This window comes from Lipophrys pholis (genome assembly GCF_963383615.2).
Source record: "Lipophrys pholis genome assembly, chromosome: 12".
NCBI lineage: Eukaryota > Metazoa > Chordata > Actinopteri > Blenniiformes > Blenniidae > Lipophrys > Lipophrys pholis.
In genome coordinates this window covers 16,804,540-16,948,718 of record NC_137641.1, presented here as the reverse complement: position 1 = coordinate 16,948,718, position 144,179 = coordinate 16,804,540, and the positions used below count along the sequence as shown (strand labels likewise).

Here is a 144,179-nt window from a genome sequence, read left to right as displayed (position 1 = left end):
TTGACACAATGATAACTTTTAAAATGTGATGACCACCCCTTGAAAAATGTCCTTGTTTAGATATTTTTTCATGTCTTTTCTGTTGACGTGTTGCCACTCCCCTTTCCTGCCACCTTGCTGGAGGTTCAGACTGCGGTTAAAACATCTTCATGCTGAAAGGACAGTATAGCTCCCTTTCCCTTTCATTTTTGAAAACTGTTTCCAAGAAGGAACTTTATGAAAACGCTCCGACCATATCGCCAGCTAAGATGGTGGAAATGCTGCTCGTGTGCACTACGGCCGTATAATAGTTCTTCTGCACTTGCACGAGGAAAGGGACAATACCAACAATGGCGGCCTCCAGAGTGACTTGACGCCCCGTCCACATTCTCCCGGAACTTGGTATAGTTTTGTAGTTGTGAATCACCCGGAATAGCAATCCAACTTCTTGGTAGTGCATACAAATGTCCGTGTACTCTGCATTGTTAATGTTTACAGTGTGTTGTTCTCTGCGCCTGCGTTCGTGATTGCATTGCAAAAAACATGCTCACTTCATCCTTTTCAGCGTTTCTTCCATTTCCATGTCAAAGAACATTGTTTTCAGAACGTTGTCATCTAAACACAAAACCTCTCTGAAACAATAACGGAAAAACTTGAACCCGAGTTGTGTAAATGGCGCTTAAACAGTTATCTGGAAAGCTCCAAACCAATTTGATCTCGTCAGATGACCAATGTCTGAGATGTTTAAGGGAGACGCTAAGCTTGGCTGCTTTTAGTGGTGAACCCATCCCAAATTATGGCCAGGTTGCCGTTACAGTTAACCATGAGCATTTGTGCATGAGTTACATGTTGTCATCATCGTGTCTCAGGTAGCAGTGTTTGTGTGTAAACTATTCAGAAAAACTGTAAACTCCAATGTAGAGACATTAAATATTCAGCATGCAAGTGCGCAGCAAATAAGCGACACATTATCATTTCTTAATATTCTAAACACAGTGCTCCGTACACATTCTGCACGGCAACAGTTTTCCGGCATTTGTTGCAACAAACTTTATTTTGAGCAACGCCAGTCCGTTCAAAACCAAACCATTTCCAGACTCGTGAGGTAGACTTACGTCTCGCCACTAAATCGTTGACTGAAATTGTTGCTGAGACCGGAGATTCTTGCTTATTTCCTCCATGCATTTGATGTCCGTGCCTTGGAGCGCTTTTTAAATTGTCCATTGCACAGACCTGCTCGGTGATTGGCTAAAGTCAGTTCTGATTTGTTCTTGCGTGTTTCTACCGAGATGTGTAATTTACCCATTTCAGAAGGAGAAAATTTGGCTGAAAAGCTGCAGGTCAGATTCAACTTTCTCCATTAAAGTTATTTTTAAATGCAAATAAACATAAATGTGTTCAAAATCTGTCCAGGTTTGTTGATGGTTTATAAATGTTTAGATATCCTCATATTCATTAATGAGCTTAAAAAAAAGCCTTTTCCAAGCCTTTTTTGAGACACAATCCTAAAATGCTTAGAAAGACGGATTGATGAGTTGGTGAAAATATATCTGAGGTTGGCTTTTGTTTTCACTAAACTCAGACAAACTGTCATTTCAAGTAAACCAGCCCTAAAACACATTCATTTTCTAAAAGGTACTAATCAAGCATCTGCTTGTATTTGTTTACAAATATGTTAATAAAATAGTCTTAATAAGTTCTCTCTATTCACGAGTTGTTTAAAAGTGCAATCATTTTCATCGCTGACGGCCTCTCTCAATCTAAAAAAGGTAAGATTGTTGCAATGTGGTTTATAAACGGACTGTATTTAAATGAAGTTAAAGCTGTCTGAAACTGAAGAATAATGAAGAGCCCCACCGAAGAAATTTACCACCAGCCGCCACTGATTGACATCACTCTCTATCGTACTTGTGGGTGACATTGCTCACACATGACGTCATATGATATATATGATAGAGTACCCTGTGCAGTATCGGACCCGATACTGGTATCGGTAAACCAATATAGAAAGTAGTCAACATTAACTGAGACCTTCATGACAGTCATGTACATCGTGTGACATTGTGCATCAAGTCCGGAAATGTTAATTAATCATCCTTTTACTTTAAGATATCCGAGCTTTGTTGTTTCTTCATTGAATAAAGTAGATTTAACATTTAACCTGAAGTTATGCATTCTTAAAATGAATAGGGAAAATAAGTATTTTAAGATCCAATGAGAGCGCGTGCCATCATGTAATTGCAGGCTGTGCAGTTATAAAGAAGTCTGAGTCACAAGTTACTCCCAGTGGTGGGCGAACACCTTGCATGGCAGCCTTGTCACAATCGGTGGCTGTGATTAAAATTTCAAAGCACCTTGAGACCACTAAAGTGAAAAAATCCAATGTAAGGGCAGTCTGAAAAACAAATGTTGGAGATTGAAAAAAAAAAAAAAAAAGCTGCAAATGTAATCAAATCACAAGCACCTATGAAAACATGACACACATTCTGAAACAAATTTAACATGAAAAAGATAGGGGGGGCATAGCGACTGATGGGGTTCGGACCTTGCGAATCTCGCGCACTACTGTCATGCATGTGCGCTAGTTGGTCTGTGTGAATGACAATAATGGAGAAAGAGGGCAATGCGGAGATGAATGAATGGAGGGACATTGTGTTGGTCGAACCAAAACCTGATGTAATTTAATCGTGGAGGACGCCACTATTGTATGGGAAACACCACTTTACAATCAAAAACAGCACCAAATGCCAACAGAAGCGCAAATCTAAACAAGAGAAAGTAAAAAAAAAAAACTAGCACTCACCCATCACTTGTAGATGAAATCCATCCTGCGATCCTTTTTGATGAATGGCTCTATGAGGCTGCTAAAACCACTGCTAGTCCATGTTCCGGGAGCTGTACTGAAGAGTCAACATGGCCAGCAGAACAGCTTGTTGTGCTCCCAGCTAGCTGTCTCCCAGTCGTAGTGTTCGTAGTTTCCCGCTGTAAAATGCTGCACAAAGCCGTTGGTCTTCCTCTACTCACAATTTCCATTTTTCTCTGCAAAGGGGCACCTTGAAAAGGCCCCCGAAGCAGGTCCGCTATCTTATCATCCGATCTTGTTGCTAAATTAGCCGCCATCACCTCCAGAATAGCAGATAATAACACTGCGTCATCACGCACCTGCCCATGGGCCAATCAGTCAAGCTCATTTCAACGACGACACCAAGATCAGCACGAGAAACTCCGTTTGCCCAAGGGCGTTCCGTCAATAACACATCAACATTTTATTGGCTGATGATACTGCCACTCAACATTTTAACCCAATAGCAGCGACTCTTGGAGAGGTTAGTGATGCTGGCCCCAGCAGAGGAAAGGAGCTGTGATGCGTTTAGAGGACCTAGGAGATTTGAGCTCCACAAAATATAACCAGTCGTTGTCTGGATAAAGTTGCATACTGAACAAGTGGCCTAATTCATTCCAGACACAGATTTCAGAATCACTGCATTTACATATGTTTGCCCAACGATATCATGTTTACTTTATTTTTCCTTTCTTTCAAAATTCTGATGTTGTTAAATACAACTCTCAGAATAATCTTAATATTAGCTTGGCTGTCAATGCTAATGGCAACGCTTTCATGATTGACGTGATACTAAACACGGGAATTGCTTCAGAGTTGTCGCTGCATATTTTGCTCTGATCCAAGTTTCTATCCTACAGTTATTTACGTCAAAAACTTTTGATCCACCTGGTGTCCGTTTCCATGACAATGACACTCAGCGCCATTTATACGCAATACAAGTGTCTATGTACTCGCCATTGTTAATGGCAAATGGAAAATGGGACATTACTTATATAGCACTTTTCCGCCATGTGAGCAGCCCCCAAAACGCTTTACATAATGTTAATGTTTATAGCACATTGTTCTCTGCGTTCATGTTTGTGCTTTCATTACAAAAAGAGCACCCACTAGTGGCCAAACATGAAAACTACATTGTTTTCAGTGTTCCTGTCGATTCCTTGTAAACGGACACCGTTTTCAAAATGTTGCCATTTAAACAGAAATTGAAAACACTAAATGACGCATTTTCACCTGAAATGTCACGTAAACGAGGACTTACACATGATTTTTTTTTCCACTTCATGACACATTTCTATATGTGACTTATACTCAGGTGTGACATATCTTGGAAAATATACTTTTCAAAATTTGGACCCTTTTTGATTGATCTTAAATTAGAGACACGTTTATACTGAACTCTGTTACATGGTCGTACTAGTCAGCAAAAAAGCACAGAAAACAAGGTAAAATGTTCAAAAACAATAAAATTATCAACCCTCTTTCTTTTGAAATACTGCTTTATTTTGAAAGAAAAAAGAAAAGAAAATTTCTTTTTTTAAAAAAAGGATCCAAGAAGAATGAGAGAAACTGTTATTCGGAAGTACAATTCCCAAAGATATCAACATTGTATCCTTAAAAGTTTGATTATTTATCAAAAGTCATGTCACGATTTTGATACTCAGTGCATATCACACGTGCTTCTACTGTAAAACCGTACAGCTCTCACATTCCAGCATTTAATTTCAGATGGAAGGCCGGTTGAAAGAGCTGAGTGGAGATATATCCGCAGCAATAACAACAGTTCTCTCACATAATAAGCTTAGCCGTTACTGACAGCATTACAACACTGGCGACTGTGTAGAGGAAACAGGCCAGCAGCACCAGGAGGAGCAGCAGGAGGGTATTACTCTCAGCCCCGCGATCAGGCTCGATGTGCAAGTTTCTGTCAGACTGAGCTTCCAGCTGCGTCTCCAGGGTGATGCAACACAATGGTGACGATGCCAGGCCGGCCTGGAGGTCAGGGCCTGGGCTTGTGACAACAAGATCATGGCGGAATCCATTTGGAATGAGGCTCTGAATGTCCCACGGCATGGGCCAAGTGATCTGTCAACAGAAGTCGGATGGCGTCCTTGGCCCGGCTCGTGGCGCTGGAGGTGCAGAGGTGGTTACAGTTAAGCAAGGTGACACAGCGATCCGGGCACGAACAGCTCGCAGGAGATGGGGCACTCGTGCCGACTGCTGTCGCCATACAAACTCCTGACACTTCCACTGCAGCCGGGCCAATCCCTGCCAGCCACTTCCAGCGCTTGTGGAGCAGATGTTTGACGGTCAGCCCCATCTGTCGCCGTTTTGCATCTCGAGCATGGGATTTTTCAGCGCGTCTGTACGGATGTTTGTGCTGATGCAGAATCTGTATGACTTTCATCCGCTGCTTTTTTTTTCTGTTCCCCATAGCAAGCAAATGATTGCCCTCCAGTGGAACAACACCCTACTCCTCAGATTCAAAGACTTTCTCGTTGGCCACCTTCACAGCGCGATTCACACACAGCTCAATATGTTTCCTCAAGTCTGGACAAAGCTCAGGAGAACTAACTGTTGATGTAACAGCTTAACATAACAAAGGCAGCACAGCTCTCTCCTTTCACAAACTCAGATAAGATAAGCACATTCGCAGACAGGAAGTGCTCAGCAACAATGTGAGCCTCTGAGAAGTGCCACCGGCCAAGTAGTACAGTGAGCATTTCACTCGCAACGCTCAATTTAGCACGTTAGCGTGTTCAGAGCAACGGGAAAGCTTTTGCCATTTCAGAAATGCATGAATGAGCACATAAGATCAGAGGAGACAGATTTATTCTGCATATTTGAATAAACATTACATCTGTAGATTAGCCCGCTACAAAGACACATTTTAATATTGAGAAGGAGAAAGACGAGATAGTCGGGACAGGTGCTGTTCGCTTTGAAATGCATCCGCCTCTCTTACAGCCACCAGACAATAACGGAAATTAAAATGTAAACAACCCATCATCACCCGAGGCTATTATCTCCTTCAGGCTTTTGTCATTTAGCATTATTAAAGCATTTTCAAGCATCGCATGTCAATAATGTGCATGCAAACAAACCCAAAAAGTACATAACAGACCTGGTATACAAGCCAAATAATCACAACTGAAAATGACTACAACGTCAACAGAAAGCCAATTTTAATGTCATCTTCTATTGCAAAAAACAGTGAAATGTAAAAAAAAAAATATAGGCTATATATATAAAAACTTCTCCTACAGCTGTTGCATTATGCACGTTTTTATAAACTCACCCTGACAGCATGGCTTTGAAGCTAATGTTAGTTTGAGAACTTTCATGGCAGCCCCACCGATATCTCAGCTTTGGTCTCAGTGTTGTGTTGTGTCAGCTACTCTTTAGGAAATGTGTTTTAAAAAATCTGTGTTTTCTTTCAATTTCTACAAATGTGCTTGGTGGTTTGGATTTTTTCTTCTTTTTTTTTTTGTACAATTTTGATTAATTTGCTGTAAAAATTTGATATGGGAATGCTATTTTAAATGAAAAAAAAAGAAGAGCACTACAGCAATTTTTCTATCAAAGTCACTGCTGCTTCTAATCCTGACTGTGGATTGCAGTATTTAGTGAGACATAATATAACACTGCAATGAAGCTGCAGTAAAAGCCAGTTAAACTTTCACACATTGTACAATAGTGTACCGTATAAAGCAGTGTGAACATCAATGCCACACTCAGATGAATGTGTAATTACATATATGTTGATGGCTGTAAAATGCCACAAATGGAGGACTTGTGTTCCCTGTATTTTGCATGAGGTTGCATTTAAATTATACATGAGCCTCCTGGAAAATGTTCAACTTTTCAGGGTTTACTTTAAAAGATATTGCATTAAATGTAAAATGTTTTCTGGACTGACACCCATTATTTAGAGGCAATTTCAGTGATCCCATTGGTGGGGCAGAGTGCCCTCTAGTGGCTGCTGTAATTAAAACAGGACCAGAGAGGAATCATCTCAAACGTATAATGGAGGGCAGGTTTGGTTTGGTTGATTGGATGCACAGTTAAAACTCAAAACCTTTATTGTATTTAGGATGTCCGTTTACACGACCAGCCTGGGGGCCACTGACTTTTTAAAAATGGCTGCCAAGGCGGAACCTTTTGAAAACAATTTGGCTCCATCATTGCGTAAAAGGGTGAAAACGACACTTTGGTGGAAATGCTCAGGTTCCGTCCCGAGTATGGACGGGAGTGTGTGAGTAGATGGCACCCTCCAGAGTGACCTGACTCCCCGACCAAAGACCCTGAACATGAATTTTTTTTGAAAAGTGCTCCATCAATCCACTCACGATCACCATTATTATCTTTTATGCATGCTTGAAATTACTCTCAAGGGAACCATTGCTCAGCAACTGTTGCTTAGCAACTGCTGCCTAGCAACGGTTGCTTAGGAACTGTTGCCAGGTGGAATACTGTCTTGCCACTTGTTGAACTAGATAAAATGAGGGCCCAGAGATTTGGTTAAATTTCAGTTGCTGTATGCTACACTCAACACAACCGATCTATATCTTTGGAAAACTAAAGCAAACACAGCTAACCTGTTAATACTAAGTATCAATTGAAAAAAGGCTGCTGTGATATATATATATATATATATATGTGTGTGTGTGTGTGTGTGTGTATATATATATACTGTATACAAACATTATAATTGCTTTAGTGTTTTGCCTCACTCAAGTGCATTATTTTACTGCAAATGTGAGTTGTAAAGCGATTTCTGCTGTTATAATAGTTGCTCTAGACTCCATCTGCTACAAACTCACTGAATGTTTTGTTTCACATAGTCATTGATTAACGATAACCCAAAACATGGTTTACAATTTAACTTGTCATTGCACACTGCTTGGAATTGAATCTCCTTGTAAGCTTGATGAATCTGAGATGCCAATCAAAAAACAAACATACCTGCCTTTTTATCTGCAGGGTGAGCACAGTTTATCGATTTAAGGCATCTGACTGGAAGACTTCATTAATATCTCTTAACACAGCATAATCCATAACTATTGCATTGTGAGACATCTTCTAGAGAAAGAACCCGTTTTCAGCTCAGCCTGGAGGAAAATGTACACAGAAAATACACATAGCAGCCATAAAGTTTCCACTATTATACAATTTAAAGCTAAAGATGTATGTACAGTGAGATGGAGAAAATCAGAAAAAAAAAACGGTAATAAAAAGTGTTGAAGTAAAATTTGCCTGATTTAAAAGTTCTATCTCTAAAAAAATGAATTAATTTGAGTGTATTGAATGTATGATTTTGCCAACAAAGTCAAGTTTAGGACCCATTTACGTTTTAAAAAGAGAAATCTCATCACTTTTGCACTGCAACATTATGAAAATGGCATAAAGGCTGAAATGAGGCGGCGCTGCTGTTGTAATGAAACCACGCACACATGCACAAAGGGAACAAAAAGCTCTAAACATTAACAATGACGAGTATTCAGTCATTAGTATGAACAGACGACGAAGTAGAATTGCTATTCTGGGTGACCCTCAACTATAAAACTACCAAGTCCCAGGAGAATATGAGCAGGGAGTTATGCCATAGACACCTTCTGAAACATTCTGGTGCAAAACACAGTGAAACGTCTGTGGCTTCTGTAGCTGTAGCTGATATCTCAGCTCGGATCTCAGTGTCTTGTTGTGTCTGCTACACTTAATACATTTGTTTAAAAAATTTGGTTTTTCTCTGCAATATTTATTTTTGGGTGGTTTGGCGGACTGGATCAGAGGCTCTTGCGTGCCGGTTGTCGCTCACAGGCCTTATGTTTGACACATTTGTTTTAGACCCTGTTTTGGAAAAAAACAACAACTTTGAGTTTAAAGTACAATTATTGAATGTGTTTTATCCAGTCTGTTGGTGAAGTAGCCACAATCACTGTCAGAGGAATGTGGGGGTACATTTTATCAGCGGAGATGGGGATGTGTACACCAGATTGGGGGCGAATCCCCCTTTCCCTGCAGTAAATCAAATTTAACATCACAACATTGTACAGAAAAAACAAAAACAAAAAAAAAACAGTTTGGCCTTTCATTATCCAAATAACCCAACAAGGCAATTCTGGTGTTTTTGCTTTGGTTCGCTCAAATTTTACATTCAAACAGTCAGTTACACACCAGGCTCATGTATGAGACTTGAAGGTTGTACTGTACTACATAAGTTGGCAAAACCAAGAGAAGCAGGTTGCACAGTTATCTATAGTCCATACTTTGCATAGTCTCACCATATTGAGTGGAGTTTCCCTAATGTGATGCACAAAACCTGAATCACGGGCTCCCTGCTTTGTCGTGCAGTCGGCATCGAGGGGACTCATTCTTCGTACAAGCGGTCCTCTGTCACTCAGGGTGCTCAGAAGTCTAAAGTGTCGCGCTGGTGCTGCAGCCGCGGGCTGTTCTCGCTGTAGAACTGACTGTACCAGCGCCGGTGCTTCTGGACGGCTGAGTCCTCCTTCACCAGCAGAGGCTTGGAGATGTACTTCTTGTTGTTCCAGATCATCACGTCGCGCTCAAACTGGACACAAAAAACAGCACCAAGTCACATCACAGAACCTTCAAAAACGAAGGATGCACCGATACCACTTTTTTTTAAAGTTTCAGCACTCACCTTTAGCTACTTGTCAATAGCAAATACTGTTACGAGTACTTATTAAATGCCATAAAGCCTCATTCATACTCCATACGCAAATAATATGCAAAGGCTATGCAGTGCATAGCGTCTTTCTACGCACTGCCTTATGAGTATTGTAGACTGTAGAACAAGATACCGGCTCGTTCATCAGAATCAGTCGCACTTTAATCAGGCTTAGCATGTAGCATCGCTGGTGTGTGAGCCCGAAACACTTTAGCGTGGAGCACAGCTTGAAGTAACGTGTTGAGCAGTTAAACTAATGAGCGACATCGGGCTAACTCTGCTGGTCCAAATGTTACTGCTGATTAAGTTGCTGGTTTCGTACCAATGACGGTCTCCTCCTTCTTTTGTCATTCTCATTAATATTAAAGAAGCTCCAAACCGCTGACATCGCTCATCTTCTCATATATACGTTGCGACTCTTTACAAGTACTCCTGCAGTACCGGATCAGCATACCTATTAAAAAAAAAACTAAAAAACAGCAGCTTAGAATATTGATTTATTCTAATACAGCTCAAGGATTGTTTCACATATAAATCTTATTAATTTTGCACGACTCTCTTTCTCATTGAATTCAAACGAGCACCTGAGAGTTATTAAAATACAATATGGCTGGAAGAAGAGCACATATTCCTGCAAACAGGAAGAGGAAATAAACAACGAGTGCTGTCTCGTTGCATTAAATGAATAATTAATCAGCAGGGGCTTCTGTGTGTACGGTTGCTGGTGATTAAATGTCACTTCACAGTGAGTCAGCCTGCTGATCACGTTTGGCATTTCAGTGAAAACTCCCTCCTCTTGAAGTGTCTTTTGGAGTGACTTTTTTATTTTCTGGCCTCCGCAGCACATGAACAGACTTTAAATGAAGATTAAATGCTTTGAAGGAGGAACGCAGCAGATTCCATCATGAGTTTGATTAAACAGTTTGTCACTCCAGCTAATGAACCAATTTCGACTAAATTTTCTAACAGTGGAAGTTTTCATGAGAATTGCACTTTCATCTGGCGTATTAAGCCGTTTCATTATATTTTTCCTTTTTATTGAAAGCCTTGCGGCTGTGTTTCTTCACCAGCCAGCTAATTATCAAGCATAATGAGGACTATTTGCACCTTTGGTGTGCGAAGCTATTTCTAGTAGCAACGCCAATCAGCTCTATAAGTATGAAGGTGGCAAATACAAACAGTGAACTTGCAACTACACTTGCATAAATTGATTAATTTCCTGTTTATCATTTGCAAGCTTAAATTCACAGGGTTCAAAGGGTTAACCATGGTTTCTTTTTTAGTATTTTGTCTCTTCCGTCTTAACAGCGTTGGAACATAAAAACCCCTATGTCAATGTATATTTGTCAGTAAAAAGCTGTGATGAGATTTTGTTACCTGCTCAACACGATCTGCTTTAAAACTGTATCGTTTGTTTGCAATATGAAACTTAATGCCACGGATTTGGATGGAGGAAATGATGAAATACATCAGCGTGATCGCAAAATAAGAAAGAGAAATGCTTTATGGGACATAATCTGTCAAAAACACAAAGCAGTGGGACCAGCACTTATCCTTCAACCCTCACATTTAATAAGAACCGCCTCTTTTCACCTAGAATGTCTCTAAAATCCTTGCATTTGTTACTTTCACAGTAGAATATTGTAATTCCCTTCCTGGTAAATCTAGAATAGAATTAATATAAGTTTATCGTTTAATCTATAAAGCTCTTAACATCCAGGCTCCATCATACCCTAAAGAACTGTTTAGTCCCAAATCTCCCCAGCAGAACACTTTGTTATCATCTGCCCTCCTGAAGGTTCCTCTCATGTGGAACCAGATCCCAGTTTCATTTATGCACAATCAAGACTTTTCTATTTCTTTAAGCGCACAGTTAGGGTTGGTCCAGGCTACCCTGGAACATTTTCTAGTGGAGCTGCTGTGGGTCAACACTGCTGGAAGGTTACGACTTCTTGCAGGATTTTCAATAACGGAACTGGAAGTTTGTGATCTGAGCCTCCTGGTCCCATTCAATTCTGCATTGAACTGATTAAATTGCTATTTGATGTCGACTTCTTTGTTTGATACTATCTGTGTCTTTCCTATCCTTTTCTTTCATTCGAGCCGAGAGTCTTCACCTCTGAGTCTGGTTCTGCAAAAGTTTCTCCCTTAAAAGAGTTATTTCTTTCCATCATGCGCATGTGGAATAGTTAGCCCTTGAATGACAACGTTGTTATTTGTGCTTTTATAAATAGAACTGAATTAATTAAAGAACGACGATTTGAAAAATAAATGCAGACGGGACTAAAAACAGGTTGTCATCTTCATAAGAAAAGCTAAGCAGCTGTAATTCGCACATCACGTTCATAATTTCTCAATTAACATAATACGCTAAAGTTCATAGAAGCGAATGAGCTTGTAAGTACATGAATGGACTCGACTTTGAGGATGAATTTGGGCACCACAGGAGGGATGTTGGACTGATAGAAGATGGTGTGAGAGACACACTGCAGCAGAGGCTCCACTGGAGTCACACAATGCATGATCACACCTCGGCCCAGGAAGCTGTGGTCGAACAGTAGAAACACCAGGCCAGGCCCCACCTGGAAAACATGGAATGTGTGACAGCTGACACTCAATATAGTCACACTCGTGTTATTCAAAAGTGTCTTCATTCCTGAGTGAGTGACTTATGACTTGCTTTCACTAGCATTTATAATTTCAGCTTGGTTTAGCAACAAGCTCCTTTAACAAATGATTTAATTGCTAAAAGCAGACCACGTGTTAAATTGTGCTTTACACAAACTGTTGAGAAAAATGTATTAATCCAGTTGGTTAAGCCCAGTAATGCAGCAGAATGCCCTCTCCTGCCTGCGTTGGTGTAACCATAGCCTGTGCTGCTGATGGCCTCGTGGGATTAATGGTTTCAGGGTAAACAAAAGCAGCATGCTTAACTCACCAGGCAACATTTTAAAGAAGCACAGACAGCACAGTGGTTATCCACTTACAAGATGATTTCCTTTCCGTTTCAAAATAAAAGTCCTTTGTTGTTAAAACCTTCAAAATTTATATTTGATCAATATCTAAATGGGCCAGAGGCCATGATTGGGCCGACCCCGCCAGGCCAGAGGTCAGAGTGCGAGGTCCCGATCAAGGCTGCTTGCAGCTTTAATACTTTTGTTTGTTTTTGTCACATTATTTCCTGGGGTTTGCGCAAATATTCACATCAAATAAATAAACTGCGTGATGTAATTACATCAAAATTCGGTGAGAATCGCACATGTCCTTCACCTCTATTACACACCTGTCTGGCCACCACATGCACATCCAGCAGAGACCAGTGACATCCAAACACAGTGAGTGCATGTTTGACCAGCATCTGAGAACAATGCTTGTTGGGCGCTGACTCTGGTTCCCACTGAGCCTTGAATAAAAATAGAGAAAGAAAGCACATGTTAGATTAAATGATCACTCACTAATCCCACCAGGGCTAAACTACAAATGAGCAGACATAGATTTAACATGGCTGGTCCAAGGTGCTCAAGCACAACAGTCTTTGGGGATTCCAATCCACTCTATCAACTGAGCTTCAGCTGCTTTGATAACTTTATCTCTGGTCTAGGTTAACAGAAGCTTTGACGCTGCAGAAGGAATGGCATTATTAGTTGAGAACAACTTTTAAACTTTACCTTCCAATCATGGCGCACAAAGTCCCAGGTTTTGTTGTTGGTGTAGCGCAGATCGACTCCGCTAACCATGCCAGGGGTGTGCAGGTGAGCCAGGTGAGCAATGTCGGCACCATTTTCAGGAATCTCCTACATAGAAAACATATAAGTCTCTCCATTGTTAAAAGCTAGACAGCATGTTTGACACTGTGTTTATACGCAACTCTACAAATATTTCAAGGGTTCTAATAGGCAAATATACGTGACTTAAATAGATTCAGTGATCTTGAACTGCTTTATCACATTAGTCCCCCATGCACTCACACAATACTGACTGCAATGTACAGAGCTTGACGTACACTGGGAGTATTTTGGCGTTCGGTGTCCTACTAATTGACATAAAATACAGTTCCTTTGTTATATTCTGTAATGATGCGCTCCTTTTCTCTGAGAATAAACTCTGTGGGTCAACACACCATCCCAGGGTGTTTGGTGAGTGGCACCACTATTTTCAAACTTTGAAATAGTAATTTAGCCATCCATCTATCTTCTGTACTGCTTCAAACTGTGCAGGGTTGCAGCAAGCTGAAGCCAATCAACGTTAACTGTGGACGAGGGCCGGGTACACCCTGGACAGATCGCCAGTCTGTCGCCCACCGTATGGCATAGTAACTTGTTTTTTTAATAAATAATACACTTATAATGCTGAAGTAACACTAAAGCTGAGTAGTTTTGTGACATAAATGAATTCAACCCTGACTCACCTTATTTTTAAGATACAGAATTGATTTTTATACCCCTGAAAATCAGGAAGGCTTCGTGAGCCTCCATGAATCTGTGGCGTCTCCCGTGAGGGTCGGGGCCCCCCTGGGTTGGAATCACTGCTCCACAGCAAAGTATTGCCTGGTATTCTGAGAGTAAACCACATTTCTGTCTCTGACACCGTTCCATTTCTTGCCTTTATATCTTGTTAAAATGTGGCAGGATATGTTTCTGTCCAAGATAATCAGAGTTTAAATTGGGTACAGGATTTTGTCGGAGGTTTGGACCATTTTCAGAGAGAAAAGCTGCATGTGATTGCAAAAAGTATAATTGAAACTTGTCAAATAGAAATAATTTGATTGAAAATATAGAGATGCACAAACTTGTAAAACAAAAATCCCGTGCGATGCTTCAAATATGTTTTTTTTTTGTTTATATAGTAAAAAGGGGTTGTTGTTTTTTTTCACGTGTTGCCTCAGTGCAACATTATGCAGATGGAGGATGGAGGAAGTGTGAACCCCAGAAGGTCTAGTGATAGTCTGAGGTCAAAGTTATATGAGTAACACACATCTGCATGCCTGTAAGACTACAGTAATTTATCTCTTGTTTGTGTTTCATCATCTCAATATGAAATGTGGGACTGAAAACCTTGGCGCTCTCGTATCATCGTAGCAAATTGTTGCCCTCAGGTAATAACCCTAAATGTCTGTGATACATTATTAGAAACCCCAAAGCTCTCGATCAGTGATAGGCGATATTTTTTATATTTTAAAATAAAAAGTCATGCTTTAGAGGGTTATCCTGCTATAGGTTTAGATTGCTGGGCAATCTTAATAATCATCGCTTCCATCCTCCTGCAACTTCATACATTTATTCATTCAGTATTTTCTCATTCTTGAGTATGTTCTTTCTCCTTTCTATCGCTGCAGGGTGGCGCTAAAAGTCTCTGATCTGCAAATCCTGCTGCCTTCAAACTGTGCAGAGTTGATTACTTTCCCATGTTCTTCCCTGTGCTTTTCTTTACGCTTTCTGTATTCTCTGGGTTCTCTCCTAATGGCTGGAGTAAGAGGCAGCCATCTCAGCTGGAGAGGTTGTTTCTTTAAAAATAAGGTTTTTTTTCTTTTTGAGTGCATTTAGAAAGAAACAGAAATGAAAGTGGATTGATTGCTCCCACCTGTATGTGAGCATTGATGAAATGCTCGGTTCTGCCTCTGTAAACCCACTCGCCCTGTGTAATCTCCCCCTGCTCGGGCACGCTCCACTGAGGTCCTTCTCCGTCACAGTGAAACCAGACTAGAATCTGCTTGTTGACTTCACAGCTCGTCCAGCAGCGCACTTTGGCAAACTCTGGCACTGGAGAAGAAAATGAAATCCAGATTTTATCTTCTTTTCTAGCGTGAAACATTTCTGTGGGCTTTTCCCTTTGGTGACACCTTCGAGACAGATGGCTTGTCAACTTTATACAGAAACAAAGGTCCATATTTGCAGTAGATTTTCTTTAAATATTCATGTTCCTCTGGGTGAGTGTATTCAAGAGAAACGAATGAATATTACAGTAACAAGACAATAGAATAAGACCTTGAAAGGTCTTTCATTTGATACAGAAGCTAAAGGTCCAAACTTAGAATATCTTTACAAATTTAAATAGCTATTTTCAAAAGCTTTTTCATCAAGACTCCACATTATACAACAACTATGTATATTTTGCTGCATTCAATTTCTATTCAGTGGACATCAGCGGCCTTCTGTACCTTTCTCTGAGTAGGGAACCTTCACACACTTTCCATCATTTCCTCGAAACTGCCATCCGTGGAATGGGCACTCGATGCAGCTTCCGAACACCCGTCCTCCCACCGCCAGGTTGGCGCCCAGGTGGGGGCAGTAGGCATCCAGCACGTAGGCCTTTCCATCCTCACCCCGAAACACCGCCACTTCCTCTCCTAGGACATTCAATACAGTAAACATGAGTACATGGACATGGAGATGAAGTAATAAGGTCTTGAATACTTATGTAGACAGAACAAATAGCTGTCCGCATGAGTATTAGTTAGAGGAAAATTCACACAAAATGACCACTGATACTCAAAATTCAGAGATGTGAAACTGCCACACAGAGGTGCAAAATGACCACAAAGCCACTAGAGCTGAACAAACAACAGAAAGAAAGAGACCGATAGAGGCGATCGTGCCCATTCAATCTGGGTCATTTTATCCCTTTACATGGGTTGTATTATGCAAAATTCACTTTATAATGGTTTTCCAACAGATAAATGATCCCCTCAAAAAAATTGTCCCTTCGCAAATTTTTCTGTTCATTATCCCATCCCAACAATAACAGAATTATTCACCCTTGTTTTTATACGTTCACATCTTTAAAGGGGTCATATTATGCAAAATTCACTTTCTAATGGTTTTCCAACAGTAACATGTGTCCCCATACCTGGAATGACGCCCCAGAAGTGAAGAAAGTCTGTCATCTCTCTCCTTGGCTTGTTTAATTTTTTACAAAGTGTGTTGCTCCAATGAGCAACTCAGAAATCAAACCCTATATCGTGTCATCGGGGGTTTAGCCAATCCCAATCAAGGTAGGCCCTCCCTTTGACCCTCCCACAATGAAGCCGCTCTGCTCCGGCACATGGAACCAGGAGAGGAAGTACTTCCTGCTCATCCTAAGATGGGCATGTTTGGGCGGAGCCAGTCCAGTTCACACAGACACAGCAGATTCTGAATGCAGCTCGTATGATCCAATATTCAAATTGATGAAAAGCTGGATTTGAGTCAGTAAATTTTGAATACAATGTTTTAGGTCTAACGAGATCCATCTGAAAGTGTTAAAAAGCTGTGTAATATGACCCCTTTAATGTAGGTTATTGTGTACCTAAATCAAAAACTGCCAAACATGTGACAATCAACCCTGCCACACCAACTTTAATCCTGATTGTGAATTCAGGTATGAGATTATTACTTTCAATCAACATTACAGATGTATGAATCTGTTGGGCATGACCAAAGAGACATACAATATCCACAGAGTTGCACAATTTCAAGAAGATGCATATTAAAGAGGTACAAGACAGCTATAAAACCCAGCTGTACAAGTCATTAATCTCCAAATTGTGCAAAATGAAAAAAAAAAAAAAATGCAGCTAAATTATAATGTGCCATGGTACCTGCCACAATGTCTTTTTGAGTTATAACACTTGAGGGCAGCAGAATTAGAAATGGCCAAATCCCTTTTAGCAGAGCTCAGATTACACCCAGATTAGTGCCATCTGGTGAGCTGAGGTCTAGAGTGACGGCTGAGGCAGCTCAACCGGAGCTGAGTCAGGTCACCGCACAATTCAGAGAAATCTAAAGTAAGGGGTGACACAGCACCATGCTGCCCGGACTAAAAGTAGTGCGAGAAGTAGAGCTCAAGCACACCACTCAGGGGAAACGACACAGTTGGCAGAATATCCTATCATGTAATTGGATTACTGCTGAGTTAGGCGGGGAAACACTGCAGTCTCTCACAGCAGGATGCAGACAGCAAGCCAGAGCCAGATTGTGATACGGATCAACAGAATGTGGGACAGTGAAATGTCAGGGTGGGAGTGCAGGGTGCTGGAAAAGAAGACGTGAGAGACAGAAGAATGTAAGAGATGCATTAAAAAAAAAAAAAGTACTTTCTACGGAGATTCCTAGAGAACACGTGCATTGCAAAAAGCAAATATGTAGTGTTTAACTCTGCTGGCAACGTCTTACAATCGCTCCTCATTGGCAAGAAAGCTCTGCTTCAACTCCCAGCCAACATGAGATGAAAAACTTCATTAAACTACAGTTACATACACAATTCGACAATGCGTATATATTTCTTGAACTGTGACGTGATGTGTTTCAGCTGCTCCCTTCTGGATTTTACACAGCAGAGGATGTGATCGACATGTTTGGTATTGAACATATTTTTACATGAGATTTCCTTCCTGACTCAGCCTGGGCAGTTGGGGGTTAAAGGTCATGCTCAGGGTGTGACCCACAGCTGCGGCCCATCACCTCCCTAACCTCTACAAAGAAAAGTTTCTCTGAATCTTGTCCCTTCAGAAATCCTTTACTTCTTTCAATGTTCCGATTTTTTTTTTTTTCAGCGTCTTAATGTGGTTGTTAGTTTGGCTTGATTTGATGTTCTGAGTGACACGGAGTCAAGGTGAGCGCTGACCTTTAACCTTTCTTCTTTGGGGCCAAAAAAACAATCACCGCCATTGTTTCTGGGTTAAGTGGTTAAAAGTTCTGACAGACACATCCACTCATTAATTTCATTTATGCACCAACTCAGCAGGAATAAGCAGGACAATAAGAAGGAGGTTTAAGAGGTACTTTCACACGTTCTGTTTAACGCTAAACCCATGCATGGAGTCAACATTTCTGAGACTCTTTATACATTTGCTTATTTAATGATTCTCAAGCTAAATGAAGAATCGTGCAACGTTTGTTGGAGATGAAGGCGTCCATCGTTCTGACTACATGCGGGATGTTCCTGCAGGAGCAGGTGCAGCTTTATGGTGTTGGATGTCTATTTCTCAGGTGTAAAACCTTTCACCTGCTGTTTGTGTGTGGGTTTGTTGTCAGGGGATGCAGCAGACACATGAAAGCGCCCCTCGCTCTTTGAAAGCGTTTTCAACTCAAACGCAAAAAAAAACTCTGTGAAGAGATCAAACAGACGGGATCAAGTCCCGTAAAGCAGATGAGAATAACAAAATTTAAAATGCATTTTCGATTTGATTACCGAGGAGTGGAGCGTCAGCATGAGCTGCATTTAAGCTTTGGGTCCGCCGCATATCAAACAGCACGGAGACGTGGGGAGGAGGGGGACGCTTTAGAGGCACTAGTGGTGAGGAAGCTCATTTTAATGAAGCTCAAAGAGCGAATGGTGACTGTCAATCACCATAAAGACATGTAAATGAATCCTCAATGGAACAAGCACATGAATGACTGTAGGACGAATTTTGTTGTTTTAACTGTAGACTGATCTGAAGTTCCCCAAACCCCCCCCCAAAAAAACATGTAACAACAGTGTTAAACAAATGCTAGATTTTGACTTCAGGTGGTGAAAAGTGGAATATGACTTCTAACTAGATTCAATTCAATTCAATTCAACTTTATTTATATAGCACCACATACAACAGTCATTTCTAGGTGCTTTTAACAGAGAAACCCAACAAATGATGGATAGACGTCTGGAAATTATTTCCTCCCTTTGTCTCCCAGCCGCCATCTTGTTTTACTGAGTAGATGTTTGTTCGTCTTTCACTCTCTATCAAATTCAAGAGTTATCCTTGAAGATTCATTTCATTTGAGCGCATTTGCAAATGCTTGTTCCTTCTTGCATTTCACACTGTAATGAATTACATTTCCTTTTGTAAAGTAATAAAAAACATATCTCTTTAGTTATAAAGATTAATTAACTCGGGAAGAAGCCAAAGTTTTAATTGAAAATGTGGCTTTCCGGTGAGCTGTGGCCCTGGAAAGAACCCCTGTACCCAACAAATGGTGCTTAAAGCCGGATTAATGAACCACAATTCATACTGTGATCTCAGGCCCCGTTTAGAAGAAAACTGAAAACTTTTGTTAGGTTTTGAGTGTCCCTTTACACGCTGATGATGCTCGAAGCCACTGAAAACGCAACTTTTTAAAAAAGGCTCCCAAAATGCAACTTTTCTGAAATGCTGCTAGTGCACATGCCCGAGTAGATGGACAATGTTGGCCTCTAGAGTGTCATGACTCCCTGTTCACATTCTCCTGGGATTTGATAGTTTTATAGTTTTATAGTTATATAGTCACCTGTACCCCGGCTAGCTCAGTTGGTAGAGCATGAGACTCGCAATCTCAAGGTAGTGACCCCACGTCAGGCACCACCTTCCCGTGGGCTCACCACCCGCAGGAAAGGTTGTTAATCGGTGCAATGTGATCTGGGTGACAGTGGTCAGACTGCCACCCCCGCGACCCGGAAATGGATAAGCAGGAGAAAATGGATGGATGGATGGATGGATGGATGGACAGTCACCTGTAATAGCAATACAACTTGGTTGTCTGTATGTACAAATCTGTATTCTCATTAATGTTTATAGCATATTATTCAGCCCCAACTTGTAACCTGGCATGCTAACGACATCAATTTCAGCGTTTCTGCCTTTTCCATGTTTTCAAAATCTGTGAAATGAAAATGTGAAGATGAAGCGTTTTCACTTGATCGTGTGGTCAGATATCGACTAGTCACCCTGAACAGAAAGACTGGTCCAAAACAGGAAAAACATTGACAAAATGGAATAAGCAAAGACAAGATAGAAAAAGAATATGACTACCTTTGTATATTTTTTGTATTATTGATTATCTTTATATTTCCTTTTAATTTTGGCACTCCTGTGATTCCATACAGGACATAGGAGCAGACACAGTTTTGAAACGTGCCAGGGAGACGTGTCAGGGAGAGTGGCAGTAGGAGGAAACATTTATGGTGTTAGAGGGACTCAGTAGTGGGCTGAGTGACTGATGACAGGCATCAACTTTTGGACTGAAGACTTCAAATAAATGGATCCACATATCCAAAGGAAAACTGCGCATTGAACTGGATCATTGTTGCCTCTGAATGCGTACGGAACAGTTCCCCCGTCCTCACCAGTTCCCCAGTCCTCACCAGAGCAGCACCTTAAATAGGTTAAGGTGCCGCGACATCCTTTGTGAGAATATCAGCGTATGACGGCTTCAAACCAGACAGATATGGACAAGGACCCCAAGAAGAGTCTCAAACGTCTCCTTCCGTCTTTCAATCACACAAGCAGGTCGAAACTTGTCTGAGTGGCTTGAGTCTTTGTTCACGAAGAAAGCGTTACTAAGCAGTCTGATGCAGAACCGGCCCCTGACAAACATTGTGGTAGAGATGAATGTACATATAGTCAAAACATATACAAAACATTGTAATATGAACTGCGCCCTCTCGTCATAGCAACAGCCAAGACTGGTTGAGCTGGCAAACACTGGGAAGGTCAGTAGAAATACGTCCTGTTAGTATATACTAAAAAAAGGGAGGAAAAAAATAGGAAAATCTTTAAGAAAGAGTCTTATCATGCAGTCAGAGGGGATGAATGTGAATAAATAAATGTTCCAACAACTTGTCAACAAAACGTTTGTCACATATGTTTCATGACTGGTGCCTTTCACAGCAGCTGGTGAAGGTTTTCATAATTCATGACCGCAGTCTTCAAAAAGTTAATCATTGATAAATCCAAATGTGGAAAAAAATGATTTGAAATGAAAATAGAGAGTTAAATTCAACATGGGCAGAATTCATTTTTTCGTCACAGCCATTGGCGCACGTCTACATGTATGTTTGGTACATAGAGAAAGACATTTGAATGGTTAAAACAGTCAAAACAGCTGAGGTAAGTGAATGACCTAAAAAGACTCAACTCGCGAAACTAGACAGCTAACAATGGTGAAACTGTCTAAAACACCTAAAGGAGCTAAAACAACTAAACTAAAATACGGGGAAACAGGAGAAAAGGCTAAAGCAGTCAAGGTGACATTGAAAATAGAAGAAATAGCAGATTATGCTGCTTTGTTCTGATATATTTACAGGAAAACAAAAAAGGTTTCTGCTTATGTTGGTCATTTCAGAATAGTATACTGTTCACACTGGATTCAGATGGTCACATTAGAATTTGAAAATTAAAAGCAAAATAAACTGGATTGAGCATTATGACCTTCAGTGTGTCACTGAGAAGTTCTGAGTCAAATCCATATTCAATTCCAATGCCATGTCACTAAACCAAAAGAAAATCTCAGGGAACCGTTGCTAATGACAGTAAATTCTCTCATCAACAATCAGCTTTCATTGATTGCACAAGGTCACGGTCAAGGTAAACTATTATTCCAGAGTGGCAATGTGCGGTTTATTTAAAGCAGAAACAACAACACTGGTAGCCCACTGTGACCTCCTGAGTAGCCGACAAGACACGTTGAGAAAACAGTGGTGAGTCCGGCTGCACGCGTCATGATTTAATACTATACTTATTCAGGAGCTTTGTGTATAACCGCTTCTAATCTCTTGCTGTCTGAGGGATTTACTTTCTGCTTTCACAGGCAACATCTTTCAATCACAGTGAAACCCTGGAATAAATCATGACAAACAGAGGCCTATTATCAGTCGGATGAATAATAGATGAAAATAAAAAAAAAACTTTTGAGGACAGAATACAATATAAATACTAAATGGAAACACATGCCGCATGTGCTTTCTGTCCAGAATTGTAGGAGTTGACATAATTTTTAAATCACTGCTACTCATCAGCGCCAACTTGTCTACGTGGAATGCTTTCAGCAAAATTGTATACATTATTATTGATGATATTATGTTATATTCTTAATGTTATATTCTTATATCTTTTTCTTTCTGGACTTTTCTTATCTATCTATCTATCTGTCTATCTATCTATCTATCTATCTATCTATCTATCTATCTATCTATCTATCTATCTATCTATCTATCTATCTATCTATCTATCTATCTATCTATCTATCTATCTATCTATCTATCTATCTATCTATCTATCTATCTATCTATCTATCTATCTATCTATCTATCTATCTATCTATCTATCTATCTATCTATCTAATGAAACAAACAACTGCAGCTATAGTAGCATCAATCCACATATATACAAATATATATATATTCATACTTCATTTTACGGATCAGCAGAAAAATTCTCTCACACATACAATATACAATATATACAATATTACACAGACTGCAGAGTCATGCTGTATGACAAATATTTCTGGAAAATGTCTTATTGGCGATAAGCCGAGGAACAGGGCACGCCTCATGTGACCCAGTTTGTATTGCAGTCAGATGTGAGGCACAGCTCTCCACTGCACTGTATTTGATCACAAAATACTTTAATTCATATGAATGTTTTTCACTGATTTGCATCTTTAACACAAATCAGTGAAAAACATTAATATTTATTTTATGTACTTTTTGTTTCTTTTTTATCATGATGACAGGTGAGGCACGGCCTCCCCTGACCGCACGTCGCTGCTGCTTGGGGCCCCCAAGATGTCCTGGACCGGCCCTGAAGGTGAGCGCTTCATTTGTTAATTGAAAGTAATATCCTACCTAGAATGGAGACATTTTTGACCTCTCCCCTGTGCAGCATGTGTGAGTCCAGCACCCGGTACCAGCCGTTTGGGTAGACCGGAGGCAGTTCTCCCACCTTCCGCCTCCTGCGCACCTCGTTGGCCGCCTGCGCTCTGCTGCGGCCACCCTGGGCGATGTACCCCACATCATCCGGTGACTTGAGGATCTCCAGGGGGCAGAAGAGCAGCCGGTACAGCCAGCGCGCCGCCAGGAGGGCGACTCCAGCGAGGACGCAGAGTGTTGCCCTCCACAGCGCGTCCTGCGGCGTGATAAGCTGTGCGCCCAGGACCCCGAGACCGATTCCTGCAGCCGCCTTCAACACGCTCATGTCTGCGCGTCTGTATGCGCGTCTCGCGGAGCGTCTGCGCGCATTTACGCGCTCGCAGTGGAAGCCAGGCAACTGTATTGAAGCCACACCCGGCAGGCTGAAACACTAAACCGGGCTTGTTTTTTTTTGTTTTGTTTTTTTTGTTTGAATATGTATGTATAGACCAGAAATCTGCAACCTTTGTGCGCAAAAGAACGCATTTTCCCCACTTTCCCGTCAAACCAAATAGGACTGGAGCTGCAAAACGTGTTAAACCTTAAGATGAGACTAACACAGTTCTGAAAGTTTCATTGATACTTTTGATATAGCACCTACAAAAAGTGACTCTCATATTGTATTTATGAAGTTTCAATTACAATTTCGGATAGAAAACATTTCATTACAGGTTCTGCTGTTTTAGCACCTCATTTAGTTTTACCCTTCTTTTTCATACTTATCTACACCATTTTGACTTTTTAGCTGTTTTAACTCTTTATTCAGTTATATATTTTTCTTAATTTCAAGCTCGTTTTTTAAAGGTCTTTTAGCAATTTTTTCCATTTGTTGTGGCAATTTTTCTTTTCTTTTTTTCTCGCCCTTGTAACTTTTTTAATTTTCTTTGTATCCAAGAGATTTCACAGAACTCTTACTTTTCAAAGTTAGGATTCTTTCTCAGAATTAGGAGGTTAATGTCAGAATGATGACTTTTTCACAGACAGAGAATGTTTACCTTTATCTATGAGATCTAATAAAAAGTCAGAATATTTATATCAAATACAAATATTTCTGAGGACTTTTCGTGACACTAATGTTGCTGCATAGGTTTGAATGTGTGTCCACAAACATGTGTCCATACAGTGGATCTAGTGTCAACCAATAATGGAGTGGAACATTTTGTAAACCAGACAAATCACTTCTTCTCTATGATGACAACAGCTTAATGCAAACTGTGTGAAACAGTTGAACACCTTCTCGCGGATTATTTCATTCATTGTTTCTGTTAATGCGGTCTGACTGAACAGATTTGGACAAGATTGGCCACTCTTTCTTGACTTTGCTTGTTTTCTGTGCCCAGTTTGAATTCTTCTTCCCTCTCCCAGTACAAAACGTGCATTTAGAAGTTGATTGGTTACTTTAATTTAGCCATAATGTGGCGATGAACTTGTCCCCTGCAACCTCAGGTTGATGAATCGGTATGGAGGATGGATGGATGAACTTAAGAAGATGAAAATTCAAAAAGCAGTTCTTGCTGCAGCAGCATGAATTCACTGCTCAAACAGAGAATTCATTGTGACCTGTAGTTGTACCAGAACAAACCATTTCATCTTATTAGTTGGGCTCAGTTATTAGAAGCATTGTCCGCTTCTGAACCTTGAGCTGAGGTCACTGAAACTCCAAAATCATTTCCATCACTGTGCTGTGGAGAAAATTTTTTCTGTGGTCATAGAGAGCTACAGTCCAGCCGGATTTATGTCTCTCCCTGATTTAAGAGAACGGGCCAGCATGGGGCTTCATGTGGACAATTCCTTTCAATGAAGTGTGTTGGTGCAGACAGACACACAAAACACATCTGACAGGTTTTTGTAAGGAGGAAAGCAGCAGGCCATGTGATCTGCAGACAGTACAGTCGTGGGCTGTCTACGCCCCCTTGTGGGCATCTATAAATAATGAATTTGACAGTCATGACAGGAAGTGATGTGTAAAAGGCCTTAACGACACTTGATCAGTGTCAAACTTGACAAACTGCATCAGAGACCGGCGCTCATCACAACCATATGATGACTTTTAGTCGTAACGTCATTTGAGGTTGTGATATTGGCCACATTCACTATGGAACAGGAAGTGCATTGTAAAAGACCTTATCTTGATCGGCATCAAACTTGACACATTGCACCAGAGTCCTGAACTCATCAAAATCAAATGATGACTCACTCGTAGCGCTATTTGTGGGAGTTGTCCTGGCCATGCTCGTCATGAAACAGGAAGTGCAATGGAAATTGCCTGACCATGGTCTGATCAGCATCAAAGTTGACACATTGCGCCACATCATATCGGGGGTGATTACTTGTGCATGACGGGGAAAAGCTCTGATGACTCCGCCTATGCCGCAGTGGTACTATTGTAATGGAAAATGAATAGAGTCAAGTCCAGTAAGGCTAAGTAGGAGCCAGTGGAAAAGCACCATTAGCTACAGGAAGTCGTTAAAGAAGTAAGGCTGCTCGCTTTCTTGGGTGTCAAAAAGATTTGTCTGACTGTTTAATCTATTTTAACGCTGCAGCAGTACAACACATAAGCCGCGGACCCACCGCCTGTTTGTGCTGGGACGGAACAGGGCGGGACGGGTTTTCCTGTGGCCCGCCTAACAAACGTTTTGGACGTTATGGAAAAAAACGTAACCACAGGGTTACATTTTTTTTCACAAATTGTACCATATTAAAAGGGTTTAAAAAAAAAAAAAAAAAAAAAAAGAGAATGCTTTGCACATAATTATACTCTTTAAGAGTTTTTAATTCATGCTTGAAATGCATCACTGATGAGCCATAGTGTATGATGGCAGACTCTGAAGGGCTTTCGTCCAAAGGTGAACATAATGCAGTCTCATATATTGTCCGATGGAGTTTTCGTTCATCTTAGAGTTGATGTCCAGGAACTGCTGTCCGCTGCTGCTGAATTCAGGCCAAACCACAGGCACAGGCAGGCTTCCTTGGTTGGGGTCTCTGTGAGGATAGAAGAAGCAAGAAAACACTCGGAGATGCATTCACTGGTGTGTATTTTCATTTAGTAGAATAATCCCAATAGCTGATCAAACTGAAAGTCTTTACCCAGTTTTAGCAAAGTTGGTCCAGTAGGCAATGAAGTAGCTGGACAGGTCTCTTTGCCGGTCGGTGTAAATTCCGGGAGTAGTGAAGGGTTTCCCAAACACATACTGGAGGTCATCTGTGTGATCGGCTCCCATCCATTCATAGTATAGTTTGTCTGGTCCAGCTAATGAGCTTTGCTCCGAGAGAAGGTACGAGTAAGTCCTGCCAGTCCTGTCAAGTCAAGGAACAACATGCAACAGTCTTTAGTGAAGACTTTGGTAACAATGTCTGCTGCAGAGACATATTTTCGTTGTTGTTCTGTTGGACAGCTGAGGCATGCAATAAAACATGATTAGGGACCTTTTAGTGTTAAAACAGTTTTTCCTTTTGCAACATCAGAAGTCCGTAATGGCGGGATAGTGCCGGATGCCCTGTATCCCCACCCCACAGAAGACCCCCATAAGACCAACATTAGGCCCGGGACAGACCACCAATGCTGCAGGAACAAGCTAGATTAGATCTAGAGCTGTATAGGGCTACAGCCTTTATGACCAGAAGATATGATTTTACAACATTTCCAATAAATAAGTTTTTATTTATTAATAATTGATCTAGAATGGGGTGGGATTTAATACGTTTCTGCTTCCACTCCTTTTCAAATGTGTTTGTAGGTTTTATGTGAAATAATCATTTTATTCTTTATTCAATATAAATAATGTTAATTATTAATGTATGCATTAATTAAAAAAACGCAGCATGTTAAGTCATTTTAGATTTTATATTTCAACTGATTTAGAAGTTACAACTGTTTTTCTCACAATCCAATGTATTAAATAGTCTTACCGAGCATTATTTTCATGCAAGAAAATTGCTGTCTGTGCAGGAATCAAGAAAGCATAGTCAGTCTCAATCTCCACGGCAGTCTTTTTGGTGGCGCCCCGGATTTGTGATGATCCCCAGTGGGAAGAATATTCAGCAAAGGTGAGCTCCATTCCGGCTTGTCCCTTGTCTTTTGTAAAAGTAGCAAGAAGCGTCTTGACTTCCTCACTATAATGACAACAACGGGAAGTTCGACACCAATGAAAAGCAATTCAATGACTTTTAAAGAGGCCACAAAACCACACAAGTCATCCTCACACAGGGGTCTCATGGTTCTTGTCAAAAAAGGAAGGGAAGTCCTGGCAGGTGAACATGTGTCCATCCATGTTATTAACACCAGAGAGATAATCAATGTCAGCCGCGTTGTTGAACAAGTTGGCGGGATGATCGGGGAGGAAGTCTCCATCAACAACGGGGGACATATACATCTGGTTCATGCTGGGATCTACAATGAGCAAATTATAGTGTTTGTTGTTAAAGTCTGTTTTCTTTATCCCCTCGAGATAACAACATCGTTTGAGCATAAAATCAGATGCACAGAAAATATTGCTTACAGTCTGGGGTGCCTGGTTGGGGGAGGGGACCAGCCATGGTCAGAGTTTTAGCATCTTTGGATCTCAGACAGGCCACCATGCTGTCATCAGTGGGGCAGCCGACTTTTTCAGCAACCTGCGCACACAAAGTAAAATAAAGCTGAAGCCAGAGCACTTCACTGAAACGGTTTGAATCTTGATATGTAAGTGGATGACTGAAGCTTTTAAACTGCAAAGAGAAGCGCACCATGAATAATCAGGACTATCTTAGTGGCTCTCCTAGTGATAACAGACATACTGTACCTCCAGGGCTCGCTTTCGAGGGTTTGTGACGAGAGCCCAGGGGCACAAGGCAACGCCACTCTGGGAAATGGCTCTCCTGTACAAGCCTTTGTTGTAGGGGGTGAGTGTCTGCGCAGAAAATAAGATACAAAGACACATTATTACAATTACAATTTACTTTGATAAAACGTTTTTTTCCCCAGAATATCAGTCTTAGATGTAGTAAAGAAAAGCAAAACACCACTTTTTACAGAAAACTATCCCTGACTTGATAATAAATGGTTAGTAAAATGCTTCAACAACTATCACAGAGGACAATGATGCATCAAACGCTGGGTGAAAGATACATCTCACAGATATGCTGGTCTACATCATCAGTGATATAACCTTGGGACATTGGGTGTCTCCCAGGCGACCCTAATGGGGTTGATCGGAAAACAATTGTGTTTCAGCTGCATTTGTCCACAGATCTGACATCTTGATCCATAGCCACCTTCCTACTCTGTGTTTCACTTGCAGACATTTTAGCCATACCCATTGGCCTCCCCAGTTCAACCCAGCAGCGTGAACACTTTGCAGAGGGACTTCCCTGCTTTTTGCCTTTGGCCCCGTCCACCCTGAGTAACCAATGCATGCCACTCTGTGGCTATGGACCCCACCAGTGCCTCCTGTCTCAGCCATGACTCAGCCACCTCCAGAACTTTGTCTGCCCTCCATTTCCACCTCGGTTGCCCCTGGTTCCTAGCTGATTCCACTTTTCGATCTTTGAATTCCCTGTACACTTTCAGTGTTCTGAACCCTTAGGCAAAGCTGTTGATTGGGAGCTGCAATATGTTGCTGGTGCCATGGAGCTACTAAGACCAGGGTAGTCCAAGCCATATATGAATTGAATGCAGGTAGCTGCAGATGTTTCTCGCCATGGCTTCAACTGTTTTTATGGGTACTGTGTACTTTAGTTTGTTCTGGCCTTGGAGGCTCCAACTCCTGCCTGGCATGGATGTGGTAGGACAGTCAGGTCATCTCTAAAGACTCGTGTTGGCGCTGCCATACTACAGATCTTATCAAGTTACCTCTGCACTCCACCTCTTCTGACTTGACTATCATTTTCATGACGAGAGCAAACATGATGACTGAAATGGTTCCGCCTGATTTTAAGCCTTTCTTGAGTCGGTGCCAGTCCATTGCCTCTGATCCAGCAGTGACTCTTATTGTAACAACCCAGAACAAGGAGCGTGACTTTACAGGTAACATGACGTTGTTCAGAAGCTCAACAAGCTTGTGAGTTATGGTGCCATATATATTTGGTGAGGTCTAGCCGGAGAATGGTCAGGTCTCCTTTCCCTTCACAGGCTTCCCTGATGAGTTGTGTCACCAATTCAGTGCGGCCCAAACAGCCGGGCATGTCAGGGATTACCTCGTTCAGAAGAAAATCAAACACCTAATGCATCTTACATTAAAAATAATAATAATTTAAGTTAACTTTTATGCATTTTCCAAGTGAGGTTGCATATAGTCTTTCTGTAGTAAATGTTTACACTGTATGTTTAGGTGTTAAATGTGGCTGTTCGCTACAGGTTCAGGTTACTCCTTTGAGATTCAAATACTACTGAGAATGCTATATTTGCACAAGGTGAAATCAGTTGAGGAAGAGTTATTCACAATCTAAAGCAGCCTTTTAAGATTATTTTTATTATTGGTGTTTCGTTTCATTTCGTTTTGTTTCGTTTTGTTTCGCTACGTTACGTTACGTTTTGTTATTGTAAAGGTGCTCTACAAATAAAACTGAACTGAATTATTTCAGACAGCATGAACAGAGTAGCATCAGCAAAAAATTGTGTAAGATAAATAATGACACATTCATTTTGTTTTTCCATGTTGTTGTCATTTTTTGTTTGTTTTTTTAGTTTACTTGCCTGAAAGCTGACACTAGCTCCACCTGCAGACTCTCCAAAGAGGGTGATGTTGTCAGGGTCTCCCCCAAACGAGTGGATGTTCCTGTGCACCCAGGCGATAGACTCGTGCTGATCCCACAGACCATAATTACCTGTAAAATTGAAGTACGGAGGACAATACCACTTTTATTTGTTCAACAAACCTTATAACAGTCTTCTTCTTCCTTTACAAATAATAATGATAATAATAATGACCCCGTTTTCTCTATAATCTCCCAGTAACCATTGTGGATGAATGCAGAAGAAGACAATCGAGAAAATATATAAAATGTTTTTGATCATTTTTCTACTCACCAGGTATGCCGGAATTCCCGGTACTGAGGAATCCTACGACTCCCAAACGGTATCCCACTGACACCACTATGACATTGCCCCTGTCTGCAAGCTCCTGCCCGTCATAACTGTATTTGCCAAAGATGTTTGATCCCATGGAACTCCCGATCAGGAAGCCGCCTCCATGTAACCAAATCATGACCGGAAGGTTTGACGACACTGTTGGGGAAGCCAGCATTTGGTTCTAGTTTAACGAATAGATAATATTTAGTGTGACATCGTCTTACACACAAGGCATGAAAGTTACCCTGTCCCCCCTGAGGAACCCAGATGTTAAGGTAGAGGCAGTCCTCACTGCCATCTGTGGAAGTCTGACTGAAGTTGATCTGAAGACAACTCGGGGCATACTTCGTTGCCTTTAATATGCCTGTGGTTGAAAACAAACAAAACAAATTAAACAAGACAAAAAACATTTATTTTGTTTGCAGATAATCCCGTCAGACATTGAGCTCAGTTTGCTTTCTGCACTAACCTTCCCAGCCGGGGTGAGGTTTAGGTTTCTCAAAGAGTCCAGGTTTGGCTGCAAAGGGAACTCCTTTGAAAACATCCACAGAGCGGGAAAGACCCGTAGGGATATTTTCTCCCTGAACACGGCCTCCTTCTGTCTGCACCACACCCAGCTGGAGACCCAGGAATTAAAAAACAATTATTTTAGCATTAAAAAAAAGAGAAATGGAGTAAATACATACATACATGTACATGTATTTAAAAGGAGACATATTGATGAAGTCAGCAGAGCAAATATCTGTAGTTGAATTAGATCGACTTTATTTGCTAAAACTGCAGCAGGACTATGTCATTTTAAAGCAGCTCGAAATTGATACTGTGCAACCAAGATTTTGAAACAATCACAATCAAGGTGATCAGGAGATGCAACATTAAAAGAAAAACTTTTTTGTTTGACATCTTGAGAGAAAAAGCTACATATAAAATCTGTATTTTATGTGTTCCTCAAAATTCCCAAACTCCCTGTTTTTTGGTTTTACTTTCCTATACATGACATCTTTGATTATTATTATGTATTGATTATTCTAATTCACATTATTAAATGGAGTAAATCAAATCTTACAGAAGCTCCTGAAGCTACTCCAAGTGAGACAACGAAGGCCACCAGAATCTGTAGTTTCTCCATGGCTTTCCAGAAAGCAATGTCTTCTCCTGGCAGTTATTTATACTGGTGAACAGCACTAAAATCATGCTTGAGTTATATAAGCTTCACCTCCTGTCTGAGTGGAAAATCCGTGACCTCTGGCCCTCGTATTTCTGATGGGAAATGACCTGATGTGATTTGCGAGTTCTGAAGTAAAGTCCGAGGATCAAATAATTAAGATTATTGATATGATTCAAAACTTTTCACACAACCTTCCTCTTCTCATTATTGATATTGGTGCTAAATGAAATCAGCCATCCAGCAGTCATTTCATGAGAAACTCCTCAAACGGGGCAGTTGTAAACATACTAAATACAGTCAAGCAGACTTTGGAAACAAATTAATGAAGGGATTCTGCTGTTGACTCACAAAAGCAGATGGACTGATTCCCAGGTCAGCTAAGGATAGGCAGTGTGGCGATAAAAAAATATCTTAAATAAACCAATATATCAACAGAATTGGAAAATGTGGTTGCTTAGAGAGTGTTAATGAATGAGTTCAGGCCAATTCAAAGCAGTGCCACAGTTTTTGGAGGAGAAAGTAAACAATTTCATTCACATTGTTGTTGTTGATTGTGTTTTTGTGCATGCTCAGTATGCAATAAAAAGAGCTTACTGTGGTAGCTTTACCATCAGAAAGAAGCATTTTTCACCAAGTGACACTGGATCGACTTCATCTTTGATTCTGTTCAGTCCGTACATCGCCACTGAGCTCACATCCGAACACACGTAATGGCCGAAGCGTCTCACATAACACAACACAACACACCACAGGACTCTTCCTGACACTGTCTATATCACAAACAATTTGACAGAACACTTCTATACAGATCACAACACAAACATAAAGGTGGGATTTAAATTGTGCGTTGCCTTTAAACTTAAAACAGCATGCACAGGAGGCAAGTTAAAGTTAAAAAACTCAGAACAACATTGCAACAACTTTCTTTTAACCCATGGCAACTTTAGGTGGCAGCTCGGGAGACACAAGCCACTGGTGGTTATAGAGGTGTGTGAGATGATGAAGTATCAGTGTTCATGAGAAGTGGTTGGCTGACCTCAAGTCCTGCTTGATGATCTCCCTCGGAAATCAGTCGCAGGTTGCTGCTGTTCCATAGTAATGTGTTAGGGATGCACCGGTACACACTGCCCTCTCTGTACTACGGACTATGTATTATACTGGAGCCTTCGTGGCTGTTGGAGGTGTGTGTAGCGTCGATGCCAAGGCAGTGCGGAGGTTGTTCGCACCATTGCCTTCGCATATTGTTTACCTACAGAGTATAAATTAGGTTTAATGGCATTTTATAAGTACTGATATCAGTACCTTGTATCAGCAAGAAGCTAAAGGTTAGTACTCCTACTTGCATCACTAGCATGTCCCCCAAAAGGCCTCTATAATGAGTGCACCCCTTGGGGTTCTGAGTTACACCTCAGACGCATATGATCCTGATGCCTGTATAACACACGTCCCTCTGTCAGCATCACAACATCTGAAACTGGACCACAGACTACTCCAGGCAGCCATGACTGAATGGTTTGTGCAGTCATTGTGTGTGGTGTGAGGCAGTATCTGAATGAGAAATATGCTCAGAGAGTCTCACTCATTCACTTCAGGCCTTCTTTTATTCTTTGCACCGCTTGCGCCGCCAAATCATTTGTGAATGAGTGAATGGCAGTCTGCTGCATAAACTCACCAAACAACTCATTTGTTAATGTAGGACCATTATCTGTGGCAAGACTGTCAGGCAATGCATGGATGGTATGAGGGGATTTACATTGACAGTGGCTGTGATGTCTTTCATGATGTAAGCCTCGATCCATTTTGAATGTGCGTCTAATCTTAAACAACCTGGTTGTAGAAGTAGTTCAAAGATAGGAATATCTATGATTTTGTTTTGTTGAACCCCTTCTCACTTTTTCCTTTGTTATTCACTCACTCAAAAACAAAAACAGGATGGACAGTGTAGTGAAAAGCTGCTGCAAAACCACAAATTACCCATAACAACTTCAATGATATATACAAGACAACAACCTTGAAATAATGCTCAGGCAATCTTGACCAACTGCAGTCATGCTCTGTTTTTTTTAGGTATTTCACTTGCTGCTGTCAGGTCATCGGTTCGGTCTGGCTACATGTAGATCCAACAGACACAAAATCAATTTTCTTCAAACCACCAATGGTCTGCTCAATAACTGTAAATAGAAGCTCATCAAACAGTGCAGATGTACACATACCGACTAAACTTACCCAACTTTATTCTGAAGGGATTCTGCTGTTGACTCACAAAAGCAGCTGGGCTGATTCCCAGGTCAGCTCAGTATACACAGTGTGACGATAAAAATATCTTAAATAAACCAACACCTCAATGGAGTCGCCAATACTGCTAAGACAGTGTTGCTGAATGAAATCAGGCCATTTAAAAACTGTCAAGGATAAGGTTTCAGATCTAAAAGTGTTACATTCAAATTGCTGTTGTTGATTGTGTTTTGTGAGTTTAGCATTAAATAATAAAACCCCTTCCTCTGATGAAAAACAGATCATGCGTTAGTCGAAGGTTCTCCTCATGTTGAGTGATGTGGGGGTGAATCTGGGCCTTTCTGTATCAAGTTTGTATGTTTTCTCTGTGCACAAGTGTGTTTTCCTCCATTCTCCTCCCACAGTCTAAAAACATGCATTTTGGGCCCCAAAGTCAGCTGTGATGAGCTTCAGACCCCTGCAACTATCAACTGGATAAAAAGGTATGGAGGATAGATTTAAAAAAATAAAATAAAAAATGATAGTATGTCAATTATACTTTAGGCAGTAATGTAGATTCACAAAATCTGGCATTTATCTCCAGTGGTACTGCATTTGGGGTTTTAGCTTTGCCACATTTGCTTGTTTATTTGATGTTGATGGCTTTAGTGCTTGCTCCATGCAGCTACAGACTCACTACACCATCTCGTGGTACAAAGTGGTATTACAAGTCTTGATGGGTGAGACTTCACCATTAATTTCAGTAGATATCTATACAGCAATGCACATGAATGTTTTCAATTACATTACGAGTGGTCATTTCTAACTATATGTTGTACGACTGTGCCGTGATAGTGTTCAAGAGGTTTTATATGCAAGTACCCCAGACACTGAACAAAGCCAAAATTATGACATTTATCCATTTAGTGTCAAAATCCAGGGAACTCAAAGGCCTTAAAAGAAATTACTTTTATGCACTTCCGTTTGTGCTTTTCTGGCACATGTATTCTGGTTCGTGTCTATTTTTTATTTTTTTTTAATAAATGTGTCAAATTATGAAAAACACCGACAAGCAAGATGTGAGCAGTTTCAGCAGAAGCACAGGTGAATTTGTGGATAATAGGAGTTTTAAAGAGTTAGAAGTTTTAAAAAAGCTTCTCTTTCAGCAAATGTGAACCAACAAGTTTCATAAAGAGCTGGCATAGGATAAACACATAATTTAAACTGTACATATACAGTGCCTTGAGAAAGTATTCGGCCCCCTTGAACCTTTCGCCACATTTCAGGCTTCAAACATAAAGATATAAAATTTTAATTTTTTGTCAAGAATCAACAACAAGTGGGACACAATCGTGAAGTGGAACGAAATTTATTGGATAATATAAACTTTAACAAATAAAAAAACTGAAAAGTGGGGCATGCAATATTATTTGGCCCCCTTGCGTTAATACTTCGTAGCGCCACCTTTTGCTGCAATTACAGCTGCAAGTCGCTTGGGGTATGTCTCTATCAGTTTTGCACATCGAGAGACTGAAATTCTTGCCCATTCTTCCTTGGAAAACAGCTCGAGCTCAGTGAGGTTGGATGGAGAGCGTTTGTGAACAGCAGTTTTCAGCTCTTTCCACAGATTCTCGATTGGATTCAGGTCTGGACTTTGACTTGGCCATTCTAACACCTGGATACATTTATTTGTGAACCATTCCATTGTAGATTTGGCTTTATGTTTTGGATCATTGTCCTGTTGGAAGATAAATCTCCGTCCCAGTTTCAGGTCTTTTGCAGACTCCAACAGGTTTTCTTCCAGAATGGTCCTGTATTTGGCTCCATCCATCTTCCCATCAATTTTAACCATCTTCCCTGTCCCTGCTGAAGAAAAGCAGGCCCAAACAATGATGCTGCCACCTCCATGTTTGACAGTGGGGATGGTGTGTTCTGGGTGATGAGCAGTGTTGATTTTATGCCAAACATATCGTTTTGCATTGTGGCCAAAAAGTTCAATTTTGGTTTCATCTGACCAGAGCACCTTCTTCCACACGTTTGGTGTGTCTCCCAGGTGGCTTGTGGCAAACTTTAAACAAGACTTTCTATGGATATCTTTGAGAAATGGCTTTCTTCTTGCCACTCTTCCATAAAGGCCAGATTTGTGCAGTGTACGACTGATTGTTGTCCTATGGACAGACTCTCCCACCTCAGCTGTAGATCTCTGCAGTTCATCCAGAGTGATCATGGGCCTCTTGGCTGCATCTCTGATCAGTCTTCTCCTTCCTCGAGATGAAAGTTTGGAGGGACGGCCGGGTCTTGGTAGATTTGCAGTGGTCTGATACTCCTTCCATTTCAATATAATTGCTTGCACAGTGCTCCTTGAGATGTTTCAAGCTTGGGAAATCTTTCTGTCTCCAAATCCGGGCTTTAAACTTCTCCACAACAGTATCTCGGTCCTGCCTGGTGTGTTCCTTGGTCTTCATGATGCTCTCTGCGCTTTAAACAGAACCCTGAGACTATCACAGAGCAGGTGCATTTATACGGAGACTTGATTACACACAGGTGGATTCTATTTATCATCATCAGTCATTTAGGACAACATTGGATCATTCAGAGATCCTCACTGAACTTCTGGAGTGAGTTTGCTGCACCGAAAGTAAAGGGGCCGAATAATATTGCACGCCCCACTTTTCAGTTTTTTATTTGTTAAAAAAGTTTAAATTATCCAATAAATTCCGTTCCACTTCACGATTGTGTCCCACTTGTTGATTCTTGACAAAAAATTAAAATTTTAAATCTATATGTTTGAAGCCTGAAATGTGGCGAAAGGTTGAAAGGTTCAAGGGGGCCGAATACTTTCGCAAGGCACTGTATATTGTCCCCATACAGCATACATGCATACATACAAGACACCAAAAAAACCAAACAAGAAAATTGCATTTGTAGCTAACTTCCTTTTATTTCTATAAACAGTGATTGACATAACAGTTCAGGTGTGCAGGTGAGAGCAGGAGGTCTTTATTCTGAGACTTTTGAGGGCAAGCTCTGAAGCACGCTGGTCCAGAAATGCACATAGCGCAGCCTCATCCTCTGTCCCACAGAGTTGTTGTCTGTATCATGATTGAGTTCCAGGAACTGGTGTGTGTTGCTGTTGAATCTGGGCCAATTGGCGGGCACATTCAGATTTCCTTTGTTGGGGTCTCTGTGGACAGAACCAGACAGACGATGCACTTTTAAAAGTAACCAGTGAGTGATTCAGGTTGTTTTTATGTTTTTAATCTAAAGATTTATACCCAGTCCTGGCAAAGTTGGTCCAGTAGGCGATCATGTAGCCAGAGATTTTGCGATGACTTGGCCAGTATCCCAGCGGAGTTGTGAAGGGCTTTCCGAATACATACTGCAGGTCATCAGCGTGATCAGCTCCCATCCAGCTGGGGTAAGGCGTGACAAGACCACCCATACGGTTGGGCTCAGAAAAGAGATAGGAGTATGTGCGTCCAGTTCTGTAGTGCAACGTGGAAAAAAACACAATATGGCAGTGTATGGCATAAAGCACTTAATATCTTCAAACTCTTCAAACCAACCCAGCAAATATCTTCATTTTCAAAAAGGATCCTATAGGACGACTGTCTTCAATGCCGCCATGCCTCATTAATGCAGTGAAAAGATATATATCCTCTGCATGTTGATTCTGGTTAAACTTTTCACTTTACTCAGTGTGGATTTAGTGATAACCTTCTACGCTTTAGTTTGTGGCTTTGTGCAACATTAGAAACAGTTGTAGGTGAAGGCAGGACTGCAAATAAGGCTGAAGTTTGTTCCTATTGTGCAACGAGCCCTCAACAGAGAGACACCTTCATAGCAAGATTTTGGACTTACGTGGCCGCTGCAGCGTGAAGATAAAGAGCGGTCTGAGTAGGAATCAGGAAAATGTAGTCCGTTCCGATGGCCACAACTGTTTTCTTGATGGTCTCCCTGTTAGGGTTGCTTCCCCAAGTTGAGGAGTAGGTGGAGAAGGCCTCAGTGGCACCAGCCTGGCCCTTCTCCTTAGTGTAGGAAGCCAAGAGAGTCTTTACATCCTCACTGCAATCAACCAGAACATCAAGGTTTCATACTGAGGTTTCAGTAAAACAAAATCTCATGAACAAAACTACTATTGGAAATTCAATTTTAGCTCAGGTTTGGTAATGTGCTTCGAGAAAATCTATCTTTAAGATTTTGTTGTGTCGCACTAACCCAGCGGTTAGTGTGAGACAACACACTGCAATATGTGTACTTTGATCATTTTAATTCAAATTATACCAGTAAACTATCAAACTGATCGCACACATTTAACCATTTGTAAATTCCCTTTATGTGCTTTAATCAACACATTATGAGTACTACTTTCCTACAGTACAGTGTTTTGCTTCCGATGAATGTACAGTAAATATGACTATTTTGGTGTACAGTATTTCAAAATTATGCTTACAGTAGTTTCTTGTGTACGGTACATATCTTCACGTACAGGTGATCATATTTTTTGTCTAATTAGGATGAATGCATCAGTCAGGTGCACTAACTGGTAAAAGAAGAGGCTTACCTGGAGCTAAGGGGTCAACAAATAAAGTGTTTATCCAATTGTAATGAACACTACCAAAATTTACACTAATCTTGTTATGATTCTATGCATTCTTGTGATTTCTTGAATGCACCATAATTAGTTTAGAACAGGGGTGTTAAACATAAGGCCCGTCGGCCAAAACAGGCCCACAAGAAGCTCCAGTCAGGCCTGCAAAACTATGGCCTGATTGGCGCCTCAAACAAATTGACCCGACACAACACTTGAGACCCAAGCTGAGATATCAGCATGATACTAGCTAAGCCATGCTGTCAAGGTGAGTTTGTAAAAATATGCATAATGCAACACTATTGGAGAAGTATTTTTGGCATTTCATTGTATTTTGCACCAAAAAGTTTAATTAAAATTGGCTTTATGTTGAGCTTGTAGTTATTTTTGGTTGTAATTGTTTGGTTTTGCAATAATATAAGCATATTCATCACCTATACTCTGCACCACAATGAAGAAAACGTTGACAGATTAAATTTAAAAGTTACTATGGCACTAGTTTACCCACTCACAATGAAATTGGTCCATAAATGGCCCTTGAACTACACCCCTGATTCGAAATAAAACATTGATAGATGCACAAGTTATTCAAACACACAACTACATCATGCCCCTTGATTTTACCATTCAATTATTTCTTGTCATCATGATTTCTCGTCAGGAGTTAAAGGGTAGAAGATACTGCTGGGATAAGGCTTTCCCCTTCATATCCCAGATTTCCCCAGCTCTCTCCAACACTGCACGAACCAGATGGTTGGAACTCACATAGGGGTGTCCACCAGCTGAGAGTTGACGGAGGGAACATCTATACCAGTGAAAAGATGTCCGTCCATGTCGTTGACTCCGGCGATGTAGTCAATTTCAGCTGCGTTGTGGAACAAGTGCTGAGGCTCATCTGGCAGGAAGTCGCCATCGATGGTGGCAGACAGGACCAAGTTGGTCACAACGGGATCTGATGAATGCAGGAAACAGTTTGGTATATTACTTCATACTTGAATCGATGTTCCAAAGAAGGAATGTTTTCACATTAGCTACATCAAATAATGTTGCACTTCATTTTATTAATGTGAAATCTGAATTTGACTGGTTCAAATCTTACGGGCAAAGAACACAAGAGCACAGGCACAACATGTATTTTTGTGTGCCTGCCTCTTTAAGAGGTGAGGCTCAAAGATTACAGTCCTAGTCAGCGATTTTAATTTTTAATTCTATCTGATTTTTAGCACGTAGGAGGTCCTGTGCCGTTGGGAGCACGTGCACAAAAAGCACATCAAAACATGTAGAATATTCGAGGATAGTGTTCTATAACTTTTGTTGACAATTTGGCAAACTGTTAATGCAAAAATTACAAGAAACTGCTGAAGATTTGCCAGTCAAAGCGGATGGAATTTTAGTGAAAGTGGGAGCGTGTACACAAAAAGCACATCAAAATGTGCAGAAAATTCAGGGATAGTATGCTCTGATGTTTGTTAATGATTCTGCAATGATTTTCACAAAAAAATGTAAAAAAAAAAAAAAAAGAAGAAGAAGGTTGTGGTTTCAAATACAGGGCCTTTCTGTGTGGAGTTTGCATGTTTCCCCCCGTGTGTGTGTGTGTGTGTGTGTGTGTGTGTGTGTGTGTGTGTGTGTGTGTGTGTGTATTTGGGTTTCCTCCGAGTACTCCGGTTTTCCCCACAGTTCAAAAAAACATGCACCGGGGGTCCCTGAGCAAGACCCTCGGCCTCCGCAGCTCCTCAGGACACACTTGTAAAAGAGATTATTAATCTCAATATAACTGATGTGGTGATCACATTAACTTTTCTATCATAATGCATCACAATAAACAATGATTGAATTCATCATGATGGTACAAATGATGAATACTGGGTGTTTAGAGTGCTTACGGTCTGGGGATCCGGATATTTGGATAGTGCCTGCCATCGTCAGAGCCACTGGATCAGTCATCTTCAAACAGGCCGCCATCCTGTTATCAGTGGGGCAGTTGACCTTCAGAGCAATCTGAAAGGTGGGATCGAATCATCATCAAAAGGGCTAAAGGTATGTCCATCTTTGAATTTGTTTTAGGTACTCCACATAATGAGAAAGTCAAAGGAACTGATGTGTACCTCCTCTGCAAACCTGCGCGGGTTTTTGTTGACCGCCCACGGACAGAGGGCGACGCCGCTCTGGGAGATGGCCCTCTTGAACAGGCCTTTATTGTGGGGAGTGACAGTCTGTTGGGAAACAGAAAAAAAGATTCATAAATGAACCATCGAAATCACCCAAACCACCTCAAAGGGGAACTACAAGAATAATCAATCATCTTGAAAAGGCCTATCGCTTATAAAAAATGTTGTAATGCACGAAGATACATCTGTTCAAAAAGTCCATATAATCATCAGACGTTCAAAAAAGAAAAAAAATCCCTTGTCGGTCAAATTTGTGCAATTGCTTTCTGATTGGGGCATGTGTTAGTTGAAAGCATATGTTGTGATGGGACTTTGGGATTCTTGAAGACCCTCGGTGCGGCAAGTGCTTTGCTCTGCATAACTTCGTGGAGCTGTCGGTGCCAGAGAAACTGAAAATAGTTGTTTGACATCTACACCTCGCTGATTAATGATTGTTCTGACAGGGTTAAACCATCCTGCTTGTTTTCCAAAGGCCTTAAGAACGTCTCCTCACACCATAGCATAAGATAGCATGAGAGATCATTGAGGTGTGAATAACATAGGACACCATCACCAAACCTTAACGGTTCTTATCATACTTCAGATTATAACTTCAGATTATAGATGGAAGGAAATATCAAAACCTTACTTATAGCAAAGGTTCAAATGTTTGTTGGTTTGACTATATTATAAAAAATTTAAAAAAAAGCAATATTCTGAGTGTACGATAAGATAAGCTCCACACCTGGAAGCTAACACTCGCTCCACCTGCAGACTCTCCGAAGAGGGTGATGTTGTTGGGATCTCCTCCGAATGCACGGATGTTCCTGTGAACCCAGGCAATGGCAGCTTGCTGGTCCCACAGACCGTAGTTTCCTACCAAGGCCACATCATTCAAATCAGTTGAGCGTAAATGCTTTTAAATCTGGCTGTTGTTGTGTCACCTACCGGGCATGCTGGAGTCTCCAGTGCTCAGGAAGCCCAGAACTCCCACACGGTAGCCCAGCGTCACCACGATAACGTTTCCTCGGTCTGCGATCTCCTGCCCGTCGTACAGATAGTTATCCAAGAAGTTGGCTCCCATTGAGCCTCCAACCAGGTAGCCTCCTCCGTAGAGCCAAACCATGACGGGCAGATTAGTGGACACTGCAGGTTGAGAGGGGAGTTGTGGCGTTGGTCTAATTAAGACGGCACTTTTCAGGCGTTTGTAGGTCTTTACCTGAGCTGCCATGAGGAACCCAGATGTTCAGGTAGAGACAGTCTTCACTGCCTCGGTGGTCATTCTGGAGGAGGTTCAACTGAAGACATCTCTCCCTGTACTCCTTAGCCCTCAGAATACCTGATCAAAGACAGACACCGTGTAAGATTTTAGAGGTTGAACTGAGCCGATACTTTAATATTTGGCTGAAAATGTTAAATCCACTGGAGGTGAGAGGTCTGGTCTACACACCGTCCCAGCCAGGGTGACGCCGAGGTTTCTGGAACCTCCCAGGAATGTCAGCGAAGGGAATCCCCCTGAAGCGGTCCATGTGACGGCGGAACCCCAGACGAAGGCTCTGGCCCTCCACCATCCCCCCCTCTGTGTACACCACCCCGAGCTGCAGACAGGAACCACAACAACAGGCAGCAGATGGACGTTACCCGCTGAAGTCATCTTTCTCGGTATTTCGATCACTTTGGTTCAGATTTAGTTTCCAGCACTTACAGAGGTCGCAGAGACCGTCTCCAGGAATACAGCAACGGCCACCAATATCCCCAGCTTCGCCATCATGACTGACCAAACTGTGGAAACCAGGTGACTACAGGACACACTTTTATTCAGGAGGCTCCACCCCCAAACAACACCTGACCCACCTGAAGACCATGGGCCGGCGGGTTTGTAGATATGACGTAACATTGAACTACTTTATGCTGAATGTGTCGTCCTCAGAATTAAGATGATCTCAAACTCCTGAAAACTTCCCCTTTTGGAGAATCTATGTAACCACCACCACAGACTGGTCCGGGTTTTTGCATTTTCTGAATGGAAATCTTTTTAGGCTCCAGTACGTCCATTTGACTCCACTGCAGTTTGCTCTTGACCTGAACATTCACAGAACACCATTGTTGTGCTTGACTTCACAACAGACTTGTTATATTTTATGAAGTACTTGGGAAAAGAATGACTCTGCAAGAAATACTCTTTATGGAGGAGAGATTACTTTAGTGTTTTGTTTGTTTTCCAGCTTGCCTATCAGGAGTTTACACAGCTGCTGACCTGGTTTCCAAGTCACACAAAGGCTCCAGTCGGAGAAAGATATCCACCATTGTAGTATTTTGAATTTACTTTATTCTGAGACTTGTGTGGGCAAGTCTCACACAAATCTTGTTTTCAATTCAATTCAATTATTTTCTAGCTTATACACACAACATTTCACATGTGTTGTGTTTTTATCTTTTATGTTTGTGGCTTTAATGTATCACCATTAAGATTAATGTTCAGGTAAAGAGTTCACACATTAAGCACACTAGTACCTCGGGACCAGGAGTGGAGACTCTTATATGTAGTATAAATCATATATTTACAAAGGTAATAAGGAAATAAAACCATTCACATGTTGAGTTGGCGACTCAGGGCCTGCTAACAGGCGTAGGGTAACGTCAGTGTATTCACGCCCTCTGATTGGCTCGTCGGAGAGTTTACTCGCCAGCGCTAGCTGACTGCACCTAACAAAAATATAGTTGTGTTGATTTAATAGCGGTTTTGACGACCTACAATTGAACGCACCACACAGATTATGTTTCCCACCAGATTTCAAGACCATGAAAAGCTGACAGTTGTCACCCTCCTCATTTCGGCAATAGCCACAGGAGAGCCACAGAAGAGTTGTGCATTCTGGATTTTTTGTTATTTTTTTAATGAGTAAAGGAATTTATTCTGGCCATACGAGTGTCTATCTGTGATGCAACGGCTCTTTATACTGCATTTCTGCATAATAACATGGTTTTCATAGCCATAAATAAAGTTATTGAGGGGTGGATTGATTCAGACTGAGCACTAGTGAAGGCCGAAGTCAGAATGCACGGCCGCCACTGGAATTAAAGGACCTTTTGTCAGCTTACATAATTGTGGTATTCCTAGAAAAGGTTATCTCGAGCCGGCTCAGGGGCTTTCCTAACGGAAAAACATACATACAACTCACTGAATGTGGAGAACTTGTTGCTTTAAAGGGCTCCGAATACACACAATATTTTAGATTAATCAATCACACACACCTTCAGATTAAAAAAACGACACAGGTCATTTGAACACTATTGAAATGTATTTGCAAAACTAGAAACATTCAGCATCGTAGCCATGTTTTTTTTGGCTTGTTTGTTTATTTACAAGTAATCCAGAATTTCAGTCTCCATCTCATTTTCACTTCCTTCAGAAGGAAGAAATTCATCTTCTTCATCCTCCTCTTCACCATCTTTATTGCCAATATCCTCGTCTTCCTCTGTAGCCCTTTGTGTCATGGACTGTAAACCTTTACGTCTCCTCTTCATAAGGAATTCTGGTACATCTGGAAGAGAGAGTGAGACTAGTTAACAGAGCACACTGTTTAAAAGTGACACGTTTGTACAAAGGGCCGCCCCTGGCGTTGTACAAACTAGCTTTTGCCTCCTCTTGGTATTTTGTCAGAACAATTTTAAATAATCTTTAAAACACAGACGTCATTCGTGCTCTCTTGTGGGCGCCGTTGCTGGCACATGACGCCACTTAGAACTCGCTGGGTCGTCTCGGGGATCTGTAACGAGTACGAGTACTCCGCGTATCCCTCGTTTTTCATCCTGTTTAAATCACCAACCAAAATAATCTATGTAGAATTAAAGTGGGGCAGGATTTTGACTGAACATAACATTGTGGATTTCAAAAGCATCTCCGCCCTCTCAGTCTCTAGTCTAATACCCATAACTTAATCCAATCCAAGAGTTGCTGTGGCTGAAACTTTCTAACCAAACCACTGATCGTATCCTCACCGGGTTTATTAGCTCGGATCACCTTCTTGATCATGGCTGAGATGATGTCACGCAGCTTGTCGGTGGTTCCGCGAACACACCATCCGTCACGCTCGTCACACTTCTGCTCGTCAATGCTGTTCTGCTTGATCACTGTTTGAATACTGAGGAACCACGAGAGAGTTGCATTATACACTCCCACCTCACCAACGGGACAGCAGCTTTACTGTCACGTCAATGAATCCATGAGCTCAGATATTAGAAACTGTTTCGACTGCGAAAATGAACCTACAAAGAAAAACTGAGGCGCACAGTTGTAACTCTACAATCACAATATTCAACATTATTAATCTGGACTGAGGCTTTTATGACTGGCGTTGTACCTTTCCACATCCAGATCGCAGAGCTGGTAAAACATCTGTCTGTGAGGAGGCAGCATTCCCTCTTTAAAGATGTAGGACGACTCCTGTAGAGGTGAAACACAAGTATTCAGTCCGTAATCAAGGGGACAATATGATGATCAGTCTTAGTCTAAGTTTGAAAAGCACAAGAAAAGAGAGGACCTACAAGCTTACTGTGCTCAAACATTTACAAATCACCAAATACATGCAAAATAGCAGGTTTGCAAAACTAGGGGAATTTTCAAAGTCAAAAGCGTTACATGGGAATAAATGCAAATGTAGGGGAATGTATGTGAATAAACCAGGAATTTACTAACTGAAGTTTGGCTCCTAATAGGGAACATATTTTAGCATAATCCAGACTAAAACAGCCAGATTTCATGCGACTACAGTTGAACATCTATGCCATTAATAAGCAGTAGACTGCAGGGCTGTTAAGGCCATGCCCCCTCCAAGCACGGCGCGTTCCTCAATCACATGCACACGTGATTTCTAGAGTTCTAGAACAAACTTGTGAGCCCAGAGCACAAGAATACTGAAGCCACACATTTCAGCTAGTGGATTGCACAAAGAGAAGTGAGTTTTGATTGCATTATGTGGTGATATAATTTACAAACTTGACGTATTACTGATCTTTAACTAACAACTATTACATGTAAATGGTCGGGGTGTTGAAATGAATTGTTTCTCCGCTGCATCGCGACGCGGACGATCGATACAGTGACAAAACATAATCCATTAAAACGAATACTTCCAAAATTCCACAGCTTAACTGCCCATAAAAAGTTACTGGAAAGAAATGCCTGTTACCCGTTAAAAAATAGTAAAGTTGCCATGAAGCAAAAAGAGCCTGGGCGTGTCTTCAGGAGAATGGTGGTGTTTTTCACAAACCTTCAGCTGGTATGAGATTGGCGTTGGCTCTCGGCTGGTGCTGGCACCCTCCTGACCTGGAAGATCCATCACACTGGCTGGAGCGGGGCCTGCGAGAGGAAAACACCCCAACATATTGAGTTCAGGACTTAAGTCTTTAACGTGTGAGAGAAATCTATCTTCTTTATCTGCGTCTATTCACAATCATGGCAACATGAGAGTAAAGAAATGAGATGAAACAGGTGCATCTCAGAGATTCCAACAAAACAACCAGACCATCCCGCTCCACGGCTCACAGAAACTGTGCCATCCCCAAAACATACATTTAAAGCCACCAAACTCTGGAATCAGCTCCCTGACGGTCTGAAGCTGTCTGTAGACTGGAACACTTTTTGTCAAAACCTAAAAAAATCACATTAGGTAAAACTTGCTGTGTCGGCATTAGTCTATTTTAATTGTCCATTGTACTGTTCTATAATGTATTTTAGTATTTTGTATGAATTTTAGGAATCCAGGTGTTGTTAAGTAATATAATTATTGTTTAATTGTGATTAGTTCACTTATTTCTTATTAATTGTGTTTTATTTCTTTGTGAATTATACACTTTTGCACATTTACTCACGTCACAGTCCTAGATGTCCCACATGTCCCACATGTCCTAATGTAAATAAGCAGGTTCATCTGAATAAATGCTTACCTGCTTTGTTGAACGTGATCGGCAGAGTGTAGTTGAAGGCGCTCCTTTTGGCTTTCACTGGGATGTCACTGATGGAATAACCTGAGTGGAGCGAGAAAAGACTCCCATCAATCTTCTACATGACAAGCTGATTTTATTAAATCACTGTGGAGCAAAATTAGCACAAAAAGAAAGACCAGACAAGTGGCAAAATATGCTGCCGCTCTGCCCGTTCTTAACAGCCCACAAGCCGTTGAGAATGAGAATGAGAAGCGTCTCATTTCCGTACCAGTGCCGCTATCGGGGCATCCCTACTTTACAACTATTCAGTGAAATGAAAAGCTCAAAGCTGTTTGCGTCGAACTGTCTTACCGTGCTTGGTGCTGCAGCGCATCCTGAAATCCAGCAACTGGTATTTCTTGGAGTCCGAGCTCTTCCGGGGATCGTAGCCGAGCCTCACCCACAGACTTCTCCAAGGTCCCGTCACCTGGGAACACAAATGTCCTGTGTAATCTACACCTGTCTGAATTATTCTGGATATCTTTTCCGAGTGTAAATCTCTCTATGAGCTTATTGTAGAAAAGAGATGACTTGTGAATGGATGTTTTGGGAAGTCGACATGTGGAGTAATGGATCTGTGTCTGCAATGAGATGTGTATGTTTAGGACCTTTAAATGTCTCCATCCTCCTTTCATTCAACTTGACTTTTACAAGTGGATTCTGCTCTTCTACTGAAAAACAGATTTCTCCATTACTCTGTATTCTATAAACTCCTAGTGTAGAAAAACAGGCTCACTTTAGTTTACCCAGATCCCAAACAGTCCTTGTATTGGTGTGACACAACATTAGTGTTATAAAGGCTGCATAGCTGAGGACACACAGACCGGGACGCTAGCCACGCAGCCAGAAACGATTCTGGAGTTTATATTGAAGGAAAACTGTCAGAGAAATATCTGTTGTGGCAGAAAAGGAACAGTCCGCTTGTAAAAAAAAAAAAAAAAAGTCTGTCTTTGTAGAGAAGTCCACAACATTACAAGCACATTATGTTATGTTGTTGTATTGTGCTCTATGTGACGAGGAGTTCTTTTTCCTAAAGAGTAACACACTGTGCCCCCCAATCGTAGGGGGCATAGTTTGGGACCTGCCTTGTTTTTTTTATCTCCTCTCCTTACCTTCTATTCTTTACTCTCTTTTTCATTGTAAATTTCTCCGTTTGCGAGATGAATAAAGGATCATTCATTGTTCGTTCATTCCCTCACTCATGTATGACGCATGTACACGTTTACAATAAGGATAATATTTGATGTTTCATGACTACAATCAAGCACAGCGGACATTTTTCAAATCTTCAATCTTGTAAATGTCCTTTTCTTACCAATAGTTTGTTGCTCTCATAAGCTCTTCAACGGTTCTGGATATTTCTTAAATGTCTCTCGTTTGAAATGTTACATATCACACATTGAAATAACATTTCAAGACTCAGGAGAACTCTTAGAATGTATTTGGGATGACTCATTGTTTATTCACATTATTTATGCTGATATTCAGTTTTTATTCTGCGCTGCCACACTTGACAATGTGTTTTTCTCTGGTTGCACAGGGAGTAGAAATGTAAAAAATTATAAAATTTAAAGAAGCAAAACCTTCTGTTGTGGCAACAATTGTGTAGGTGAAGATAAAACACAAATCACAATTTTAAATGACAGTAACTGCTTTTAAAAGAGCCATTTTTTTATACATCTAATTAGAAGCAGCTCTCAGTACACAGCATACAATATTATACATTACACAATACATTTTGCTTTTATTGTAGCCAGAGTTTCCATTACATGGTTTTCAAAGTAAATGGAGTTAAATGACAATGCTCTATCTGTCAGGGTATACTCTGTGCTATGAGCTCACCATGTAGTAGGCATAGACGGGCAGCAGCAGCTTCAGTTTATCAGGGTGGAGGTCGACGTTGGCCTTGACGCCGTTCCGTGACCAGATGGGCCGGCTCTCAAACATCTAGGTACAAAAAGTTTGGCTTGAGATAAGATATCCACTCAGAGGATGATGGCAGAGTCATACCTGTGTAACATTTCATTCTCCGATTTGCCTTTTCTGATAACGGCGGTGACCTTCAGTGGCCCTCACACAGAGGAGGAAACAAACTCACAACAAAACACGGCGTGTGTTCCAGACGGCGTTAGCAGCTGCACCACGCACCTTTTTCAGCTTCTCTTCAGCCTGTTTTTCGTGCGCCTTCACGCACACTCGAGTCCAGTTGGTCCTGGCGACCTCGAGGCTCTCGCTGGGAACGGTGGGGTCGCTGTAGGCCACAAATATGGCATTGTTGGGACGGCGAGTGCGATTCACGCAAATGAAGGGCGAATTCATGGCCATCTGGCTGTGAACACATTGAAAGAGGACAGATTACGATCCTGACAATGTGGCTCATGAGGGAAGTTGTGAGGTTTAATGTGAGGCCGCCCGCACTGACTTCTGCTGGACGTCGGGTCGGTAGAAATAATCCACGGGAGTGTCGAGGCGAGAGAAGATGGCCGGGGGGAGGAAGTAAGCCACGGGCTGCTCGAAGAACTCTTGGTTCTCAGATTTGCGGAGGATGATTTTGTCGTACAGGGATGTGTTTTTTTGGCCTTGTGAGTGAACAGCGAGGTACTGAAAGTCTGCCATCCCTGCAGGATAAAAAAAAGTGTTTTTTTTAAGTTAAACTTTTCACTCTAAAAAAGTTCAAATATGGTTGAATATCTCCAGGTCACGGATACATAAAGCCATCAGGGATGTGGCGGGAAATTAGCATCAAACTGTTCGGTTTTGTGAAAATATCTCCATTTTCTTCACGTATACTCTGCACCACAACAAAGAAAATGTTTAAAGTTTAAGATGCAAGGTTATTATGGCATTATTTCACTGGTCCGACCCACTCCACATTAAATTGGGCTGTATGTGGCTAAAAAGTGACACTCCTGGTATAAAATAACAACTCGAGTTCCCACCTGCAACTAGTTGTTAACTTTGTCTGTTTTGATCATTTTTCTTTGACCTTTGTTTTTCGGACTCCTGGTTTCAGGTGTGATTTAATGTGGAACTAGAGAAGTTACACGTGACCCAGCTTCATTTGCCTTTTTGTGGTGTAACTTCCCGTCTGATCTAGTCTGCATAGACGACTGAAACGCTTCAGGAAAGTGGCGTGGCGCTTCTGGCAGACACAGAAGCATTGTGCCCCCCCCCCCCCCCCCCCCCCCAGTGCTGCTACACACAGAGTGTCAGTTGGGGGAAATTGCATATTTGCCACAACTTCTGATAGAATCACCAAGGAGGAAAAAACAATTATTGTTGTTGATCTTTTCAAATGTCACTTTAGGGTCAGATCATCATTCAGCACACGCCGAGTTAAAAATATGCAATTTGAGAAGCTCAAACTGAAACTACTCATTCAAACTAACCTTGGAATTTGTATGTCGTTCCAATTACTCCAAGTACGTCCATGTGGATCTCGGCGTCGTTGGGATCCTTTTTTCTGACCCGCCGCCGCACCCTGAGGAGGAGGTTGCTGGAGGGGAAGCGGTTTCCACACGCTGAGTGACAGAAGGGGTCCTGGGGTCGGAAGCGAAGCTCGAGGCGTCTGTTTGGGTGAGCGAAGGTCTGTAGGGTTCACAGAAGACGCTCATTACACTCCAATCCAATTTAAGTACAGAAATACAAAGAGGACAAAGACAAAGTCTGAGAAAATGCAGATCTCTGAAGCTAAACCTCTTGTGCCAGCATGTAAAAAAACTTCCCAGAATATTTTCAGACCCAAATCAAGTCTTAATATCTTCCTTGATGGATCAGCTTGTGTGCTCAGGACTACTACTTCGTTTCAAATGTTCATTTCTGGCAGTAAAGTTTCCCATCCTGTAATCAGTTTTTATTTTTGTGAAGTGGATCAAGTGGTACAGAGGGTGGGTGGCAGTTTGATTCTGCTTCAGGCTGCAGAACCCAGTTACAAGCTGCACGTTTCAGTCCTGGTTTAAGGTTCTCTGATTGACACCTTCTCCTGTTACTGTGTTCATACAACTCATCTTTGGCTCATCTGTTTCGTGCAAATTTTCTTTCCAAGTCTTTGTTTTTGAAGGTAAAATCTTTAGCTTCTCTTCAGTCTGAAATTGTTACTTCCTATATGCTGAGTTGGTTATTTAGAAATGACATTTTTTGCTTGGCAAGATGTGGAAAAGGCGTGGACAATGAGACTGAAAGCTTTGTATCCAGACTCTTGACTCTGACGAAATGTTTATGTTATACTGAATATATACCATGGCTGTCATCCTCCTATTAAAGTTTATAGCGTCATATCAGCCTATGTGGGCTGGACACATGTGTGTATGACACTTCAATAAAAATATTCATTCATTCCTGAGAAAACTCTTTCTCTCCTTGTGGAAATGCAAAGTTTACCTAAAGTTATAGCAGCAAACTGCAGATTCATGGGATATTTTGTGGTTTTGGTGAAACTTCATTTTGTAGGACCAGCTTTTTGACAGATTTGGGACAAATTTTTGGACACATCAGCATTTAGAATGAAATTTACACGACTTGCAGAAAACCTTTATCGCTCACAGATAATTCCTGTCACAGCGTGAACCTTTATTTGAAACAAAATGGGAACAGATAACGCCCTGTCTCCTGGCAGACCTCCAACGCAGGTGAAATGAGTGCAATCTCTTTTCTAAACATGGTTGTATGTCTTTCGACATTGATAGCAGTCAGACCTACAAGCAGATGCTGTGACAGGTTTAAGTTTGGACCGGAGACACTCCATTTTTAGATGGATGTATTCATTTCAAATATATCCTGGAACTTTTAATTGGCTCTTTAACGACAGGTCTAATCTAAAAGATAGAAGAGGAATGTCTTGAAACACCTTTCTGCTGGCCAAATTAATATTTCACCTTCCCTCCCTAACCTGCTACCAGCCAATCACACTTGAAAGATCTAATTAGAATATGATGCAAGAACTTCAAAACTTTCTGTACAACCTCCTAGATTACATCTAAAGGTGACTGCTGACCCTCTGATTTGCAAATCCCTGGTGGACACACCCACTCATGAACATAAAAGGACAGAAGTACCCTCATCCGCTAATGCCTGATGCCCAGCTCCTAGACTGGGAGTCACAGATATGTACAACTTGTACATGCCTGCCATGTATATGTCTCCTCTATATATCTATAATCCCTTTTAAATATTCACAACACAAATTGCATTCTACCCAGTAGATTCATCAGTCTGGTCATACCCAAAGCCTGTACCTCATTTCAGCTTTCTACTGCAACAAACCTTCAGATTGTCTCCATTTATTCCACAAATACCACACAACCAATAATGAAGGATCTACTGCACTTGCTTTTAGCTTTTATAAATTTGTCTCTTCTTCTTATAAATCACTGTATAAACAGCAGCGAAAATACCTGTTCTACGATTGAATTATTGTATGTATATACTGTATTTGTGTGTACGTTTTTTCTTTGTGCCTTCATGCTGCCTCATGGACAGGTCTTCATTGTAAATGGCAACTGGTTCTCAATTGCCACACCTGGTATAATAGAGAGGAAATAAAACACATAAAATGTAACTGTGGGGTTACTTTTTCAGCTGTGTGCAGTTGTGTTGGCGATTGTTTTTCAAGTTGCATTTTGTATTTGTAAAGTGACTCTTCTAAAAGTTCTGGTATCACCTCAATGTTTTGAAATGATTCCTTCAAGTTTGTAAACTTGCAAACTGTCATGTGTGGGTTGTCAATAAAGTCCATGGGGTCTCCTCCTGTTTATCTAACAGACGGTAAAATCCAGCAGCAGTCCTCTTACTTTAGTCACAGTTTGCTCGCCTCCCAGAGTCTCCAGCATCTTGTCCACGCTGCTGAACACTCCGGGATACTCCACACACACCAGCTTGTTTTCTGGGACCTCCACGGTGGACGTTCCGCCGGGGACCCGCTCACCTCCGGACTGGCCGGAGAGGCTCAGCTCCTTCAGGGTGAAGTTCAGCTTCACCTCCAGTGACTCCGACATTTTATCCTCCATGAAATATTAAAAAAAAAAATTGACGAATAGGGGATAAAATCTACATAGAAGCGTGTAAACACGCCACTTTCAACAGTAACACGGAAAAAGCAGCGCCATGCGGGTTGTGTCCCAGTGCAAAATAACACCGTGTAGAAACACGTTGCATAAAGTAATAAGTTCCCCCTGAAACCAAAGAAATACATTTCTCCTCTGTCGTTAATCCTAAAGTTATATAAAACACAATTTAAAATTTCTTTCGACATATTACATAGTTCATAACACTTTTTTATTTTAAAACTCGTGAAGTCATAAATGAAGTCTAATATTGTAAATAATCAATTTGCCAGAACTATATAATATAATATAATATAATATAATATAATATAATATAATATAATATAATATAATATAATATAATATAATATAATATACATTTACTTCTAGGGGCAATTTAGGGTCACCAATTACACTGAAATGAATATAAACTAAGTGGACTTACTGATATAGCTAGTACACACATGAAACATAATTACTTTATATCTCTATAATTTGCCTGTTCTTTGGTATTAATCCTTACTATTTTTGTCTCAGTAAACTACTCCACGAAACATATATCATAAATTTGTTGAAATGTGGTCTCGGTTTTGTATGAAGGTATTTAATCAATAGCTTGCTGCTATGCATGTTCTGGCCTCAAGATGGCAGTATCCAAGCAAAACCCATGGAAGTTTAACCACATCAGAATTCTGTGTGATGCAGCAACTCATTTATAATGAGTTTGTCAAATGACAGTGACAAAAAAGGCTTTGGATTGTATGTCAGAACGGGAGTTGGTAAAGAGGATTTATGTGTTGTCCCTCCCTGAAACTGTCAACAGACTGTCATCCCCTCAGAGAAGAAAGAAGACACCTTGGAAACAGTTGCCTCTGTGTTTACCCAGTTAGTTAAGATGCTGCTGTATTGACAATAACTGTGTGATGTGACGCCCTGTTTACTTTGATTCTAGTTTGTCCTCTTTATCACTGCCTTCAAGGGAGCACAAAGGTTATGTCGCACTCATTTGAGCTGAGGTACAAGACAGTTTTTTTCCTCTTTCTTTGGCAGTTGATTGAAAATCACATGTGCATTTTACACACAGGTTGCTCTGCTTTGAAACTCGACCTTTTGAGTTTTCCATTTGCCTGACAGAGTGTGGCACTACGCGAGGACGCTGTTTTGAATAAGATGATAATCCCCAGGTGCTGGAAGATTCCCCAGAACTGATGAATGGTTGCCTTTAAGTTTTTGTTTTTACATAGATAACACGGTCATATCTTTGAGATGAGGAGCAATAAATCGGAGTGGCAAGCTCCAACAGCTCCCTCCTAGTTTGTTTCACAAACTTGATAACAACAGTCGAGTTCAGGAGGCCTCACCTCAGCTTTGTGCTTGTGCTTCCACACTGTGTAACAAGACGTGTTTGAATAAGCAATGAGATTTCATGGGAAGAAAATTGACATTATGATTTGAGAGAGAAGGTAAAGCATTGGTATGAAAGATGGATGGATAGTATATGGATGATTGTGTCTGATAGCATTAATGATGGCTCACATACTGGGACACACAGGGGTGGAACTAACAAATACATAAATTCATTTTTAATCATTTGACCTTTATTGAAACAGGTAATGTCATTATTCATTTTTCACTAGTTCTCATTTACAAGACTGTTCAGATATCTGTAAATAAGTAGAATTCTGTGGTATGGGCACTTTAATGAGTCATTTAAATCAAACTTAATTACAATTTACACACTGTCATTTATGTAGGTACTGTTGAAATTGGAAGTCCTTGTTGGGTATGGTGTTCAGATCATGTGATATAAAGTTTTCAGTCTGTCTTGTGAACACTGATGTGGAGGGCGTCACATTGGAGGAGACAGCAGACGCGCCACACTCTGACTGACAATCTGTCCACTGCTGTGGTGTGAAGATTTTCTTCATCTTCCTGTCTGCGCTTCCACTGCTTCCCCAGGGGGGCCCGCGTCCCTCCGAAACTCGTCCAACTCTCGGTGCTATCTTGGGCGAAGGCCTGTCCACTCCTCCCTGTCGCGCTGCTGGCTAGTTCCAGCCGTTACTGCATGGGGAGGCCGTGATAAGGTTATCAGACGGCCTCTGCTGCCCGTCTTGCTGTGGAAGAGCCTGCGACCTACAGATTTTACTCAACTCCCCTCCACTCCCACTCAGTCTGTCTCCTCACTCTGCATGTCCCCCTCTTCCTCCTCATCCTCCTCACCCTGTCAACCCCTTCACAGCAGCTGGCTGATTATCAGTGGGGAAGGAAATCTGTATGTGTGCTCATGTTTAGGCGTCAGACGTGAAGTTCAAGCCAAAACTTTAGGAAATGTGATCAAGTTCTGTTGACAAAACATGAGATTAGTTTTTACTGTCTTACTTTATTCAATAGCTGGATCTACTGTGATGACTTTCAAACACAACTACATGACCCACAGAAAATAATTGACCATAAAATCAAAACAGACTAGACCTATTAGGTTTGACATTATTAACAGATTATATACCCACTTACTCGTGGCTGTGTCCAGTGTCCTCAAATGCAGAAATATGTTGGAATGAAACTCTTCTGCTTCAGTTTTAATGTGTGTGTGTGTGTTTTTAGTTTTTTTTTAGGTCTATGCATATTGATGGGATCAATAGATCCTAATGTTAAATCTAGAGTAGGATAACCATATTTTGATATACAAATTCGATTGAAAACCATTTGAGACATGATACTCAACATGTTGGCATGAAGTCTTGATACTCAAAGAAACCTTGTGTTATCATTTCCTTGTATGAATAAAGAAAACATGATAAAATAACATCTCTCGATGATCAAAGACGTACATTTGGACATTTCTCTTGGAAATTGCCCAACGTACTTTATTTTGTTTATAATAATATCCACATCCAGTGATGCAAAAATAGCATGGAACGCTTTGGAATTATATCATGGTACAAATCTAAAAACCTAAAAATATTAAATATAAAAAAAAAATTACTTTACAGCATAAATAACCTTTGAGAAAGTAAAAATAGCCGTTTGAATAGGAGATACTCAAGCATTTGTTTACACACAAAGAGAGGGCTTATTTTCCCATATTTACAATGAACAGATTTTTGTAGCTGAGTCAGAATTTGGACAATTATGCAAAAAACAAATTTTTTTAATCTCTGCTAATTTAAATAAAGAAAAATAATCCTTAAAATGAGCTGCAAAAAGTGCAAATCATACTTAATCTGTAGTATTCCGTGCAAAGGCCAGTCATTGAAAATACATATTCATCTTGGAAAACAATTGCAATTATTTATGGATGCATGAAACTCTTGGACATTGAACTTCTATACCGTCTTTATCTAAACTCATAAGATGGCCGGAGCAAATCTGCTAACAATGTGTGAAAGGCAGAGTTCACCATGGTGAAGTCACCGTCTTTAACAAGGCAAAAACACAGAGACACACACACAGACAATCCCACAATTTACAGACACCAATCAACCCTAAAGCAATGTTGTTGGACTGTGGAAGGAAACTGAAATGCCTGGATGCACAGAGAGAACATGCAAACCCCACACAATATTTCTATCTTTTTTTTTTTTGCTGAAAGATTCTGGCTATTTTTATTATATTGATATATTTTTTATCCAGACAAACTTTTCTTTCATCTTGGTTTGATTGTTTTCATGCTTCCAGTAAGTCCATGTACTATATGTTTCTTTTTTAGTGCTGCTCAGGATCAAATGAAGCGATTGCATTAAACTGAACTAAAAACAGCTGACATGTGTATATCAATAAAACTAACTAACAAGCAACTGAAAACTTAAATCATCTTTTGTAACAAAACATATTGCATCTGCCAAGTAATCCTCTACTGACAGGCCATGCTGGATGAAAAAGGTAAAAATAAATCCATTTCCCCAGTCACCATTGAGTTTTGTAGCAGTCTTGAGAATAGTGACAGACGAGGGGTCATTTAAAAGCACTGTATTTTGTAACCGCAGGAGATGTTGCCCTGTGTTATTTGGCATGTTGTAGGCGTGGCCGTGCCGTGCGTACACGTCATCTGTGCACTTATCTATAGGAAGGCAGGGCCAAGCTGCTGTGTCACTGGCAATCAAACGGTATCACACCCACACAGTGGTTGTGATCACGTTGAGTCTTCCTGTGTAGAGTCACATTGAGGAAATCTGCTGACAGCTTACTTTTTTCGGTTCAGATCAATCTTGCTGTCACTTGCCTTGTCATTTCTCACTGACTCTGGGGAGGCAGAAATATTCCACACAAGGCCCCCTAATCTGCATAACTCTGGATCAGTGGTGTCAAAATTATTAGAGTTCAGCAGCTGAACCGTTGGTGTATAAACGGGGAAAATGCAACTTTGCACATGTATGAGTAGTTGGCCAATAGAAGCAATGGCAGCCTCCAGAGTGTCATGATTCCCAGTCCATAGTCTCCTGGGACTTGGTAGTTTTATAGCTGACAGCCATCGTATTAACAATGGAACTTGGTAGTCAGGTCATACGAATGTCCGTGTGCTTCCCATTGGTGATGTTTTGTTCTTTGCATATATATGCGTGGTTTCATTACTAAAACAAGCAATGGCTCCAACTTATGGTGCGACATGAAAACTACATCATGAACGTTGCCTTGTAAACAGGAAACTTTTCTGAAATGAAAATGCAAAAACAATGCATTTTCAAATTAAATGTTGTTGTGTACACGGGGCCTTAATTTGTCCCGCAGACCCTATGTTTGACACCCCTGGTGTGGATTCAACACTGATTCTTGCTCCATGAGGCCAATCAATGTATTCATGTGTGTGGAGTTGCTGCCTCTTATTCATATTTGCTGTTTTAATACTTTAATGCTTCTCCTCTTAATATATTTCTCTTGGAATAACAGATTCACAAAGATCTTTGTTTAAATTTCTTAAACTTTTTCATTTTAGAATCATCCAAGCTCTTTGCAAATGTTTGATGAAAAACTTCTTTTATAGCAAAATGTCAGCAAAATAACGAAATAAATAACTCTCATGTTTAGAATTGGCAGCATTGAAATGAAATCTGAACAGTGAAAAGTAAGCTTTTAACATTTCAGTTAAAGGTACAAATGTGGACAAAAGATGTGTGTCTGTTTGTCATGTGGCCACACAACGGTAAAACTGGACTCAGATTTCCGTGGGATTCCGGGGATCTCTCACATTAATCTCCCGCTCCAACCAGGCCTCATTTGCATAGAGGTGATTTGCAAGACAAATTCCACCCCGCCTCCATGCAGTGTGTGCCGTGCCTCTGTGTGAGTGTGTGCTTGTGTCAGAGTGTGTGTGCGTGTCTATCATGTCATTGTGGGAGCCTAATATGCTCACACTTTCCATTTATGAGGAGTTCAGCTCCTTGTAGGGACAAAAAAAAAAAAGGAAGTCTCTGTCAGAATTCGATGTGAGGATTACACATTGACGCTAAACCTGCATGCACAAAAACACCAAAATTAAGTGGAAAGTTAAAATGATTAAGTGGTTTAATGTGAAGAGAAGGGCTAGGGTTATGCCAGTCGCTGTATTTACAAGAGTATGTCTGCAAAAGTATATTGAGGTGTGAGACAACAACAAACTAATGCACTGGAGTCGTTTTCTAATTCACGCTTTGCTCATTTTTCTTCATATAACCCACTAACTGCATGACGACAACGCAACCTATTTTAGATTGAAAACATATTGTTGTCTGGTTCTCCTGACTGCTTCCTGGTGCCGTTTTGGTCAACCCGAGTTGCCAGAGAGACAATTTGCAACTTTTTGGATACCGAAGCAAAGGTATGCAAATCAACAAGAGCTAGATAACCACATCGGCACTCCTGGCACTGCACGCTCCTCTTTGGGTTATTTTGTGTCACAAAATCAGAAATACACCACTTGATGGAGGTTTTCACATCCGTACTTCTGTGACAACAGGGAAGGAAGGCTTCAGGTGCACGCACACCTTCTTTAGTGTTCTTCAGTTTTGCCTCAGGCTCCCCACGCCTCTCCTTTCAGGACCCATGTCCTGTTTGTTCAGTCCCACCCGAGGCGATCCTCGGCCTCTCTGTCTGCTGGCTGCATGTGCTGGATTTTGATTTTCTTCCTCGTACCAGGATGCAATGCATAACTGTTAAGAGGAACACAACACACCCTGCTGCCCTGTCATATAAACACACATTTTGCATAGAGACATCGGATTTGTTTGCCAGACCGTACGCCCTCATGTTTCTACTCTTTCCCCTTCACAAACACTGATTTCTGCATCAATGACACAGTGTCAGTGAGGACGGTTTGGCCCTGGAATATAGATTAGGTCAGTGATTAATACATGATTGAGTAATACGAATATCTTTTTTTAATTATTATTATATCTTTATTTGTAAAGGACAAAGAAATACACCAGAGCAGCAATATTAATACAGATATAAGTAATTCTCCATCCAGTTTTGTTTGTTTTCAGTCCAGAAAATGTGCATCACCTGCCATCCAGGCATCAGTCCTTATTCAGCTGTTGTGGAATCCACTCTCCTCTAGTAACTTCAAAGCCTCCAAATACAAATATCCTCAAAGTGAAATCCAGGATACGATAAGTGAAGTATTACATTCCTCGTTCACATTACTTTCGGCTTCTTTTTTTTATTGCCTGATACAACTATAGGTGGGAACTTTATACATTGATTGATGTCACATCAAACCAGGAACCAATCACAATAAACATGGCTCATATTTGAGTACAGCTAAAGATGACTGTCTTCCTATAAGAACAATTCAAATATGGTGCAATAATACAACTAGTATACATGTGTGTAATTGTCTTAATGGGCATTTGTTTTCTCCAGCACAGGTGGGCTCAGTGGAGAATTAGTACAGCGTAACGGAGAAACAAACAATACACTTGTTGACAGTTATCACATCAATCAAACACCTAAACGGTTTGTTCAAGGTACGTAACCCTCATAGGGTGCTCATTGTACCTGGAAGAAATGTGACAAAACCTGGGTGTTAACCAAATATAGTTCCATCAATACTGAGGTAAGTTGCTTGTCTACCTGAATATCTTTGTCATTGGAAAAGACACCTGCACTTTGTCCTGAGGTTTTATTAGATGAACAGCCTGTAGGAGAGGAACAGTCCTGTTCTTCAGTCCGGTGCATCACCATCTGCGAGGTTGTCAAACTCCTGGAAGGCTCTGCAGAAAGCAATCACAACTGCCCAGTGTCCTCGTTCTGTTCATATTTGTATATTTTGCCCTGTTCTCATGTCATCTGCCTGTGTTTGTTTTATTTTTGCTCCTCCTCTGTGCACCATCTCCTCCACTGATGACTTGATTGTTGAAAGCTGTGCCTCCTTCCTGTTTGTCTCTGTCGGTGTCTTTCTCAGGTTTGTCTGTTCTGTCTGCCTTGTCCCGTTATGGATTTGCCCCTTTTATTGAAGATGTCCCTTTGCTTTGTTGCTGCTTTGTGGCTCTTTTTCCACACTCCTCCACCACTAATTCTGCTTTTTGTCCGATGTCTTGTTGGCTTGTGCCGTCAGAGTAAAGCAGTACACACACGACACGTTCAGCCACTTCAAGACCTGCTGTTTTGGATTCTAACCTCTGTTTTCACACATGCTCACTGTGCTTCTTGTCAGATTTCAGAGAAGCAGGTGATGATGTGATTTGCCTCCAGCACCTTAATGTCCCAACAGGTTTGATGTTTGAGGAAGGTGGCGGGTCTTCGTTTGAGACGCCATTTGTTTGTCGAGAGAAATCCAACAGGCTATGTGGGTGGGGCGACGGTTGACAAACGTTATTAGTCCTTTTCCCACAGTGCCTCATTTATCCCATTGGACTCAATTGACTGAAGCGGCTAAACAGCCCCATTGGAGACATTCTGTCAGTCTGATCAAGGAGTTTTTACGGGAGCTGTTTTATTTTTCCTCTCTCATTGTTTCCGACAAGCACTAAACAGAGTGACGTTCCTCACTGCTAGCTGTTCTTTGTTTTCTCTGGACTGGCTCCTCAGTAGTTCAGACTGATTTGCATGCTCTTCCAGGTGTGCAATAATTTGTAAACATTATTATGTCTGATCCTGTGAGAGATTTCCACTGGAGCCACAGTCAAATAATTATCTACATCCGGTTGTCATCCCAAAATGAGTCAGAAAAACACACAGAATGAGTGGAAAAAAGTGTTTAAGGTGCTCGCCTTGCACAAATAGTATGTGGAGTGTACCCGCCAGCTACAAACGATTGTGGTTTGTAAGCTTCTTTATGCTAAAAAATAAATAAAAAATGTCCAGACTCATGTTATCCTTTGTTTTAGAATTTATTCACTCATCCCCCAAATAATTTTTAATATATCCATGCATACGTTTAGTATATTACATAAAAGCGAAAGAGATTTTCTCAGCATTCGAAACACAATGAATAGATGTGTTCTGTCTGTGACAACACGTCTCCCGTTAACACACAGCTTTGACAGATTTTTTAATAATTTATATCACACAGAGCGCCACGGGGGTGAGAGCATTTGTAAGCCACCATCATCCCGTCACAAAAGGCCAGATTTATACCATTTTCAGACAAAATACAAAAATGTATTCCATGTCTGCTAAGATCACGTTCTCCGTTTAATACTGCTGTTTTGATTTTTGAAGACTGGCTAGATCTTTCAAAAGTAAAGATAATTCTTAACCTGAGAGACCAAAGCAATTTCAATTTGACATGCTCAACACTTCCACCAAATGTTTCTGTCAGTTCTATCAGCTATTAGCAGAAATTAAACATTTTTTGTAATGAATGACACATTTTTCAGGCACATCATCATTGGTCTTTATAGATTTATCTTTATATTGTTGCACCCTCGCCAAAATGTATGACAATGATCCATTTAAAGATAATATTCAAATGAAACCTCCAAAAATACTTTTTAAAGTTATTTTTGGATTGCTACAAGAAATAATAATATGCTGACATGAACAATCGTGCCTAGATTAATTTATTCAAGTATTTCACTTAGAAAGAAAAGCTTCCTTTTTGAACAAACCACTTATATGACCATTGAGCTTCAATGTACTACAATTGCTAAGAAAACATCATTCAGAGCTTCGTAGTTGTAAACTTCGAAGCTCTACAACACTATACAGCGGGGGTGACAAACATAAGGCCTGTGCATGAACTGGCTTCATGTTCAGATTGTAGACATTTCCGGAAGTAATGGTTTGGTTTTTCTGAATATATAGACATTGTCATCACGTATACAACAAATAAAAACCTCCTTTGACTTTAGAATAAAAAAACGTATATACGATTGTTGGCGCTCATTCCTCCAGCTCCGTTTCATTGCAACAAAAAGAGCGAGTGCTCAATGACCTCATAAATAACTTATTTCCAGACTTAACCTGTGAACGGAGTTTTAATTAAAACAAGTCTAAGTTGCTCTAACGGGCTACAGACACTTGTTGCTTGGTCTCTCCCTCACTTCATGCCGTGCTGACTCTCGTGGTGCCTGCGGAGATCCACTTTTCGCTGGAAGCCTTTGGAACAAATGTCACACCCAAACGGCTTGAAGCCGGTGTGCTTCCTGCTGTGGGTGATCAGGTTGGAGCTCTGGCTGAACGCTTTGCCACAGACTTGGCATTTGTGCGGCTTTTCACCTGCGAATTTCCAGAACACACCACAACCGTTGACACATGCACGTAATGAAAACGTCAATAATTGTCAAGTAGCTTTTACAAATTGGCTTGCTTTCCAATATAACCAGAAATAGCAGGTATCTCCATTCATCTTTTCAAATAGAGAAAGACGTCATTGTTCAGATTCGTCAAACATACACTGGCAGCCTTCACATCCTTCTACAGAGCTCTGCGCGAAGCAGGAAAACCAGATATGCAAATCAAGAGGATATTTGTTTAGGCCCCCGTTTCTGATTTATCAGCAGTTAGATTACTCCTGGAAACAATTCCTGCACCTGGAAAGAGGACGATAGAGGAGCTGTGGGCAGCTCGTGGAGGCGGTGGTTTACCGGTGTGGATGTAGGTGTGCTTCTTCATGTCGGACTTCTGGTGGAACCTCTTGCCGCAGTATTGGCAGGGGTACGGCCTCGTGTCCGAGTGGATGAGCAGGTGTGTGGAGAGGGTGGACGAGCGCTTGAAGGATTTACCGCACATCTTACACTCAAAGCTTTTTTCCTGGAATGCAAAATTGGGAGGCAAGCAGCAGGAAAGATTGAAAATCAGGCAGTGAGGGTCGACACTCAGAGAACACACTGTCCAAAAATAAAAACTTTTACCTGAGCTTTACAAAGCTTATAGTGTTGACAGCTGCTGAATGTTAAAGGTGCGATTGTTTACAATTTTAATGACACTAAATTTCCTTCAGTTGCTCAACAGTCTCACAGTCTTCTCATATATTATTTCCACACTATGCTATGCCATGTTGATTTATTTTATGCTAATAAAAAGGTTGTTCTCGTCTTACATGTTCCTGTTAAAGATCACCACGATAGAATAGCATACAAGCACAGCATTTAGCTTATTTAGCAACTTTATAGTAAAGAATCTGTTGTCTTCATCAATACATGGGCTTTCATCATTTGCCGTGTTCAAATTTTCTTTATTTAATTTTCATAACTCATGAACATATTTTAAGTGCCAAATATAGTGCAGTATGTGATAATGGAGTCCTGTGTGTGTTTACAAGCTTTGTCCAGCTGCTGGTTTCCTCCCACAGTCCAAAAACATGCATGTGAGGATAATTAGTGACCCTAAATTGCCCCAAGGATTAAGTGTAAGTGTATGTTTCTCCTGTCACGAACTGGCAAGCTGCCCTCGCCCATAGTCAGCTAATATTGGCTCCAACGTTCCGCAAAACTGAACAGGATAACATTGGATAGATGGGTGGATGGATGGATGGATGGATGGATTCTGTGTCTGAGGTTCACACGTCACCATAATTATAGATTTTTCTTTTCAAGTCATTGAAAAATCCTCCCACTTGTGATATTGAATTAGGAGGTGAAGTCACAGTAAGTAAACTTCGATTATTTAAAGTTCAGTCAACAACTTTTTAGTACAAATGAGACATTTCAACCTCTCATCTGGTTACTAAGACATAGAGCAGATAATGTTGTACAAACATGGAAATCTCAGTTGTTAAAGCTAAACTAAGTCACTTTGTCGGGAAGAGCTCATCTCTTCAACTGGGCACAATTATTTAATGTGCTGGGTAATTTAACCCTTTACACAACTCTTAACAGTTGAATCCTTGTTAAAAGGTATTTCAAGGGTCATTTTCACCCTTTTTAATTTACTTAAGATAAATGAAACTGCATGTTTTATGATTGATAGCTGAATGTGTCGCTTCTGTTTATTTTTTTTTGTTTATTTAGTCTATTTATCAGGGACCATGTACAAAAGCATTAATCTTGAAGAAAAGGTGCTTCGTACCAGATCTTAGCTGTAGCTCGTTTCCATCTGCAGTCCCCAGATAGGCACACAACATAATAATACATATTTACGAATATAAGCTACAGTAAAATCAGTAACATTATTAATAACATCAACAATATCCATTAAAATTCCACCTGGTTTCCTAAAATTCATACAAAATACTAAAATACATTATACAACAATACCATTAAAATAGACCAATGCTGACACAGGTTTTCCCTAATGTGATTTATTTAGGTTTTGAGAAAAAGTGTCCCCGTCTACAGACAGCTTCAGGCTGTCCGGAAGCTTCTGTCAGATGTTATTTAATGTTGTTCTCTCATTCAGTACTGATTTTGGAGGTCATTCTCACAAAAATTGACTGATGTTTATGATGATACATGAGAAGTTTAAAGCAGATGAGTGATGCTTCATCATCCATCCATCCATCTTCTATATCATTTAATCTTGTTCAGGGTCACATGGTGTTGGAGCCCATCCCAGCTAACTATGGGCAAGGACAGAAACACCCTGGACAGGTCTCCAGTCCATCACAGGACAATTACACAGAGACGGGCAAACACAAGCATTCACATTCACACTTGGGGGCAAGTGGGGGTCACCAATTAACCTCACATGCATGTTTTTGAACTGTGTGAGGAAATTGGAGCCCCTAGAGGAAAACCCACACACTCAGGGAGAACATGCAATCGCCACACTGACATTCCAGGCGAGTGTTTGAACCTGGACTTTACAGCTCCATGATTAGGATTATTCACACGACTTTGAAAGACACTGCACCTGTTTAAATGCAGCACACAGCTAATACTGAATGTCCTCTGTGATTCTCCTTGACTCATGAGGAGCGCGTTTACCTGAGAGTGAACGTTCATGTGCTGCTCCAGACTGACGGCGTGACCGAAGGTTTTCCTGCAGACGCTGCAGCCGAAAGGCCTCATTCCACTGTGCGACCTCCTGACGTGGACCTCCAGCCCGTGGGGCGTTGAGAACACCTGAAAAACATTTTGTCTTTAATGGTGGGTCTGACAAAATGAGGGTGCGTCTGGAAATTATTCCAAACCACATTCTGAAAAAGCAACAAGTCATGAACTGTTGTCAGGTGTTTTGTTTGTAAAAAAGATCTTTTGCTTTAGTTTACACCTGCAGTAATGTTGCTTAGTTTCACAATTCCAAAGCATGCTTGTTTGGTTAATAGGTGACATATGCTCCACAGCAACCTTGACTTTAATAAAGCAGTGGTTGGTACATTTTTGTTTCATCACATCATACACATCCATCCATCTTCTACTGTTTTATCCACAAAGGAGTTGATCCAAGCCGACTATGAATGAAGGAACTGGTCCATAACAGAGCAAACACAGACACATTCTGACACTCAAACACATGTTTTTGTAGCGGAAGAAAACAAAATCACACTCAAAGGGAAAACATGCAAACTCTGAGCCTCCAACTGGATTCAAACTGGATTTTCATACTGTGAAGCCAAACATTCTTCCCACTGTAACACATAATTTAGTTAAAATGTTTGGTGACTTAATGACATTTCTGTACATTTCAAGCATTGTCAAGGCCCAATTTCATTTATTAAAAATCAGAATTAAAGGGTGGGAAATGAATAAAGCAAATATTTATTCTAACAAAAATTGCGAAAATTCTATGTCATTGCAAGAAGAGTACATTAAAAAAAAAAAAAAAAGCACAAAGACGGTTGCTAGAGATGTATTTCTATAATTCATAGCTTTAATAGTTTAAAAATGCATAAACCTCTGCATGTTATTGTGAAAAAAGTGTTGTTGTTTTTTTATTTCTATATAGTGTTGTGAACATATTGCTATGTCAGAAATATTTCTTGAGTCACTGAAAAAGATTAATTTCTACAAATATTGAGGTGGAAAAATAATCTTGAACTGCAGTCAATCAGCAAACTTCAAAAGCCTCAAGTCAAATTTAGTTTTATTCTGTCTTGTTTTGGTTGCACTCTTTGTATAAATTTATATCGTTGCATATCATAGAGAGAAACATATCAAAAAAATTTGGTTGAGTTACATGTGGAAATGATTATAAACATGTAGCCTATACTTGCATAGACACTTTAATTATTCTATGGAGGCATGTTTGATGCTATTATTTGATTATTTACATATTCAAATTTCAAGTGCATCTTAAAAAAAAACTATTTCGCTATATCTACACTTACAACATCAATGAAAAAAATAAAATCAGTTGCAATTTGATTTAGAATGTAATAACTTCTGCTAATTATAACATTGAAAGAAATCAAGACAGAAAAAGTCAACTGCACCTCTGTTTAAAAAGTCTAAACCTGTTTGAATTTCATTTATTGATACTTTACAAACATGCATATTTCTGTAGAAATTCGTTTAAAATAAATAAGAACTTCCAGACGCATTTCACATCTTCTTCTTCTCACCTTCAGACATTCACTTTGACCCAACAGGAACCCAAAAGTCTTGCCGTTTCCATTCTGTTTTACTTCCAAACATCAACTTTCTATAAGATGTTGAGGGCTAAACCTGTGGACCTCGCTGGATAAATCACTTGAAATGCTTCCCTCTGTTTCCATCTTCAAAACTAAATCATTTAATTATCTGTTGTCCTAAATATCATTCTGAGTTCATAGGTTGTGTGGTTTAGGTGACTGTCTTTGTTGTTCCTTCATCTTTTGTTATTTGTATTTCCATTTCAGAAATATACAAATGTTTATTGATGAGGAGGATTTCATATAAGCCTGTTAGGCTTCTTTCCTCTCTTGCACAGTTTTTATCCTGTAATTCTGTATTATTATAATTTTGTGCAAATAAAATTTGAAATAAAAAAAGAAATCGTATGAAAATAAATATATTGGTGCTGCATTTTTATTTTATATGACTTGTGCATAGAAATAATAAATAATGAAACGGAAAAGGTTTGAAATGTTTCAGTTTGAAATGTTTATATGCAAACATTTGGATTTCATCTTATGGACATGTGCTGTACAGCAGGTGTGAAGCTGTGGTGGGTGGGGTAGGTGGGGGTACCTTGTCGCAGGTGATGCAGTGGTAGGTGTTGGAGGACGGGGAGTAGTGCGTGCTGCAGTCCAGCGGCTGCTGCTGCTGCTGCTGTTGCTGTTGCTGCGGGCTGCGCCTGATGTGGCCTCCGTACAGGCTGCTGGCGTGCTGCAGCACCGTGGGGCTGAAGCTCAGCTGCCGGAGCTCGTAGGCGGAGGAAGGGGAGGACACCGGCTCCCAGGAGTACGCGGGCTTGTAGTACGGTGGGAACTCACCCAGGCGAGGCTCTGAAGGGCGCACGGGTGCCAGTTAGAGTACGCATAAAACAATGCGTTTTACGCAGTGACCGTGCGTAATGGATACTCACCGGTCACGTAGTACGGCTGTGTGGGGGTCGCTGGAGGCCTGGTTGGCTCCGGGTGGACAGGTAAGGGACGCTCTGGTGTTTCCTGCTTTGAAAACAGGCGCAGGTCAGCGGGCGAGCGCTGGTCCTCTGATGGAGGCCTGTCTGCAGACACTGGACTCTCCGGCTGGGATGGCGCATCTGCACAGCCACAGTAATCAATCCCCACGTCACAGACAACACTGAACAAAAGTATTCTCTCCATATCTGAAGTGTAAATTTCTTCATCTCAGCAAATACATGTCACATAATTAATTTGTATCATACAAATAAAACATTGTATTGTAACTGTACTCATTTCCTGCAGTTTAATTAAGGTTGATGTATTTTCTTATTAACGTGAGGAACAATTTAATTTATTTTCCAAACCAAAACCATCAAAAGAAACAGACATGAAGCAGCCTAAACTCGGGCTGTCACACCCGACTGCACTTATTTGATTATCTAAACCGTTGACTCCCTTCACATATTCAGGTAAAATAATATCTGTTTTTAAAAGCCTTACCAGCACAAACAGGGGCCTTCGGCTCGTCTTCGTACGATCGGTGGACATTATAAGAGCTGCACCTTTTGTGTTTTACCAGAAACGACCGAGGCATGTTGATCCTAAGACATACAAGTTGTTATAATCACACGTTCCATAACTTTTTTCTTTTTTTTTTTTTAACAAATTAAAGTCATAACTAAAGCGGTAACTAAAGGAGACGAAAAGTTCAAGTGACCATTTTAACGCACAGTGCGCAACTATCTTGTGATTTTATTTGAAACGATCAAAAATATGCATCAATCAAGCCTTTGTAGAGCGCACATTTAGCTGACCATCTTTTTTTTTTTTTCAAACAATTTAACAAATAAAGATATTTCGTATTCAACACTGCAATTCATGAGAAAGTCCATTTAAAGTTTCCATGCAGTTATTGGCCGTTACCTGGCGGTTTGTTCTCGTTCCAAATCAGATGCTCAGTAATACTAATTATTCCCCAGATCTTCTGCAAAAGTGAAGTGCGTCCCTAAAATCCCATCAGAGGTCAAGCAAAGCAAAGCAGCGTTTAAAAAAAAAAAAAAAAAAGACTGACACTTGTTGCGCCGTCTTCTTCTCCCCGCCCTGATTTTCAATCAGATAATTTCGCAGGGGAGAATCTGACCGTGGTTTCAACCAATGAGGAGCAGCGGCTCAGGCAGCAGGTGGAAATTTGCTTAGAAAAACACTTGTTGTAACAGTTACACAAACCTGCATCGAGTCTGAGATCTTAACAGATACGTGTGATAGAGCTGAACATCTACAGGATGTATTTAAGATTTATTGGAAAAACAAATAAATGCAGAAGACAAGCTTGAATTTAGAATTTGAACAAAAAAAAACAAAAAACTAAAAAATCCGGCTGAATATTCTCATCTCTCAATGTTTGATTTACATGATTTACGTGTGACTGTGTCCTGTGCAAGATTTCAAAAGTTAAAAAGATCATATGAGCGTGCAGCTCCTCCAAAGACACACACACCAAACCAGTCCGGGAGATTATTCCTGTTGACTCTGTGCGTCCGCTCCTATCCATGCGTATCCTTCTCCCGACAGATTTCACTCAGCAGCCCGCTGCACTCACACGCAGGTAAACAAACACATTAAAGATGGATTATTTCACCGAATAGACATGATACATATCGTACAGGGGGATCAGATGAATAACATAAGTTTTCAAAGGTCATCACACATCTGCTACAGCAAGAGAATCTTCTGCTGGAAAAGTGTTGCACGAGGGCCGAAGTATAAGTCTGACATCTAGTGGACAAAGTGCGCACTTACACTCTCAATACGTGAAGTGGCAAAAAAAGTACTCCAATACAACTGATGTTTGTTTATTGTATCCATTAAAATGAGAATGACCCAAGTACTAGTAGAAAATTGTTCTCCTTTCAGATACTTCTCAAAATATTATTAACTCTTTGAGTGCATGTATTTGCATTACCAGTGGCAGCCAATCGATCCAAATACTTTTATAAACTTTCTTTTTTCTAATCGCTTCTATTGACATTCCGTGACAAATGGAGTATATACATCAACTTCAGTCATTAGCACATCAGCATGAGGCTCCATTTACGTGACAAAATTCCAAGTCGAAATACATCAATTTGTGTTTTCACTTTAGAAAAGACAGACGACCGAGTTGGATTGTTATTACAGGTTACTGTCAACTCTACCAAGTCCAAGGAGAACATGGACTGGGAGTCATGACACTCTGGAGCCCGCCATTGTTGTTATTGTCAGTCTACTTGCACATGAGCAGAGGAACTTTTTACTAAGAGCGTGGTGTGCATGCACTGTAGTAGTGTGTCCAAAATCTACAAGGAGTTGTCCCCGAGCGTTTCCTGAAAGTGTCGTTTTCGCCCATCTACATTGGGAACAATGTAATGGATTTATGGAAAACCTTCTCTGATCTGAATACTGTATCAACATTTTTCCCTAAAACTGAGGACGGTTGCTTTTTACACATCAAAGTGGAGGTGGGTTTCAACTATGTCAGTTTTTGGTTTTTTTAACAAATTGGCTCTGCAGTTTCCTAGAATATAAATGGTGTTGCAAAGCTTTCAAATGTTTTTGAAGTATCATAACACTGAGTGTTATGCATGATGTTAAGCTATTGTTGGGATTTCTTACCTCATAAGGATCATGTGGTACCATTCATGTTGGATTTTGGCAGTTTTGCTATCGATAATGATGAATAATTATGAAAGATAATTATTAAGAAAAATTGAATCTGATCTGTATCAGACACCTTGGGACGCACCGCCTGTTTAACAGGAAATTAGATAAACCAAACAGTTAATTTGGAATTTGAATTAATATTTAAATTAATTACAACTACCAGAATTAACAGTAACGTATTGACAGTAACGTATTAACAATAACGTTAGGATGTTGGAGTTCTTGACACAGAAGAGGTCGACATTTCATTCACCTTTGTGCACATTAATAAAACAGCGAGTATGATTAAAAAATTCTATTTATTTGCAGTGAAAACAAATAAAACACAGATTCTAACCATCTATGTACAGCTTAGTGTGTGTGTGTGTGTGTGTGTGTGTGTAAAGGGAGAATGGGGGTGGGGGTGGGGGGGTGGAGGAAGTGTGTGTGTGACCTGGGACGGAACTACAAAGAAAATGGCGGATCGCAACAAACTACACTCAGAATGGTGGTTACCAGAGAACAGGTAGGCTGTCCTCAGTCTCCACCATGTGCTGGGAGAACAATAGAACATGGAAGCTAGTCTCTGTCTCTGTCTCTGTCTCTGTCTCTGTCTCTGTCTCTGTCTCTGTCTCTGTCTCTGTCTCTGTCTCTGTCTCTGTCTCTGTCTAAGGCCCTTTTCTAAAATGAGTTTATGTGAATGTGATTTGCTTTGTAAAACGTCTGGAGTCGTCAGATGATGTTCAGTTACGTCTGTGATGTTGTGTTTGATGTGATATGCGTTGGATTGTGAGTTAACAAGTTAGTAAAGTAACTAACTACTCAGGACGACAGAACAGGTCTGATTTTGAGGAGCCGTCTGCTGACTGGTCAGTGATTTACTACGCGCCCTCAATAATTTAATATCTCGGCCGTATAAATCCTCTGTTAACATACTCAGCTTTGCACTGGTTGTTTTTTTGTTTCGTTTGCTGAGCCACTTTCATGTTGGGACTTGGGAGCAGACGCTACGGCCGTAACCGATGCACTACCGAGTCCGCTGCGTGGGCCGCCGCCAGACCGCTCACACTGGTCGGCTCCAGAGCGCCGGTTCTCTGACGCTGGAGTTCCAGAATCTGCCGGTGTGTGCGACGTGATGCAACGCAACAACTGGACTCGGACCACGTCCACACACGGTGAGCCGGGACACCGGAGCTGCTCCGAGCCCAGAGCCCCGATGTTTCAGGGGCCAGTGGTCCAGGGGCCTTATTTATAAAACATTGTAGGAGTCCTACTAAAATTGTACAAGCGCTCCAAAGCAGAAAATGGCGTGCGCCCCAAGAAATGTGGGGCGATAAAACCGTGCATGCGCACATCTGCACGCACTTTCCTTTTATAGATCACAGTCTACCTGGAAGGTTGCTCAGCTCATATCTCGCCCTCAACACGCCCACTTTCTAATATAAATGGTCAACGCAATGTGCCTCATCAATATTTTTGCATCTCAATCAGCCTGTTGATCTCTGGCACTTATATATAAGGGGTCAAATGAATTTTAAAAGATGAGTTTGAAATTTTAACTTACTCCTATTCATTTTCAACCTTGTTCCTTTTGTCAAAATGTGTTTGCATATTCAAAATCAATGAATTTATATGCTAGTGTAAACCAGCTTGGAATTAAATTTTTGTTTGAGAAGTTCTTGAAGCATGCAGTGTGAAATTTGGAGAATGTTTCTGTCAACAAGTGTGCATATTAAGTGATTGAAATGATTTCCCACTTTAAAAGTCTTCATTACTTGTTGTGCCGGTAATGAGCCTCACTATTTGCCCTCCTAAAAAAAACAACAATAATTTTATAAAAGTGTTACTAGAATGTGTGGCAGTAAATAACCTCCATAGAAACTTCCCCATAAAAAAATAAAAAAATAAAAAATCTAAAGTTTTAGGGGTCGTTGCGGCGGTAATGAGCCTCCATACACACCTCCCTCCTAAAAACCACTAATTTAAAAAGTGTTATAGTTGTGGCAGTAATAAGCCTCCATACACCCTCCCCCTAAAAAAAAATAACTCCAATATGCGCGTGCGCTGTTTGCATGTGGGTCACGCGAAGCCGCATTACACACTTCATCCTTCCACCAATGAGGAGATGAGAAAAACAACATTAGAAACTCCGAAACTGGCAGCGGACGCGTTAAAAACACAACTTCTTCCCTTCATGGTGTCATTTTATAAACTTTCACCCATTAATTTAACGCAGGAGTTGTAAAAAAACAAAAAGTCGCGCTTGTGCCGCGCAGGGCGCTACTTGTGGGATTATTTTGCATGCAGCCTGACGGCGGAGGCGGACAGCGGTGGGATGGGCTGTGAGGTGTTCAAGATGGCGGCGCCCTGTGGAGTGCTGCTACTCTAACAGGTAAACAGCTTCTTTTTTATACGTCTAATGTGTTTTTCTCACGGTGGATCTCAGCTCGGGTGTCGGGGCTGAGTGGAGACAAGCTGTCCAGGTGGCCGGTTGGCGGACCGGCGGAGGCTGTCGGGCTGAATGGAAGCCCCCGCGGAGTGTGGGTCGCTGCTGCCCAGCTAACGTTAGCTCTCCTCGCTGGGGCTGACTTGTTTTTGGGGAGAGCCGGTGATGGCTTTTTGGTTGACGGTGGTGCGGTGCGCATTTCGTCGCCGTTTTATCGGAGTTTTCTGCCTGTTTTTCAAAGCGACGCCAGGTCACAGCCCCCTCACAGGAAAGATGCCAGCATATTTTTTTTAAATAATCGGATAAAGTAAACCCAACCCTGCCCATTGTTCTCTGCGAGTTGTTTACGACAGGCAGCAGCCAGTGGTCAGTACACACACACACACAGCAGCTCAGGCTGACCGGGCTCTGCATCAACCTCCTTATGCATGTCAACACAACACTATACAAACATGATCTCTCTCTCTTATCTGCACATTTTAAGCTTCACTGTGCATCGCAGTTGCACGACTCTTGCAGCTTTTTTTTTCTGCAGCTATGCTTCGTTCAACACTGAATTCTGATCTGTGTTTTTCTGTCGTATGAATTATTAATGCCCTGTTGTTAGTATGTGATCACTCGCATGCAGTCCCCCAGGGGGTCTTGACACCACAGAGACAGAACAGGTCACAGTTTGACCTCCTCGACCTGTCAGCAGGTCCCATGTCTGTCACAATGCATTAGAACATTAGAACACGGCTCCAGCAAAAAGAACATTGATAGGCCAGAATCCACTCATAATAAGGAGACCCTAAGTCACGAGGGAGACCGTTTCATTCATCTCTTGGATCAGAGAACTATAAAATCTAATCTATTTGTCAACACATTTGCTTCATAAAGTAACAATCTTGTTCAAATATTTGAGTCTCTGAGGTGTGCAGTGCAGAACAAGGATATCTCTATTTGAATAGATGTTTTTTTGTTTTTCCAATATATGCTTGATAGAGGCTTTAGCCTATCCCGGCGAAGGCCATGTGAAAAGCAGTGTCCAGCCCAGACAGGATGCCAGTCTGTCACAGGACTCCAACCAGATATGATTATATGACGTATGTGGGAATGCATTTTTCACGGTGAGGTAGTGGTTAGCTCGCTCACCTCGAGACGTCCCCGCTTTAATGCCGTGCCGGTGAACTCTACTTGTGGAGTTTGCAGGTTCTCCCTTTGTGGCTCGTCTGGTGTCCTCCCACAGTTTAAAAACATTTGAGGTTAATTGGTGATTGTGTGTGATTGTCTCCGTGTTTCCAACCCTGTGATGGTCTGGCAACTTGTTCACTATGTACTCTACCTTAGTCTATGTTTCTGTGATCAAGGTATTATGTGCACTAAAATGATACATCACGGACCAGAAAATTGTGATTTCACACTGATAATATTGAACACAAACTCGACAAAGTTCTGTGATATCTGTGAAAGCCACTTTTAATTCATTCTTACAAACTCGCAACAATAATTACTACAGATTGGTGGAGTTGTCACGCCATTTTAAAAGTCATGGTAAAGCACACTTGTTAGTATTCTGGTATATGGAAACAGTGCAAAACAATTACATGATTTGAAATCACATATTCTCTTTAGAATTAGCCGTTCATATGCAAAACCGTATCAGACCTGATCATAAATCCACCTGCAGCAGTCTGTAGTCAAGCCAATCGAATTCTTTGTTTTCCTTTTAAATACTATTTTGCTCTTTGTCTTTCCCGCATGGTAGCACTCCACAGCAATCAGTTCTTTTCAGTGATGGCTGACGCGGGGGGGCTGGGGCCAAAGAGATGCTGATTGGCTTGACAGGAATGAGGAGGATGGATGAGGCCCCTGAAAAAACAAAGGTCACATCAGGGGCTCCGTTGCCTTGTGTATTCAGTGCAGAAGGCATGAAAACAAACCATATATTTTAAACATGAAAAAAAAGGATTTCCTTTAGGTTGCACTTGTTTTTTGTGTGACATTTAAATAAAACAACTTTGATAACAAAAAAAAAAGGGTTTCTGATAGGAAAAAAAATTAAAGAGTTAAAATTTTTGTCTGTGTTTGGTGAGATGTTGGAATGTTAAAACTGGCCATTGTTACCGTAGCAACCATTACCGAGTAAGTATCCTTTAAGTGCTCATTTAGTGAGTACACTATGGCTCGACAAAAATTACATGTAAATCTACACTAAGACCTGCTGAACTAATGTCAATCTGAGTTTATCTGATGGCATCAAATAAGCAGATGCAGGTAGGAAATAGGACTTTATCTTTGGTGTAGATAAATGGATAAATAAAAAGTTTGGCCGCTCCTGTATACAGGGAGTGGGACAGCAAATGATTGCAACTGGAACCAAAAACTTTCTCGACTGGGGTGAGATGTTGGGTCCGCACTCTCAAGGTTAAGACTTCAGATCGACAAGCACTTCCAAATACTCCAAGGCGCTGACGTGAAACTTGATTTCAGGGGCCACATATTACACATACTAACTACCTAGATAACTGCTAAAAATTCCCCAAGCTCCTAATTTCCTCCTTGGAAAATATTCACAGTTAAATGACCTTTTTAGAAAACTGATGACAAAGTAAATACATTTCTTCTGAACTGCAGGGTCACGACAGCAAGTCATCGCAACTTGCACAGTAGACTAAGGTCCCATTCGTGTGACATTTCAAGTGAAAATACATCATTTTGTGTTTTCAATTCAGAAATGTTTTGCAATTACACAGCAATACAATGTCCATTTACACGGAAATGGCAGAAACGCTGAAAATAATGTTGGGCCAGTCGTTGGTACTGGTTGTTTTTGTAATGAAACTACACACACACACCCACACACTCAGAACAATACGATAAACATTAACAATGGCGAGCACATAGACTTTCACACGGGACAGGTGATGGAGTTGGATTGCTATTATGGGTAACTCTCTACTACAAAACTACCAAGTTAGGTTTTTCCCCAATTCCACGCAGCTGTTTTAAAAAAAATTCCTTTTTCAGTGGCTTCAAACACCGTTGTCTCATAAACGGACACCCAAAACACAACAAAAGTTTATGTTTTTACTTGAATACAAAGCCTTTCTGGATTGTTTTTGTACCAACTGCCATTTTTGCCACAAACAGTAATCAATCCTTGGTCTGTCATACTTAACAATTGCCACTTTTCAACTAGCTCCTACTCAGTCCTACTCCGCTCGACCTGACTCTACTTGACTTCGCCTGGGCCATTTTCCATTACATTATAGTACGACCACAGCATGGGCGGAGTCACCAAAGTCTTTCCCTGCTGTGCACAAATAATCACCCCCAATATAATGTGGAGCAAACATGCATTGGCTATCAGCTCAAATTATAAATTAAATGGTATAACAATCCACATTTTGTAATATTTATTATAGATAAATATATAAAAAATATATGATTGTGCTTTATTATAAAGATGTGCTTAACTATCCGGTGTTTTGGTTTAACTGGATTTCCTGTTAACTGGTTACTTCTGCCACCAGCCGTTGGTAGCAGCTGATGTTAAAGTAAGATTAAAAAGCGGTGTGATACTTAAAACTTTAATGGAAATGCAGTTAAACAGCGTTCACTAGGACAGATAAGGATTTTGGTCAGGTTTTTAACATCTGCTGTGACGCGGGACGCTTGAGGAAGCCGGTCACCAGTAAACAGGGGAACCAGTTAATCCGATAGACCAGGTGGTGTCTGCGGCTTGGAGACCTCCCGATACTCGTAGCGGGTCACTCCGTCAAGCTCCTGCTGAACCCGCTGGTCAGCCACCAGACATAAAAACGCCTGCACATTGTTGCTGCTCCACATAGTGGGTTTCTGTGCTTCCATCTCTGTTTTTGGAGCATTCTTGTTGTGATCGGGTTTTAAAAGATTGGTGGGGTGAATGAGCCACCCTCCTGACTCATACATGTCGTCATGCGCCGGCCAATAAGCGGCCTGCTGTCTGCCGACGTCACATTGTCTACTCGCCTCAGCACGCCTGGAATCTCGGCTGAGCAGGTACCGCAGTAAACAAAGTAGCTAGTACCAGGGACTAACATGTAAATGGGAAAGCGTTAAAGACGAGTCGAGAAGGGCTGAGTAGGTACTAGTAGAAAAGTGCAATTAGAGTCCCACAACACCAAGGACAGTGCTGCACACGTGGGGTATGCTCGAGTGATTATGTTGGTAAATGACTGACAAAGTCATTACTGATTGTTTGAATATACCCCTTAAAGCTCAAACCAGGTCTTAACCTACTGAACCTATGTGCGTTGGTTGGGGGGCTGAGACAGTTTGGCATGGTTTAGAAAATTGAATAGTTACATGCATAATCTTGCTCAATTCTGGTGAGCATTAATGTGTTTGTCATGCATTTGTAAAGCTATATTTAAAAAAAAAAGACTTAAAAAGCGTTCTAAAATGCATGGTTTTTGCAAGTTAAACGAACAGATAAGAAGTCTGATAACACTCAGCACTCAGGCCAGGATTGGTAAAAACCCAGAGTAGCTTTAAGAGATTCTTCCCAATTCAGTCGTAAAAGAAGAGGAAAGTCTTTGATTTAAGTAGCTGGTGCTGAGATTTTAGCAGCTAAAAGCTAATGAATGAAGGCTTGTGGGACTTTGACGAAGACGAGCCTGGGGTTGCATTAATGCAGCTCACCACACACTCCCAGGTCTTCCGACTGCTTGTTTTCAAGTTGATGGCCACTCAGCTGTGACTGTCACCAGTTTGTTTTTCTCCCGGTTCTTTCTTTCTCCTGAGCATGGAAACAATCTATGGCTGTTCAGTATTTTGTGATACACTTAGTTTGCATGTTGATTTCCCAATAATGATGAATTTACACTATATTTCAAAGCCCCAATTTACAACTCTACGGCTCAATTGAATAGATGTTGAATATTATATTGACTAAGCTTTTCAACTGTGAATATGCAGTTTTTTTGTCTTCTTGACAGATGATGTAATTCTAAAAATGTCTTTGACACTCATCGTCCTGTTGTCGAGAATTGATTATAGAGCAAATACTATGTTTTTCTGGGTTTCTTGGCACATGAACTACATGTTCACACTGAATGCAGCCAAAGTTTCAGATAGTCTTCGATTAGGTAACATATTGAAGAGAAAGCTCAGCCTTCTGATTTCCCTTTAGAAATCTGACTTCCTTTCCTCCATCTACATAGAGTTGGAGTTTCACCTTGGGAGCCATTTAAAAAAAAGAAAATTATTTTTCAGTGGCTCTGAGCATCATTGTTGTGTAAACAGACCCCCAAAATGAAACCGAAGTGTCTTATTTTCACTTAAAAACATTGCAGTGTACATGAGGCCTTAGTTTGAAAGGGCTAACTATTTATGTACACGAGGCTGGCGTCAAATAACAAGACCCTGGTTCTGCATGCATGGTAATTGTTTCACACAAAGTGAACAGAGCAGCCAGTGGAAGACAATTGCAAGTTTTAAGGACATGAATACAAAAAAGAATCAAGCTTGAACTGCCCTCTACTGACCCACGTACATAAAAATATAAAATTGGATACTTCTCTGTTGATTGGCCTGATCCTAACCAGTCTGTGTCTGGCCTCCTCACTGGACATTCATTTCAGTGAATCCAGAACTGTCCATTTATCTCCCTCACTGATGCTTTTTTTTTTTTTTATTATTATATTATCTGTGCAAGAGAACAGAAGGGTCCTGGGAATGGCTTGCGCACACACGGCCAAATGTCATTTCCAGCGTGCTCATGGAAGCGCTCGGTGCCGCATAAAGCTTCTTTGTGTGCCCCTGAGCATTCCCAAGCTGGCTGAGATCACACCGAGGGCAGCTCGTGTTTGTGACCCTGACCCGTCCCTTGCGTGCCGCTTGTGTTCGGATCCGCTCCCAGCCCCGTGACTCGGCAGCCAATTGATAAGATATTCGGGCTGTGCCTTCCTCTCCGAACCAACCTGAATAAGTTAAAGAATTTTCCAAACCGAGATCAGTGAAGTCACTGATGTGAAGAATGAGTGCCTCAAATAGACTGATATTGTCATGTGTATTCCCAGAGGGTAGGGTTTATTTATGTGGCATATAACTGAACTGGAAATACATAACAGCTCTGGTTATCTGGTTTATGCTGCATGTGACTTTGCATTGCAATATTAAATAGCGTTTCAGTCCTGTCAGCTAAAGCTGCAAACATCCAACTTTGGTCATATGAGGAGTCTCATCATCTTGTGACGTCTCAGGTGTTCTGCTGTGAGCATTGAGATAATATCTTCAGCGCTGATGAGATCGCTCCCGATTCATTATTCTGGTTCAGGGGTAAGCTGCTGGGCGCAGACACCCTGAGGATAATGACCTGCCCATCAGGATTATTAATGCCAGTGTTATTTCCAGACCGAGACGTGCCCGGCTCCTTCAAGGAACTCCTTTTCTGTTAATAACTTGGCCGGGGCGTACTCCACAGAACAGAATGAGATTGTTGCAAGAACAGGAAGTGAGGTCACGTTAGGTGTGAACACTATATTTTGTATATATTTTGTAAAACTCCTTGGATTAAATCTTAGACTATAAAGACAAGATGTTATAAAGATGAGATATTTTATTGTTGGGGAATAATCTTTCTTGCCCTCTCCCATTTCCATGGCGATGGAGTCCGTGTTCTCAAAAGGTTCTGATCTGACGAGTTGTTTTCCAAAAGTTGCCTTTTCAGTGGCTCTGAGCATTGCTGTCCTGTCAACAGACGCCTCAGAAGCAATGAAAGTTTCCCTTTTTTTGTCTAAAACGTTGTGTGAACGGGCTCCAGTGTGATACAGAGGATGTGTGTTGTGGCTGTTGGAGTGAAATAAATGCGGTTTAAGCTCGTTGATGGTCCGAGCTCATCCTCTCACACTTTGAAAACCCCTGGTCGCTCCTAAATCGCATACCCCTCAGTTTTGTTTATGAGGCACACTTTAGATGGTGAGCGATCCTATGCTCAGTTTTCTTTCAGCCAATGGAAAGAAAACAGGATTGAAACGCATTTCATTTTGTGAGGTCAGATAAGGTGCACGGCCGTATATTTGGATTTATCACACTGCTTAATCTGTTCCAATTCTGTTATGTGAACTCTTCTCCATTCAGCTTGCAGTGCGCTGTTGGCAAAGTGAGGCAATTTACTGGCATTCTCTGAGGCAAGGAAACATTGTTTACATGAACTTGTGAGACTTCAGCATACTGAGTGGCAGGGAAAATTAAAATGGATTCCTTGGAATAAAGGAATTATTTTGCCAATAAAAATAAATGTATTGGCCTCTTTTATACTGTGATGTGCAGCAGGAGGAAAAGCACAGAGGGAAGCAATAACATAGATTGGCTCATTGTCAAACTGTCATGGCTGAATGAAGTGCCTGATTAATGTTCGAGGACTACCGGTGATTTTCCAGAGAAAATGTTTGATTTAAAAGAGGCTGTACCTCATAAAAAAGGTTTAACTTGATTGTAGCACTCGTGAATTTGTGTCACCTTATCTTGATCACAACTCTGTGTGCGCACCATTTTTCAATCTTCTTGATTAAGCGGAGCAACACGACAATGTTTTCAAGTCAAAGTAAAAAACTTTTATTGCATTTTGTGGGACTGTTTACATGACAACAGTGGTTGGAGCCACTGAAGCGTATTGTTTTCTGCGTGTGTGTGTGGTTTCATTTCAAAAACAACCTACACCACCCACTATTGGCTCGACTCCTACGTAATCGTTGTTTCTGCCGTTTCCGTGTAAACAGACATCAATTTCAAGATGTTGCCGTGTAAAAGTAAAACTTTTCTGAAGAAATAACGCAAAAACTATGCGATTTCACTTGAAGCATTGCCGTGTAAATAGGGTCTAGGAGGTTTTATGCTTTATTTTCACTCTCCAGACTGTCACTACTCAGTAATTCTAGCTGTAATAAATATGAAGTACAGACGAACTTGAAGGTCCCGTCATTTCAAACTTGTTTTTCTTTAATTTTATGTCATAGTATGTCTTGGAAATGCAATTCCTCGTCATGTAATAAAGAATATAAACCAACTGTTCAATCTCTGATGAGTCAAAATATTTCCGTAAAGCCAAATGATGGTGAACCCACCAATTCTGACCATCATGCAAAAGTTGGAACCGTTTCCCAGCATTGTCTCTCAATTTTAGAAATGGTCTTATTATGATTTTGTATTATGTTTCCTTCATCATGTGCAAATCTTAAACCTCCGGCAGGCAAAGCCTCCACATCCTGTGATGTCTGAGGACTCATTGATGTCTGTCGGTCTTCCCCTGTTGACTTATTGATTCTCTGGTTTTGTAGCTTGTCAGGTTGGCTCGTGAGCGGTGGGTTTGGTGGCTCTGAGGGGGGAGATGTGACACGGCAAAGTTGCAAAAGACCAATTTTAATAGAGTATTGATGACTGAAGTCATGCTTGTGCCCCCTTGGATTGAACATTTTGATGTTTTCTTCGTATTTGTAGAACACTTACTCTAGCTTTATAAACAACAGAGAAGTGGATGCAGCCACCTCTACATTGTGCGACCTTAAGCTTTATTAGCATGTTAATCTGTTTATGCTGAGAGCTACTCCTCAGATCTTCCGGTAATGCACCAGCTAGAGCATGCTAACAAGGTTAGTATGCTAAGAGAAATGTAAATTACATCCATTCTTTCCAGATGTCCACTTCACAAAGCTTTACTAACATGTGGTTCGTGCAGTGCAGTAAACTGTAAAGACGTTCATGAAACAGTTGTTTGGACTTCATTTCCTTTTCAGTTTATTCTATTTTCTTTGTGGCTCTTCAGTAGTTAATATTCTGTTTTGTGTACAACTAATCTGATCGCTGTGTTGAGAGTAGTTATATTGTTTTGGAAATTATACCGTGGAGAATACTTAAAAATAGGTTTGACTGATAGTTTTTGAAGAGATCTCATGGATGTACTGTAGTTTGTAATTTTTGCTTTCTCTTTAAGACCTTCTCATGTGCCATATGTGCTGATTCTTTCTAAGGCTGACTACAAACTGTGATTTTAACAATCTTGTAAGTTCACAGCTAACCACAACATGAATCTAATAACTGTGGACACGACATGACCTTTGCTGTGTGCAGATTGCATGATGGAAAAACTAGCTGAATCGCAGCCTACGACGTACGTGAGTTGACGTGATAAGATAACAATAAAATGCCATAAGTGTGCGCCATCTATTCTCAAAAAATAAACAAACAAGCATGAGCAGAGCCCTCGCCCGTTTGGAACTCATGTGTTTGAAGAGAAATCCCCCCACTAATGGAAAGCTTCTGCTGCCACATCTCTACCACGCTTTCTGCTTAGTTTACATCCGACATACTTTTTTGACACGTTTTGCCATTGTAGCCGCAAAACATCTATTTGAGTTTAGCGCCAGTGTCGCGCTCGTCTGTATGTCTTTTCACACTGCATTTCTATTGGTTAGTTAGTTGACGTAGGTCGCAGCAGCAGTCACCATCTCCCCCAAATTTCTGACAGTGTAAGAATTTGGTCACAGATTGTCTTTGGTCGCAAGACCATGATAACAGCCGTCCTTGAACCGGTCTCGCGGTGCGACTTAGGGCCACCAATTTAGAGCCAAGACCAAAAATGTTGCTACGATTGTGACATCTGGGTCGGCCTGAAATCGCTGTGTGTCGCGGCCTTGAGTGAGCCACCTGATTGTGGTTTGCGTTTGTGTCTGGGTGTGATGCAGTGGTGCCTGGAGACTGTATCGGTGGGTGGGCCCCGGGAGCCCTCCAGGCAAGCAGGGTTGGACACCGAGAGCGAGACGCTGCCTCCGCCCCCCTCCCCCCCAGCACTGCCACCACCATGGCCAGGGAGCAGCCCAACGTGGGGGACCTCCTCCCACTGCTGGAGACCTCCGACCTCCACCAGCTAGAAGAGATCAGAGGCCTTATCAACGAGCAGCTCAACACCGGTAGGCAGCGCGGCTCACCAGTCTGTGAAGATAAAGTAAAGAGTTTTCTGTACAAACAGTCACTTGTGTTTTCCTTAAAGAGCGGGGGTCCATGCTGCTGAACGGGCTGGTGGACTACTTTTTGGAAACCAACTCCGCCCAGGCCATGCATATCCTCTCCTCTGTCAGAGAGCCTCACGACAAGGTGAGGAATCTCTTCTTTGACTTGATTTATTCTCTTTTCAGACTCCATTCTAACCCGGTTTTTCATAATAATTAACTCTGCAAAATACTGGAATCCAGTGTAAGATATATTATGTCTGATTAACTCTGATGCACTTGTAGAAATGCAACCACTTGATCCTCTTTGAAACATTGCTAACATGTAAATATGTGAAATTTGTCCAAGATTACAATAAAAATGCTATCTATCCTTCATTTATAACACTAACATATAAATCAATGAATGACGCAAATGTTAGATAGATATATAAATACATTTTTAATATTTTGTCCATTTACTTATTTGTCAATCTCCACATGCATGTATTTATTTAGTCCTAACTTTCTACATTTATTGGTTGGTTGGTTTATTAATTCATTTCCAGATCAACATTAGAACGGCCTATCATATTAACAGCACATAAAGGAATAATTACTTTTGCAAATAACAAACAGATATAAAAATATATCAATAATCACTTTAATTTCAGTTTGTTTACTTTGACAGAAGTCATTTTCAATTCTTCATATCTCATGTTAAACATAGGTACGCCATGATCGTCAGGCTCAAGTAACTTCCTCATGTTGTTTTGCACCAGCTCTCTTCTGTACTGCGTCACTTCCGTTTCATAATGTGCAAAGTTTTTCTTGCAAATATTTCCCGCAACCACAAACCATGTCAGCGTTGCCATCCCGCTTCGCATGAGTTTGAGGTTTCCCTCCTGACCTCCTGGTCAGATTTGTTTTTTTTAAGGTTCACACTAAAAAATACTTTTCAATTAAATTGTATTTGTACAATGCCCAATACTACACAGTAATTTCAAGGCACTTTAATCGAAAATAAAACCCCAACACTTCCACATGAGCAAGCACAAGTGAATGTAAGAAGGAAAAACTCCCTGTTTTAATAGGAAGAAACGTGCAGAACCAGGCTCGGACATGGAAATTTCCTGCTGCTCTGGTTGAGGTTAGGAGATAGAAAGAGAAAAAAAACAATAGGACAGACTTGTGGGGAGGGATTCAAACCCTGGTTCCCGCAGGGGGTCGGAATTAAAACCTTTTGCATCAAACCCAAATCCGGTTTGGTCAGTCATTTGGAAGTCGGTGCTACATGCAAATAATGGTCCTCATTGAATTTAAATGATTTGGAAATGAGTTTGAATCTCCTGAGAGACTCACAAACATTGACAACCCTTGTTTTCAGAGAAGGCTTCAGGAAGCTTTGAGTTCTTGGCATAGTGACAGCACACACTTCACTAGCAAATAAAATGCAGCCTAAATCCCTAAAAAGGATCTGATCATTGCCTCCTAATCCAGGGCTTCCTTAAGGGAGTTCCTTTAGTCTAAGTTTAATGTGTCACTTGTTTCGCAAGGCCATGTTCGAAAACTGTGCAAATAGTGCAAAATATGTCCCTAACCTTGCCGTGTCTGCCTCACAGCACCTTTTAGACAAGATGAACGACTGTATGACCAAACAGCCCTGCCGGCTGCCCACCCTCACCCTCCTTGGCCATGTAATCCGCAAGCAGCCGTCCTGGATCCACAAGATTGCTCGATACCCCCTGCTGCTCTCACTGCTCAAATGCCTCAAGGTAAGAACTCTGATTTAACTTGTCTCCCGTCAAGTAAAAGGTGTCCATTTGATCTTTTTTGTTATGCGTTCTTCTAATACCTGCTTTGGTGTTCCTGGCAGACGGATACAGACGTAGTCGTGCTTATAACTGGAGTGCTGGTGCTCATCACTCTGCTGCCCATGATCCCTCAAGCCGGCAAACAACACCTGTGGGAGTACTTTGACATCTTTGGCCGCCTGGCATCCTGGAACCTCAAGAACCCGGGTGAGAGCACGCTGACATGTCTCAGAAGAAGCATCCTGCCTTGTGTTTGACACACCTGGTTTAGTGTTTTGCCCAAGGACACTTGGGAGATATGGACAGGGAAACATAGGGGATTAAACCCACAACTTTGAGACTAGAGAATTATCCATCTTGCCCACTAATAAAAACAACTGTACGAAGTTTGTAAATTCCCTCAAACGTTAAATTCATGTCTGACAGTTTGATTTAGCTTTGTTGTTTCGAGGTGATAGCACAGCCTGGCTTGACTTCCTGTCTCATTCACGTCTTCTCTGGACCGAAACGGTGACGATAGAGTGCAGTGATTTAATTTGTTTTCTTTGAGTGTTCAAAGTAGAGCTGTTGTAAATATATACTCGCGTAAAAAAGGCAGATCTTCAAGGTTTTTAAAATAACAAGATTACTCAAATTTCATTTAACCATCACAGTTTCTTTTTTTTATCTAACAGGATCAAATCCTCCCACTATTTCTTCCTATTTCTAACTCATAAATTGTGTTGCCATTTTGAATTATTACCTTATAGATCTCACCCACCGTGCCCCCACAGTCAGTGAAACAAGGGACACGGGCACCCGGCTCCTCCTCAGGTTCAGCTGCTAGCGTTGAATTTTCTTGTGGGAGAGTCACAACCTGAAGCTTGCAGCATAGAACAGAAATAATAAAGCAGAGTATTTTCTATTTTCATGTTCCTTTGGCTCACACACTGGGGGAAAAAAAATCCTTTAATGGGGGGAAAATGGATTTTACAAGCTCAATAGATGACTAAGTCATTTTTACCACCCTATCAAATTCTGTGGTTCTCTCAATGTTTGATGCTTGGAGGTTGTCGGAGAAGAACCTTTTGTTGACCATAAATGGGATCATATAATGCTAGAGAGCATTTCGTCCTGCAGCCTTGACATTGAGCTTCACTGAATATAAAACACTCCTTGATGTTTGGGCCAGGTTGAAGGTGTCTTTATCATGAGGAGAGACCCCGTTCTCAATAATTGTCAACATCACTTGAAGGGCCGCAGAAACTAGATTGAACCAGTTACTGGAGCATGAAAACCTAAATTTGGCCCACCAATCACAGTTTTCTTTGTCATGTAAGGTTACTTTTTTTTTTTTTTAATACTTGCTATTTTCATCCCATTCAGGTCACGTTTCGGAGGTTTACCTAATCCACCTGCACGCCAGCGTTTATTCGCTCTTCCACCGGCTCTACGGCATGTACCCGTGCAACTTCGTGTCCTACCTACGCTCCCATTACAGCATGAAGGAGAACATGGAAACCTTTGAAGAAGTAGTGAAGGTAAAGATGTTGCTCCAGCTCTATTTCTCCTCATTAGTTTGGATAATTTCTAACTAGTCTGGTTTTGTTATTGTTTTTTTTTGTTTTTTTAACTCTTCAGCCAATGCTTGAACACGTCCGTATACACCCAGAACTGGTGACGGGAACCAAGGACCACGAGCTCGACCCCACCAGGTGGAGCTTCAGCCTGTTTTCACAGATTCTCTAAAGTCAGCTGCATTGCTTTGACTAACGGTACGGCGCTCTCCCGCAGGTGGAAAAAATATGAAATCCACGACATTGTCATCGAATGTGCCAAAGTGTCTCTCGACCCTAAGGAGGCCTCCTGTGAGGAGGGTTACGCCACCATGCCTGAGAACTTTTACCCCCAAATCCACCTGCGACCGCAAGACTGCACTTCCAGCCCCTACACAGACCTCCACAGCAGCTATGGTCAGAAAACACTTCTTGATTCAGTGTGATCAAATGTCTGCTTTGCACCATTGGCGATCATTTTTTTAAAAAAAATGGAAATTATTGTTTTTAAGGTAATGTTTTCAACCAAAAGTTTGAATCATTTTGTGTGAATTCTTTTTTTAAGGTGAGATTCTCCAAGTAATTCAGGCATCACTGAGAAAAATAGTTTTTTTCCCCACATTTTTAAAAGAATTGAACTTTTTTTTTTTTTTATAGAAAATACAAGACAATGAATAGGATGAAACCAGTGGATTATTTATGCTTATCATATAAATTCTATGGAATAATGTAGGACATGTCCCACTTAAAATAACAAAAGAAAAACAAAAAGAGATCTGAAGAACATAATAGTATAATTATTAGTGATATTCCTTTTCTCTCATCAGCCTGAACTATAACCCTTCATTATATTGTCTTACAGCTTCTTTGAAAGTTAGTTTAACTCCCAGAACTTAAACACGTCTATATCATAGATTATTTCTCACATTACATTACTCAAAAATAAGCAATCATCTTAAACTATGTTTGCCTCTCTCAATTTATTAAAACACAACCTTTTGAATACAAACAGGAAGCCTTTTATTCTGAACCTGATATAATAATCCCAATGTTTTTAAATACACAACGTCTGCAAATTTCAAAGTACAGGACCGTATAGATGATGGATTTCAAAATAACCTGCTTAATTCATTCATCTAAAAGCTCTTTTTTGTAGTTTGATTACCGAATCTATATTAGTTTGATACACATTTCCCTTCAGCACAGTAGAACATGCAGTTTATGGCTCTATAAGTGAAAAATAGAGAATATGAGAGGCGAGAACATTTGTCTTGCAATCTTTCTCTTCGTTTTGTGTTCAAGCACAGAAATTGTCACCAGAAACAAACTTGATGCCAATAACGACTCATCACACACAGATTTTCACTACAGATTGTATTTTGCATTCACACATTCCTTCAGTAGTCTCCTTTTCTATGTTGTGAAGCCATTCTTCAGATTCTTAGGCTCTGCTTATGTCCATCCATCCATCCATCCATCCATCCATCCATCCATCCATCCATCCATCCATCCATCCATCCATCCATCCATCCATCCATCCATCCATCCATCCATCCATCCATCCCTGCTGATTCTGGACAGGTTACCAGTCAATCACAATACTAACACTGAGAGAAACACAATTACTCGAGCACACACTCAACAATATTTGAAATTTGAATTCACTAATTAACCTAACAAGAATGTCTCCGTTGTGGGATGAAGCTTGAGGAAACCTGTGCAGGGAGTAATTCTTGATCACAAATCAGCTGGATGTTGTGACTTTTGAATACTTACATATTTTTCATGTCAAATATGGGGCTTTGTCCTGTTTTCTAAGAAGAAAAATCAAACTGGCATCAAAGAGCTGACAGAGGCTCTCTGGTTATTGGATGCACCCTTTCGTCGATTGATCCGACTGTTTGTCTTCCTGACAACAGGAAGCTCTTCTTCGACCCCATTCTCCACTCCACGGCAGCCGCTCCCCCCGCCGCTGTCCTTGCCCCCCTTCTCAGGGACACAGTCCTCGTACCGCAGCCCACAGACCTCCAGACGGCAGGTAAGATCATCCATAACGCCATCAAAAGCTGTCAGATGGGCGGTTTGGGAACGCAGCACTGTCGGGTAATTGATGATCAGAGGTTGACACTGGAGCACAGTGTTGTTACTGTTGTGCTGTTGTACACAGGGTCATGTTTACACTCCACATAGCACCTGTCAGACGTTGTTAGTTGATCATTTGCCTCCATAAATCTCCTCCAAGATGCAGAGGGGACACAAGTTCTTCCCGTCCTCAAAGTCAGCAGGCTGGAAGGCCGTTGAATCCAATTGCAGGAATGATAACTCATGCCCTCCTCCGTCTCCTTCTGATTGGATGGGGACGGAGTGCTCGGAGATGCCGTGCCTCACTTTGTGATTGGACCGGCCACATAAAGATGGAGTCTCCCCTGGGATCTCTCAGAGGATTTGTCACTGCGTTAGACTCCCTCTCACCAAGGCAGGAAGACACAGAACAAGACCTTAGATTCATCGTCAGTGGTGAAAATATTCACCGTCAAGCTGTGTAAACTGCAGAAATCCTCAAATCTCAAGTACTGAAAGCCGAGTCTAATTCTTTGGCCCGTTTTGCTCCGCGAGGTCAGAGATGAAGGAAGGCATTCAGCAGGATGGATGATCTGCCAAAGACGCTACTGTCTGCAGCTGTGGTTGAATGACCACAACCCCATCCCCCATGAAATTGTTGGGTCGTTTTATTGAATAGATGATGTTTTGTTTTATTTCTACAGCTTTCCTGAAGCTTGTCTTGTTGAGCTTTTCAGTGTGCGTCAAGAGAACATGTCCTTTTCCTTCAGCATCTATCAAAATGTATCGCTCACCAGGAGAGATATCATGCTGTTTTTTTGCATTCGGGTTACTGTTTAATCAAATTTCTTGCAACCTTATCGAAGTTAAGCTAATTCCCTTTGCAGAATTCTCTGGTATTGGTGAATACCAGTCTCTCAGTGAGACTTAAAGGTCCCATATTATGCAAAAAGTGAGGAAAGTCTCATCTATGTATTAAAATAAGCCTCATAAAAGGTACAACACTTTCTATTTGGTTTTTAACATCTGTTATTCGCAGCAACAAGGGATGCGAAAGGTTCACTCATTTCCATGGAAGCAACTAAATCTAAGACACCAGAAAGCTCTTAGTCCCGAGACGGACCTGGAAATTGTTGAAAAACTAAGTTATGCGACCTTTAAACCTGATTTCTGTAATCTTTACAGAACTCCACCTGTGAACTCAACTCTTCCTGCGGGGGGAAGGACCCTCTGTGGAGCCCCTCCTCATTGTGTGGCATGGCCACGCCCCCTTCGTCGAGGGGCATGTCGCCCAACTTAGAGCTGTCCCACAGTGCCTCACACCTTCCCTCCCGCTTCCACTGCACCTCAGGTATGTCATTTTGACGCATGGATGTGGTTTGGTTAAATTCAGTCATGCCCGCAAACGAAACTCCCAGTTTCTCTCCTGCTTGACTGTTTCTGATCTGCACAGGAGGGAAAGGAACGCCCGCTTCAAGCACTCCAGCCACCTCTTCTCCACCTCCCACCTTATCAGATGACTTCCCTATAATCTCCCTACCAGCCAACACGGTCCAGTCCAGTCCACCAAGAAAAGTAGGCCTAAAAATCTGCTTGAAAGTTGAGCTTATCTTCGCAGCATAAAGCCGAAAGTCATTAAGAAATTCCACAAGAAGACGGAAAGAGTTGATTTGTCTTAAGAGGTGAACTCGTAATCCTTGTCATGACACGGTTATTATCCATGTGGCTTTTCAGGACCGTCGACAAGGAGAGAGCAGTAAGCCGGCTCTGGTGAGGCAGGAGCCAGTGAAAGACACAGAGAAGAGTGCAGACGTGGCCCCAAACAGAGGTTAGACGTGCTCCATACTGTCATCCATCGTCGTTAATTCAGTGTCTTCACATGGAAAAACAAACTCCACTCAAATTCGTCTTAATAGAGTTTTGACTCTGCTTAAATATTGAGTTTCAAACTATTTTTCTCACAGTTGTGATGGTATTTCTTTTGCCCAGCAGAGGCAGGAGCAGCAGAGAACATCTCCATGACTCTGACAGAGCTGTCTGTCTACATGAAGAAACAAGAGCTGGAGCTTCAGCTCAGAACAGAGAAAGAGAGGGAAGAGGGTAAGTCTGGAAAACTACACAACCTGATCCCGGAGGGCTGCCTGTATCAAGCAGATCACTCAATTTAATGGGCATGAGACAGTCAATGAAACATTGATCCACCCATTAGGAACAAAATTGGGATTTGTCCTCCAGCAGATTAGAAGAAGCTGGTTTGTAACAGGTTCAGAAATGAGTGTGTTGATCTCTTGATATTGGATCTACTGTTTGATGCATTTATGTGCACTCCAGAAACGCAACAATTAGAAAACTATGCTTCTATAGTTTGCTAAATAATCGTGTGTCCTTAAGCCCAAGTACGTAGATGGTGACGCTCTTGTCTTGTTGAACATGATGACGCCTGTCTCAGTGCGTTTAGGGTTTTCATTCACATTCAACTTTTTCCAAACATTTGCAGATGCAACAGAGTAAAATACATGATGTGCCAACATGCAAAGACGTTCTAGTGTTGGGTAGAAGTCCAGGTGTCAATCTGAGCTTCTATAATAAAACATCTGCTGTTACCTGATAAAAGCATAACGTGATATGCAACATGATCCCTTGAAGAAGCTGATGACTGCATAAATCAGACAATGATTTCTTTAAACGGGTTCATTTATAGAAAAATGTACATCTTTGATTTTAATGAATTAATTCTTTAAAATATAATAAATAAATAAATTAATCTAAAGAAGAAAACCTTCGCAACAAGCATATTTTATCATATGCTGCATTTTTAGTAATAAATTATTACATGGTTTGGATTAATACTTTAGAGAAAATTGGGCTTTAATTGGATTTTTCGGATGGTTGGTTCCAAAAAGGTTAAGCGATACATCAATGATGGTTATCCAGAAACTCACTCATTCATGTCTTGTTCCAGACCAAGATGAGTCCGATGTCAAATTACAAACACTCTATGCCCCATGTATGCAGGCTGTGCAAAATTAAGAAACTATTAATCCTGGAAGCAAGTCAATAAGATCCTTAAAGAGACAGAGACTGAAATGTGTTGATACAGATAGATTGTGAACTAAACTGATCAGGACAGAATCAATGAAGAACCCAAAGCAGGAAACACACACATTCTTGTTTGTCTTTGTTTGTACGAATAAGAAGAAATGTCACAAGCGGTGGAGAGAAACTAATAAAACTGATCATGCATTTAAAATCCACAATTTGTTTGTCAAACAAGCATGACTTTTGAGCATTTAAAAAAAGCATAAAATTGTATTACTAGGCTTACATAATCGGATTTGGTCTTTTATGTGTTTCAGAGTAATTTACAATGATTGGATTATTACATTTGTGGGCTGAAGAACTGCTACTGATCCAAATGGAAGTCTGTAAATACGCTCAGATTATACTCTTCAGATTATGTTAGTTTACATAGGACTGAGTTGGTCATCCAAACGGGATGAAGGGAATGTGGTTTTCATATTGTGAAGGTATGTTTGAACATGCAGAGCAGTAGAAATGTGCACACAGTTTCTGTGCATCTCTTTGCGATGGTTTCCAGCATTCGTGCCACTTCTGTCTTTGGGCCAGGGCTCCTGTTTAGTTTGAGAAGTCTTAAATGCTCATAAACGTAACTTTGGAAGCTTTTTGGATCTTTAAAAAACAAACAACAAAAATAAAAGATCTACTGTCTAGAATAGACGACAGCACAGCATTTGATTTGAGGTAGTTTGTTTTTACAGCAACGACTCTTTGCAATCGCTCCGATATTTACCTCTTTGTATGTAAAGTCTGTGGACTGTGACTTCCTGTTTTTCACAGCTGCAAAAACAGAGCCGGCAAACAAGCTGTACAGATTCAACCACTGGTGTTTGGCGACGTTATGTGTTTCAGTGGAAAGAAGCTGGAAATTGATGCAAGCCACCACTGGATGAAATAAGCGAGCACATTTTAGGAAGTGAAATGTGAGATTTCAAAACACGCACACTCACAATGAGTTGTGACGTAACCAGATGTTTACTGGTTTGAATCCCACTGCTTTTTGCCTGTTGTTTGCTAAGGTTGCAAGTCAGGTGAGAATCAAATTAAACATGGCTAATGCAGGTGGCAGTAGCCAAAACCCTTTCTTTCAGCTCAAGAGAAACAGTGATGCTGAGAGCATCAGGGTCTTTATTCAATTTGGAAACGGAACAAAACTGTGACATTATACATAGTTTTGGGACAAATTAAGCAGTTTTCTCTTTTTCCCTCTAATGTCCAAAACAAACAGTTTTGTGCATCCTGAAGGAAACTAGCAGCTTTTGTTCAGACGACATCAACCTATAAGTGACATTCTTACAATAAATCCTTAGCAACACTGTCCTGTACGAAACAGGAAGTTAAGCCATGACACACTGTATATCCACGCAACTCAACTCATCTGACTAAAAACTTTTCTATTAATGTTATGTTGATGTTTTTTTTTTTTTGAACAACCTTGTTGATGCCCACTTTTATCTAATTTAATCTTCCTTCCATTAGTTAGTTTTTATGCTTTTATTTTATAATCTTCACTTGTGGCACGCTGAGAGTTGTTAATGTAAAGTGCTTTACAAATGAAATGTATGATTATTACTACTACTACTACTACTACTACTACTACTCTCAAACAAATGCCTGTTGGCAAACCATGTTTGGCTATCGAGATACAACCAAATAAATTGTGACTTAAAAAAACATTGTTTTGGGGAATTGTTTCACTATATCTAAATGCAGTAGTTTTCATTAATATTCATTGTTTGTTTTTTAAACTATGAGACTGCTATTCAACCTTCAAGTTGGCGGTCTGGATCAACCTAAATTGATCACTTTAATTTAGCATCAATTAACACCCATAATTACGAGATCTACATTTCCATACAGTGAATTAAGACAACTATTTTAGCCTCAGCAAAAACGGGTTTCGATTGAACATATGGTGAAAATCAGACTCACTCAGCCATTTTGTTTTAAACTGAGCTCGAAGGGCTTAGTTGAATCAGAGTTTTAATGGCGTAAACTGCTTCTGCTGTTCAGTTAAATGAGTCTGAGCTCATAGACTAAATATCCGGGATGCCAGCGCGTTGCCGCTCGTGTCCCAGTGTGTTCGGCTCACTCTGCACAGTTATTGGTTTAAATCCCACTTGAGCCACTTGTACTAAAAATAAAGGCACCTCTAGCGCTGTGAGCCACTTTGAATAAAATCGTCTGCCAAATGGCACAAGCTGCGTAGCTAAAGCCGGCCGCTTTAGACTTAAACATTTCATTCCTCCTCGGTGGAAAAACAGAAGCTCGAAAAGTTCCTTTTTATTTTTTCATGCAGCAAAGCTGGCATTTAGCTCAGTTTTTATGCTTTATTAGAAATATTTCAGAACACTCGCAGGCTTAACGCAGTCACAATCTTTCATGTGCTGTTTGTGCTGCAGCTGCCATCACGGAGGAGCTGCTGAAGATCACCGAAGACAAGCAGGAGCTGTCGGGCCTGAGGGGCTTCGACTCCCCTTTCTATCACACCACCGAGACTCTGACTGGCTGTCAGACACAAGACAAGACCCTCTCCAACGCTCAGCCAGGAAGCCTCGTGCGTGACACCCATCACGCCGTTTCAACACCGGACAAAGCTGAGAACAACGCTGGCGGCGGCGGTGTGGGCAGTGAAAGAGGAGGAGGAGGAGGAGGAGGAGCGGGAGGAGACAGCAGGGGGTCAGCCCTTGGCCTCGAGCAGCCCTGGTCCTTCCAGTCGGGCTTCACTCCCATCGATCACCACCTGCATCGAAGCCCCTCCGCCCCGGACGACGACATGGGCAAGTTCGGGATGTTCTCTCCCAGCCCGGGCAGCAAGACGCCGGCCTCGGTGCCCTACGAGTCCTTCTTCGACCTGGCGCTCCCCAGGGCGGCTTCGCTCTTCGTGGGGCAAAAAACCTCTGAGGCGGTGCACAAGGCGGCGATGGAGCGTCTGCTGCAGCGGGAGGAGGGGCTGGAGGACGGCGAGGAGGAGGGAGTCATGTCTGCTTCACCACTGGAGGTGCTGGATCGCCTTGTTCAGCAGGGGAGTGACACCCACGATAAAGTACTAAAGAGGTGAGAGACAAACGATTACATAATCTCTCGTTTGATAAGCTTAGTTTATTACATTTGATCACAGTTCATCACTTCTTTAAGGAATGCAAATTTCTCAAGCTGTCATATTGAACAATGTAGCTTCTTCTTGCTCCTCAGAATGTTTCTTTTTCCCAGTAGGATGTTTGACATTGTTCAGGTCCACAAGACTTTTCTTTCCTCTTTACATGATGACGTTTCAAGTGAAAACGCAGCGTTTTCATTTCCTAAAAGTTTGACGTTTCAGGCCAACGCTGTGAAAACGATGTCTGTTTCCATGGAAACAGCAGAACTGCTGACAAGGATGTAGTGTTCATGTTGTGACACTTGTGGGTGCCGTTTGTTTGTTTTTGTGATGAAACAACACACACATGCGCAAAGACCAACACGCTATAAACATGAACAGTGGCAAGTATACAGACATTTGTGTGGACAGACGACCAAGTTGGGTTGCTATTCCGGCTGACACGGCTCTAAAAACTACCAAGTTGCCGGACAATCTGAACTGGGAGTCATGATACTCCGGTAGCCGCCATTGTTGTTAGTGTCCATCTACATGTGCAGAAGAACTGTTCACTACGGCTGTGATGCACAGTAGCAGTGTTTTCCCTTGTGTCCATGGAGACAGAGCTTTGAAAAAAAACTTCCACCTTGGGAGCCGTTTTCAAAAAGTTGTTTTCGGTGGCCCCGGGCACCGTTGTTGTGTAAACAGAAGTTTTGCCTTTTTACTTTAAAACGTTGTGTAATCCTGGCCCATTATACCACATTTTTACCAAATCAGGAATTACTGCTAATTACTATTACTTTGGGAGCTTACTATTTAGGCTAGGCTAATAGAGTATGACTAGATCAGATTAGATTAGATAACACTTTGTTAATCCCCGAAGGTAAATTCAACTGTCTCTCATCTCATCAAAAAGCATAAAAGTTTTCAGTTAAGATTTGGATTAAAATTACAATAAAACTTTATGGTTGAAATTTCGATAAAATTTCAGATTGCACACTTCCCCACTCAGCCAGTTGTGGCAGTGATATTTGATCTTCACTGCATTCATGTTGGTTTATTTCAAAACACATCAACAGGAACATCGATTCCTCATGTAAATGCAAAAATGTAATTGTCTTGAGATTGTCGGAGCCTGAAGTGGAACGTTCCCAGTTTGACTGTTTTCAGATCAATTCTTTTCCCCCCACTTCCAACCGAGTCATGAGCTCACCGATAGACTGCAAACGGTCTTTGAACGCATCTTGTGTAGACATATTGAATACGGCGTTGCTTGTGATTGCTAGTTTTTGCTGTTGCTTGCGACACATATTTGTGTAGCTGTGGCAGAAGCATTTGCTGTGTGAGGACAATGTTGTCAACATGAAGCTAATGTTGGTCACACTGAGGAAAATCAGGAGTGTTTTCTTCTGTTTACAGCTCGTAGTGTGTCCGGGTTGTTTTCAGCCCGCGACTGCTGTCCAAAGGAAACACCCTGCTCAGAACAAGTATGACATTGTTGAGAATTCACCACCGCCCCCAAGTTTTTACACACACACACACACACACACACACACACACACACACACACACACACACACACACACACACACACACACACACACACACACACACACACACACACACACACACACACACACACACACACACACACACACACACACACACACACACACACACACACACACACACACACACACACAGACGTCGTCCTTCGAGCCAATAATACAAACAGCAGAGACAGTGTCAGCAGAGCGAGCTCTGGGGCTCAGAACAATCTGGCTTCACTCATTTCAGCCGCCCGTCGCGTCCACGTCTCACCGCGTCGGACACCGGCCGTTTCAGGTCGAGAAGCGAGTCAACACGGTGATCTGATACAAACAGCCGGCTACCATCACAATGTGGTCACATGTAAGGCTGGGTAATACGGATGACGTCAACAGGTCGAGGACTGAAGCGGTTCTCTCATGATGTCTCTAAATGAAGCTTTACAACACATGCTTAAAAAACAATCCATAACAATCAGAATCCAGCTGCAATCTTATTTAAAAGTGAAATGTGGGAAATGTGTTGAAGAAAAAATAATTAGGAATGTGCAACCTTCTTCACAGGAAAACCACAATGTTTTATTATAACTTACTTTTTTTTTGTTTTTTATAAGATAATCTGTTGAGCTTTTGGATTCCAGGACATTTTCTTGTGAACTGTCTCTTTTCATCTGTCCATACAAATGTCTGTGTACTTGCCTTGGTTAATGTCTATATCATATACTTTTCTGCGTGCACGTGTGTGGTTTGATTACAAAAACAAACCGCGCCCACTCGCGTGCCTCACATAAAAACTAGATCATTTTCAGCATTTCTGCCGTTTCCCTGTTTATGGACGTCGTTTTCAAAGCGTTTGCTGCGTTTTCACTTGTAATTTTGTCGTGTAAGGGAAGCCTAATATTTGTTAGTGTGTCCTCTCTAATGTCCCACAAGTCTGAATGGTCTAACCAAGTTATTTAACTTTTTGCTGGATCACATTATTAACAGATAATTAATACAATTAGCGATGAAAGTAAAATTTCTGTGGGCTTGTTTCTTACATGAAAGCAGTATCAGCGCTGCTGTCTCTCTGGAACTGTCCACTAAATAGCTTGTCAGCTTCAGTGATGGCTGAGTACCAGCTCTGTCAATATTTCATCATCCTCTTGTTTGCTTAAGGTGGCGCCTCGTTAATCCTGAACTCATTCCTCCTTACAGTAACATGAAATGTGTGCCTTTAATTTGTAATCTCTGCAAGTTGATAGTTTATCTCAGATGTTATGTTTCTTCTCGCAGTCATTTTTCATATTGGTCTCTTTCAAGAAGCATCCAGATTACAGAGCATCTTCCTCCCACTGACTGGTGTAATTTAATCAGAATGAGTGGATTATGCAAGAGTACAATAATACTACAGCCTTATTGAGATTATAAAGTAACATGAAGGAGACATTTAGGAGTAATGTCCCTAAATAATGGTTTTCATTGCATTCTAGTCAAGTTACTGCTACTTTATAAATGTAATTAGTAACTTGGAATCAATCACTAGTTTTAAATAGTGCAAAACTTGTCTGCCTCCTGCCTACTAACCTGTGCTTTCCAAACTTTCCACAGACAGATGATTTTATTTTTTTGTCTCACCTTTCTTGTCATCGCCCTTTCAGATTACCTTTGCCAAGCAAGTCTGCTGACTGGACACACTTTGGAGGTAAAACACACAAAGCACAGCGCCGCTGTACACTGATAGACGGGGCTTTCATCCAGACGGTAGTCAGAACAGTGTTAAGCATGACCGACGGGTTGTCACGAGCTCCGAGCGGCACATTGAATCCCTATCAAGCCCGACAGGTAATTGGTTCAGCCGGGCTCGGCGAAGACGCGCGGGCTTCTCACGGTCACGCGGAACTCGTTCACCTCGGTGATTGAAAAGTGCAGCCTTTTAGATTTTTATTCACTCCAGAAGGTACAAGAATCTCATTCTCTCCAGCTCCCGCTCACAATAGAATCGACAAATGGAATAAAAGTCTGGTCTAGTTTTGTAATTACAGCAGTGGAATTTAATCACTGTCCCCTGACGGGCTGATAGGAGTCATGTCATTTCAATTGCATCTAAAAGTAAAACTCTTGGCTTGTGGCTGACTGCCCAGAGGTGAAACTCTCCTGGGTGTTCTCTCCAATTGCTTCCCTTTCTCTTTGCACATGTTTACAAGTGAAGCAATGTATCCTGAGCTTTTGGAAAGTTGGCGCATTCTTCGTTTCTTCACGACTTGATGGACCTCTGGATGTCTTTTTCAGTGTAACCACCAGATTCAATCACACCTTTTAAAAGTTGAGCAACTTATTTTTGTGTCGGGGCGGTTGTTGGAATGAGAGAAACTGATTAATGCACATCCGTCTTTCTGTCTTTTTTTATAGTGTTTTAGAGTAGCGTGTTGATGGTGATCCCAGCAGGATACAGGACGTCAGTCCATTACAGGGAAAACACAGACAGACAACCACCACCATTTTTAGTCACAGACCCACCTTAGACACATTTTGTGGAAGGTGGGAGGAAACAAAAGCACCCAGTGAAAATCCATGCAGCCACAGGGAGAGCGTGCATACTCCACTCCAATTTTATCCTGAGTGGGCCGGACTGGTTAAATAACACAATAATAACCTTTAAATTTAAACTACCAGTGCATAGCGAGAGTATCTCTGTGGAGTTTTATTTCTTCTCTCCTTGCACGTGTAGGTCAAAACCTGTTTTCAGGTTAACTGGTGACTGTAGAATTGCACTTAGGCCAGCATGTTGGTGTTTGTGATTGTCTGATTACACTGTGACAGGTTGCTGAGCGGTCCAGGATGTAAACGTTTGTTTCATTCACGCTGCAACGTTCAGCCATTAGTCTGTTAGTCTGCAAGACATTGTCTGCTCTTATAAATGCACCAAATTAATAGATTATTTTATTTGGAATATAAAGTGGCAATTTAACTTTAAGCCTAATTTGTTGTTTTTCTGTTGCCGTTACGATGTTGCACACCGAAACGGTAATTAATTGAATTTCTGGTAATGTGTTTGCGTTAGCCGTGTGACTGCGTTAATGGCATTATTATTGTGATGCCCTCCGCAGGCTCGGCTCCACTGGACGAGCTCCAGACGCTGCGCAGCCAGCTGCTCCTGCTGCACAACCAGCTGCTGTACGAGCGCTACAAGAGGGAGCAGCACGCCGTCCGCAACCGACGCCTCCTCCGACGCATCATCAACGCCACCGCGCTGGAGGAGCAGAACAATGCCATGGCAAGTGTCTCAGGTCAAATCGTAAACACTGGATGTGTGAGTCCAGCAGCCACATTATGTTTTAAAAGTCACTTTAAAGCAATCCACAGTGCATTATTAAGGCAAACAACATGTTTGGATACAAGAGATGAAATAAAAGGTTTGTAAATGACACATATATGATATGAAGCGCCAGCATTTTTGAATATGTCACTTTTTGTAATACTTGACTGGAAAAATGTGGACCGGGTAGTTTTCTAGTTGAGAGTCACCGTAATAACAATCTAACCTCATAGTCTGTCCATACGGATATCCGTGTTCTCCCATTGTTAATGTTTACAGCGTCTTGTTTTCTGCATGCATGTGTGTGTGTGGCTTCATTACAAAAACAACCAACAGCGCCAACCTGTGGCCCAACATGAAAACTACATCATTTTCAGCTTTTCTGCCGTTTTCAAGTAAACATATATCGTTTTCAAAACGTTGCAATGTAAACTTGAAAGTTTTCCAAAACAAAAATTCATTCATTTCATTTGAATGGTTGTAGAATTTTCAAAAAATGTTAGAGCTCCTGCTCCCTTTATCAGAATAATTTTAACTTTCAATATCTGGCAGAAGATCACGTTACAAATGTACGACACGCTGTTGAATCTAGTCTGTGGTTGAGCGGTTGGTATTCCAGATGCCCTGAAGGCCTCTCAAATGACGAGTATATGTGTTTCTCTGATTTTGAGAGGTTTTTACATTTTTCAAAAAAAAAAAATCCCAATCCGTGTTGGATTTATGCTTCATCAGCAGCAGGATAGGAAGACGAGGGAAACTAAAAACTAGTTAACACAACTTCTATGTGTATCTACAATATTTAATCAAGTCAGGTGGGATATATGTTGTGGAGATCTTCTACTGTGTAACAGTGAAGCAAAACACCTGAATCCTTCAGAGACATGCGGAGATCACTGAAGCATTTGTAGCAGTTTCTTCAACCAGCTGTATAATGGGCTCAGTGTCATGTGTGACAGTTGTTCTCAACCTGGGGACTGAGACCCCAGAGATCAGAGGAGGTGCCCGAGGCTGTGTCTGCTCTCAGGTTGTCAAAATTAGATTTGCACGACTAAAAGACACTCGGTACAATCCAGAGCTGGGAAACGGCCCTCGCGCTCTCATCGTGAAATCTGAACACGTTGCACTTGCCATGTGTGTGCAGAAGGACCAGCTGAACTTGCAGAGTGTGGACATCACGTCTCTGAGGGAGAGCCTGCAGGTGGAGCAGCAGCGGTACCGGCAGCTGTGGGACGACCGCGAGATGGTGGTGACCCGGCTGCACAGTCAGATCAGACAGCTGCAGCAGGGCCGAGACGACTACTACACCAAGAACCAGGAGCTGCAGGTACGGAAACGCAAGCACACGCAAGCCAAGCCTTCATGATGTTAAGGGGTATAACTTCTTCTCTGTCTTAAAAATAAGTGTATGTCTCAAAACTCCAGCGTTTATGTTAAAAGTGTATCATTACTAATGAAAGGTTTTGAAGTATTGTGACGCTATGCCAACACACACAAAGGTCAGCTCAAAATGTAAACAGTGGGAGAGAAAAATGGCGGCGCGTCAGGCTAAAGAGAGAATTGGTCTGAGACAGGGAAAAAAAAAATAATGAGAGTACCAAGAGAGTTACGTTGATTGTGGCTTGATAGATGCAATGAACAAAATTAGTGCTGAATGCATCTTTTGTGGGTGAAAATTGTTGAATGTGAAAGTTTGAAACTGTGCAAGCTGAAGCAGACGGAGTGTGCACCCACAGAGTTTCTCCTCGGAGAAGAGGAAGTCATCATAACAGAATATGAAAAAGAAAATGTATTTCACATATAGCGTGTTATGAAGCTCCTTCAACTTCTTTTTATTCAGGGTTTCTGGTTGTCTTAGGAAATAGGTTGGGAACCACTGGTGGAGAGGAACAGGCCATCATACACAGTCATGCCACACACACCTTCACGCACACACTCGCACACAATTTCACACGTACAATTGGTGATGTGTGATCCTTTTCATGAAATTTTTTTAAATTATATTTGACACAAACAATCGCATTTATTCAAAAGTGAGTCTGTATTATTTTATTTGAGCAACTGAAGTCATTAGATTATCCTGAAATATACAAGAGAAAGTCAAAAACAGGAGTATAATGTGGCACAGTTAATTCAATTAAATCATTTTTGTTGTCATTGTCATAAATACAACGAAATTCCATTGGAGCAACCCAACCGACCTAGTATGTTGTAGTCAGAGAAAAGAAAACAACAGACACACATTTCCACATGCAGCACGTTCATATATTTGATGTAAGCTTGACTGAATGTCTTTCCAGAGCAAATTGCAGGAGTGCACAAAAAGAATGGACGAGCTGGAGGCGGAGCTTCAGAGGGCCAACAACAAAGTGTGTCACACCGGTCACCTGCTCAACCAGATGACCATCAAGGTAATGACTGATACCTCGCATACAGTTTAGTCTTTTAAAAATCTACTGAGTGTTTGGCTAATGTCCGAGAGGCTGATGCTTCTGCTGGAAGATCAAATTCCCTTCGCTTCTCTTTCCCGTAAACTGGTTCAAAACGTTTTCTGACTCATTCTGCACTGAGAGCGTTTCTTAAATCTGTATCCAATAAAAGTGTTGGGTTAAATGTCTCCGCCATTCCCCAAGTATGTGTTGCAGCTTGTCACATGTCCCCTCAACATGGAATTCAGCTTCAAAAGAAGTCTCAAACTGGCAGCGGTGTTGAATACAACTATCTAGTAAAACTGTCAATCAAACTTGAGAACACATCCCGTTACTTTGAAATGATTTCAGAGAAAATTATAAAATATTCATACACCTGAGGTTCCTTTAAAAATGGTTATACGGGACACTTCAAACAACTATTGAACGCTTTTTTATTTTTTAAATTTTTTTTCAATAAACCAGAACGTCACACAAATTGAGCTTTCTTTTGTTAAAAGTGTCAATCGTTCCTCTCATCAGCTCCTGCTGCTCACTACACACTTCTTCCTATTATTTTCAGTATGAAATGGGTCCACTTCTCAAATAAATCAGTTCAAATTCTCGTTTGGAGAAAATCACACAGGCACAAAACAATCCTTTTGTCAACTAAATAAACTGTTCATGTCGAGACAAAACTGACTAATCAAAGCAATAAGCCATCCTGGATGATAGCTGACATTAGCCCATCATCTGCCAATAATCTTCGTCATGCATCTTTTTTTCCTACTATTAATGGCTTCACTATGAAGAAGAATTGTCTCGGGGACATTTTTCAGCTCATCTGCTCCTTTGGAAGCGAGGGGTTTATGTGGGACTCTGAGGCCCCGGTGCTCGCCCCGCCACCTCTCCTCTCTCTGTCCCAGGGCGCGGTTGCCTTGGAGATGTCGTCTCACCCTCTTTATTTTTGGGTCAGCTGCGCGGGGGGTGGGGGGGGGCGGTGTTTTTCTGCCTCCTGGGGATTTGTCTGAAGTCTGTTTCCTTCGTCTGACCCAGACTGAGACAAACAAGGAGCGGTTGTTACGAGAGACTTTGAATCCGACAGCATCCAGACTGTAGCTTAAAAATCCCCAGTTATGATATTTCAAACCCGTAAAAAGAATCGACGTCGGCAAAGTGATAATTTAGCCTTTGTTAACATTTCAATTGATGAAACTGATAAACATAAATAAGTATGTTTTTAATCACTGCAGTCATTGTGTAAACAAGTTGCATCTCCTCTTCCCACAGGGACAACTTATAAAAGCCATTAACGTGTGGAAAACATTCCCCACATTTCGAAATGTGTGCAGGTTTTTTTTTTTGTTGTGTGGCTGCCGCCCCATGTCATCAGTTACACTCTGTGCTTCTCCCCAGTGGAAACACACTCACAGAGCCGACACGAGGCTTTAAACTCCCACTGACTTCAGCTAATTTCCAGCACGTAGTGGCTTCAGGACGTTTCAATAACTGTAATAAGCTTTATTTATGTTCGGTTATTAATCCAAATCATGTTCCTGAGTGAAACACAGAGTTGTTGTAGGTAAGGACGAGCAGCGTCTTGAATACGGAAAGAGTGCATATTGTGCGTCCTCTCCCTCAGGGGAAGTTTTTGTTGCATGTGTGGCTTTTCGCCATTGACGTCATCCACTTTGGGTAACCTCTTTCTGTCTGCTGCTTCCTCCACCCTCCTGCTGACACTGAGGGGAGGGCAGAGAGGGAGCAAAGAAGAGGCTGGTGACTCCTCTTAGAGATGGAGTGAACCCCTAAAATTCAGTAATCCAATCCAGACCTTTAGTTTTCCCAATATATTGGTCAATGGCATGTTAGCCATCGTTATTTTAGTCAATATGTTCTTTTTTTTTTTTTAAAAACCACTTTTTCTACAGGTGAATATATATATGTAACTGCACAATATATTGCAAATTTAACCCCATCGCAATATCGGCATTCTCTATATAATATTGCAAAAGACTACCTGAACTGTGATGAATTATGTTTCCATGTAACATGCACTCAGCATAATTGCATGCGAAAACATCAGTTTGTCATGCTTTTCTCTTTTAAAAAAAAATTCTATTTATCGTAAGTTCATCGCCATGGCGATATAAACAGGCACGTTTTTAATTGCAAAACATGAAACTACAATACATTTAGCTTAGATATGCATTCAAAATGACAGAATTTTACAAATGAAAGAAATATGCAATTGATCCATTATATAATGTGTGATTATTTATATAATGTGTGATTATTTATATAATGTGTGATTATTTAAAATTGTGATTGTGGGTGTAAATTGAGAGCGAGAGAAAGGGCACTGTTATTTAAAAGAACAAATCTCAAAACATAAAGTCATTAACATCTATTTATATGTTTGGATTTATTTTGAAATTAATTTCCTTATCACAATACTTCATGTTTGCCTAATATTGAAAAAAAAGAAAGTGATGCTGGTGTCAAATTACAAACATTGAACACTGCATGTCAACTCACTGGGTGTTGTTGAGAGAAGCCGTCTGTCAGCCTGCCAATCAGATAAATCAAGTGTTTAGAAATAATGAGTACAATAAAAGAGAACAATGAATAGTGATGCCGATGTTGAATTACCAACTAACAATGCTGCATGTCAGAAGGCTTTGTGGGAAATATTTGAGACATTTAAAAAAAATGTTTCAGACAATCAGAGAGAAACATTTTACGTCGTGTCGAGGAGTGGAGTCCCATAACATGACAAAGTCTCAAAGTTGCACTTCAAGTGGACTTCAAATTAAAATTTTTATTCAAATGAGAAGTCTTTTCTTTTTCCAGAGAAACAGTTCTTTAGAGCGCCAACACACTCTTAGCACCTTGTTGAATCATCGGCGCTCAAACCGAGCTCACTAATGAGCAGTTCTGTCACGCTCGGTGTTGATGCGCTCCCCAATACCTTTGGACAGGTTTTATTTGTAGCGTAATCGCTGCTTTGCCCTCCGTCATCGTTGTTTGTCTCGTTTGTCCTTCAGCTGAGCAACAGCGAGAGCACCCAGCAGCAGATGAGCTTCCTGAACAAGCAGCTGCTGCTCCTCGGGGAGGCGCATAAGCTGTCCACGCAGGAATTGCAGCACGCAGGCGCCGACAACACAAAGGTACGGTGGAAGATGGAGTGTGTGTGTGTGTGTGTGTGTGTGTGTGTGTGTGTGTGTGTGTGTGTGTGTGTGTGTGTGTGTGTGTGTGTGTGTGTGTGTGTGTGTGTGTGTGTGTGTGTGTGTGTGTGTGTGTGTGTGTGTGTGTGTGTGTGTGTGTGTGTGTGTGTGTGTGTGTGTGTGTGTGTGTGTGTGTGTGTGTGTGTGTGTGTGTGTGTGTGTGTGTGTGTGTGTGTGTGTGTGTGTGTGTGTGTGTGTGTGTGTGTGTGTGTGTGTGTGTGTGTGTGTGTGTGTGTGTGTGTGTGTGTGTGCACGCGTAGAAGAACTGCAGAGATGACGTACTGGGGTGAAAAAAGGGACACTAATTGGGTTTGTTGGGTGTCAAGTCAAGGTATGCCACTGTAGTGTTCTTATCCTCACTGCAAAGGAAGTCCACAGAGGCTCTTCTGTGTGTTTTCCCCGCACACAAAGTCTGGCAGCTTCAGCTTGGATAAAATGGCAGGTTTTCTTTTTTTCCCCAATCTACAGTGTCGCTTGCAGAAAATGGATATAATCCTTTGTTGTCTTACCTGAATCACAACAATTTGTTGGGTTATTATCTCATAGTGACCCCGTGTTAACAATCCGAGGTGTGAAAGTCACTTTAGATAAGAGGCCACGTTCTGATCTTGATTGGGCCATATCAATACAATCAAAGCATATTAACATATAAAAAGAGATAACTTGGACATTTTAGATTGTCTGTGCTCCAAAAAACGGCTCATCCAGAGATTTCTTGAGACAAAAAGTGCGAGGTAAAATCGGACAAGTTTTCTTCTTCACACCAATGTTAGTGAAATTACTGTTTCTCAGATGGCGGGATTTTTGCATCTTTTAACGAGCCTGTTTTCCAAAACTCACCCTCATGGCCTCACAACTTTAATTATATCTTTCTATTTAGCTTACAATAAGCTTTCACCATCGAACCCGGCTACCATGAACATTATTTGCTGTTCAGTTCCGGGTCTCGTTTCAAAGTGAAATTGCATCATTTTTGCATTTTCAATAAGTTCCACTTTGGCAGCCGTTATCAAAAAAGTTTAGTTTTCAGTGGCTCCCAGCACAGTTGTCATGTAAACAGGCCTCCAAAACACAGCAACGGTTTTGTATTTTTCACTTGAAACAGGGCTTTAGGGGCCGTCCACACGAGAACGCCAATTCACGTAAACGAGCCGTTTTCGGCCAATTATCCACACGAGGCAGCGTTATGAAGGGCGAAACCAGCCAACAAACATGCCATGAGGGCGAGGTAGTGAAAACATGGATGCTTGAAGTCTTTCATTCGGTGGAGCTATCGGCTTTGACCCACAATAGTTTAAAGAGATCAATATGGCAGGTAGGATTTCAGCTTTTATCTTGTGTTATTAAAAGTGCATGAGATCTGAAAATTTCCAAAATGTACTCTCTTTTTTTGCACTGCAAGGAGAAAATACTGGATTCAGAGGGATTTATAAGTTATTTAGCATTATTTTACTGGTCAGGTTCAACTTAAATCCAATTGAGCTGTACGCAATCTTTGAACAGAAATTAGTTTGATGCCTCCGGTTTCCAGCTTTCTTAGGTTCTAATGTGTGCTCTTCCCCACCTTTTGTCGTCCTTTTGTCGTGCGTCTCTGACGCCTCCGGTTTCCAGCTTTCTTAGGTTCTAATGTGTGCTCTTCCCCACCTTTTGTCGTGCGTCTCTGACCCTTTGCTCTCTTTGTTCTGCCAACGCTCAGGAGGCCCAGATGTTGCAGGCGTCGTACAGGAAAGAGGTGGACACGCTGAGGCAGAGTGTGCTGGTTCAGGGGCAGAAACTGGAGGCGGCGCAGCAGAGGGTCGCCGAGCTGGAGACGCACCTGTCCAAGAAGGAGCACCTGATCGTCGAGCAGAAGAAGTTCCTCGAAGACGTGAAATGTCAAGCAAAGTGAGTCGATTCAAACAACTGATTCAGTGTGTTTCCAGTAATGACATTTGTCTTGTGTGGTTTTCAAACTTCTCCACTCTGTCCTTCTCGTCCCTCCACGGCAGGTCGGAGCTGCAGGCGTCAGACAGCAGGTATCAGACTCAGAGGAGAATCACTCAGCTGCTGCAGACTGAACTCCTGCAGCTCTACAGCAGAGTGGAGATGGAGGCTCCAGCCAGCACCGCCACCAGCTCACCACCAGGGGGCAGAGCCGACCTACACACTCCAGTTGACTCCAGGTTAATGTTAGTTCAATCCTGGCTTTCAGGTCCTATTCTGCATCATGTCTTGATGATATAGTGCAACTTCTCTGTTTGCTTACCAAGACCTCACAGTTGTAAATGTTGTGGTTTACAGTGTCATGGTGCCTGATGGACCAAGTAAAGTTCACGCCAGTGAAGAAACCAACACCAGAGCGCCACACGACTCCCCGCGGGGCAATGGCAGCACTTTATCGCCAGGGGAACCGAAGGCAAGCAACTCTTCCAAGCCGATGGCCAACTCCATCAACGGCAGCCAGGAGCCGGCCCCGCCCCTGCTGGTGGAGCCTTCCCTCTCCTGCACCCGCGCCAACCCGCTGGCGCCCCTGCCAGCCTCCGACGCGCCACTCACCGTGGGCTCCTACCCCAGCGCCAAGAGCTTCCTGGGCATGAGGGCACGCGAGCTGTTCCGCAACAAAAGCGAGAGCCAGTGCGATGAGGAGCAGCAGCAGCAGCAGCAGCAGCAGCAGCCGCCGCCGCCGCCACGCCTGGCCGGCCTCGCCCACGACCTGAAGACTGAGCTGTGCGTGGAGGCGCCCTGCTTGGGCCATCTCGCCCCCGTCGGCGGCCCCGCCCCCCCTTCTTCTCCCATTCCGCAGCCCTCGCCCCCTCCCGCAGCCACTGCTTCTCCTCTCACTGTGCCCACCAAGGAGCCCCGCTCCGAGCCCAAGCAGCGGGCGTCCAGCCAGGAAAGCCCCCGCAGGAAGGCGGGGCATGGCAGCGGCAGGGGCCAATCGGGGGCCAGTCGCCCCCGGCAGCAGCAGCTAAAGATCATGGACTACAACGAAACACATCATGAGCACAGTTAGGGACACAAAACTGGGCTGGGGGACGACATAGGACAGAAACAGGACTAAAACTTACCGGTGGAGCAGAGCTACAAATCAGATAAAGAGCAACATGTCCGCAACTCTTTGGAATTAAGTGTTATTTGTTCCATTCCCCCGAGAGTCCTCAGGGTGGACAACAGGATTCTCCCAAAGGGTTTTCCATTGTCTCTTTATTTCACGAACTGATTCATTCCCCACGGCGATATGACCAAATCATCAAGTTACCAGCACACTATGAATTTGGACATTCGGGAAAGATACTGAAAAGCTACGCCAACACAATGTCATGAAGCTATTCAGAGTTTTATATTTAAAGGGTTCCGTTAGCCCAAAACTTGCACAGTTTCCCCGCAATTTGCTCCGATGAGTTGTCCCACACAGAAGTGTCGTGGGTTTTATGATTTAGTATCGAGATGACACAATGGAGGTGAACGTGTGTGCTGAGATTCCTGTAAGCACCTTGTTCACCTTGAATAAGACCCGGTAGAGAAGGTGCTGTTACAGTTGGTATTGACTGCGACCCTTTGTTTTTTCTTTCTTCTATCACCGTCGATTATGTTTGGGATGCTTTGTTCATTTGGGGTGTGATCATTCCGTAAAAGCAAGAACAAGTTTGTATCACAAACACGTAGTCGAGTCTGGCATTCCGAGAAAGTATCCTGAAAAAACAAATCTGATAACAATTCATGTCTCCTTTTAAGAGCTTCACATTCCTTACCTTTTATCTTTTTGATAGTGATAGGTACATATCTTGAATTGAAAATCAGACCTACCGGTGAAACGAAAAGAAGAATATTAACTCTGATTTCAGGACAGCCAACTGACTATTTTTTGAAGTGCCAATGACAAACCAACATGTAACGGCTGTTGGCGCGGGAAACCGTCCGATGAGTTTTTTTTCCCCCTCTCACGCAGGTCTGATAAACACACGGTTACCTCCTCTTTCTTCTCCCTAGCGGGAGGAGAAAACTCCGGTGTTTAAAATCCTGTTGTCCACCGGGACCTCCCGCTGTCATCTCCTTCTGCCTCGCTATCTACAAGCATGTTCAACAATCCACTTTAAATGCCAACCGTAGTAACTTACAGCAGACAAAGACAGAAGGTACAATCAGCACAAAACGTGAAGAAACCAGGACTCTGACCGGAGCTGGAGAAATCTGGGACAAAATGGCAAAAAAGGAAGTTCTTAAAGCAGTGGCTTGTGTTTAACTGTGAACAATAAAGATCGTCGATGTTTTGCACTACAATTCTGACTTTGTGGGCGTTTTATTTTTTAATTAATTGAGGCGTCAATCACAGAGAAAATATTCACCTGATGAGGGTTTAAAATTTTAATTTTTTTTTGCAGTTTTCAAGCACCTACTTGCATGAATTTATATGATTTATTAAAGGTGTTTTATTGAGGCAACAACTGAGTGAAGCTTTTACTTGAACATACAAACAGTTTCAGTCAAGCAAAGGCTTACAGGCACATTTTATACTTAATTTCTACCACAGGGGTGTCAAACCAGCCCGCAAGAAAAGGGCTCCAATCCGGCCCACCAAACCAACAAGTTTCTTAAAAGTCTTTTACACAACTCAACACTGAGACCCAACATAAAGCTGCTTGATTTCTCAGTCATGTTGTCGAGAGTTTGTGAAAACAGGCATAATGCAACAGCTATAGCAGATGTTTTTTTTGGACATTTCACTGTATTTTGCACCAGAAATTATAATTAAAATTGACTATGTTGAGATGATTTCCATAGTAATTGTTTAGTTGACATTTTTATTATGTATACTCTGTGGCACAACAAAACTTGTATGTTTAAATTTAACAGTTATGTCACCGTTTTACTGGCCAGGCCCACTCAAGGTGAATATATGGCCACTGAACTAAAACGTATTTATACACCTGGTCTACCACTTAACAAGCTATGAAAGGTGGTAATATTTATTTTAAATGCAAATAATCTTTGGGAGAGCTTTATACCAAGCGTTTATGTATGTAGAAGAGTTGGCAAATTTTATTTTTTTTTTCTGAATTCTATCTAGTTCATGTAAATTGGCATTTTAAATTAAATATAAATATATTGGCAAATTCTTAATTCTAAGGAAACTCACCTCAAATGTTAAATTTAAGCACAGCTTTGTCACTTTAAAAACTTTTGCCACTAGTGTAACTTGTGAAGCATATTGAAGGAATAAATGTTTTCTCACGTAATTATTGACCTAATTAGTGTCTATTAGCCTGTTAGCCACTGTTAGCTTTACTTAGCTCAGCTTCAAGAAAAGTGAGCTGCTTCTAACCTTGGTTTTCATTACGGTAAGTCTGTTTATTTGCTCATTTAACACATTACACATCTTTTTAACACAATACACATGTTTTTTTTGTTTTGTTTTTTTAGCTTAGTCTAATTGTGATTTTGTAAAATATGACATGGCTATGTAATCAAGTAACTGCGAAGCTCATTTAGCTTGACATTTGAAGGAATTATCCACTAAACTTTGAATATTGTTAATATTTACTCAAATAAGCAAACAAAAGTCAATTCGGGGGGTATATTTTACATGGTTGCTAATGCTTTAATGTTCATTTTTCAGGGAAATTCATTTACATTGTAGTTTGTAAAGTAAAACGATATATTTACACTGGCATTGTATGTTTTAACATTTTGTAATACATGTTACATATCAACTTGTTTTAATTTGTTAGTATTAATTGTATTGTGCAAGATGTAAAGGGATATATTTTATAAATTAGTTATGGGCCACTTTTTTCTTCAAGACTGTTGGTAAACTTTTTTTTTAACAATTAACAGGAAATAAGATACTTAATCCCACAATTACATGAACAAAACAGTTTTTGGCCTCTGTGCTTCTGGAAAGCATCCTTTATTTAAAGTTGGGACAAAATGAGCTTGAACATCAACTGATTTTGAAGTCATTTTTAATTCATTTTTCCTTAAAATAATCCACTGCATTGTAACACAGTAGTGCTTGATGCTGTACAGGGAATATTTATGGGAATATTTTAAAATATAAATTCTGGAAATATGTCAGATTTGGATGTATAGTTGGTATTTAATGATGTTTATGCCTTCAACAACAGAATCTTTGATTGACTTATTCACCATATTTCCAAAGGTATTTGCCTGCCTGCATTCTGAACTTGAGTGACATCCCATTCTTAAACCACAGGATTTAATTTGATGTCAGTCCGTCCTTTGCAGCTCCAGCTGGGAGGAGAAGGCCTGGATCACAGTGTTGTAATTCATTCAATGGTGTTCTATGGGGTTGAGGTCAAGACTCTGTGCAGGCCAGTCAAACTGGATCCTCCATGTCTTTATGGACCTGCTTTGTGCGCTGGTGCAGTCAAGTTGGAACAGGAAGGGGCCATCTCCAAAATGTTCCTACAAAGTTGGGAGCATGAAATTGTCCAAAATGTCTTGAAGCTTTCAGAGTTCTTTTCACTGGAACTAAGGGGCCGAGCCCAACTCCCCAAAACCAAGCCCACACCATAATCCCCCTTCCACCAAACTTTACACTTGGTACAATGCAGTCAGACAAGGGTCGTTCTCCTGGCAAACGCCAAACCCAGACTGTCCATCAGATTGCCAGGTGGAGAAACGTGATTGGTCACTACAGATAAAACCTCTCCACTGTTCTAGCGTCCAGTGGCGGTGTGCTCTACCCCACTGCATCCAACACTTTGCATTGTGGTTGGTGATGTGCAGCTTGGCTGCAGCTGCTCGTCCATGAAAACCCTCCATGAAGCTCCTGACGCACTGTTCTGGAGCTAATCTGAAGATCACAGGAATTTTAGTGGTCTGTAGCTTTTGACTGCAGAAAACTGCCAACCCCTGTGCACCATGAGCCTCAGCATTCTCAGCATTCACTAAGCCCACTCTGTGATTTTTCGTTGCAGAGATGCTTCCACTTTGTTATAGCACTGCTAACAGTTGATTTTGGAATATTTAGTGGCGAGGAAACTTTGTACAGGTGGCATCATATCATGTGTGAGCTCCTGAGAACAACCCATTCTTTCACTAATGTTTGTAGAAATAGTCTTCATGTCAAGCTGCTGGATTTCATACACCTGTGGCCACGGAAGTGATTGGAACACCAGAATTGAATGATTTGGATCGCAGAGCAATATACAGTTTGGTAATATTGTGTATCTTAGTGAGTGTTAACTGTGTAAATTGTAACTCAAAAGCAGAATAAATTTCCTGTGATGAGTTCAATGCCCCTGTGTTGTTTGTATTTACTGTTTGTTGCCTTGTTTCCACCAGAGGACACTGTTGCTCCAAATAAAACTGACAGTCGGGAGTCTGCGGCCATGATGGGATCAACAGGTAAGGCTGGATGTATAAATACAGTGTTGCTCAGTGGATGATTGAAGATGATTCACATGCTTACCCTGGTAAAGGTGCTGTTAAGGTCAATGTACGACATTAATGTTGATGGTATTGATGAGAAGTAATGCTTAATGCAAGCTTCTTCTCTTTCTGTGTGTTTTCTGTTTCCGAGCGTGAAATATTTCAAGCAGATAGTCGAGACTCCCAAATTTATTTGGAAATCAATTTGATATTTTTAAAAAGAGAAAGTTAGGGTGAAGAAGGGAGTTTTGACAGTCATTTGTAATCCTGCATTTTTCCCACTCGTGTATGTTTTGTGCGTTTGTGTTTTATCAGCTCCCAATTCCCAGGGCTTCCTCCTCGCCGCTGGCTCCCGTCTGATTGCTTCCGCAGGAGGGGGATCGGATCGTCTCTTTTTTGTGAGCGTGTGTGAGTATAACAGACCAAATATGATTAGTTTATCAAACGTGTGCATATGTATTGCAAGACAGAGTCCAAAAAAAGAAAAAAAAAAAGTGGAAGGGGGGGTTACAAAAAAAAAAAAAAAGAAAGAAAAAAGTGGTATGATTAATTTACCAGCGTTCCGCAGGGTCAAGGAAATTGATGCAGGATAATTGGGCACATAGGGAATCCTTGGCAATTTGTGCTTTCAGTCTCTACTTGAGAAATTAGATGTCAGTGCAAATGTGAAATTGCTCCTCAATGTTCTCAAAGATTCCATGAAAATTTAAATATAAATCTTAAGTATTTCCAGCAAAGGGATTCTCTCTTTCTCTTTCTCTCTCTCTCTCTCTCCCCACCTCCTCCTCCCTCCTCTCCTCTATCCCCACACTTTTTTGTGCCAACTTGAAATGAAGCCCTGTGAAAATGATCTGAATGAAAGGAGTGGAAAGAAGACATCCGAGCTTGTTGTAAAAGTTCGGGGGGCTTCGCTCCCGACGAGCATGTCGGTGCTGTTGCTTTCAGTCAAATCCTCATGCAAGAATTCATTAGATTCTTTTTGACAGGGAAGCAAAGTCTGAACTCATCTGAAGACGTGTAATTATAATATTCAAGATATGTACACCTATAATGTAGAATATAACTCGGCTGCGGCGGTATAGCCGGCCTCTTTTCTCTCCCCTTTTTTTCTTCTTCCTCCTCCTACCGAGTTGTCAGTGAAGAAGTTAGGAAGCGTGTGGCACGGTGTGTTCGAATAAATTACACGCCGAAGTGAATAATTGATACACGGCAGCGTGGTTTTGTTGAGGAGGCCGCCACTTTATAAAGTTGAAGGAATCTTCTGTAAAGCACCCTGATTAAACTCCCATTTCTCACACAAGTGGTCATCTGTTACTATCTCATCAATTACGCCTCAATTAGTGGAGGGAAATTAATAAATCATAAAGAAATCAGGCCGCGATCAAAACTTGGATTTCTTTTATTATTTTTTTTTAAATCCTGTTTATGCGAGATCAAGACGCGCTGATTGCTCCGGAAAAACTCCTAGTTATATTTAAACGTTAGTTGTTTATTCCTCACGGACACCCAGCGTTAAAAAAAAAAATGGAAATGCTAAACAAGAATATTTTTGGTAAGCATACTACATACTGACACTCTGAAAAACGGCTTCATTTGTCCTCATTAAAAGCTTAAAAGTCCATGAATAAATAATCATTAAAGAGGATACTTTCTCCCCCCTCCTCCTCCACTCACTTCACTTGTCCCCCACAACACCACCCGTTTTTTTTCCTTCTCTTTGGCCTTATGTAAAATACACACACTGACTAAATAAATATGCTCCATAAAGGCTGTTTAGAGCCCCCCCCCCCCCCCCCCCCCCCCCCTTCTCTCTACTTCCACATTTAGATGGCTGACATGCACCTAAAGATCACATTCAGCATTGGCTGCTGGTTTTGGAGGGAAAAATTAGACCTCCGAGAGTCAACTTAATGCAATTAAGTGAGGATGATGAGTCTCTCTGCCTTCCTCGGTCTCTGTGCCGCTTGAATCGGTAAGCAAGGCGGAATCAAAAAACTTAAAGAAGAAAAAGAAAAGAGCGGGAGTTGAGCGCGCGCCGACCGGTCCCAGCGGTTTAATTATTTTAATTATCTCTCCTCTTTCAGCTCTCCTTATAAAAAAGAGGCCATTAAAAGGATGCCCGTTTGGGTTAATCTGATTAAAAAAACAAGATGGAGGGAGAGATGAAAGGCTGCAGATGTCAGCGCTAATCAGGGGAGTTAAAACTGCTATTTGTGAACTGGGACGGTTGTTAAAGTGGGTAGAAAGTGCATGCAGTGGAGTGTGTGTGTGTGTGTTTTCTTTTTCTTTTTTTTCTTCTTTCCACCACTTCAAAACACCTCCTTTCCTCGCAGCCTCTGTTGATAAACTCCCTCTCATCCATGCCTCCGCAAACTAACGCCATGTTTGATTCCACGCCGCGTTCAGCTGGCAGCGGGTCAGGCGAGCGGCGGTGGTGGCGGCGAGGAACCGCGGAGAGAAAATAATAAAAGTTTAAGTTTGGTCCCCAGCGGTGCGGTTTTGTTTTCGTAAAGGATGATGGCATTCGAGCAAGTGATGAAAGCAGCATTAGCGAGTAGCAGCAAAGGAGTGTTGTTTTTTTTTTGTTTTGTTTTTTTGTAAGATGTTGTAGGAGGAAGTCGGACAATCTGGCACCTCATTATTATATTGGCTCATCTATCCAAAAACTACGTGGGGGAGTGAATGCATTACACACACACACACACACACACACACACACACACACACACACACACACACACACACACACACACACACACACACACACACACACACACACACACACACACACACACACTGTTAAATACTGTCGCGTCTTGACTGTGTGTGTATCCAAATACAACTGAGCATTCACTTAATACAAGCAACAATATTTCATGTGCAAATCAACCCAAGAAAGTGCGAATGTGGCATGAATGTCCGATCATTTACATCGTAGTCTAATATGATTCAAGGCCACGTGAAGGTGAAAAGGTGTGGACATGTAAGACTCGCTCGTTCACTGAGTGGCACCTACAAGTAATCGGCCTCTCAATTTTGGCCTTTTTTCAAAACTGGACTTTTCAAGCATTTTCCTTCGGCCAGTCACCGCAAGTGTTCCCATCTCCTGTGCAGATTAACTTCTCTCAAGCAGTTTCCAAACCTGATTTCACCTTCATTCGTCTCTTTGACCTGCACGCTGAAGGTGGACGTGTCGGGGTGGGCCGGTCTGACAGCCACAGTTCAGCAAGCATAAAGACATGACTTCAGTCAGAATCGGCCTTTTTTTAAAAATTTTAACCGTATTTGGTTGTGAGCTTCAGTTTCAGTGTCGGGAACGAGCAAGGAGATAAACACATCGTCTGCGTGGCCTTGAGGGTTTTATCCACACAAGAGTTTGTGCGAAATTTTCCAATTTCTGGCAAGATTATTAAAAATAATTGCTCCAGAATAATTGTTCAAATTTAATTTCTGATCAATATAACCTAATGAGAAGAATTGCAACACAATGAATCTAATTAATTTAGCTGCTTGATTGGCTCATATTTATAAATACTTCAGCCTCTTCAGCTACATAAACCCAATTTGTTATTGACATTAACCAGGTTTGTGGAAATAGTTGTGCCATATTTTCTTTCTCGGAGTATCTTTGTTACAAGATTGTATTTCAATTGATTGCATGTTAGCCACATTGTCAGAGATGCTTTCGTCACTCAGAGTGGAATTACCCCGTCGAAGAGAAAATGATTTAACCCTTTAATTTCTATATTCTCACAGCTGACATGACTGCTTCTCTCAACAATAAATGTTAAAATAGAGCTTTGCACCCATGTACTCATCATTACGGCGGCCTCCCAGTACAATAACATATGAGAATCACAAAACATACTGCAAAATTGAAAAACTGAGATATGTAAATTTACCAATTTTACCTCTATAAAATCAATCCTGTCATACTTATTTAAATCTAATTAAAAAACGAGCACAAAAATACCTGTTAAAACAACTAAAGAGAGAAACACAAAGTATTTTGTTTCATAGAATTTTTTTTTTTAATTAGATGACTTTCTAAGAATTATTTGTTTTGGTGTAGCTATAAGATACCGGATCGAGCGGCTCGATGTCACTCTGAGGGCCGAATGTAGCGGCAGTCAACTTTTATAACGTGGCGAGTTGTTAAACTTGCTCTGACTGCAGAGCTTGACATTTGTTCAGGCAGGAACAAGCACAAAACCAGCACAGGTGTTGAGCCCCGGCATGGCGAGTGAGGAGGGGAGGGAGGGAGGGAGGGAGGGGGAGGCAGGAGGAAAAAAACAAAGATCTACTTTCAAACTAAATCAAGCAGAAGGAATGTCCTGAGTGTGTTACAGAGATGGACGGGAGCCCATGCAATATTAAAAGCGCCGTGTCTGGCAATGCCAACGGTGCCACTCCTCTCCGCGGCGCCCGCCCTCCCCGGCTTCCCGGCCATCGGCTCTTCCCTCAAGGTGACACTTCAAAGCGGGCACGCAGACGTGGCAGGCCTGGCTGTCGGCATGGAGCCAGTCCCCCACCCCTCCCCCTCCTCCTCCTCCACCCCTCCTGCCCCCCCTCTCCCGCCCACCACCCATTCTAGCCCACTACCCACCACCTCAAAGACACAGACTCCTACCCCTGCTGGGCCAGGTCAGCGCCAAGATCCACACCGCTTCGCCGCCTCGGGAGCCGCTGTCAAAAAATTCCTCTCCGCGAGCTTAATTAATAACGGGCCATTCCTAATGCAGACCCTCTGAATCTGCAGCCTGTTTCCCTCCCATCCGATTGGTGAGTTGCGAGGCCTCGACAGAAGGCAGACAAGGAGAGGAGGGCTGGTTGGGGATGCATCCAAATCATTTGAATTTCGATGATTGGGATTCACATGCATTATTCCCCGCGCTTTATAACCTCTTTTCTGTGTTGTTCCGTGTACCCACCAGTCCGCCTGCATGTCTCTATTCTTTTTTCTTTTTTTTTTTTTTTTTAAGGTGTCTCTTCTGCAGATGATTGGAGACATTCGAACCAAAGAAGATCGGGGCTGCTCTTCTCAGCCGCGTCTGAAAGGTGTGATAGGAGAAGCTCTTAATGTGCGCGCACACACACACACACACACACACACACACTCACACACACACACACACACACACACACACACACACACACACACACACACACACACACACACACACACACACACACACACACACACACACACACACACACACACACACACTCGCTCTGCATCAGCTGGGGCCTGGAGCCCTGTAATCACCTCTCAAACCTGGAGGGAGAATTTTACCGAGCGCGCCGTGATCGATATTTGCCGATCCGTCTACCCGCATCAACCTCAAATAAAAGCGAGAGAGCAGGAGACAAGGCAGCACAGGCAGGTCGCGGGGAGGTCTGCGGCGCTCCCCTCCCGTTTGATGTCTTGTGAAAGCGCTCATCAGTGTGTAGAGCCGGCCTCCTCTCGGCACGCCGGGTCACTGCCGCCTCAACCCCCGAGCAGCACACGGCTGATTGTCTCGCTGTCAGTGCCAGTGCAGGTTGTTGTTTTCTGAGGTGAAAGGACGGATCTTTTCCAGCAAGATGGGCTTCTTCTTTTTTCCTTTTTTTTTTCCTTTCTTTTTTTTAATAGGGCCTCGACTCTGGCACCTCACAGGCCTCGCTCGGTCCGACACGCTGATGATGAGGAGGGGAACTCATCCAAACTCACTCCTCCTCCTCCTCCTTCCTGCCAGTCCTGACTTCATGTTGTTACTGTATTTTTTATTCACCGCATGTTACCCCCTTCACCGCCACGTCCATTGCATTCTTGATGGGGCTGAATGGAGAAGTGCGAGGGGGGGAAGGCATTGACATTAGGGGGGGGTAAAAAAAAAAAGTGCCGGTCTGAACAACCTTGCGTGCCTTCGAGAAAGCCGTGGTTAAATGGTACACGGCTTGGAAAAACATAAGGTCTGCAAAGTACGAGCTCAGCCACGGGAGCATGGAGGCATTTAGGGCAAGGAGCCGGGTGTGTTCGCTGACACGCTGATATAATTAGGTCGTAATAAATAAGAACAGCAACGGGGAGCGAGGGCGTGTCTCAACAGTGGTCGTTAAAGAAACCACATAGGTTGCTTTTCAAGTTAAAAAAAAAAAAAAAAAGTCACCTGTCTACCTGGGAATACACACACACTCTCTCTTCTTTCCACTCATGCACATTTACTCAGTGTCCTACTTGCAGAGTCCATATCAGTGTTGTTCTAAACCCCAGAAGTCCTGGCCCTTTAAGCAAGCTAACTGAGATGGTTGTAGGCTCAAACCAACCTTAATTAGTACACTTACTGCACAGCAAGGGCAGGTGCGGAGTCGCGCCTCGGCGCCACAGTTTCCCTCAGATTAAGCCTCTTTTAGAGGGCGCGCAAACCTCCCACAATGACTCAGTAATTAACTTCATCAGCCTCCTTTTTTTTTTCTCCCCCACTCTCCTTTTAGTTTTGGCAAAGTGGGTGAGGCTTAATTTTGGCCTCTGTTGAGATAATAGTCTTAGAAATCAGTTAATCTTGCCTGTCTGTGTTTTATCTCCAGCAGCATCGCTGTATTTCACGAGTGTTACCTGCTGTTCATCTTGGCGACATGCATGTGCACGAGCCGGGTTGTAATGAGTCAGGCATCGGGTTTTAATAAGCAGAGCTTTACCCGCAGATCCTTCTGTGATTTGCATCCATGTCGGACACGAGGCGTAAAGCGGGGGTGATTGATTCATGGCTCGTCCCATATTAGAGAGAGAGAGAGAGAGAAAGAAGAGGAGGAGGAGAAAGAAAGAGATAGAGGAAGAGCCTGTAGATTTATTACCAAGCGCAGCGACAAAGGGAGGAAGAGAGTGTGCATATGTTAATCCGCTGGCTGAACGATGATCAAAGACTGGAACAAGCTGAGCCCTGCTGATCGCCTCGGGGCAAACGATGCTCTCCAAGCAGCTGGGAAAGTGTGCAGACGAGGAGTAAACAGATAGTTAGAAAAATCAATAGCTGAGGTTTCGGGCCACGGCTTGGTGTGAAGGTCAAAGGAGGCCGGTGTTCGCAGCGCACTGGGCGATGTCTGGGAAACCAAGGGCGCTTTTAGGCCAATTTAAGAGGAGTGATGTGTTTACGGCTGAGTTGTGTCCAGGATGGAGAGAAGTTGAAGTTGAGGTTACGGCTGCTCTGGGCAGCACAGCGATACATACTTTCGCTCTCTTTCTCTCTATATATACATCTATATATATATACGTCATGAAAAAACACCTGGTTGCCGCTCCTCAAACATCCAAGGATTCAGTTCATGAGCAGTGGCATGAGCGTGCGTTCAGCCTGAGACCACGCGTCATCTCATTTGGGTTTCAAAGGGAGCTGGATTTCCTTTTTAGTGTCAAAAACCCTGCATGGGTCTCGTTTGTTCGTCATCTCTTATCCCACCTTCTTCTTTAGACTGACCCAAAGTATTCCCGCGAGGCCTCCATACCTCAGGTCCCCCACATTGCCTGACTGCGTTGGGAATTCATGCCATCCCTGTGATCCAGTCCTCAAAGCTCATTTTTGGTTTGAATTGTGAAATTGTACCATCAGTAACATCAGATTCTCCTGTGTATCGGCATGTTGATAATGTAGAGGAGGAAATGATAAAAACAAAAAACAAACTGTTACCTGTCTTTGCCCTGTTTACAATACAGTTATGTTTTTTTCTTTTTTTTCCCCTCTTTTTGCCTATAGCTGAATAATTAAGACGGCTTAGCTTTTTAGCCCTAAACTTTGCCGTCTTTTGACTTCCTTCACTTCAGAAGCGGATTGTTATTGTGATTAGTCACTTTGTTTAATCTGTTAATGATGGCATCCCCTCAGGCTAAATGCCTGATTCGTGCTTACCGGCTTATTTATTCATTTGTACTTTTGACGTGTTAATCTGCATAAACGGCGGAGAGCTCCGCCTGGACCCCCGAACGTCTCTCTGCACCTGTCAATTACTACAAAATGTGAGACGCCGGGAAGCGGCCACCCTGCTCTCTTCACCTTGATCAGAGCCGAAATGTGTCTGTCAATCAGCTCTGATCTCCCCTGTCCTGTCAAGGAGATGTTGGTATTCAGACCTTCATCTGTAGCTCATGTCTGCAACATTAATTGAGCTCAACTGCTGCTAATTAGAGTTGATGATAGAGACACAGGAAAAGGAGCTACAACTCTGCAAAATGCTGCTTTTTTTTGTTCTTGTTATGACTCTTTGGAGAATTCGTCACAATATTTAGGCTGGTGACAGTTTTTGCTTGATGTTATATACTGTTTCAAAACACTTACGACATTGTGAGCTGCCTATTACACATTTGTCTTATCACAAAATATCATTACAGAGAGGTGTAATTCATCACATTATATTCTTAAAAGCGACGATGACCCTAAACATTATGCCAGAAGAACAAGAAGTCCTGCTATTGAAAATCAATATTCCATTTAAAAGGACAAATTCCCCACAGTGATGTATGGTCTGAGGATGGGCTTTTGGTGCAATTGCTCCCATCCATTCATATTCTTTCCTTATTAATCCACATGGGGTCTAATCAGAGAAACACAGGTACTCTTGTATCCTGGAAAACTCCCTACAGCTTATCTTGGGGGACCCAGAAGATATAATCTCTTGAGCAAGTCCTGATCTAACTCTGGGGTCTTGTCCCGCTGGGTGGTTTCTGGTACATATCTAACGGGAGGCGGCCCAGAACCATTCTGAACGTGAAAGTGTCAGTCCATCTTATCTGGCTTCTGTCATCGCAAAAAAGCACTGCCTCAACTTTGAAAAGATCTGGAGTGGTTCGACTTCTCAACTGCTCATTGAATAAATGCTACTTTATGCAAAGTATGTCATCAGAGCTTTTACACTATGCTAAATAACCAACAAGGCTTTGAACTTTTTCTCTTTTATAAGCTGTATTCCTGGACGACGTGGCATGTATTACGTTACCCAAGTAGTTTGATCCTCATGACCTTTGTTTTGAGGAAAACACTCAACTCCAAGTGGTTCATTGTGGTCTTTTCTGTACTCAGCTATCGAATGAAGTACTGTCAGGATGGCAGACTTACTTTTGGCTTATTGTACTTTTGGCTCATTGAAGGTTTGTGTTTGACACGGGCTAAGTAGATTCTATCCTACAATATAATCAATTGAAACCCTGAGCAACTGATTGTCTCAAAAGTTTGATGCTTCTTGAAATGCTATTGAAAACCAATTGATTCTACAGCGGCTCTTTGGATCATTTTGAGCTGAGCACAGACTCGGGATCCATTTACAGAACATTTCAAGTGAAAAACGCATCGGTTTTTCCATTTCTGTTTGAGGGTTAGGGTTCAGAAAGTTTTGTGTTTACATAGCAACCTTTGTCTTTGAAATGATGTCTGTTGCCATGAAATGGCAGAAACACTCGAAAGGATGCATTTAGCATGCCAGGACATAAGTTGGCGCTGTTTTTTTTTTTTAATGAAACCACACACATATGCAAGCACAGAACAATACACTGTAAACATGCACGGAACAATACACTGTAAACATTAACAATGGTGAGTACATTGATGTTTGTTATGGACAGACGGCCAAGTTGGATTTCTGTTACGGGATACTGTCAACTATAAAACATGACACTCTGGAGGCTGCCATTGTTGTTATTGTCCGAATCGTGCATGTGCAGAAGATCAGATGTGTAGTAGCAGTAATTCCGAAAAGTTTTCAGAGCATTTCGGATAGTTCCACGATCAAAAGATTGTGTTTTCAGTGACTCTAAAAATGCTACAAAGGTTTTTAGTTTTTTTTTCACTTTGACTAAATGGGATCTGAGTCCCACATATTTGTTTCAACACACCTGATTGTAATGAATCGTTGAGCTCTGATTAAAGCCTCACAATGAGGCAATAATTCAATAACTATAATAAGTTGTGCAGAAGCACGGTCATCTCCTGGACCAGGACTGTCCACTTCTCACTTTGTAGAATCTGGTAGAAAGTGCTAAATCTAGAGGCTCATCTTTGGTCAAGACTTGAGTCCTACTCCTGTAATACTAACAAACAAGCAGACATGAATCTTCACAGTGTGTGTTGATAGTGATTACATCATCTGAACAGTTTGCTGCAACTAAAGTGACCAAGTTTGGAGCACAGCTCTCTGGCAGGAGAGTTGATGACAGCACTACATGTCAAAAGGATGCAGATGACCTCTCTCGCGCTGCGACCTGGCCATTAGCAAATCTTCCAGTATGTTGTCAGACAGTCTGAGACCTATAATTTACTGCAGCGCGACTCGGTTAGCCCTACAGCGGGCCTCTGGTTATCTGATGCAGATGTTCCCAAATGAAACGAATGGGAAATATCAACAAGCTCTGAGTAATTGCAGCTGATAAAAAATGCATGGGGGTTGTGGTGCCGGACTCGCTTCCCGCAGACGCAGGGAAGTTATCTCTCATTACCCAGACCGTGATAAAGTGCACCGACTTCGCCGTCAAGCTAAAGCAATGCATTCAGCTCCATCTAATAAAGGCTGCTGCCTACCACGCACTTGCATGTGAAATCCATTTTCAGGAGTTTGTTACGGAGGAGGATATTGTTAGTGGCTGCAACGATTAATTTCCTCTCTCTGTGCTTTGACGCTTGCCTCCGTAGTTAAAAATCCCCTCACATGAAGTTTAGATGTTTTATTCATTGTGAAACTTAATTTATATACAAGTATAGATGTACACTGCGAGGATTTCACACTAACAACCCCCACAGTACACTTAAAAACTCGAGTCTGGTGCAATTTTTCATTGCTGCACTGGGGATTGCAATATCAGTTTTCAGCAGCAACTTGTCTTTATCTGTTCCCTTTACTGTGCCATAATTCAAGGCCTCAGTCCTTCGATCTGTCACCCAAGTGTCAGGAGTCATGACAAGCCCTGATTCAATCTGCCATGCAAAACAGCTGTTTGGCTCCAAGAAACCTGAATAATAAAGAGGATGACACGCAGGCTGTCGCTGCGAGCACAGCAGGGGATCCAAACTCCTCAAAACCAAAAACATGAGACTAGATTATGAGGGATGGCGGAGACTGGTAAAAGCTGTGCATTTCATCAGACTCCAGGGAAACTTGGAACCTCTGGAAAGCAGAATTGTAGTAGGATGGAAATAAATTATATTTTTATGATGACCAACAGTTTCATGGTTATGATTATTATCCAATACAGTGTTGGCAAACCTTACTCGTTGTTGACAATTATATTTGAAGTTAAAAATACATGAAATCTTACATTTAACTTGAATTAATCCTTCAAATGGTCTCTAAGAAGTGATGACTGTGCTTTCTTTAACTTATTTCAGATTTTGTGGAGCAATCTGCTGGTGATGATGCTTTTCCATTCAACTATATTTACATAACACAAAGAAAACACAGTCATCTCAAGGCAATTTTATAGAGAAAAACCCAACTATTCCCAACCCTATACCATTTTAGCACTCTGCATTATATCTGCTGTATTGAGTAGACACACTTGTGCTTATTGTTAATCAGCTGTGCACCTTTACAAGCATTTTTATTCACCTCACCGTGACACTCTGATCAATGCAATCTTTTTTTAATCTCACTGCACAAAAGTGCAGCCAATGGCAGAATATCGTAATATGATCAACTTTGAAAGTGGAGTACTAACTTTATCCATGCTTTAGAGAGCATACTTTTACCCCTTTTCATTATCAACTTTGTGCTGTTTTCACTGTGTCAATTTTCCTTCTAGCAGTTGGCTTGGTCAGTCTTTTCAGTTGGTTCTTCAGTTGATGCCTGCATATTTACAAAGTATCCACAGCTTTAGAAGTACTTTGCATTTGTTGCTTGTGAGAACGATTGTTCACACTTTTGTATCCTGTCTGATCTCAGTCTGGCTTACAGAGTTTTACCTTCCTTTTTTTGTTGGTGTGCAACTGCACAACTGCACCAAGAGCTCATTTACATGAAAACATTTGAGTAAGAACAAGGTGTTTTTGTTTTGGAAAAGTTTACATGGCAACATTCTGAAAACAGTGTTGTTTTCATTTAGGGTCATTAGTAGGTGCTGTTGGTATTTTTTGTCATGCAACCACACACAGGAGCTCAGAGAACGATACGTTATAAACATTATTAATGGATAGTATACAGATATTCGCATAGACAGACTGCAAAGTTGGATTGCTGTTCTGGGTGACTGTCAATTATAAAACTAAGTCCCAGGAGAATATGAACTGTGAGTCATGACACCCTGGAGGCAAACGTTGTTTCTGTATACCGACTTGCATATGTACACGAGAACTGCTTACCACGGTCATGGTGTGCTACTACAGTTTTTTTCACCCGTTTAAATGACGGCGGAGCCCTTTTCGAAAAGTTCCATGTTGAGAGACATTCTCAAAACTTGTTTTTTCAGTGGCTCCTGTCACCATTGTTGAAACGACAATCTTGCGTTTTCACTGGTAAACATCATGTAGACAGGCCATAAGCCTTGGGGGCATTGCTGTGCATAGTTTGCACACTCTTTCTTTGTGTGTAGATTTTCTCTGGTTTCTGCATTTGAAGTCCACAGTTGAAAAGTATGAATTTGAGGTTAATTGATGTTTTTAAAATGAGATCGTCTCCATTGTCCCGTAACAATAACATGAATAAAGCGAAATGGAAGACAGATGAAAGAATTGTTGGATGGATAGTGCACGGCAACATCTTGTGGCGTGTTTCAAGAACTTTTTAGTTAGCTTGCCAATTTTAGGAGAAATCCTTACTCAAATAATTATTAATTACATAATTATTTTTACAAATATTTTGTGAGTCTAAGACATTTCGGTGTTTCCTCAGCTCTAGTTTGAGCTCGACATGCTTGCACCTTTTTTGTCCAGAGCAATAATGCAGAATCAGACAATCTGCCTTCAGTGATTCAACTTCACTGTACATCAATGGACACCTGGCAGAAAACGGGATTCCTTTGGTTCAGAGCTCCCACCCCCCCCCCCCCCCCCCCCACCCCCCCACCCCCCCAAAAAAAGACTGCAGATAGAATTATCCTACTGTTGCAATCCAACAGGTTTCTAATGGTTTAATCTGAAAACATGGTGTTATGGCCAAAAGCTCCTTCTAATAACGTCAGTTATGATTCATATTATTCTTTTTCACATAATACATAGATCTGTTTGTCCTCATGTTTTGACTGCTTGCCCATTCTAGTAGTAAACTAGAAAAGTCAACGTAATAAAGGTGATACCTGCTTGACATCAACTCATTAGCATTGCCATGTGCACAGCTGCAGCCTTTGTAGTGCACCAGCCACATTTCAAAATCCAAGTCAGAATTTAAGCCCTTGTTTTTGTAGCATACTGTATGTATCCAAGTCTTACGTGAATCTCTGTGTGAGAGCATGAACTGAATTGAAAACAATGCATTACAGCAGGATGATAACATTACTTTCACAAAGTATACACAGAAGTCAAAGGCTTTCTTTCTCCGCTGCATTGATATTCCTGGGAAATGAAAAACTTCTTTCTCCACAGTATACTTTGGAAAATGTCATGCAGCTGTGTAAAGTATAAAATATTTGTAATAAATAGCAAAAACATACAAAGATCAAGTCGGCGATGCTCATTGTTCTGCTCTGCCTTTCCAAATTCTCCTAAAGTGCTGTCAAAAGATGATCCCTGTTTGATGACAGATCACATCTCTGTGAACTTAGAGATCTGCATGGTGCCCGTGCAGATGAAAAAGGGGAAACTTCACATCTTAACAAGGGTTAACGCTTGTGGCAGCGCGCTGACGTCAACAGCTGTTCTCAAACAAGCCCTTTGATGACTCATTGACAGCGGAAGCTCCGGATTGCCACTTTCACTAACTGGGGAAATGTCAACGTCTGTGCTCGACGGAGGCCTGATCACAGCCCCCCTCCCTCCCCGCCCCCGCCGCTCCCTGCCTGCCACAACAAGGCAGTGATGAAATAGCTTTGGTGTTAATGGATGTGAAAGCAATCTTGACCCTCTGCAAAGAGCAGGCTCTCTGTCTCTATTAAAAAGCGGCCTCTGCTTTGGTTGGGATCAGAGCCTTGGCTCTGGCAGTGCCACGGGGAGTAGCCAGACAAAGGTAATTGTGCACCTCCCGTGCCCCCTCCACCTCCACGTCAGGACTGAGGGGAGAGCCCATGGAGGACGCAGACTTCCAAATGGAGAGAAAACCCGTACGGGCAAGTAATGATTAGGTTATTAGCACCAAGGTGAGTAATTACCTAATTGTACTGTCAAAAGGGGGGAGCAGGAGGGAGGGGTGTGGGAGCCAAGCTGCAAGGTGAGGAGAGGAGAGCCGAGCAGAGGTGGAGTGTTCAGGGAGGTCCCGGTTCACCACCTCCTCTTTCCTCCCTCCCCGGGCCGCGGGGCTGCAGGGGTGCGTCCCAGGCTACGTCTCTCGTTCCCCGCGGCGTCCCCCCAACCGGCTGCTCGGGTCCCGGTGACATCTGCTAGTAGCATGGCATGCCCCCCACCCCTCCTCCACCCCTCCTCCACCCGCACTTCCTCCTCTCTCCTCGGACGACGGAGTGAACCCCCCCCCCACTCCACATATGTCTCCCTGTGCAGATGTTGTGGTCCCTGGGTCCTCACGGCGTGGAGAGCGTCAGGCCCGTTTGATGTGTGATGAAACGGAATCGAGAGAGCCACTCGGGGGCTCTGGGAGCAAAGGGGCAGTTGGAGGGGGGGGGGGGGGCAATGGGTAGAGCTGAGAAGGAGGAAGAGGAGGAGGGGGGGGGGGGGGGGGGGGGTGAAGTACAGTGAGCATGGGATGTTGGGATAAGACTCATTACAATATGAATCAGAGGGCAGGGGCAGAGCACGCTGTCCCCTCACTGGAGGTCACAAAGCTCAGGAGGACGAGAAGAAAGAAAAGACCGAGGACGAAAACTAGATGAGAAGAGAGAAAATAAATACCCACGAACAGTAAAAAATAAAATAAAATTAATGGAAATGAGAAGACGGATGGAAAAAAAGTAACTGGCAAAATAGAATTAATTAGAAATTAGCTAAATAGAAAGATGAAAAAAAAACAAAGGAATAATGGAAAGTAAAGAAGTAGTTGAAAAGAGACACGAAACAGGAAAAGAGATTTAAATGAGAACAGGACGAAAATCCACTGAAAGCAAAGAGGAGGAGCAATGATGGGATGAGAGAAATCCTATTAGGGGAATTAACGAGCATTAAATGAAACAGGAAAAAATGAAGGAAAAAATTGTGAATGGAAATAGAAAAATTTTAAGAAAATCAAAACATCAGATGAGAAAAAAAGAAAGAAGAAATGGAAAACAGATGGAATGAAAGAAAACAAAGGAAGAGTGATAATGGACGATGGAAGGAATAAGAAAACAACATAAGAGGAAACAAAAAGACTCAAGAGATCTGGAGGAATAAAAAAGGAGGAAGAAGAAGAATATTGAATTGATGAACACATGTAGAGAGAGAAAATAACTGAGGACGAGTGTACAGAAGTTAAAGAGAGAAAATTAGGGAGAAAGAAAGGAAGGCAGAAAAAAATAAAGAAATAGATGGAAGATGTGAGTCAACCACAATAGAAAGATTTTGTACAACTTGAAATAATAAAAAGAAAACATTCAGGAAAAAGAAATAAATAAGCTGAGAAGAGTTGACCTCGGGAGCAAGATGAGAAAGGCCAAGGTAAAGAAAGGGTCAAGAAGAACATTAAATGACAGAAGGATGGGAAAAATGAGAGGAGATGGAAACGTAAGAATGAAAGAAACAAAAGAAACCTCAGGAAAAGGATAGTAGAAAGATAAAACAAGAGTACCAAAAAGATGCTATGAAATAAACCTGGGATAGAGTAAGAGAAAACAGATGAAAGAAAAGGAGGGCGAGTGGATTAATTGAAAACGGATGGCAGGAGAGGGAATTAGATGAGATGAGACAAGGGGGAGGGAGGGAAATGACAGAGGAGAGGAAAGAATCAAGAGGAGTAGTGAAGATGGAGAGTGAGAAGATGAGAGAAGGGGAAGAAATGAGATGAAAAGAGATGGAAGAAAAAAAAGAGAGGAAAAAGTGAATCAGAGAGCGGCTGATAAGAGCGAAGGAGCCGGTCGTCTTTTCCTCCTCCAAACATGGCTTCCTCCCCTCGCCTCTCTTCGCCTCGCGTTGCTCTACATTCATCTGCTCCCGCGCCTCCCTTCCTAATCTCGCTCCCTGTGCTCTATGTTAATTATTGTTGTGAAAGAACAGAAAGTTAATGATGAGGAGGATGAGGATGGCCGTGATGCTGATGCGATGATGATTGCCACTTAGTGCGGGCAGCGCGGCGGCGGCGCACGGAAAAGTTTAAGGAGGAAGTGGGTGAAGAAGCGCTAACAGGGGATCAGGTGAAGCGATGGATAGGTTAGCAGTTAAAGATCAAAGTGAAAAACAAAGGCGGATTTCAAACGGGCCCAGAGAGCTTGGCAACAGACCCGCGGCTCCTCTGATAATACTTAGATCTATAAATGTTTCTTTTTTTTATTTATTTATTTTCTTATTTATTTTTAAAATTATTCATCGCCATAATAATTTGGGCCTAACAAGCACTTGAGGGAGACGGCTTCCTTTTGCATCTCTCCCCCATTTCTTTAGTTCCCTGCTCTGCGGTGCTGGGAGCTTGGGGATTTGGGGGCACTATTAGAGAGAATTTCTTTTATTTGCTGCTAATGAATGATATGCATGATACTATTTTCTTTTTTCTTGTGTACTTTGTGGGGGTAACTGCGAGGATTGGGGCAGGAGCTGGAGAATTGGACTGTTTTTCAAGGCTTTGTTCACTTAACCCTCTTCTTGCCTTCCGAGCGAGTGCACAAGGTTGTTATCGTCACTTTGCCAGATTTCCAATTCAAATATGCCATCGTACTTCACTTGACATCACTGTTATGGCATAGTTTGACTTTGTTTTGCTATTTTCAGTCACACTGTATGTTTATGGAATATGGGTTAACTGGTCTGTAGATACAGGAGACGCACAGCAGGTCTGTAAACAGCTCTGCTCTTGAAATAGATGCACATTTACTGCTTTTAATTGTTCTGTTTGTTGTTGTTTTTCTATGCCCCAGCACTCCTAAGCAGCAATACAGAGCATACTGTACAGCTTTATTAATTCTCTGTGTTTAGTTTGCTCACAGCAATGTCATTCATTGTGAAATAAGAGGTAGAATTACTTGCTGTTTAACAATGAAGATAAATTGTCACAATTTAGGCTGTTTTTGCCACAACTAGTCAAGTATCTCAAATACCTAAAATCAAGGTGACTACTTAGCTGTAAAGTGTGTCTATGAAGCTACTTAATCTGCAAGACTTCTTTCAAAACTTTGGGAAAGAAAATGTGACGATCAACCACAAACACCTGTTTTTCCAGGTCGTTCTTGTGTTGAAAACTGAACATATGGAGGTAAAGATGTGGGAGATTACCAGCTGTCTATGCAATGTTCATATGACCATGACAAATAACCAAAAAGACCAAAATAAGTAAGTGAACAGTTGATGACTCAATCGCAGGGCTTTCCATTGCAGGGGATAGTACTCGGTGGATCAGACACTGGACTCTAACCTGGAGAACATTTATGTAGATGGATACAACGCAGGACATGCAAAGTTTTATAAAGATTGGTCAAACACTAGACTTTTCAATTAAGAAGGTAGGAATAAACTGACAAAGGTCTAGATCAAGGGAGTCAAACATAAGGCCCGCAGGAGACTCCAATCTGGCCAAATCACCAAGTAAATGTTAAAGATTTCTACTAATTTTTTAAGAGTAGCGGACATGACTCAACACCGAGACACGGGCTGAGATATGAAATATAGCAGTTTGTGAAAACATAGAAAGATAGATAATTCTGTTATTGTTGGGACTGGATAATGAGCAGAGAAATTTCCCACAGGAATATGTTTTTGGCGGGATAGTTTATGTGTTTTGAGTTGTCCATGCCCCCCGATTTTCAGCTATGGCATGGGTGTCAAACATAAGGCCCGTGGGTCAAAAATTACATTATAGACATTTTCATTATGTATACTCTACGTATACTCTGCGCCACAATGGAGAAAAAGTTTAAATCGAAAAGTTATTATAGCACTGTTTTACCCGTCCAGCCCACTCAAGATGAAATTGGCTTTATGTGGCCCCTGAACTAAAAAGAGTTTGACACCCCTGGTATACATGAACAAATCGTACGCAGAATTTTGGTTTGGTGAAGTTTAGCATTCATGGCTGAATAAGAATTCATTGATAAGGCACAGTAAATTACTTTGGTGGATGTTGTGGTGGATGCACCAATCACACTAAACCTTTCTGGAGCGAAAACTAAAAAACTTGAAACGCTGTCATATAAACAGGGCAGAAGTGATTAAGCCTGGAAAAGACAGATTTATACTGTTTGTACAACACTGGTTACATAAATGTACACATTTTCAGAATCAAACAACATAAGACATTAGATTCTACTTACTTCTGAAGTATCTTTATTCTCTGTTCGATCAATGTTGATTTGAACCAAAACAAAGCAAGATTTAATTGTACTGGTTGACAGTGACAATGGCTTATATGATTATAATGGCTTAAAATGACATTTATCTCCTGATTTATCTCAAGGTTTTGGTATGGTCCTTCCATCCACCCACTTCAACCTCCTCCACCGATTCTCCTTTTATCTGACGCTCAGCATTGCATAATGATGAAACAATGATCAGAAAAACGTTGCATTATAACAATTGTAAGATCCCCCAGGAATAAATTGTCTGAAAATTAAATGTGATGATGTAGATGCCTGCTTCTCATGCAGCTGTATAAATACTGTCTGACAGCATGTGGCAACTCACAAATCTGTTCTCTATCTGACTCTTTTTTTAAAACTTGTGAAATAGCAACATAGCTCTACTCAGGTGAGTGCAGTTTTCCTTGTTTCCAGAGTTTTCCACCAATGCTTGTTAATGTTTAACAAGACAAAATAGGGCATGGTTCTGCTCACGTCAACATAATCCATGAAACATTTTGATGTTTACTGTAACAAGAGAAAATGATTGCAGTCTTAACTTCAGGGTTTTTTTTTCTTTAAAAAAAAAAAAAAAAAAAAGGGGCTGTTTTTAGGGGACCCTTAACCAACCAAATGACTTGTTAGGTCCAGTATTTTTGGCTGTGTATTCTCCTGATGCCACACTATATAAAGTATTTATTTTGCTGTTTGTGCAAAGATGTTGGGATTAGCTGGGGAAACACTGACCTTCACCTCTCTTATGCAGAAATGATGCAAATACCTATTAAAGTGTTGTCTCGGTGGACCTTTGGAGCGGCACAAACGCACACACAAGGCAAACACAGGAACATAAACTATTTTGCCTGCAGTGATGGCTGCTGTACTATATTCCAAATGTTAAAGCAGCAGCACACAACGGGCGTAAACATGGCCTGATAATGACCTCCCTCCTGACTAGAGAGAGCTGCTCCTGCTCGACTGTCCCTCCTCTCGTCTTTTTCTTCTTCGGTGTGATGTGTGAGCGTCGACCCGGGCCCTGCGAAAAACTTTGAAGTTGCTTCCCTGCCACCCCCTGCCTAAATCGGCGGCTTCAGATGGGGAATTGGTGGAGGCGCTGTTGCCTCCCTTCGGAGCGTGCTGCAGGAGAGGCTGTGTGATGAATGTTTGAGCAGCAGTGATAAAGCTGCACTTTTTCCCATGCTGAGAGTCATGCCAGAGGCTTCACACGCCTCGCCGGTCAGGAGGGGAGAGTCCAGACTGGGCTGCCCTGATCTTTACCTCCTACAGTGGGCTGTATAGATGGGGCTTCAGGGAGCTTCAGGGTTAAAGGTCGACTGTATAAGTACAGAGGAAAGACATGTGTGTGTTGATGGGCACATTCACAGTGAAGCTGAATCTGTCTTGATTCTTTTTAGAAACACAAATCCTCGATCTCCCCAGGTGTGTGCAGAACTGAACACAAATCATCCAGCCTTACTTATTCTTTGACATTGTTGCCACTATTCAATACATCAAACAATCAGACATCAAAAATTTGATTTCTGAGGTATCTTAAACCTCAATGAAATCAATTCTATTTTTCATTCTCAAACTGCTTTTAGTTATGTATTTTTTTATTACTTCTAACCAGTTTTTACCCTTAAAATGTCAACTACATACATGCAAGATTTCAGTATGCCACTTGAGGCTCGTGAATCAGTTTAAGCATTCAGTCCATATTTACAGTCCATTTTTTTCCCCATCTTCTGGAGGCTCATTGTTACAGTCCAATGGAACAGTGTTACCACAGGTCGTGGAGTTGTTAAAGTTGACAGTAGAAGGAAATTACAAACGTGGACAAAGACTTTGTGTGAAAGGTAAGTTCCATTTACGCGACGGTGTTTTCAAGTGAAAACGCAAAACAGCCATTGCCTTTTGGGATAACGGTGCTCGGAGCCACTGAAATTGCGACTTTTTGAAAACAGCTCCCATGGTGGAACTTTTTGAAAAACCCAGAGTTCCATCTCTGTCTAGATGGCGGAAATGCTGATACCGTGCATGCGCACCACGGCCATAGTAAGTAGTTCTTCTGCACATGCACAAGTAGATGGACAATAACAACAATGTCATGACTCGCAGTTCATATTCTCCTGGGACTTGGTAGTTTCATCTTTCAGAGTCACCTTTAATAATAATTCAACTTTGTTGTCCGTCCATAAGAATCTCCGTGTAGTTGCTGTTTTTATTGTTTATAGCGTAGTTCTCTGTGTGCAAGTGTGTGTGGTTTCATTACAAAAACAAACAACAGCACCCACTAGTGGCCCAACATGAAAACTGCATAATTTTCAGCGTTCCTGCTGTTTCCATGTAAATGGAAATTGTTTTCATAACGCTACGGTGAAAAATGAGAATGCATAAACGATGGGATTTCACGTTAAAACATTATGTAAACAGGGTCTCTGGGGTTTTGAACAGCGTCACAGTGCAACGCTGCCTGAATGCTGCCACCAATCCATCAAACATTTGTGCAACCTCCTGCTGTCGCCATCATTGTTATGGTTGACTTCCTTCGGCTCTATCTGTACTCTTCTTGGTATTTGGCCAGTATGAAGATTCAAAGAACTGTCCACTGGTCTGTTTGACGCTCATTGGGCACATAAAGACTTTTGCACATATACATCGAGCGTAAATGAGGCTCAATCTTTTATATTCGATATTTTGTAGATTTCTTCTTCTGGTTGGCCTACCAGAGACTGACATAGTTTGTGCCAGGATTCCACAAATCATCAATGTTTAACTTACCAGCTGAAAACAGGACAGCGTTGCTCATTTTTAACTGTTAAAAATACTGTTAGCATTCTATCTCACTGCCTCACAATGCTAATTCTCAGTGGCAGACCTGGCTGTTTTCCACCCTGGGCGAACTTTCAAAGGGTCGTTATGTCCCACAAAAAAACACATTTTTTAATTACTTTTGCACACACCTGTGTGTGTGACTACTTAAATTAATGCCTGTAAACATTAAGATTTTGGATAAGCTGGACATTTGAATGATCTTCACGCGAACTTGGCACACATTTATCTCGTCAGTTTGGCTGCATAGAGGACCCAGACATGAAATAAAAACACAAAAAAGAAAACACAACAGGTAGAGTCAATTAGAGCAATCCAGGAAAGGATATGAGGCACCTTAGAGTTGTTAAATCCCCATCTTTGTTTGTTTCAGCACAGCTTGTTGCTCCCCAAACCCTGAACATCTGTGCAGAGGGAGGGAAGTTGTGGAGGGGGTGCCAGGGTGAGGGAGGGGTGATGGAAGGCCACATGGGGAGGGCCTCTTCTCCCTCAGTCTGTCAGCCCACCTGACTGCTGCTGTGACAGGCCCGCCCAAGGCAAGACCACAGGCTAGGGCCTCCTGTGGGCCTCCAGCAGAGCTTGCCGGCCTCCCCAAGCCCATTAGAGCACCCCTCCTTGCAGCTCCGCCCGGGCTGCCCCCACCCAGCCCTGCAGCCCTCTGCCCCAAGATGCCATCGCTCTCCGTCCTGCCTGTACTCCGCTCTGAAATAACTCTATTGTTTCCCTCCTGTTTGCCTTGCTTATGTCTGTAACAGGAGTGGTTTGGGGGCACGTTTTTTTTTATTTGTATTTATTTTCTGCCTTCACTTGCCTTCTCGTCAGGCTGCGGGGCTTCAAATCAGGAGACGCCCGAGACGCTCCAACTTCCAGTGCTACGAGAGGATTTTTAGAGAACAAATCCCAAAAAGACCTTTTGTGCAGGTGCTGCGCCAATGTGGCGCCGCTCAAATCTTTCACTGGTGTCCGCCTCCCTGCTGAACGATCCGGCGCAGAGGATTGTTGAAGCACTTAACCCGGATTCATTGCATCTCTGAGATAAGACAATAGCAAAGTACATTTCTGTGGTATGCCTCCACATCTGGTTCTTGTATCTGTGCTTTAATGAGATTGTCTCGGGAGCGGCTCAGACTCTCAGAGGCAAGGTGAGGTGTGGAAGAAGGGGGGGATGATCAGATATTCTGGATATCCTGTGATTCTCTTGTCTATTTGAGTCTTTTTGATCTAAATGAAACTACAGGGTGGAGAACAGGCGCCGCATGCGAATCAGACCCGACGACTTTGCATATGAGCCGAGGAAATACCAGGAGAGGCTCTAGTTGTGGGTGCAATTTGTGAACGTGAGGTTCTGAAGCGTGCCGTAATAGTCCGATTTATAATTAATCACATCTGATTTGCCAGATTGCCATAAACTTGGGGAATAAAAATTTGGGAGTGTTGGGCTTTCAGATTTATTTTTTTATTTTTTTAAGCATTAAGTATTTATGATCCGTGATGGATATATAAACTGTGGTAAATCTGTTGCCTTGAATATTGATTATCTCCAATTAAAAATGCGGTTTGATAAGAAGGTTAGCGGCACTCTCTGGTCAGCCTCCCCTCCCCATTTCATGCTTCAACATATGATTTTTTATTATTATTTTTTTTTAAACCCGTGACCTCCTGGTGGTGTTTCCCTGCTTACAGTTCAGCGTGCCAATTAGCCATAGAGCTCTTTAACGAGCAAGTCATTAGGTCTAATTAGGATGTGGTTAACTGCGATGCATTAAAAGGCAAAACCCATCATGTTGAAGGATGGCGGTGTCGCCGCTCAGCCTGACTGCAAACAGCTGTTAGCTTTCCTGCGAGGGTCGCGCTATAAACAAATATTCCCCCGAGCACAGGACAGCTACTCTTACGCAAAGATTGCAATGAGGAAATGTCTTTAGCCTCAACGTCGTGTGGCATGAACTGTATAATGTAGATTAAGAGGATCACGGTTTTCAGTAATGTTTCCAGAATTGTAGTTTATAGCAGAATAGTATTATTACTAATATTCTTAATAAATACATAAGCAATTTTTTAATTACTTTTTGTCACCGAGGGCCTGTTTACATTGTGTGATTTCAAGTGAAAACACAAAAACTTGTGTTGCGTTTTGTGTGTCTGTTTACACAACAACGGTGCTTGGAGCCACTGAAAATGCAACTTTCTTAGAAGGGCTCCCAAAGTGGAACTTTTTCAAGGCTGCAGCCTGAACTCAACATATGCGTAGGTTCGAACATACTCGCCACATTGCACGTCCACAGACCGCTCAAACTTGCACACTGACTGCAGATGCACACACAATGGCATTCACGCTACACTTCTGGGTTCACGTAGTTGTGCGTTCCATCACGGAACAGAACCCCAAAAATATTTCACCTTCTGGTGGCCGGCGGTCTCCTCTTTTCCTAAAGTTTTTGATATTTCACTCCAGGAGTCCTGAGCCGTCTGGCTATCTTTATATTCTTTTAAATTGTGAATGTACAGCCGGGGAGACGGAGGATCTCCTCACACAAGCGGCCAATATGCTGTGGCGCCGAATGTACAGTCAGAGCGACCCTCACCAACCTCTGCTGACGTGCGGACGTGTTTATCAAAGGTGCACACTAGTTTACATAAGTTATACACATTACATTTTTAATTACATTAAACAATACAATAAAAATCTGTTTTGCATAATAGATTTATGCCTAAAATAAGTATTTTTAATATCAACCAGTTTTGAATACTACAATAGTAATATTTTTATGTTTTAGCACACTATGTAATTGTAATACATCATTATACAATGCTTTTAAAACTGCATTCTCAGTGTTAGAGATTGACAAGATCTTTGATAAGGGTCATTGGATCATTGCGACAACTTACACACAGTAGAGGGGGGGCTCTGATAACACAAGGGGGACTGAGCAAGTGTGTGGAGGATGCTTTTCCTTAAAAAAGGCATTTAAATTAGACTTGATTTTGCTAGAAATTATGTTTCTTTTTCATTTCTGCTGTTTCCTTGTAAACAACATAATTTTCAGAATGTTGCCTTGTAAATGTGAAACTGTTTTTTCACTTGAAACGCTGCTGTTTCCGGTTAATTAGACTCTTTATTCGTCACCGATGTGAATGGTTGTGCGAGTGCGTGTGTGCGTGCGTGCGTGATGGTGAATAGAAGATGGGTGATTGGTGATGGGTGGCTGGATCATAGTAACGTTACAGCTCAGACTAAACACTGCCCACCATGATTTTATCCTCACCTTATTTATGAACAAAGCAGAGTAAAGGATTTGTATTTTTAATAACAGTTTATTAATCCTGCCACATTTCTACAACTTCCCATAGTTTTGATTGAATACTTTTCAGTATGTATTCAGTAATCCTGAAACATTCCTGAAGATATTTGGTGTCTCAAGCATTGTTTAGGATATTGTAGTTCTAAAATGATCATTATCCAGATACTTAGCCGCAGTGTTTACACTGAAATACACTAATTGTGCATAGTGAGATCAGCCTGTAGTTGTGTCCTCGTCTCTGTAGTTACATAAACTCCAAAGCCGACAGCAAAAATTCATATCTGACTCCACTTTGCAATTAATTTCATTCTCCAGTCTCAAATTTGCTTTGTCCACATCAACCATCAAGGCATTACACTGCAACAATCAGGGCAAATCTTTCACATGACACTGACATCTTACATTGTTTTACCAAAACATAATTCCCCACATTAAAAAGCCGGTTGCGTAAACGGTGCTTTTCAAATAATTTGTTACGTCACACTACAAGGTGAATCAAAAGGATGCTTGATGCTCGACAACACCAGGATCACAGAGAAAACATAAACGCTGCACAGCAGGAGTACTTTTATATTTGCCCCTGTCACGAAACTGTGATATCAGAGAACTCAGAAATTAAGTTACCTGACTAGAGTCTAACCATTCGGATTATTGGACTTTACCAGAATTTAAGTGGACTCATGTAGCACCTTTTAACCGATTTTTGTCCATCTTAAAGTGCTGTACACTGTCAGATCGACATATTCACTAATGGTGGTGGATGCCGTGTTGTGTTGCTTTTACCTAAAAGTGATGCGTTTCCTCTTGAAACATTGTGAAATCGGGGCCTACGGCAGCGGTCTCCAACATTTTATCGTCTGCATAGTCTGTCTATTAACTTAAATGTTGCGTTCTCGAATATCGTCAAACTTTTTCAGTGTTCAAAAAAGTGTCAAATTAAATTCTTTATCAATAAAATGGAAAGGCCATACACATGCACACTGTATTCATTATTATTATTATTATTATTATTATTATTATTATTATTATTACATAACATTTTGACCCATTAAATTTTATCTAATTTTATTTTATTTTATTTTATTTTATTTTATTTTATTTTATTTTATTTTATTTTATACACTTGTCGATTTTCATAATGAATAAAAGGACTATCCATGTATAAAGCCTAAATTACATCCATCAGCTTATGCATGCTGTACTGATGGACATTTCTATGGGTAGCACTGCACAAATGTTTGATTGGCAGCTCACAGACAATCTTATCAATGTGTCAAGCGCCCCCTCACATGTTACCAGTGGAGACCTTCTTGTGTGGTATCATCCTCCAAAACCAGAACCAGTAATTTGTCTATGTGAGTTTCTTGTTTTCTAAATATCCATTTTCAAATCACCACAGAAGCCTTTCACAGCAGTGATGTTGGCATGACACCTGCAGTTTTGGTGACCCTGTGACCCCAACACTTCACAAAGCTTTCAAGCATGCATACGACTGCTGGGTGAGACTGAAGTTTTGAGAAGTGATACAAGTATAAAACCATAACAGACTGAGCCGAGACTTGAGTTTGATCACTGAGATAAAGTTGTACTGCAGGCTCATTTATGAGCCAATCAAGTTTTCTTTTGGATCTTGCTGTCGTCTCAGGAGCTGATTATTTCAGACTAAGATCAGTGCGGCTAGAGACAAAAAAGAGCATTTTAAGATCTTAAACTGGGATCAAGCTGAGACCAGAGGGAGCTGAATATGAGAAAATGGTCCAAAAAAAAAAAAAAAGCTCTCATAGTAATCGTAAAAGGAGCTGTTATGTGCAGGAGAAAAAGGCTGGACAAAGATGAGACCTTTTTCTAATCTAACTTTCCTCTGCTCATAACTCAGTAAGTACAAATATGTTAAATGTCTAAAAGAATAAATTATGAAGCGATAATAAGCCAGACCCATGGCCAAAGGTCAACGCTCCTCAAACATTGCAGATTGAGACCTTACTTCCCCTTTGCTTGGATGAGTCGCACTGACGTTTGCTGGAAGTCTCCTGATGGATTCACTCTTTGTTGTGGTATTGAAAGTGTGCGTGACACTTTTATACCTGAGGATTTGTAGCTTTATTTGCAGTCTATTCTCTCCTATTGAAGTACTGTCAGTGAACACACAGGAGAACTGGAATGATAAATGTCAGAGAGTGATGGCTTTCTCTTCACTTTTTTAAGCGTCTCCAGTGATACTATGTCATTGAGTTGTCTGTCTGTACATCTGGCAACTTTGTAACTTTCTTAAAATTGGATGTTTCCATCAACATGTGCTGAAAACATTTTGGGGTTTTACAGTCAAGGTCATGAAGATGTGTTGTTTTAGTAATTTGCTTGTCTGATTTAAATCTGACCAACAAGAGCCTGTCTTAACATCGATCAATCTCATCAAGGGGATTTGACATTACAAGAACTCAATGCTTTTATTGGCAGACTTGGGATGCTGTGATAGAAATCAAGAGAGCAGACCTTCGAGAAAGACACCCTGAAGTGTTTGAAGTGAGTTGCACCTGTAGGTTGACTGTTCGTCCACTTTACAGTTCTTGTTAATGAGACAATTCTGGAACACATTGAAATACACCTGGAATTTATTAATACTAAAAGATCGTCAACGCTAAATGTTTGTGGCCTCATGCAGATCTTGTGTTTCAGAATGAAATACCAGGACCAGATTGACTGAATCTCTGCATACAAGCAACACATTTTCTCATGGACCTTATATAATACACAAGTCAGATTCTGGCAACCAAATGTCAGAGGTCATTGTGGCCTCAAATGTTCCTAATCCATTCATCTTCTATAGTTGCTCTCTCCGCAACAACACAGACACAGGTTATTGCTCGGCTGCCCCTTTCTGCCTTGAACCAGCAGTCAGCCTTCGCGTCTTACGCCGTGAGAACTGTTATAACAAAGTTCAGAAAGATACATACTGTAATACCACAGAAACAGAACAATACAGGATCTCACTCTGCAACAGAATTATACATAAAACACTAAAACCAGATACCTCGTTGGCCACCTGTTGTGGATTGAAGTTCTCAAGTCCATGTAGTCCTTGAGATGGTCCGTTAAACAACAATAACTTTGATAACATGGCAATCACAAACTGTTTTCTTACTGTGAATGAATGAATGAATGAAGGAATGAACTGGCTTAGTGGTGAGATAGACAAGTTCACGTCTTACACTTAAACAAATTATTAGATTGATTATTAAAATTCAGCATTTAAACACTTTGATTGTTATACTTATGCAGCAGCATTCACATCCATAGCGCTTTATCTAACCAATTTATAAAAACCCGTTTTGTAATACCTTTAGTCTGGGAAGAGAATCGTACCCTTGAAAACAACTATACACACACACACACACACACACGCACACACACACACACACACACACATACACGGAGAGCATGCAAACTTCACATCGAAACCCCCTTAAAGCCGGGAATCATACCAGGGTCCGCATCGTGGTTCTAGGACACGGTAGGAACACCGAAAACAATGTATATTTCATGTTGGGCCACTAGTGGGTGCTGTTGATTGTTTTTAGTAATGCGATAACACTCACGTGCCCAGAGAACAATACACTATAAACATTAACAATGGCGAGAACACGGAAGATTGCTCTTCTGCGTGACTCTCAACTATAAACCTACCAAGTCCCAGGAGAACATGGACACTCTGGAGGCAAACATTGTTGTTATTGTCCATCTACTTGTGAGGAAGAACAATTTCCCACAGCTGAGTTGCGCACATCCAACAGCAGCTTTTCAAAAAAGTTGCATTTTCAGCAGCTCCGAGGACCGTTGTCACGTAAAAATTACCTCAAAAGTTTTCCGTTTTCACTCGAGAACGTTGTCACGTAAACAAGATGTAAATGTTTTTGGTAATCTCTGAGATGTCTTCAAGACATCCTCCCAATTTGCCATTTTATATTGGGATGAGTTCTTGATTGTCAGAGGTCAAAGGTCACAGTCATATCACTTCTGTCACCTTGTCGGGAGTGTCTGCCTGCGTCTGCCTGCGTCTGCCTGCGTCTGCCTGCGTCTGCCTGCGTCTGCCTGCGTCTGCCTGCGTCTGCCTGCGTGACATTGAGTTTCCTCAATAGAAACTTCCCCTGCAAGGTGCTGATTTCAGTTGGATTCATTGAAAGATTTCACCACGCAGGTCTGCACAGACACAAATGTAAAGTGGAATCAGACTTGTAGGAAGAGGCATACAAACAGAAGACAGTTTATTCTTCTGTGGGAGGTAAAACGGTTTAGTTGAATGATAACCAGAAACAGCCTGGGGATTCTTTGAAGCCATTTAGAGACGAATTCCTTGAAGTGCTTTTACAAAAATGCCCCCTTTTTAGCACCAGAATAGATTTAACCGCTGAACAAAAAGAAAAAAAAAACGTTTTCGGTACTCTGAAGCTTTCTCAGACACTTACGTTTCACAAAGTCTTTTTAGGAGAAGCTGAATCTCATTACCTGAAGTCAGAGGAGTTGGCAGACAGCTGTTTTCGCTAATGTGTGCACGGGGACGAGGGAACAGGAGGGAGATGGCAGGGCGGCGGCGGCGGGGTGTAGCAAAGGCGGTGCAGGTGCACAGCGATCGTGACAGGAAGGTACACAGACAGGAAACAGACAGAAAGTGGAATGAAACGCGGGGAGAAAAAGATAAAGAGGAAGAAGGAAATCAGCGTGCTCGGCTCGTAATGTGGGAGTCGCGGGGCTCAGCATAAATCGTCGTAGATTACGGAGCCTGTGGAGATCTTTCGACTTGTGTTCCTCCTCTTTCTGCCGTCTGTTTGACATGAGAGCGAATGAGGTAATCCACGGTGCTCTGGGGTACACAGGCTCTGCTCCCATCTGGGCTTTGAACCTTTTGCTCACCTCACGTTCGGTCTCTGGTGCGTCGTGGCGCGGTGGAGCGTGTCAGACAAAGAAATTAAAGATGGCAGTTTACAGGGAAACACTCGGCTCTTTTGGTAGCGCGGCTCCAAGAAGAACCTGACAAATTGATTTAAAAGGAAGAGAAACGTTCCCCCCCCCCCCCACACACCCACAAACGTTTTTACCCCCCACCCCCCTCACCTTTTAAAACATATTTACCTCCCAGCCTCTTCCCCCGTTTTGTTACTTTGGGAACACGTGTGCACTTTTGTGTCTGTTTGCTCGGCTGCGTTTACGCTCTCATTCATTTTTCATACTGGTAATGCAGCTATTGTTATCAGTCAGGTTTTCCTTTCGTTTGCATGTGACATTATATACTGTGTGTGTGTGTGTGTGTGTGTGTGTGTGTGTGTGTGTGTGTGTGTGTGTGTGTGTGTGTGTGTGTGTGTGTGTGTGTGTTTGTTTTCAAAGTGCTCCTCCGCTTGCATGTGTGTTTTTTCAAAAGCAGGACTGCGACTGTTCCTTTGTTGCTCACAGCTGTCCCATATTAGGGATCAGCCGCTATTCCCCAGGCAGCAAAGGGTTTTCAGAGGACTTGCTAATTGGCTGTAATCTCCTTTTTAAAACTTGAAAGCCAGCAAGCCTCCAGCCTCGCAGTTTACAAGCAATTAATGCGAGGGAACACCAGTATCGCTGGTCACAACTGCTGTACAACCACGGCTCCATCTCATCTGATCCGGCGGCCGCCTCAGAGGTGCGTCGACTCCTCCCGCGCCGCGGGCCCTGGTGTAAACAGCTCCTCAGTTAGCTGGGGCCTTCTGGGGAAGAGGCGCGACGGGGGGGGATTTGGTCTGAATCTTGAAGTGTCCATGGGGATGACGGTGGGGTTTGGGGATCGGGACGGGGCTTCCTTCTCAGGCGCTGATGAAATAATAATGCACAGAGTTGCGGCGAGGCTGAAATTTGCACATGAAAATCCTCTCCCTTCGCGCTCCTTGCATCTAATGTGCCGCCGATGACAATCCCTGCCTCTCACAGTTTATATGCAAATGAGTTCCTCTCAGCTTCCCTCCTCCTCAAGAGAGTCGCCCAGCCGAGACGGATAGACGGAGGAATATAAAGCCAAAGAGACAGAGTGGGGCTTTTTTGTTGTGTTTTGTTTGTGTTTGTCTTGTTTATTTTTAAAAGGGTTTTTAAAAGATGATAATATATTTAAATTTTTCCCTTTGTTTTTTTTTTCTTCTTCCTTTCCTGAAAGACAATATGCAGATCCTCTGAAGAGTTTGAAATGCCAGACTTTTCTTTTGTGTTAATTGGAACATAATGCCCGTAGTCTAAATAAAGTGTTTGTGTGAAGGGAGGAATGGTTGTATAATTACTCTTTTTTTTTCCTCCCTTCTTCTCAAACAAACACAGCTCATCTCCCCCTACGGCGCCTCTTCAACCCTTTGCCTCCTGATGACTCTTGATGTAAATATCCAGTTTCCTCTCTGACTTTGTTAAACGTCTTGTCCTCAGGTCACGGTCCCGCCTTCTCAGCTGTCCTGTTGGGTTGAGGCCGCAGTAATCGGTACGTGAGCTACATGGCACACATTTATGTAAACGTAGACTGAGAAACAATACTCACCTTATGGAAGAAGCATCATTTATGCAGCATCGAGGCCCTAAAAAGTACAACTACTATTACAAGTTTACTCAATTACATTCAAAGTTCTGTCATTGGAAAGAATAAAGTACCTTTTGTAAAAAAAACGATTAGTTATGTTTTGATGCATTTGATTCCGTTGTCTCTAGCAGATAATCAATTCAGTGTACTTGTTTAGAGTATCTACTCTCAAAACACATTTCTCAAAAGAATAATAAGCTAGATTAGCTAAATTATAAGCTCAATTATTGATTACAAAAAATTTATGCTACTTTAAAGATGCAGAAAATCCTGTCGAGCAATATCCCTGTTTAAAAATGATTGATTCCAAAAATGCATTGAAAGCGACAAACTTTGATTAAAAAATTTTTTTAAATTGAGATAACAGAATGTGAAATATATTTTTGTATGAGTTAAATGTACCTACTTACAAAAATAACTAATTTAAATTCCTCCACACACTGCTTGATTATTGCAACGTGAGGTTTTGTAATTTATTACTTCCACATCTGAGAGTAAACCTCCCAGGTGAGTGTGAACTCATACCGGCTGCACACTGTCGCTGCACACAGTAAACCTTGGTCAAACACTTCATGTCACCACAACTGATGGAGGACACGAGCTGTGAGTCTCTATATGCCCTACCATTTTCACTCCTAGTATACTTATGATCTTGTCATTTCTCATCTTCATTTGTCTATTTTCCATTAACCTTTTCAAAATGGTTCTAATTCTCAGTCTTCTTATTTTAATAGAAACGTTTTATTTTGATCTCAACTGTCGGCTCTTTGATCATGATTTCCTCTGAACAAAATTGCCCGGATTTAGAAGTTATGACTGAGCCTCTTTTTTTTTTTAACATAATTAATTGTTTATTCATGTTTAAGGGTGTCAGTAAATAATTTGTTCCAGAAGTAACGAAAAATAGAAATTTCAGTGAAACCCATCAGTGCAAGATATGTTTGTCTAATCTTGTGAAGTGAAGAGATACTTGTTATTTAGGGCCGTCACACCCTCAGCAATTGAAGTGTAACTCGGTGAACTTTCACCAGGAACACACACAGTAAGAGTTTGCCGATTGGATTGAAATTAAAATACTAGATTAATTTCTTTTTTTTATGATGCACAGTTTTACGTTCACACCATTCAGCTCCTGAGGAGACCGAGGCCTTGATGGTTGAGGCCAAACATTTCGATCCTCCAGAGTAATTGGAAAGATTGGCTTCCTGATTTTTTGAGGGATACTCTTACTCCTCTAATATAACAAAGCAATACATCTTATTAGACCACATTGAATGTATTCAGAATTATTGA

At 41.6% G+C, this 144,179-nt stretch overlaps 6 protein-coding genes across 10 annotated transcripts; 1 reads left to right on the top strand and 5 right to left on the bottom strand.

Moving 5' to 3' along the window:
* Positions 1-8,587: 8,587 nt before the first annotated feature.
* On the bottom strand, positions 8,588-23,478 carry LOC308117738 (cholesterol 7-desaturase nvd). The gene is made up of 7 exons (XM_080476816.1): positions 23,073-23,478; positions 15,670-15,858; positions 15,093-15,271; positions 13,181-13,306; positions 12,796-12,915; positions 11,918-12,094; positions 8,588-9,392 (listed from the first exon to the last, which is right to left on the bottom strand). Exons 1-7 carry the CDS (start codon positions 23,419-23,421, stop codon positions 9,231-9,233), a joined length of 1,302 nt encoding a protein of 433 aa, XP_080332942.1. The 5' UTR covers positions 23,422-23,478; the 3' UTR covers positions 8,588-9,230.
* Positions 23,479-25,879: 2,401 nt separating this feature from the next.
* LOC308117734 (bile salt-activated lipase-like) lies at positions 25,880-31,316 on the bottom strand. Its single transcript, XM_080476811.1, has 11 exons — positions 31,250-31,316; positions 30,653-30,800; positions 30,428-30,547; positions 30,142-30,339; positions 29,809-29,939; positions 27,917-28,024; positions 27,635-27,749; positions 27,339-27,525; positions 27,045-27,248; positions 26,223-26,432; positions 25,880-26,117 (listed from the first exon to the last, which is right to left on the bottom strand). Exons 1-11 carry the CDS (start codon positions 31,310-31,312, stop codon positions 25,928-25,930), a joined length of 1,674 nt encoding a protein of 557 aa, XP_080332937.1. The 5' UTR covers positions 31,313-31,316; the 3' UTR covers positions 25,880-25,927.
* Positions 31,317-36,483: 5,167 nt separating this feature from the next.
* Positions 36,484-42,087, bottom strand: cel.2 (carboxyl ester lipase, tandem duplicate 2). The gene is made up of 11 exons (XM_080476812.1): positions 42,009-42,087; positions 41,754-41,901; positions 41,523-41,642; positions 41,252-41,449; positions 41,049-41,179; positions 40,262-40,369; positions 40,040-40,154; positions 38,922-39,108; positions 37,427-37,630; positions 36,841-37,050; positions 36,484-36,749 (listed from the first exon to the last, which is right to left on the bottom strand). The coding sequence occupies exons 1-11, from the start codon at positions 42,072-42,074 to the stop codon at positions 36,566-36,568; spliced, it is 1,671 nt and encodes a 556-aa protein (XP_080332938.1). The 5' UTR covers positions 42,075-42,087; the 3' UTR covers positions 36,484-36,565.
* Positions 42,088-43,486: 1,399 nt separating this feature from the next.
* gtf3c5 (general transcription factor IIIC, polypeptide 5) lies at positions 43,487-52,427 on the bottom strand. Of its 2 annotated transcripts, none has more exons than XM_080476813.1 (11): positions 52,081-52,427; positions 49,681-49,879; positions 48,714-48,909; positions 48,440-48,620; positions 48,134-48,238; positions 46,604-46,718; positions 46,253-46,333; positions 45,577-45,665; positions 44,668-44,750; positions 44,306-44,448; positions 43,487-43,848 (listed from the first exon to the last, which is right to left on the bottom strand). In XM_080476813.1, exons 1-11 carry the CDS (start codon positions 52,294-52,296, stop codon positions 43,667-43,669), a joined length of 1,590 nt encoding a protein of 529 aa, XP_080332939.1. In that variant the 5' UTR covers positions 52,297-52,427; the 3' UTR covers positions 43,487-43,666. The 2 variants fall into 2 exon arrangements, with proteins under 2 accessions (XP_080332939.1, XP_080332940.1); XM_080476814.1 differs by having other exon boundaries at positions 43,590-44,116; positions 52,081-52,424.
* An 8,206-nt stretch (positions 52,428-60,633) lies between these two features.
* Positions 60,634-68,258, bottom strand: gfi1b (growth factor independent 1B transcription repressor). The gene is made up of 7 exons (XM_080476817.1): positions 68,102-68,258; positions 67,679-67,779; positions 67,138-67,314; positions 66,801-67,057; positions 64,617-64,754; positions 62,337-62,502; positions 60,634-61,968 (listed from the first exon to the last, which is right to left on the bottom strand). The coding sequence occupies exons 2-7, from the start codon at positions 67,770-67,772 to the stop codon at positions 61,790-61,792; spliced, it is 1,011 nt and encodes a 336-aa protein (XP_080332943.1). The 5' UTR covers positions 67,773-67,779; positions 68,102-68,258; the 3' UTR covers positions 60,634-61,789.
* Positions 68,259-72,183: 3,925 nt separating this feature from the next.
* Positions 72,184-108,552, top strand: tsc1b (TSC complex subunit 1b). Of its 4 annotated transcripts, none has more exons than XM_080476803.1 (22): positions 72,184-72,248; positions 82,010-82,234; positions 82,315-82,418; positions 83,875-84,027; positions 84,129-84,273; positions 85,432-85,586; positions 85,687-85,760; positions 85,840-86,018; positions 87,521-87,639; positions 88,848-89,013; positions 89,116-89,237; positions 89,397-89,490; positions 89,655-89,762; positions 93,143-93,797; positions 97,007-97,050; positions 98,456-98,622; positions 99,806-99,988; positions 100,962-101,072; positions 104,114-104,236; positions 105,990-106,177; positions 106,282-106,461; positions 106,574-108,552. In XM_080476803.1, the coding sequence occupies exons 2-22, from the start codon at positions 82,126-82,128 to the stop codon at positions 107,283-107,285; spliced, it is 3,891 nt and encodes a 1,296-aa protein (XP_080332929.1). In that variant the 5' UTR covers positions 72,184-72,248; positions 82,010-82,125; the 3' UTR covers positions 107,286-108,552. The 4 variants fall into 4 exon arrangements, with proteins under 4 accessions (XP_080332929.1, XP_080332928.1, XP_080332931.1 ...); XM_080476802.1 differs by having other exon boundaries at positions 89,652-89,762; XM_080476805.1 differs by having other exon boundaries at positions 106,282-106,455; positions 106,574-108,551.
* The last annotated feature ends 35,627 nt before the right edge of the window (positions 108,553-144,179 follow it).

Coding starts and splice junctions, on each gene's coding strand:
- tsc1b (XM_080476802.1), top strand. CDS start 82,126: ATGGCCAGGGAGCAGCCCAACGTGGGGGACCTCCTCCCACTGCTGGAG. Junction 89,238..89,396: donor AGTCCAGTCCACCAAGAAAA/GTAGGCCTAAAA, acceptor GTGGCTTTTCAG/GACCGTCGACAAGGAGAGAG. Junction 89,491..89,651: donor AGACGTGGCCCCAAACAGAG/GTTAGACGTGCT, acceptor TCTTTTGCCCAG/CAGAGGCAGGAGCAGCAGAG.
- cel.2 (XM_080476812.1), bottom strand. CDS start 42,074: ATGATGGCGAAGCTGGGGATATTGGTGGCCGTTGCTGTATTCCTGGAG. Junction 41,180..41,251: donor TGGAGACTCCAGCATGCCCG/GTAGGTGACACA, acceptor TGGCCTTGGTAG/GAAACTACGGTCTGTGGGAC. Junction 40,155..40,261: donor CGCGCAGGTTTGCAGAGGAG/GTACACATCAGT, acceptor CCCACCTTTCAG/ATTGCTCTGAAGGTCAACTG.
- LOC308117734 (XM_080476811.1), bottom strand. CDS start 31,312: ATGGAGAAACTACAGATTCTGGTGGCCTTCGTTGTCTCACTTGGAGTA. Junction 30,340..30,427: donor GGTTCCTCAGGGGGGACAGG/GTAACTTTCATG, acceptor CTTCCCCAACAG/TGTCGTCAAACCTTCCGGTC. Junction 29,940..30,141: donor CGGGAATTCCGGCATACCTG/GTGAGTAGAAAA, acceptor TCAATTTTACAG/GTAATTATGGTCTGTGGGAT.
- gfi1b (XM_080476817.1), bottom strand. CDS start 67,772: ATGCCTCGGTCGTTTCTGGTAAAACACAAAAGGTGCAGCTCTTATAAT. Junction 64,755..66,800: donor ACTGCATCACCTGCGACAAG/GTACCCCCACCT, acceptor AATGTTTTTCAG/GTGTTCTCAACGCCCCACGG. Junction 61,969..62,336: donor GCACACCTACATCCACACCG/GTAAACCACCGC, acceptor GGAAATTCGCAG/GTGAAAAGCCGCACAAATGC.
- gtf3c5 (XM_080476813.1), bottom strand. CDS start 52,296: ATGGAGGATAAAATGTCGGAGTCACTGGAGGTGAAGCTGAACTTCACC. Junction 49,880..52,080: donor GCGAGCAAACTGTGACTAAA/GTAAGAGGACTG, acceptor TGAACCCTACAG/ACCTTCGCTCACCCAAACAG. Junction 43,849..44,305: donor GATCCGAGCTAATAAACCCG/GTGAGGATACGA, acceptor TCTCTCTTCCAG/ATGTACCAGAATTCCTTATG.
- LOC308117738 (XM_080476816.1), bottom strand. CDS start 23,421: ATGAGCGTGTTGAAGGCGGCTGCAGGAATCGGTCTCGGGGTCCTGGGC. Junction 15,272..15,669: donor GGTTCCCTACTCAGAGAAAG/GTACAGAAGGCC, acceptor TTTCTTCTCCAG/TGCCAGAGTTTGCCAAAGTG. Junction 12,916..13,180: donor TTGTGCGCCATGATTGGAAG/GTAAAGTTTAAA, acceptor TTTTTATTCAAG/GCTCAGTGGGAACCAGAGTC.